General features: G+C 40.7%; 6 protein-coding genes and 1 long non-coding RNA gene across 12 annotated transcripts in view; 6 read left to right on the top strand and 1 right to left on the bottom strand.

Annotated features, from left to right (window-relative positions):
• The window catches only part of LOC146570425 (folylpolyglutamate synthase, mitochondrial-like), a 13,660-nt gene extending 12,410 nt beyond the window's left edge, over positions 1 to 1,250 (top strand). For all 3 annotated transcript variants that reach the window (XM_085278850.1, XM_085278849.1, XM_085278848.1), the window contains exon 15: positions 68 to 1,250. In XM_085278850.1, the coding sequence (XP_085134976.1) occupies positions 68 to 444 (377 nt within the window). In that variant the 3' untranslated portion in view covers positions 445 to 1,250. The remainder of the gene's footprint in view (positions 1 to 67) is intronic.
• Positions 1,251 to 3,561: 2,311 nt separating this feature from the next.
• Positions 3,562 to 10,931, top strand: LOC146570424 (folylpolyglutamate synthase, mitochondrial-like). The gene is made up of 15 exons (XM_085278845.1): positions 3,562 to 3,605; positions 4,113 to 4,232; positions 4,340 to 4,393; positions 4,931 to 4,995; positions 5,382 to 5,496; positions 7,979 to 8,056; positions 8,336 to 8,397; positions 8,803 to 8,905; positions 8,987 to 9,064; positions 9,145 to 9,292; positions 9,416 to 9,499; positions 9,581 to 9,731; positions 9,902 to 9,977; positions 10,085 to 10,145; positions 10,394 to 10,931. The coding sequence occupies exons 1-15, from the start codon at positions 3,591 to 3,593 to the stop codon at positions 10,720 to 10,722; spliced, it is 1,539 nt and encodes a 512-aa protein (XP_085134971.1). The 5' UTR covers positions 3,562 to 3,590; the 3' UTR covers positions 10,723 to 10,931.
• Positions 7,869 to 15,104, bottom strand: LOC146570423 (uncharacterized). Its single transcript, XR_014892995.1, has 3 exons — positions 14,792 to 15,104; positions 9,133 to 9,298; positions 7,869 to 9,032 (listed from the first exon to the last, which is right to left on the bottom strand). It is a non-coding gene; the product is annotated as an uncharacterized LOC146570423 (long non-coding RNA).
• naif1 (nuclear apoptosis inducing factor 1) lies at positions 15,068 to 19,009 on the top strand. Its single transcript, XM_085278847.1, has 3 exons — positions 15,068 to 15,656; positions 16,899 to 16,946; positions 17,494 to 19,009. Exons 1-3 carry the CDS (start codon positions 15,212 to 15,214, stop codon positions 18,057 to 18,059), a joined length of 1,059 nt encoding a protein of 352 aa, XP_085134973.1. The 5' UTR covers positions 15,068 to 15,211; the 3' UTR covers positions 18,060 to 19,009.
• Positions 19,010 to 20,698: 1,689 nt separating this feature from the next.
• eeig1b (estrogen-induced osteoclastogenesis regulator 1b) lies at positions 20,699 to 44,795 on the top strand. Its single transcript, XM_085278846.1, has 12 exons — positions 20,699 to 20,900; positions 21,177 to 21,433; positions 34,242 to 34,362; positions 34,658 to 34,687; positions 36,223 to 36,339; positions 36,424 to 36,470; positions 36,548 to 36,708; positions 36,819 to 36,920; positions 37,180 to 37,393; positions 37,939 to 38,057; positions 39,382 to 39,451; positions 39,529 to 44,795. The coding sequence occupies exons 2-12, from the start codon at positions 21,261 to 21,263 to the stop codon at positions 39,572 to 39,574; spliced, it is 1,200 nt and encodes a 399-aa protein (XP_085134972.1). The 5' UTR covers positions 20,699 to 20,900; positions 21,177 to 21,260; the 3' UTR covers positions 39,575 to 44,795.
• Positions 44,796 to 46,855: 2,060 nt separating this feature from the next.
• Positions 46,856 to 52,431, top strand: dpm2 (dolichyl-phosphate mannosyltransferase subunit 2, regulatory). Its single transcript, XM_085278844.1, has 4 exons — positions 46,856 to 46,972; positions 49,468 to 49,557; positions 51,518 to 51,620; positions 51,695 to 52,431. Exons 1-4 carry the CDS (start codon positions 46,970 to 46,972, stop codon positions 51,748 to 51,750), a joined length of 252 nt encoding a protein of 83 aa, XP_085134970.1. The 5' UTR covers positions 46,856 to 46,969; the 3' UTR covers positions 51,751 to 52,431.
• Positions 52,432 to 66,990: 14,559 nt separating this feature from the next.
• On the top strand, positions 66,991 to 129,279 carry pip5kl1 (phosphatidylinositol-4-phosphate 5-kinase-like 1). Of its 4 annotated transcripts, none has more exons than XM_085278840.1 (10): positions 66,991 to 67,116; positions 76,265 to 76,468; positions 97,762 to 97,812; positions 97,897 to 98,051; positions 107,441 to 107,565; positions 110,294 to 110,328; positions 110,422 to 110,477; positions 110,827 to 110,939; positions 111,120 to 111,282; positions 121,066 to 129,279. In XM_085278840.1, the coding sequence occupies exons 2-10, from the start codon at positions 76,265 to 76,267 to the stop codon at positions 121,505 to 121,507; spliced, it is 1,344 nt and encodes a 447-aa protein (XP_085134966.1). In that variant the 5' UTR covers positions 66,991 to 67,116; the 3' UTR covers positions 121,508 to 129,279. The 4 variants fall into 4 exon arrangements, with proteins under 4 accessions (XP_085134966.1, XP_085134969.1, XP_085134965.1 ...); XM_085278843.1 differs by lacking the exon at positions 66,991 to 67,116 and adding an exon at positions 72,228 to 72,245; XM_085278841.1 differs by lacking the exon at positions 66,991 to 67,116 and adding an exon at positions 76,072 to 76,152.
• Positions 129,280 to 144,179: the final 14,900 nt, after the last annotated feature.

Genomic DNA, 144,179 nt, shown 5'->3' with positions numbered 1-144,179 from the left:
TTAGTCTTAACCTCTTCCTGCAGATTTCTATACACAGGATTTATTGGACTTGTTGTTTCCTTCTCAGACCAGCAGAACTTCAACGTGTCAGTGGAGAACATGCTGACTCGCTGCTTGGACAACGAGAGGAGCTGGCGCCTTCATAACCGGCTGGGTGATAACGAAGGCACCCAGCTGCTGATCCAGGACAGTCTTCCTCGTTTACCTGAGCACAGAGGGGACACCTTGGTGTTCCCGTGCATCCTCAGCGCCCTCCAGTGGATCACGCAAGGCAGGGACTCTGTGCTGGCCGACCCGGCCAAGTCGAGATTGCCGGTTAAACAGAGTGTCACGGCCAAAGCCGCTCCCCTCCGTGAGGCCGCGGAGATCCACGTCCTCATCACCGGAAGCCTCCACCTGGTGGGAGGAGCTCTCAAACACCTGGACCCAGCTTCCTCTAAGTGACCATTTGCACATGTTTACACTACTGTGGGAAACTTACCTGGACAGAAGAAGGTTTTTCATGCTTTTAACATTTCAGACTTGGGGATTTGTTTCTCTGAGAGCTAATTATGAGGACTGAGGCAGCTCCAGCTTCACCCTGAGCCTTACAGCGCAGACGCTCCAGAGTGTCTTCAGTCTTACTTGAAGCCAGATGTGTTTACATGAGCTGTAGACGCTACAAAGAGCTGAGCTGGTCAAACGGAATGATTTAAACTGCATTAATTGTTTCTGACCCTGTTGGGAACGTTTAATTATCACATTTCAGAGATCTTTAAAAATTGAGAAATATTTGCACATTTTCCTTTATTGTGTCACTTTGGTTGCACAGTGTGCTTCGTACATGTGGCCTCCTCTTTTTAAATGTGTGAATCCACCAGATTTATACGAGTTTAAAATCAGTGTTGCGTTTCTACGTCTTATTTAAATGGGCCTTAATTTAACTTCATGGTCAGACTGTGACGCATGCAGTCGGTGTATTTAAAGCTAAAAGGTTAAGCCCTTCAGCCATATCCGTTCAGACTCTGACTTTTATGAGCACAAAATGAACATCACTGTTTTTAAGTTTCACCTGAAATTCACTTCTGTGGAAGCTCTACGATGGAATCCGCTCACATCTTTAAAAACTGAGCCGGTTAGTTTATGCAGACGTTGTGCCAACCATGGTTTAAAACTTTGGTGTCCTTCTTGGTCCTGCTGATGGGAAATGTTTTACAGACACAGTCCACGTCTCCGCAGTGTGATCCACAATAAAAATGGTTACAAAACAACACCTGTGAGCTGTCTCCTATTATTAATACAGACACACTATTAACTGATCTGAAATCAGCAGGTAGCTCATTCCAAAGAACAGGACCACTTGATACCGTATGCAAGGTTTGTGAATATACAACCTGTACATCAGTGATGTGCAGTGAATTTAACAGAAAAGGTAAGAGAGTAAGCCCCCCCCCACTACAGTTTAACAGGATGAACTAGACCATCTTGCTGCACTGAGCAGAAACATCTTTACCTTCACTGAAGAATTAGTGCAATTCTTAGAATTGGAGTACTAGAGGGTTTTGTTGTTTTTCTTTTTTCAAACACCATTCTGTCAGTCTGCCCCAGGGCAGCTGTGGCTACAACTGTAGCTGCCTCCACCAGTGTGTGAGTGTGTGTGTGAATGGGTGGATGACTGGGTGTGTAAAGCGCTTTGGGGTCCTTAGGGGGGACTAGTAAAAGCGCTATACAAATACAGGTCATTTACCATTTACTGAAAGAAAGAAATCACCATGAAAACACACGTGTGTGTGTGTGTGTGTGTGTGTGTATGTATGTGTGTATGTGTATATATTATGACGCATTTGAAAAATGTCATAAAACCATATTCAGCAAGAAGAAATGGGAGTGACACCAAATTTTTTTTTTTTTGAGTGATGTTATTCAGACTCAGGAGGGTAAATTAAATTAAACAGAAATAAATTCCTAAAAACAACAAAGAAACTTCTTGGGGAGGTTTTTTTTTTTTTCCCCCCGGGATTCATCCGGTTTGTCGGGTTAGAAAAATGCCACAAAGAGTAGAGATCTGTCAGTCACTATATGCTTCCACACCTTAAACACTATAACACACACATTCTTTACTGTGAAGTGAAGATATGTGTTTAAAAAAATTGCCCTGGTGGAAGTCAACTTCTTTTCTCAACTAAAAGTGAAAAAGTACCGGCTCTGAAATGTACTCAAAGTAATTAAGTAAAAAGTAGCTGTTTAAAGGACAATGCTATCAGATATTATTATGCAAAGCTAACTGAACCTCATGCTGTATTAATGTAATAATAAAATAATATTAATGCATGGAAGTATAAGTGGGGTTCAGCAGGTGGAGGAACCCCAAGTTCAGTTGTAGTAGCTCAGTGTGGGGACAAGAATTGCTGCTCAATCATTTCTACTGGGAGCTCCAGCAGATGGTCTTAGTGCACAGCCTGTGATCACAGTTAAATTCAAAAATATTTCACAAGCTATCTGGGCTGATGTCCTTCCCCTACACTCACAGCATACAGTTAAATTCAGTGAGTGAATCTCATCATCAGCTTAAGTTTGAATTCATCTCTGCTGTGTAACCGAACTCTGACCAGGAGCTCAGAGCTTTATGTGAATCCATCACAATAGTGCAAACTACTGTTTATCCAGCACTAAACTGCACAGCATTTTCACACAACCTTTGAATAAAACAAAGCTGTAGATCTCAGCTTGTTTTGCAGGACGTTTTACAAAATGAAACAGTATAAAACTTCACACCATACAGACCTGATATCTGATTTAAAAATTAGGACTAACATGCAATCTTTAAATTTGCAGATTATCAAATGTCACTGAGCAGCCCTTACCTTTAAATCTAACCCATCTTCTTCCTCTCCTGTCCTGTCTTTCTTACGTCTTTCTCCATCTCTGAGTGAAGTTAGCTCTCATTTTGTGAAATCCAGCAGCTGGACCTTTACCTCACAGACACGGTGTGACTAACAGTTTGTGTGCTTGCTGATTTTTGTTGAGCTGATAGAAACGTTTAAAATTACCTGCCGCTAGAAAACGTTACTCCCTTTATGATTGCTCCTCTTCAACGCTGTACTGCAAACACAGCTTATCAACATGCACCAAAAGTGCCGTTCAGGATCATCCCAACCTAATTCAAACCCCGAGTTTATGGTGCTATGATAATGCATAAGTGATGTGGGTTTTTTTGCCTCTTTCATCTTTTTGAATGTGAGATGCCTCGCTGATGGATAAACTAATAAATGTATCTATTTGTTATTGTTACCTTCTTTTAACCTCACATCAGTTTGAAGACTCACAATAAAAACTTCCCTCAAATTAATTAAAGCTAAAGTAATGAGCCTGATTTGAAAATATAAAGAGTAAAAATAAAAGGTTGACAAAAAAATAAATCCTCAAGTAGAGATACCTGAAAATATTCTTACATCCTTTTACTACATGCCTTGGGCAAAAATGATGCTTTTCTAAGGTGATAAATATCTGAAAGCTCCAAAGACAGAGGCGGGGTTTTAAAGCGGACGGACAAGTGCATACCTGCTGTAACAGAAACTGACACAACGGTGTCAGACTGAAGCAGAGCCGCCATGGATACAGAAACGGTAAGCTGAGGTTTTCTTCTGTTTTAGTGTTTTATAGCTGCTGTTCTATTATTGTGACTGTGGAGCTGCTGCTTCAAGGCAAAGGCTGGTGCTGTCCAGGGGTTTTTGTTATTGGAGAGGGACACGGCTCTCCAAAAGTCTGAAATCTGTGGGGGAATTCTGCACTGGCAAATATTCTGGAACCTCCAGAGAAGAAAAATCTTGTTTTAAAAAAATATATCATTATTATTATTTTTTTCTTTTTTCACAATTTTTCTTTTTCAACTTGCTGATCATGAAGCATGAATCATTCCTTGGTTCTCTTTTTGGAAAGGTTCCCTTTCCCCTCCTAAAATCTAGTAGGAAAACAGAGACTCTTTCACTTTCTATCACCATTTGATTTACATTTCAATCAGACTGTCCTGACATCCTGATTCTCATCATTTCATGCAGACATTTTTCTGTACAGATGACACATTTTTGTTACTTTTGAACTTTTCTGTCCTTCCTTTTGTACGTTTACCACAGGACACCATCTCCACCCTGAACACGTTGCAGCCCTATGCTACCGCCCTGAAGGAGCTAAAGAGCAAACGTCACCTGCAGCTAAAGACCATGAGAGGCTTCCTGGAACGAGCGGGCCTCACGGTGAGCCAATCAAAGCAGCAGTGACATCAGAGATTACACACAGTTACAGTAATTATCACCTTCAGTCTTAACTGAACTAGATGTCTGTGCTTGTATGCATATGAAAGGTGGATGAACTTGACCGTCTCAATATCATTCATGTGACCGGAACAAAGGGCAAGGTGAGCTGACATTTAGGTGTTCTTTATATCAGAAAGGCCCGTTCTGTGGATTAATTAGAATTAAGTTCAGTTCAATTTGATTTATATAACACCAAATCACACCACAGGGGGCTTTATACTGCAAGGTAAAACCCTACAATAACACAGAGAAACCCCAACAATCAGACAAAACCTCTTTGATGAAGCACTGGGCAACAGTGGGAAGGAAAAACTCCCTTTCAACAGGAAGAAACGTCTGGCAGAACCAGGTTCAGGGAGGAGCTGCCATCTGCCTCAACCGGTTGGGGGTGAGGGGAGGAAGACAGGACAAAGGGCACACATAAGAATGGCCTCATGTTAACACACAGAAATCTCTTCAGAAATCTTCTAAATAAACAAATAAATAAAAATCTCTGAAACAAATAATGTGCTGTGTGAAAATCAGAATATAAAAGCTATGTGAGATGAGTGTGTGGTATATAAGATCCTGGCTTTAATTAAATTATGTATAACACACATTTACATCATGAATCCAGATGATGACTGTTTGTCTTTCAGGGCTCGACGTGTGCGTTCACTGAGCAGATTTTAAGAAATTATGGCTTCCGCACAGGATTTTTCAGGTAAACCATGGTGTTTACTGAATCAGGTGGTTACTGAATCAGGTGGTTACTGCAGTGTTATTGCATAAAAATGTGCTTTGTTTCAGATTTCTGTGCAGTCCTTGGAAAGGTTTAAATAAGCTATAAAACACAAATACACACCCATACTCAGCTATAAAGTCTTTTGTTATTTCTACATTTGAACGTAACAGCTGTCCAGATGTTGGGGTTGTGCTCTTCTCGAGTAGTCTGAACAGTAAAATGGGTTGTTTAGTTTTTGTAATCAGATTACTCTGATATTACTCTGATATTTTGAGCAGTTTGAACATAAACACACACACACAGGAGGAATTAGATGGAGAGACTGACAGGTAATAACAGGCTTCAAATATTCTTCTTGGGTGCAGCTCTCCACATTTGGTCCAAGTCACAGAGAGGATTCGGATCAACGGGCAGCCAATCGGAAAAGAGCTCTTCACCAAATACTTCTGGCAGATATATAGACGGCTCGAGGAAACTAAGGTAGGTGTGAAAAGAGAAAAACAGAAAACTAAAATGCCACTTGACACTGCCCCATCCACTGGACCAGATGTGACACACCCTATGGTGATCTGGTTCTGGTAATAACCTGCCAACCCGAGAACCCAAGTCGTGTCATAGAAATAATATCTCTAAAACTGGGCAAATTGCACCAAACCTTTCTCAATTGAAGAGGGAAATGATGTAAATTAACTTTTGGGGATGAACTGACCTTCTAATGTGGATTCAAAGCTGTTAAAGGTACTTTCTCTAATTACCCTCCACAAATTTTTACCAGAGCTTTGACCACCAGGGGGCAGGCTTGTATCGTTGGGTTTGTTGAAAAGTTTTCAGTCATGTTCTGCTGTTTTGTTTTGTTTTGTGTTTTTTTTTTTTCACTTTTTAATTTGTCTTTACTCCTTTAGGGCAGTGGTTCTAAAACTTTTCACAATGAGTACCACCTCATAAAATATATGGCTCCTGAAGTACCACCCTTATGACCGACATTAAAGTGCAGTAGTATAGGCCTGTTTAACACTACATACAGTTTACACAGACAATTTTATTTCTTATATGAATGCTATTTATTTTAACTGTCATAAATAAGATGTGACGAGTGATAATAATAACCACAACTGTACTGCATTAAAACATGGTGGGATATCCAATCTTTAAGTGATGACCTGATGAACCCTGCTTCTGGGTCCAAACTACTCTGCTTTTATTAAGGCTGTTGTGTTTTTAACATGTTTTAATGCTTTGTATTGTGTTCTTTAATCTGAACAAGCCCCTAAAAAAAGTCAGTGATCACTGTCGGCCTCTCTCGGGTTTTAGCATCACTATTCATTTTAAAGCTCAGTTTTTAAAACCTTACAATGTAACTACAGCCCAGCCCATGCAGCAGTATATTAATGACTAACCTTACATTGCAGTTGTTCTCCTGACTGAAGTTTGGTCCGTTTACAGCATCCTGACATGCGATTGCATTTGTCCCTAACCATCAGGAACCCTCACGTTAACTTTTATCTAGTGGATAAAAGTTAGCGTTCAGCCTCCAGCTTCACTGTGTTCATATTATGCTAACCATAGCTGTGTAGCTAGCTACCACGTAGCACATCATTATATACCAGCTAGCCCAACTTCAGTAACCCTACAAATGTCACAGCTGTTTAGTTTTCTGTCTTCATTTATGTCGGAAGTGATAGCAAAACTGTACGTTTTAATTTTCGCCGTGTGATGACCCTCCTCCGGGATCCCACCACACAAGGGAAATACACCTCTCTCAAGCTGCTGCTGCTACAGCGCTACTCCCTCTCCAATGCAGGCCGAGAAACTCCTCTCTTTCTCGGACCTTGGTGATGGTACCGCTCTCAAGCTCATGGAGAGCACGCTGTCCTTGCTAGGAATGGATGACAGCGGATTCCTCTTCACTCACGTCTTCCTCCGACAGATGCCGGTGCTGCTGCGGTCCGCGAAGGATTACCGCTCACTCGCAGAAGAAGCGGATTGCATCCAGGCAGTAGTTCCTGACTCATTGACGGCATCTCCCACACCCCCCCACCAATTCTCCTGGGGGCCTCCGAAAGGCTGCTCTTCATAGAGGACTCACACTCTGGGAGGCGTTTTCTGGTTGACTCCGGCTCCCAGAAGAGCCTCGGGAACTGTCGTGTCGTCTTTGCATACCTCCACAATGGTATATTATTTAATCTTTAAAAAAAAATTGGAGATTTTCCAGGTACCACCAGAGAAAGCCCAAGTACCACTAGTGGTACGCGCACCACAGTTTGAGAATCACTGCTTTAGGGCAATTTCTTCGCGGGGTTTTGTCTTTTCCCAGGCTTGATTTGCCTTTTTTAGTAAAGGTTACAATGACTCTTTCTGCCATCTTGTGGTATAACTTGGTGTTGCTTCAAAGTACAGTTTTGATTTCTTTAACATAATACAGACATGCTTTAGATATGGAAATTAGACCAGCCCCTTCTTCACTTCTGTTACTTCTGGAAGATTTAAAACTATATTCAACTCTGGAATTTAAGATAAGAAACTTTAAATGATGTTAAGATTTACCTAAAAGTGAGCAGGATAGAAAATGTCATCAGAGGGACAGCGTAGGATATATTGGACAAAGGATGATTAAATGGACCTGCCAGGCAGGAGGAGAAGAGGAAGACCACAGGGAAGATTCATGGGTGAAGTGAAGGAGGACATGAAGAGAAAGATGCTGGAATAGAGTGAGATAGAGGCAGATGACCCATTGTGGTGAACCATGAAAAAAATCAGCTGAAAAGAGAAGTAGAAGAAGCCATCACTTTTAATAAATTTGAGACCATATTTGAAAGGTAACATCTTAAAATTAATTCAATTAAAACCCTCAGACTTATGACCTGATGTGATCATTTAGAAAAAATTAGATAAAATATATCATCTTTGGTGTATAAACAAGCAGATTGAAGAGTCATAACTTTTTTCCCCTTAACCTCCTCAGGACGCTCACGGAGGGACGATGCCGACATATTTTGGTATCCTCACCATCTTGGCCTTCCATATCTTCCTTCAGGAGAAGGTACATTGTCAAAAGCAGCCAGAAAATGTTTATATGGAATTTATTCCTGACACATGTTATGTATGCATGTATCTGCCCTACAGGCAGTGGTGCAGTTAACATTAGATTTCAAAAGTTTCTTCAGAAATGAGCCCCTCTGGATGTGTATAAGAAAAGCTTGTGTGTAATTCTCAGAGCTCAGATTTACTTGAACGATAAGTCCTGTTTATTTCACCAACAGATGGTTCTTATTTACTATAAACACTCCTTGAATCTAAATGGCTCTTCCTCTTTGCTCAGGTGGATTTAGCTGTGATTGAAGTTGGTATCGGCGGAGCGTACAACAACACCAACATAATACGGTGAGATGTAAACTTAGCAGAGCATAAGTCTTTGGCATAACATGCAAAATATCACAAACAATGGAAAAGCTTCCGAATCAAAACATAAACTAAAATGGTACCAAGTGGACACATTTAAAAAGCCTTTGTCATAAGAGTCACTGGAGTCTGTCTTCTTACACTTTTTGCTGAAATACAAAATTATTTTTAATGTTCTCAAAATTACGTCTGTTAAAAATTGTTTTTTACACTATTTACATTTCTCATTTATATAGGATCAGATTTTTCTTATTGTTGTGTGGGTGGGGTGGGGGTGTAGTTGATTTTTCCATCTTGCCATCTTGTAGTACTTCTTGCTGTTTATGTCTGCTGCCATGCTCAGTGTACAGCCTCGGTCGTCACTATGACCCCTGTGTGTTTCAACAGGAGGCCGTGGGTGTGTGGCATCTCCTTCCTGGACATAGACCACACTGATATTCTGGGAGACACCATCAAACAGATCGCCTGGCACAAAGCGGGCATCTACAAGGTCTGTTCACATTAGGAGTGAGTAACTGTTTCAGTCTGAATGCGTGATTCTTTTAGTAATGCTGCATTTTTGTGTTTGCAGCCTGGAGTCCCCGCCTTCACCATCAGACAGCCAGAGGATGCCATGCCTGTGCTCGAGGAGCGGGCCAAAGAGATCGGAGTAGGAGTCCACTTTCAGTCACATCACACAGGAAAGTGAAGCTTCAGCTTTCTATAACTCTCTCTAACCTGTTGTTGCAGTGTCCACTGTGGGTGTGTCCACAGCTGGAGGACTACCAGGCAGAATGTGGACCTTTGCACCTGGGCCTTGCAGGGCAGCACCAGCGCTCCAACGCCTCCCTCGCCCTCCAGCTGAGTCACACCTGGCTTCAGATGAGGGGTCTACCAGGTTGGGCTGATGTTTAAACATATATCCAGAAATAAATAAATAAATGATTAGTACAAAATAATGCAAATAATAACTGCAAGCTTTGGTTAGTGTACCTTCAATGTACCTGTCCTCTCTGAACAGATAATAGCTTCCCCTGTAGCACTGTTAACAATGGCGGGATGCTTCAGGCGACTGCGTTCAGTCCCAGCCCCGTGATGGTGAAAGGTGAGTCCCGCAGAGCCAATGAGATAACAACAGGACCCACCCAGGGCCAGCTGATGTAACAGTGAATGCGTTTGCTCTCAGGGTTGGCAGATACCGAGTGGCCCGGCAGGAGCCAGACCCTAAAACATGGAGCGGTCACCTACTTCCTGGATGGAGCTCACACCCTGCACAGCATCCAGGCCTGTTCCGAATGGTTTAGAGAGACTGCAGCTGAGCACGAGAGGAACGCGAGGTGAGCTAAAAAAAAAAAGATGTGCTAGAATTTTTAATTTAAACATTTAGTCCGGTCTCTGTTGTTAACAAAATGGACCAGAGTGTGTGTTCCAATTGTAGGTGGATCTACAGAAATATTTTTACATCAAATGCTATGTGATGTGACACTTTGATGTGTTTGTGTTTCAGTGGCCCTGTGGCCAGAGTTTTGCTGTTCAACGTTACAGGAGAGAGAGACGCAGCTGCTTTCCTTAAACTCCTGGTGGTGAGTAGTTCTTCGAACCTGAATGCATTTGTAGGTATGTTGGCAAGGACGTGACAGTACGTATAGAGTTGAAAACTTTTTTTTTTGCATGTCTTGTTTCTTTGCAGCCGTGCCACTTTGACTTTGCTGTGTTCTGCCCATGCATTGCCGAAGTCAGCACCTCCAGTAGTGAGTTTGCTGAACCTGTTTGCACCTGTACAGATCGTTCTATATAAAATCAGTCTGGACACAGTATCGGTGTCCAGAAGTGTGCAGTTGTAATCTAATGTTATCTGAAGCACATTTTTATAGTTTACTTGTGTGGAGTTTGTGTTGGAGTCTGTGTTTCCAGATGCAGATTATGCAAGAAGAGACGATTTTATCCAGTGAATAATTCTGAGCCAAAAACTTTGAACTTATTCTTTCACCTTCTTCAGTACAGGAGAAGAAGTTTGACATGTCTGTGAAGGAAATGCTGACTCGCTGCTGGGACAATGAGAGGATCTGGCGCCTCCATAACCACCTGGATGACAATGGAGATAATCCATTGCTGATTGAGGACAGGCTTCCTAATTTACCTGAGCACAGAGGGGACACCTTGGTGTTCCCGTGCATCTTCAGCGCCCTCCAGTGGATCACACAAGGCAGGGACTCTGTGCTGGCTGATCAGGCCAAGATGACGCTGCCGATCCACGTCCTCATCACTGGAAGCCTTTACCTGGTGGGAGGAGCTCTCAAACACCTGGACACAGCTTCTTCCAAGTGAACAGAAGTGTTTTTTATTTGCACAACTGGGAGGGATTTGCTTCTAGGTAAGAGGGTTGGGTGTGGTGTTAGTTTTTCTAGACTTATTTTCCTGAATCTGATTATTTTCTCTGTATGGTATGAAGGTAACTTTTGCGTATATTTTTGTAACAGTGGCCAAAACTCAAGTTTCTAAGTGTGACTGGATTGCAAATAAATGATCTTTTAAAATGTAAAGTTTTTGATCACAGACTGGGTAATGTTGCCTTCAACACTTTTCTCTTATTTGCATCACTAAATGCATCGGCTTCCTCGTTGGTTCCAAGTCACAGAGTTTTGCAAGCTGGAGTCTATGGGTCATTTTGACCAGTATTTGATCAGAGTAAACATGAAACTGGACTATATGCTGTGATACACGAATGTAAGATGACATTCTGCTGATCGGCAAACATTTTCATTCACCCATCCAAATGATTGAATTCAGGTGTTCCAATTACTTCCATGACCACAGGTGTATAAATTCAAGCACCAAGGCATGCAGACTGCATGTTCTCTGCAGAGATGAGTCAAGCTTCTCTTTTTGGAAATCCGATGGGTGAACCTGAAATGCTGAGCTGGTTCAAAAAGTGCTTACAGTATGAACGCGAACAGTTAAGAAAGGACAGAGCTTCATCTCCATCAAGGAATTGTACCTCAGCCTCCTATTTGCAAGGTCTTTAAACACTCCACTATACTAGATACCATGCTGTGCCTGTGGTTAACTTCCTGAAATTAGACAATTCTGCTCTACATCTGAACCACAGTGGACACTCAAACACATACTCACATTAAACATTTGTGCAAAACAGTCATATGAATGCTTAGTTCTGAAACTCTTCTTAACTCACTCTAAACTGAACCTCATTAAATATTAAACCCTGTTTGTCGGCAGCGCTGAAGACAGAAAAGTGGAAAAGGACCCCGAGTAACAACTGGGTAACAATGGATCAAATCTGGGTGCTGGGTTACTGGCAAAAATGCACAACACAAACACACATGCTTCCAAAAACACACACACTAGAAAAGAATCTGAAATAATCAACTGATTAAAAAAACAAGTGGTTCAAAAGTACAAAACACTAAAAAACAAATCAACACAGGGAACAAACCTAAAGCAAAAAATGCAATGGGAAAATTAAAAGGTACCAAACAGGTGCAAAAAAAGAAGAAAGAAAACATGTTCCACACATGATGTGGGGTAATACTGAGGTGGTACATTAAAAGTAGTGATGGGGGAAAACAAAAAGGTTGAAGCTTCTAAACCAAAGCAACCACGACAAAACGGCACAATATAAAATAAGGTAAAAGAAAAAACAAAAACAAAACAGAAATCAAGTCCTGAAGGTAAGTCCAAACTTTTCATGTAGTGTAGAAACAAATAGTTTTCTTTACCCTGAGACATAAAAGCAGCTTCAGAGCTCGGCCCTGCACTCTGAAACTAGCTCCACATATCCAGGATCTATTTTCTTGGTCCAGGTTTTCTTATCCTAACATCAGCAGCCACGTGAAGCTCGTCACAAATGGGATAAGTCAACCCAGGGTTTGTTAACCTCGCTGCAAGAGTGCTGACATGAAAGAGATGATGCTGGCAGCATCTGACCAATCAGAAACAAGGACAGAGGCTCATTTTACAAAGGAAACTGTAATACCAGGACCAGAGATGGGCAGTAACGCGTTACTGTAATCTGATTACTTTTTTTCAAGTAACGAGTAAAGTAAGGGATTACTATTGCAAAAACGGTAATTAGATTACCGTTACTTTCCCGTAGGAACGCTGCGTTACTGCGTTACTAAAACCGTGATTTTCTGCGAGAATGTCTCACGACAGTGACGTAAGCGAGTGCGACGTTTGTGACAACAGCTGTGTTCAGATCAACAATGGATCACGTATCGATTGTGGGAGAGAGTATGAGCGTGCAGCGTTTAAAGCGTAGAAGTACTGACCTTACTTTGAGTTTGATTCCATAAAAAGTGACAAAAACATTAGCGTCCATCGTGCGTGGGAAGAAAACTTCTTTTTACAGCGAAAAACCCCTAAACTTCCGAGCAAGCACCGAGTGCGCTACGACGTAATGGGAAACTCACGGAGAAACTCGCGGATTCTTCAACCTACCGCAGTCCTGCTTTACAGGTGAAAATAGAGCAACAGGACCGCTGAGTCTTTGACTTTATTTATTTTCTGCTGTGTTTTACTTGCATCTATTTGAAAGACTGAGTGTAAACACAAAAAATATTTTATTTTATGTGCTGGAATGTGCAGAAAATAGGTTTAAATGTTAAACTAATTTATTCAACTCAGAGAATGTTGCATATAATTAAATTTTTGCTTCATGCATAAAGTTAAAAGATTAAAACTGACTTTTCCATTTGATTACATTATGTATGATGGATTATGTAGAAAAAGTAGAATTGGGCTGAAAGATCTATCGCTTTATCACCTCTTCAGGTTGTAAATCGTGTTTTTAAAAAGTAACTAAGTAACTAAGTAATTAATTACTTTTGAAAATAAGTAATCAGTAAAGTAATGGGATTACTTTTTTGGGGAAGTAATCAGTAATTAGTTACTGATTACTTTTTTCAAGTAACTTGACCAACACTGACCAGGACAGTGTGGGACACTGATTTATTTATTACGACAGTCAAATTTGATGTGTAACAGTGCTACACTGTGGTCAGAGAGGGTATTAAATTCTTACTGAAGAGAATTACCATTGATGATCAGTGGGAAAGATTGAAACAGTTGAAGTGCCTGGAAGTATCCACATGATGAGGGTTCAATCTCTGCATGGGAAGACAGTTATTCAGATGTGTTAACCACTAGACCCACAAACAAAAAACAAACTGTTCCAGTTAAAGTTCCAGCTAATTCTGGTTACTTAACCCCAAATATCTGTTTTTTTTTTTGTCATTTTTCAGCACATCACTAAATCTTTGTGATCTTCTTTCCACCTTAAACACTGAAAATGTTGAGTGTGACCTTGAAGAGCGCAGAGCTGACAGAACTTTTGTTTCCTTCTGGTGGGGAGCTCTATCTTCACCATCTTTTATCCACCATCCCATCCCAATCTACCATTTTTGGTCAATTTGTGTCAGTTTCATGATAATTGTGAAATTATTATTTTTTGCTTCTTGTCTTCCTTTTTTCTTAATGCACCTTGTCTTCTACCTTTTTTTTGTATTTGCACTTTGTTTTCTTGCTTTATTTAGTCTTTTATGCCCCATTGACAGATGGTTTTTCCTTTTGCTTTCAATCACCTTTCTATGTTAGGGTATTGGTGACATAAACATGAAACACAGAGAAACATGGAGCACCAGACTCTGTTAGCTTTTTCCTCCTTTATTCTTATAGGGCAAACTGTTTCTGTTGTGTAGTTGTCATTGCGGTTATCACACATGGAAAACATTCTTTGTTCAAACGCAGATCAAAACAAGGTTGTTGGGTAGCTCATGAACCAGCTCAGTTTTCAGTGGTTTCTTTCAGAGTCTTAAGAACAGATTTTGTTCTGAGGAACAGGAAGCAGAGTCCCATTGAACAGACTGAGTGAACTTAACATGTCAGAGGTGTTTAATAATAATTATTATTATTAAATAATAATATTTAATAATAATAATAATAATAATAATAATAATAATAATAATAATAATAACTGATTGCATTTATATAGCGCTTTTGGAGACCCTCAAAGCACTTTTACAATTCCACTATTCATTCACTCTCACATTCACTCACTGGTGGAGGCAGTTACAGTTGTAGCCACAGCTGCCCTTCTTTTAACAAAGAAGAGATTAAAAAATGTGAGTTTCACCTACAACAATCAGAAGGAAAGAAGGATCCTCTTCCAGAGGGGAGAAAAACCATCATCGAGAAAACGTAACTCTGACCGACCACAAGCAAGACACTTGCCTTTCACTATTAAATCCCTCATTCAAGACACTGAAAATTATTCACGGTGTCATGGTGTCTTGGAAATTTGTAAATAATGAGAGGTTACAATAATTATAATATTGATTATTAGTAGTATTCAGTTTAAAGACGTCTTTAGAATTGTTACCTTTTAGCAGCAGTATTAAAACCATGCTGTTGATGAAGCAGTCATATCCCAGCTGACATGTTCTTCTTACGTTTTCTTTTTTACGCTTTAAACGTTGTTTTCACTCAAGTGTAACTTGGAAAAAAGCGAGATAACGGTAACATTTCTTTTTTTTTAACTTCGTCTTTTTGTTTGGCTTGTTGAGTTGATTGGCTTTTGTTTGGTCCAATAGTAAGAGAGAATGTCGCATTACCGCGAGATCCTCAACCAATGGAAGAGTCTGTGGGCGGGGCTACGTCCTCCATCTAACGTAAGCGTCGTTAGTAGGAAGAAGAAGCCGATTCTGGAAGCCATTACGTTGCGCACATTACCGGAGTAAATCCTACTATTTTTGCGTACAATACGCACAATTACCTGCCGTAAAGACGCTTTTCTGCACTTATGGCATCGGTGGCCAAAAAGAGAAAAATGAATTTCTCGGAGAGGGAGGTGGAAATTATAGTGGAAGAAATAGAGAAACAAAAGCACACACTGGTTAACCACTTCAATGCCGGAGTCACACACATGGCTAAGAATAACGCGTGGATGGACATCCTGAAAAAGGTGAACCAGGTCACCACCTGTCCGCGCGAGCTGCCCGAGGTGAAGAAGAAGTGGTCCGACATGAAGACAGAGGTCCGGCGGAAGGTGGCCCAAGCGCGGGCTGCCATCGAGGGGACGTCCGCGGACTGCACTCCAGTTCCCGTCATCCTCACCGCCATGCAGCAGAGGATCTGTAACCTGCTGGGAGAGGCCACCATCATCAGCCTACCTGCCGGAGACTCGGATGCGGAGATCACCTTACCTGTGACCGTCAACGCCGCCGCAACCGTCACTCTGACGGAGGGTGAGTGCCGCACGGTGAAGTACGGAAAGTGAAGCGTGCCGAAAATAACTGTGCGTGTAACACTGTAAAAAAAAAAATGAAGTGTGAAGTTTAAGTATTTTCTGAAACAACTGAAAACTCAGACAGAAAAAGTGAATGAAAGTGTTATTAAATGTCACAGTAAACATTATAGTTTAGTTACATTTATGTTTATACCTGAACAATAAATGTAAAGTTAAAAATTGGTCTGTAAGTTAAATGTTTACAAGTATGGTTTAATATTGCATTCTAATCCAAAATACTACATGAAATGCAAAATAACTAAAACTACGTAATAACGACACAGGCTTAATATTTTATGTAAGTATGTTTAAATGTATTATTACATGTAAACAAAAAGCTAATAGCTTATTAAATTTACATTTAAAAGTTAATAGGTTAATGAAATATTTTAATTAAATCTGTGAGATCCATACTAAAAAGTAGGAATTACATTCAAACTGCATTCAACCACAAATGTACTAAATTCTAAATATTAAATTTAAATCATTATCTATTATTATAAGATACTTTTAAACATAATATATAGTGTATAATGTATGATTATAAAATCATTTAAATATAAATGCAAAATTTTAAATCTAAATATTAAAGACACAGACTGGATGGGGCGACCGTGGCTCAGGGGGCTGGGAATTGCATCTGTAACCGGAAGGTCGCCGGTTCGATCCCTGGGCTCTCTGTCCTGGTCGTTGTGTCCTTGGGCAAGACACTTTACCCTACTTGCCCACTGGTGTTGGCCAGAGGGGCCGATGGCGTGATATGGCAGCCTCGCTTCTGTCAGTCTGCCCCAGGGCAGCTGTGGCTACAACCGTAGCTGCCTCCACCAGTGTGTGAATGTGAGAGTGAATGAATAGTGGTACTGTAAAGCGCTTTGGGTGCCTTGAAAAGCGCTATATAAATCCAATCCATTATTATGGTAGTTAGCTATTGAAAGCCAAGTGGGCAACATTTGACACCAAAAATTTAAAAATAATGTAGTAAATGTTAAATCCTAATATTACATTTTAATATTTTAATTCAATACTAATTTGGATTATAAATATGAAATCTGATCATATGACTATGATAATAAATTACAAAAATGTAACCCTAAATGTAACATTTAAATTTAGAGTTACATTTTTAAAATAAAAAATACATATTAAAGATTTGCTGATAGTTTCATTGAGGTTTTAGCTTCTTCCTCTGTTTGTCTTTCAGCTCTTCCAGCCGGTGCCGGGACAATCTGTGATGACTCAAAGCTGAATGGTACGTTTCATTTCTTTGCAAATGTTCAAACTTTAGCCGTGACACTTGCAGAGCCATCAGAGTTTCTAATCACAACTCTACTGGACTGTCTGGTGTTGAACTGCTGTGCTTTAAAAGGTGCATTTTGTAATTATCCTACAGATTTAATCACTACCAGGGGTCGACATTTTAACTTTTAGCTCTCTTACCATTGTAAAATTATGATATTATTTTATGCCATGTTATACCCCTAATTAAAGATTGTGAATTATTATGTAGTTTTAGTTTGCATTATTAACACCATTAAATACCATTTTTTCTTTTTGCCTGGTTAAAGGAATAAAGGTTACACTGATTCACTGCGCCATCTTCTGCTGCTTATTGGTATTACATGACAGTACAGCCAAGCCCTAATTCAGCTTCAGTCTATATTTCTTCAGCACAATAGAAAGATGTTTCAGACATGAATTCAGAGCAGTTGTTTCTTCACGTTCTCTGTGAGGCTTTTAATAAACGTCTGAAACTAAATAAATAAATGAAATGAAATGAAACTGATTCCTGCTTCCAGCTGAGACGACGTACCACACTCTGGAGGATGGCGGCGTGGTGGAGTACTGCACCACCACTGAGGGCGACTCTGCCCCGACTGTGGTGGCCGCGGTCGAGGCTCCCATGGAGATGCTGGCCTCGTCTTCCGTTTCCCCACCGCCACCTCAGAGTCATGCCAAACCGCAGGAGCTGAAGAGCCGCATTGCTCTGAACTCCGCCCGCCTGCTGCAGGAGCAGCGAGTCACCAACGTGCACATCCGCCAGATCGCCCAGCACCTGGAGGGCCAGAACGAGCTGCTGCAGATGATGCGGCGCTCCCAGGAGGCGCAGGCCTTTGCCCAGGAGAGGCAAGCTCAGGCACTGGAGGGCACGCAGGCCGCCCTGCTCGCGTTGGTGCAGATGCTCCGACCGGCTCTCAAAGACCTGAGGAAGTTTCTGCAGAGCGGGTCTGAGGCTGCGAACGCCAGCAGCTCTGTGGCGACACCGGCAACTGGAGCAACCATTGATGGAGCGGCAACAGAGGAGCAGAGCAGGCCCAAAACACCTCCGCCTCCTCCTACACAACAGGCTGAGGAGGTGCAATAGACTCTGTGCGTGGTTGTGTGTGTGTGTGTGTGTGTGTGTACGTGTGTGAACCATGATTACACTTATGCCTTATGAAGAACATGTACAGAACCAATGGAGAACTGTTATTTTTATTTTTTGCCACGACTTCATGTTATTTAATACCCTGAATCTGGTTTTCTGATCTTTTTTTATGCAAATATTTCATCAGCCTGATGGAAAATTAACGGGTTGGTTTTTTTAGACCGTGGTGAGCCAGGTTTGTGTGTGAGCTGCACTTTAACCAGCATGTGTTCAGACCGGAATAAAGTGAAAAAGAGGCCAAACTCTTTATTTCCTGTCACATCTCTCCTGTCTCAGGGGCAGATGTTCATGTTAAACATGGTAAAAGACGTCAGTGAGTGAACGAATGATCCCCATGAGTCAAAAGTTTTAAACACTTAGTTTCACACAGTTTTTTCTACTCTTGGATCTGTATCATGTCATAGAGAGCAGGCTTTCTATAAAATACTTGAAACACATCCAAAGTTCCACTCTTCTCTTGGTATCGTCTTCTTGTGCATCTCTAAATTGTTTTCGGAGCTTCCATCCGCTGTGATGCTGTTATGTTCCTCCCGTACTCTGCTCTGCAGTGTGTGATGGATCTTTTCCAGTGTATCCAAATGTTTCAGGGAGGCGATTGTGATGGCGTGCACCACCGTTCATTTCCTCTGATTGTTCACTATCAGATGCCTCAGAGGACTTCACAGCAGACCTCAGCAATGATGATCTCACCCTGGGGATGATTTCATGGTGCAAAACTTGTTGAATGTTCAATAAAATGACGTGCTCTTGAAGGCGTGCCTTCAGGCTGGAAAACTTGATTCTGGGTGTATGATTCGATATATACTAAATAAAGTTAACTATGAAACATAAAGCATGAAAGCCTACTCTAAAAAGCCAACAGTTGGAAAGATGGAGATGGAAATATACAGAGCAGGTTGTTTTTTCTGCTGGCTGTAGTGCTTGCAACCAGCCAGCAGAGGTCAGTGTAAGTCAGAGTTTCATTACAGGTGTGTGAGCACAGCAGTGACGTTTGAGGTCCTGAGAGGGTGAGGGGAAGGAAATCAGTTTGTTAATATCAGTATCAGATTAAATTTCACAAATGAGGACACTTCAGTACTGCAGGGTGTACTGGAGTTTAATTTGATGTTTTCATTTAAAAACCCTTAACAAATCAGTTATTCCTGTAATAAGTATTATTACTTCACAGTTCATCATTTCTACTTCAGGTTGTTTGCTGAACCTCTTTTTCCTTTTCCAGTCATGTGACCTGTCCCTAACAAAGAACGGTATCTAAAAAAGCTCAGTAAAGCGCCTTTCACTATGAGTATTCCTGAGTTCAGAGCAAACATTGGCAATAGCTCCTTGACCCTGTTGGCTGCTGTCACCATAAGATGAGATTCATTGACGTTAGTTGCTGATATTTATCAGTCTTTAATCAATTTTTTTAAGAAGGCATCTTCATTTCCTGAAGCAAAGAGGGCACGAGGCAAACTTATCACCACAGTTTTGTATTTAGTTTAATTAGTTTCTGTGTTAGTCTTAGTATTATTCCATGGAGGGCATATGTCAGAGGGAAGATTTAGGAAAGTTTGTACAGGTATTACAATAAAAACAGTTTTTAAAGCAGTGACTCACAGTCTTGCATCTCAGTAAACACGTCTATCAATGTCTCATCAGGGAAGTTTTTATCAAACTACTGATGTACTAAAACTAACAGTATTTCCTCTGTAGCTCTATTTTATTTCAGATCAGTTAGTTTACATTTTTCAAAAGTGTAGTTTTTATTTTTATTTTAGTCAAAATATTTTTTCACATCTGGTTTTAATAACCTTGCTTATTACATAGCCAGATGGACGATGTTTTCTGCGTTAAATCTGGTCAACGACTTGTTAAGTCTGATAAAGGTTTAAATCTTTATATGTCTAAATGTACTTTTCTAAATCAAACCTAGCTGTTTATTAAAAATACAAACACATTTTCCTTTAAATATAACACTTATGACAAATACAAAAAAATGGGAGTTGGGCTGTGAACCAGTTGCATGTGACACCCCTAACAATGCAAGCTTTGTCCCTGATGTAATTTAAACAGGTGAGTTTTCAATAAATTCACCCCTCTACAGATGTTATGATCATAAGTTCCTACAGACTGAGATAGTTTGTGTATCAGGCTGTAAAAATGTTTATTCCTACTGTAATGCGAGACATATTAACCTTTGAGTCTACGGAGGAGCAACTCACTCACTCAAGTAGGACATTAGAGGAACTGCAGGGTGGGTTTTTTTTTTTTGGTGTTTTACATGTTTATAGAGTCAGGTCTGTCCACAGTTAAAGCGATTAGATCTAACAGAATTTTCAGACGGTTTGATTTAGGATTTATTCTTTTATTTAGGATTAGAGATCTTTTGGAAATTTCTTTCTATAATTTTGAGGAAAAAATCTGAATTCCGACTGTGCTTTTATACTATATTTTTTCTATTTTTCTAAACATTCAAAATAAATAAGTAAAATTCAAAAGAGCCCCCATTCCCTTCCAGTGGTCTTCCTCTTCATGTTTGTTTTTAATGCAGTTCTTGGCCCCTCCTCCTCTTCACATGCGCCTCTGCCCAGACTTTGCGGACGGTCCCTGACTTCCCAGTGAGGCGTTCAGGGAGCCGCTCAGACTCACCGCCTGTCGAAGTGTGAGCAGCAGGAGGGGAAAGTTGGTGTGTTGGAAGAAACCACCCAGACCCCAGTCCTCTGCAGCGGTGTCCAGCTGTGCTGTTGTGGGCTTTTTATTTTTTTAACCATGCACGTGGAGCAGCTGATCGTCGGAGCGGTAAGCTTGTGTGTGTGCGGAGTGGTGTGGGTGTTTGCGTGGCAGCTTTTTTCACCGCGAGAGTCTGATAATGTTAAGAGAGGCACAAAAATAAAAAGTCCACACATCTGAAAGTGTTTAAAATCACATAGTCGTCAGTTAGGAGTGCGTTAAATTGTATTTAAGGGATATTTTTGTGTTGTGGAGAAGGAAAAAAAAATCATTAAACTTGATATTTCCAGTTCTAAAAACCTGTAAATGAAAGCGAGAGACTTTCTTCTTCTCTTTCTGTTTCAGAAATGATTAACCTAAAAGCAAAGAAGGTTGTTCCTCCTCCTCTTTAAAGCCCGAGTGTTTGTTGTTGTTCATTCATCTTCAACCATGAGCACCCTCCAGCAGCTGGGCACCATGGCCTTCCTCATGAAGAAGAAGAAGTTCAAGTTTCAGGTGCACTTCACTCTGGAGGAGCTGACAGCGGTGCCTTTTGTGAACGGAGTGCTTTTCTGTAAGATCCGCCTGGTTGATGGTGGGGACTTTGCCATCTTATCGTCCAGGTATGTAGGACACCTTCCTCGTTGTAAACCACTGAAAGCTGCACTGCATGAACTGACTGCTGTAAATGTAATCCCTCTTCGAGTCTGTCTCCGCTCTGCCTCTGTTTCTGCCGGGTTTTCCACCTCAGATGAGCCTTAACAGACCTTAAACTGGCAGCCATGTGTTACTTCACCCTTGGCTGTGCTTGGAAAGTCTCCCAACTCCACCTTTCACTACACTCACACTGGGATTTACCCAGAAGTAACACACCCTTTGGTCCTTTTGGCTCATCTCTGGGGTGGTGCAGTGGTGTGTTGTTAGTTTGCTGAAGGGCTCCTGGGCAAAGGGGACTGAGGAGCGATAACGTCAGAGGCTGGAAAATGATGCCAGTGTAGTGGATTCCTATAACGGCCACTTCAGGTTCCAAAAATGAGTCACTCCCCCATAGACTATATATTTAAACGATGGCTGTAAATAAATTCTCCTCCCGCACATTTGTTATTAAGTTGGAAATCTTTACTTTTTTTAAATTTCTGCCCCCAACATCTGTCACAGCAGATGGTTGGTTCTGCCGGAGGTTTCTTCCTGTTAAATAGGATTTTTTCCTTCCCACTGTCAATATGTGCTTTGTCATAGGGAGTTGTTTGATTATTGGGGTTTTCTCTGTATTATTGTAGGTAGGGTCTTTACCTTACAGTATAAAGCATCTTGTGGTGGCTGTTGTTGTGATTTGGCACGATATAAATCAAACTGAATTGAATTGCTGTAAATTTGGACCTTTTAACATGGGAGTGTATGGGGACTGATTAACCGCTGGAGCCAGCCTCAGGTGGGCATTAGAGGAGTTGGAGTTTGTGGGTCTTCCAGGTTTACATCAGTTTTGAGCAGCTGAGGTTGCTATTGAAAGATTTGAGATAGTTGAGTAGAACATTTCACCTCATGTTTACATATAAAAGGTGAGACTGTATAGTGAACAGGTGATAGCAGAAAAGCTTGTCTGTCCAACAGCCTGGCGACCTGAAATGATCCAAACTGGTTTGGTCAGGAATTAAATCCGCCAAAAACTCTCCATCAAACCACACCCCTTCTTTATTATTCTGCTTCTCTGTGTGGGTTAAACAAATGAAATAAAACACTGTAGTGGATACACAATGGGTTGTATCCAAGATGCAGCCTCTGGGGCTGAAAAAGTGAGACAGTCTCTGTAGACTCCTGTGTTACAGTGTCCAGCAGAAATAAACATGATATAAAAAACTGATTTGGCCTCTGTGGATAATTTCCCCCTTCATAAAAACTCTATGAGGGTGAATCATTTTCTAACTCTTCTGATTGGATACTGAAAGTGGAAAAAAAAGATTAGAGGTCAGGGGCAGTAAACGAACAGGTTTAATCCAGTCTTGATTTATAGCAGAGCTGGAAAAGACAGAAGAAAACAGTGACATGCTAAAAATACGCCGAGTTGAGGGGGAGATGGACAGAATGACATAAAGAAACACAGAGGAAAGACTTTAACACTGAGACTTTGAACCTTTGACCTGGAAACAGAGAGTGAGCATCAAGAGGTTCAGACAGATATCTGGGCCAGGTGGATAAAAACCCTTTAAAGTGATCTGTAAAATCTGCAGGCCAGTGCTGCAGTGAACTGAGAGAACGCCGAGTCAGCATGTTTACTGCATGCAAATAACTGTTACTCTGAGTTCCAGGTATTCATGTATGACAGTTACCTAACTTCCCTGTGAATGTAAATGGGTGGTGCATTAAGACTGCAAGACAAACAACAGAGCAACAGGGCAGAAATGTTATTGTACAAATATATTCATACAAATATTTGGATTGGAGGCTTTTATTTTAAAGCACTGTTTGACTGTAGTTTCAAAAGTCAGACTTTCCTTTTGAATCCCTGATTGTATGTATGGGCAAAAAACCAATTTATTCTGAACTTACAGAATGAAATAATCAGAACCTGCAATGAAGCGTGCACTAGTGTTAGTTTTTTTGAGGTTTTCATAGCACATCTTCCCGCTGTAGCCCTTATCAAACCACTATCAGGACCCAGCCTATGAGGTGACGGAAAACATGTCAGATAAACAATAATAATCTGACATATTCTGTTCCTGCTGCCAAAAGCCCAAAGAAGGAGGGCTTGTTTATCCTACCACATATAAATGTCATGCATATATACTGTGCATCAGTAACACATTAATGTAGGTCAGTAAAATCAAAACACTGCAAACAGTAAACAAAGGAGCATACGTGGCCTAAGTATGTAGCATTATTAACATGGATATCTTATCTTTGGGTTAATTTAAGCATGTCAATAGACTGCATTGGTCTGGCCCTTGATGTGTATCCTGCAAACATGGCAGAATCAGCGATGTTATCACTGACGTCAAAACTGGTCATAATGTGATGGCAAAAGCTGCACGGCTGCTGCCGGTGTTTCCATGCAGAATAGAGGTCAAGAAATGAATGTCAATCAATCCTTTCAACAGCCAAAACAAATGGAAATGTCTTTGTTCTTGAAATCAAATTCACTGGCATCCACAAGCTTGTATTGCCGGACTTTTACGCTACTTACTTATACCAGCGTGTAAGCTTTGAATCATTGTGTTTTTCATGGGAAACTTACTTATCTGGCCTTTCACAGCCATCACCTCTCAGCCTTCGTCAGTGACATAAACACCATGATGCCCCCGGGGTCAGTGTCATTATCGGCAAGCTCAGGAGGAAAGGTCAGAGTCTCCAGAGAAAGAGGTCAAGAGTTTCTTACTCTTCACTCAGTGGTGGAGAGTGTTTTGTTTGTTTCATTTCATTCCAATTGTTAAAAGGACAGCACAACAACATTCCTGTACATAATTTTGCATTTGACTAGACTAGGAGAGAGATCTTATTAACTGCTTGACCAATTTAGAGTAATAGAGTGACTCGGTCCTGTCCTGGTGAGATGAGGTAGACACCGGACAGGACAGTAAAGCCATTAAATGTACACCTAACACCTGCCCACTAAAAGAAAATGGTGAAGAAAATGACTGCTCTTGGAGTCCTGCCACGGGATTCTTGCATGCATTTTCACCTTAAAGTTTTTTCATGATAACCTTTAGGTGTAACAAATATGTAAAAATTGCATATAAAAAGTAGTAGACGTGGATCTGAGCCTAACCCTGAGCAGGTGAAGGCCAACCTGGTGCGTGCGAGGAGCTCAAGGAAGCCTCCCACATTCATTTCCAAAGAATAGGCTGAGTAATATCAACCACCGTCCAACAATCACATAATCCACTCATCATGAATCAGAGTAGCCATGAATGGGCCATTTTATCGCACATTTGTACATGTGTGGAGCGTATTTGTATTTTGGCATTATATCAAGTTCATTGCTCACCAAGTAAATACCTGTGGAGGTGTACTTGAAGGAGGGAGAGCATCAGTCCAGTCCGATCCGTGCTTTTGTCCTTTTGTGAGGCATGTTTTTGCTCGCATAACTTTTCTTTCTTTCTGTGTTTGCTGGTTTTTGAATGCATCCTCTCTCACAGAGGTGTGCCTCTGTGCTCAGAAGCTAAAAATCCTACACTGTTATTGATTCTTTGAACTCCTTACCAATTATACAGGGACGTCTTGTACTTGAAGGCCATTAGGGATGCACTGTGCGTGATTATCAGTTACTCTTTGTTCTTTGTTCTTTGACTGGAAATTAAACGGTTATCTGTTTGTGCTGTTTATCAGCTGCCAAGAACCAAGTCAAGCTCACATTTAAAGAAATTCCTCTCTTGTACTTTAAACAATGGAAAACAGGCGTCACCCGAGACTTCAGCCAGTGTTGCACAATCGACAAACAACTGATTTATTGAAGACCTCCAGCTCCACAGCACAGCAAGTGGCTGATTTTATCAGCAGGGTCCTTCAGTGTTGTTCAGGCATTCCTCTGTAGCCTACAAGGTTAATACTCCAACACCGAGACATACCTTTATATTCACAGATTTGTTTTTCCTACAATCTGCAAAGGCACCAAATCTTTTGGCACTTTCAGCTTCACTGAGATAAAACAGCCATGCTGTCTACTGCTGATAAGAGAGTGAATTTACCTCTTTATCTTTTTGAGGCCTGTTATGCACCTGACCACATATTCATTTTTTTTACACTGCAGCAGGCTCCAAATATCTCCACACCATTGACCTGGAGTGGTACTCCCAATACACTGTATTTCATTTAAAATGCCCTAAAGTATCTTTAAGATTTGCTGCTATGTGAATAGACCTAAATTGAATTGAACTGAATTGAATTGTTGCCTAAAAGCTGGTAGGCACTTCCTTAGCATGAAAGCCAAAAGCATGGTAAATGCTTAAAAAAAGGATAGCTATACCTAGAAGCACCATGAAAGCTCGTAAATATAACCACAGACTGTATATAAGAACAGCATTTGCTGATTTGTGGACTTAAGGTTTGAAGTTTCTGTGACATCCATAGAGATGAAATAGGATGTTTACTGTAGTTATTAGCTATTAGCAGGTAATGCTACTTTGGTTCAGCAAGCTGCATGTGTAAACTTTCCATAAAGTTTCTGTCACCCGAGCACAGATTTATCAAAGGGGAAGATTATCTATAGAGGCTAAACTATTTTATTTTATATCAGGATGCAAACATGCTGATTTCTGCTGTAAATTTGGACATTTAAACTTTGGAGTCTATGTGGACTGACTCACTTTTGGAGTAAGCCTCCAGTGGACATTAGAGGAACTGCAGATTTTGCCACTTCTGTGTTGGCTGCCTTTTGTTATAACTATTTTATCATGTCTCGTTTGCTTTATCTATACAAACAGATAAATGTAAAGTGAGGTGTTTCATGTTGGATTCATCTATTGACAGGATTAGTTCCAGGTCTTTTCAGGTCACTTGGCAAAAAGTTCCCACTCCCTTTCAACATGTAAATTAATCAGAACGTTTTTTTAAAAATGTATTTTGTATAGTATTTTTCTCTCTCTTATTTTCATTTCTAAATGTACCTGTATATTGTTCACATGTTGAAATAAAAATGACCAAAAAATTACCAAAAAGTCATGACTGTTGAACAGACAAACTTTCTTCTGTTTCCAGTCTTTAGCTAAGCTGAGTGCTTGCTGGTTAGAGCCTTTCCTTTTGCATATAAACATGAGGATAAATGGTTTATCTAGAAAAGTGACCAAGTGGAAGTTCTTGTGTCGTTGGTTGTCTTGGAATGGGATTACAGTACGATCAACCCAAGTAAAGAAGACCAAAATGCTGACAAAACAGAGAAGGACTAGCAGAAAGGTAAACAAGAAAACGCTTCTCTTAAACACATGAAAACATATCAGCTTCTTTAAGGCTCAGTTTGATATGAATTTAATTAATTAATAAATCTTGAATTTATTGTCCCACAGCTACTTTTTAGCCTGTGGTCTCCAGCATACAGTGCTGTGAGGAAACCTCAGGAGGCAGGGTTTCTAGTAGAAGTACTCCTTAAAAAAGGGAAGTGTGAGCTGTCTGGTCTGCTGTCTGGCTTCACTAGAAATAGTCGTTTTTCTGTTTGAATGCTCAGCGTCAGGTGTGCTTCAAACTGCTGGAATACAACAAACTTTAAAGTTCCTACAAATACGGCTGGAATTGGGAAGTTTATTTAAATAGAGACATACACGGAAACATGCAACGGTAAAAAAAAAAAAAGTACTGGAAAAAGGAATTTAGCATTCTGGGGCCAAGCTTAGTCATTTATCATGACTGCTGTTCGTAGATGATATATGCGTTGTGTGCTGTAAAACAGGTACCTTTTATAATTAACATGGTTTTTAAAGGATGTGGTTAACAAACCTCTGCCTTTAGATTGTTTCTTCAGTTCCTCTTTTCTGTTTTAAGATCTGGAAGTCTCTTTAGATTCTCAGAAAACCCAGAGTACTCCCTGCATCACTGCACTGATACCATAAGATGTATAATCAGGCTGTGCCAATCTCGCACTTGTGCACGGCCTGTTAAACAGTGAAAATGTATGAAATACTGCGGGCCTGGATGAGGCTTTGTTTAATGTTTTATAGAGCACTGTAAATACACTCATGTGTTGGTTTATTACTTTCAGAGCAGAAATATGGCTGAAACCATGCATCAAGTTCATCACATGGGATTTTTCTTTAAAATTATTATTCCTGTAAGTGTTCTCAGAATATTCCTGGTTGACTGTCTGTTGGTTGGTTTGTTTGGAGATAATGATAGCTGTTATGGAGAAAAGCTTCTAGTTTGATTACTAGAAAAGGTGGGACATAGACTACTGTCTACATCCCACCTTAGGACACACCTGCATTGTTCCCTTGATCTGCTGACATTGGCTTCCAAGAGGGTCCTGTCTTACAAACCCATATTATGAGGCTAGAGAGGTCGTGCTGGTATTTGGAAGGATATAGTTTAATAGCCAAGAAACATCTAGACTTTTTGTTTGGTTTTTGCACTTCCCTTTCAGGATGATGATGATGGAAACCTGCACGTGGAAAAAATACGTTGATAACTCGCTAATTTCCAGCTCCATATTCTTGTGATGGAATGTGTCAGAGTAGCTATGCATGATTCACAATTCATAACAAGACTATGTTTGTTCTTAGGCTGACGCTCAGTTCATCTGCTGTCTAAAATCTGCTCTCTAGCTCCTCCCTCTTTAAGACAATTTTTATCCATCCATCCATCTTTTCAGCTACTTGACCATTTCCTGCCAGTTATCTGAATTCGGGTCACAGGTATAGCAGCCTAAGCAGAGCCAAACAGCAGCCCAAACTTCACTCTGGCTACCTCCTCCAGCTAATTTAGAGGAAGACCAAGTTGTTTCCAAGCCAGACAAATATAATCTCTGCAGTGAGTCCTGGGACTGCCCCAAGGCCTCCTCCTCAAAACACATCCGCATCACCTCAACTGGCTTCTTTCAATGTGGAGAAGCAGTGGCTTTGCTCTGAAGCCCTTTCTAATGACTAAACTCTTCACTCTGTCTCCAAGTGAGAGTCCTACCACACTTTGTGTATACAAGAGTTTCTTGTATCTTGTGTCATTCCTTAAGTCAGTACCCAGAACTCGTATGCATGGGTAAGGGTAGGAATGTTGATTGACCGATAAAGCTGCAGCTTTGCTTTTATACTGAGCTCTCTCTTCACCACAACAGCCCCTATCCATCATCAAGTTCACACTCTACTCTCCTGTTACTGTGAAAAAGACCTCAACGTACCCTCTCACTGTGACATCATACATGACCAACGGACTAAAACTGAGGTTTTGGCTCACAGGGATTACTTTTACGTACACTGAACTCACAATTAAAAACTTCATTAACGTGAAAATAGATAGTATGCTGAAGCAGTGTCACAATAGTTTGAATCCACTGACTGGTTAGCGGCCTGTTTGTGGTAGTGGTACTCTGGCCTCCCACAGTCCAAACACATGCTTGTAAGGTTAACTGGTGGTTCTGAATGTTTCTCTCTCTGTGTTAGTCTTTTGATGGATTAGTCACCTGCTGAAGTCTACCCTGCCTCTTAAACTATACCAGCTGGGATTACTGAATAGGATGGATGGATGACATGAACATCCACCAGTGGAACAGCATATGTGTGACAGAAAAAAAGGGAAGGGAGACCCATCCATTGTTTACCTCAGTGCTGGGATGGGCTCCACAGGTTAATACCGGCTCACTTTGTTACTCTACCCTTTTTGTTGTGCTTTACATTCCCTAACACAAAGTTGAGGTACAGACTTGCACATTTGGGAGCAGCTCAATATATCACCGCCTGAGTCTATCCCACCTTAAAGCTGCCACCACCCTCGACATACATCTGCTAACCACAGCCTGCTGTTATATAACAACTTATACATCACACTCTGCCAGGTCATGCAAACACACTCCCAAACACACACATACACAACCTGTCACGCTGTCTTTAAATGATTAAAAAAAAGTTATGGCAGGGCAGAAGGTCAGGGTTTGTGTGTGTGTGTGTGTGTGTGTGTGTGTGTGTGTGTGTGTTTGTTGCGCTCATTTGTAACTCAGCCTCATTCCTCAGATTCTTTCTCCAGAAAACAACGACAGAGAGTAATCAGGGAGAGCTGGTTAAGTAAAGGTTTTGAACCCAAACACAGTTGTAGCAGCACTTCCTGCAGTTTGTAACCAAACAAGCTGCAGTGGAGACAAGGCCTTTCCAGGCTATCTGTAATGCCTCATTTGCCTCATTGTACACAGAAACTGTCTCATAGTAAAAACCACACAAAGAAATGATTTACATGCAGCACAACAGTTAGAGTAAAATCTAGATTTATATACTTATCCATGTGTATTTCACCACTGACATCAAATCTTTTTTTTTTTGAGGTAGACCTAGTGAACACACATAGAAACTCAAAACAATGTCACAAATTTGATGTCAAAAATCAAGAAAAACAAAATGATATGCAATTAATCCTACTCATGGCCTCTCATTCAGACATGACAAATGCACTGAAGATGTGAGAGAGATTTTAGTGTATTTTTGTATTTTCACTTGAACCATAAATACTTTATTTGTTTTTATATGATAAGTGTCAGAGCAGATTTGTCCTTAAATGTGTCAATGACTCTGTAATCATGAATTTTGTGCAGGGTGTGGAGAGTGGCCTGGTCCCCGAAGAATCTCTTAACGGACCGTCTTTCCTTTTAAACATGGCTAAAACTTAGACATGTTGACTGATTGCTTCCAGTCTCTGTGTGATTTAAGATGACTTTAAAGCATCAAAAGGACTGCAGCGCAATTTTGTTTTGAATTCAGATGCTGCATGGATGCAGATATAATGCACTGAAATGTGTCATTCTAAGTGTTTGTATTTTCTGAACTTACTTAGATTTTGTTGCTCCACTCTCCATAGTTGTGACAAAGTGACCATGTGACCTGTGCTTGTATCTACCTGTCGTACAAAGGTGCATTTGTGAGGGCGGACGGGCTGTAAGAATAGAAGCTGCAGAACCAGTCTGACCGTTTCCTGCCTCCGTCAGGCAGCCGGCCGCCTCCGAGAGTTTCATGAGTTGCACATTTCAGGTCACCCTTCAGATAAGTGAAGTAGGAAAAGTTCCAGCGATAAAGCTAACGTGGGAAAAGAATGCCTCAGATACTGAGTCATGTACTTATCATGGATTGCATTAAAGCAAACAAAAAAGTAAAAGTTATGTAACACAGTGTGTGTTTCTCTCTGGGGCTGTTACTCAGAATTATTAGCAAGAAAATAGAGGACAGAAACGGCATAAAATACCAAAGAAATTAGTAATGACATGTCCCAGCATGCAGTGTTATCTGTTTTTCATTTCCTGTTTGTCTAAAGTTGGAGTGACGTTTTAAACAGTTTAGCTTTTGTATCACACGTAGTCGATGTATAGGGATTTTTAAACCTCAGCAGGCCTTAATAATAGATAAAATGCTACTGTGCGTCTCTTAGCTACATTTTTTTCATGTATAAAACTCTTATCATTACCAATATCTGAACAATAACACAACTTAAAAAGATAAGACTGTTTCCAGCTCCCTCTGTTAGCGCTAAAGGCCAACAAACTGATTCTAAGACTTAAAAATCTAAAGGGTACAAGGATTTTGATGCAAGTCAGTGCAGTTAGATTATTTTTTGAACCAAACAATCAAGATGTGATTGAAGTGCAAACCTTTATTTCTAAGGGTTCAACACAAGTATTAACTGACAGAGGATCAAAATTAGTGTGGAACCCATGCATGTCATGAAATGCTGTGTTTCCTCACCAGATGCTCTGCCAGGCCTTTATTGTGGCCACCTTCCGTTGCTGCTTGTTTGTGTCTCTCTGTAGTTTTGCATATAATAACTGAAAACTGCTCTGTTAGACTGAGATCAGGCGACTGGCTTGTTCCTTGTCTGTGCATTGAGAATCTCTAGAGTTGCTTTTGCAGTTTGTGTGTTTGTTAGCAGTCTAGCCTGCACAGTTTTCATGATATGATTTTCCAATTTTGTGTGATGGTAGATACCAATAACAGCTCAAAAACTGGGTCAAGGTCACATCAAATATGTCAATAAATCAGTAAAAACTCAACATGAGTACTTTGGTTGGCTTGACACGGACTTTCATTGTTAGCGCCCAAGGTCAAAGATGACCATAAAAAACAATTTCACTAGCTGGGCCCACGTCCTCATTTTAGGTTTGACAGTGTTTTAGTAGGTAAAGGTGAATGCTTGGACATGAATAGAGCTGTGGTTTGGGGAAGGCCTCGAAGGGGACTGGCGACGGCTCCCGGGCCTGACAGATCCTCATGTACTAAATAGGAGTGAAGAAGTTAAAGAATTGAGAACAAGGAGGGAGGGAGGGCGGGGCACATAAACGAGAATGAACAGTTTGCGGAACTGGGGGAACCTATATAGATGACACCAATGAGCGCGTTTGGAGGCGTGGTCCCGCTCCTGAAATTCCGATACATAATCTCCAATTCAGTTATAGCACTTGCCTTTCGGGTGTACCTATGCTCTTGTTTGCACTGTGAAGCTCTATGTGGAGAGTTTTGCAGAGTCTTAGTATTAATTCATCCTGCTGCTTCATCAGTAAAACCAGTGACATGGGTCCACTGGCATAACGCTCCCTCCACCATGTTTGACAGATGATGTGGTGTACTTCAGATCATAATCGTGTTTTTCTCCTTTTCCAAACTTTTCAAGTTAATCTTGGTTTCATCAATATAATAAAATAAAAATATATATTTTCCAGATCCATTATGACTCGTTTAGATTTTTTCCACCAGAGTCTGATCTGATTGTCCTGTTCTTGAGTGTAACCAGTGGTTTGCACCTTCTGGTAAACCTTGTGCATTTCCATACTAACCAGGCTAGCTAGCTGATAACTCCACCCCCTCCAAATATGGCCACTTCTGTATTGTGGCTAAAAGGTTACATTTGTGGTGGCTATGTCCATCTTGGAAACAACTCAGAGAGCTGCAATTCAGATATGTTAGAGATGTGTGTTGGTGTACATAAAATGTAGGGAAGGATCGGCTGGAGCTGCATGGTTTGCATGTTCCAAAGGGCAAAATTACAGGACTATCTGTTCTCAGCAGTGCAGCCGGCTGAGTCTGCATATGTGTATGTTGTGTAAGTGGACAAATCATGCGGCGTTTCCTTTGACATGAGCGATGCAGGGAGAGATAACAGCAGAATTTAACTTTCAGGTTGAGACAAGCCCGGCATGCAGACGGATGGACTGCGTGCAGAAAAGTGAGCTCAATTCATTGACTGCTTTAGTGTTAGTTTACACTGCTGCAGATTCTTCCTCTTTGTAGGTTGACAGCGTGTCTGCACAGGAGGGGCAGTGTGGGCAGCTGTGGCTTCACTTCACAGGTGCAAAGCTAAACTACTGTAGTTAAACACAAAAAATAGAGGTGGGCTTTGTTTTTGTAGACTCTCAGACATGCAGCTGCAGGAAAAGTGCATTTCTGTCCCAGCAGGTTCATTCTACAATAATGTGTCCCCTTAGGCCTAATTTTTGGAAACCATGTAAAGGTCTCCAAGCTGTAAAATGTACATATTTGCACTGTTAATTAACCAGATCAATGGTGGCCCTTCCAGGTTATCCATGTGAGAATCATATCACTAAACCCTATGTCATGCACTCACCAAACCCTGCAGCACAGATATCGAAGACTGTCTTTTCTTACAGGATTTCTTTGTGTTGCATCAGAGTTTGTACAGTTTGTCCAACCCTGTTTTCGCCCCTTTGCTTTGGCTTATATTTTAAGTTATTTACGACACCTATAGTGCTGTTCGACTGGAAAGCGTGAGGGCAAGAAATAAAAACAATATGCAGATAAACACCAAATCTGTTTCCAATCAGAGCAAGTGGAAACCCCCTCAGCAGAGTCTGACGTGCCACGTCCCGGGATGAGATCATCTGGGCCATCAGCTGCTCGGTCTCGAGGACGTTCTCTAGAAAAACAGCCAGAGAAAACAGTCCGTGTCGTCCTATTGATCCTGAAGATAATAACACTTCTAATATAAACACATTTGCTCTTTCACATGCTCAGCCTCCAGCATATTTCCCCAGCTGTTACAATACCCACAGTTCACTTTGTGCTAATGGGCCAATAAATCCGCTGCAGCCTTGTTTGTTTTCCCCTGCATGATGAAGGCTGGGGTTACATTATTCTGTCGGACAAACCGAATAATGCTGGAATGCTTTTTAATCAGAGTAAAGCATCACATCAGTTAAACCTCTGGGATATCGATTTGGAGGGTGGAATGGTTTTACATGTGGGGGCCACTGATGCTTTTTCCCTCCTCATCTTTTCTGGCTGTTTTTCACTCGTTTTGCATTCAGTGAGCATCAGTGTCACTGCTGGTAGCACGAGGCGATACCTGGACTCTACAGAGGTTTCACAGGTAGTCCAGCTCCTCCAGGAAGGCACAGCAATACATGCCACTGCCACAGGTTTGCTGTGTTTCCCACAGTCTCTAACACTTTGATTTTATCTATCTATTCAAATGAAGGTCTCCAAAGATAAAATCATAAAGATGATAATATTTGAGCTGCTTTTTAATAGATGTGTGGTAAAGCGAGGACCCAAAAACAGGGCTGGCTGATACATGGGCCATAAACAAAGTCCAAGCAGGTGAAGTGAAGCACAACTATGTGTATATTAAGAAGTCCGATTAAAGCCTTAATTCTCTGCAGTTTGGCTTGTAGGGGGGGGGGGGGGTGAATTGAGGTAAAGGTGCAAACATTTATAGTATAAATTCCAGGATTTACTCTTTACTCCTGTTTACACTGTAAACTGTGTGACAGTCTAACTACAGCAGGTACATCTGTGTGTGTGTTTGCAGGGAGGAGGTGCAGCAGAACTCCGTCCGATGGAGGAAGAAGTTCTCCTTTGTGTGCAAGATGAGCGCCAATCCGATCAGTGGAGTGTTGGACCCCTGCATCTGCAGAGTGTCTGTACGCAAGGTAAACTACAACTCCCATGCTCTTCTGGGACATAGAGTGCCTGATTACCTCAACACAAGGCCAAACAATTGTTTTTAGATTATTGCAGAAAATTAGCTCTGTGGGAACATTTAGCTGACGCTAAATTTTTTAATGAACTGCTTCATCAAGCTTTTCAGGCGAGCAGTATCCTCCTTAATTCAAAGGTGACGCCTGCACCTGTCCCACTTTCAGCTCCATACTGGAACCATGTGACGCGTTATGAGTGGTCAGCAGGGTGAATCACCAGTGTTTCTGTGTTTCTGTGTCTCTACAGGAGCTCAAAGGAGGAAAGGCCTTCTCAAAGGTGAGTTTATAACCTGTTTATGTCCTAAAACTGTTGGATGAACTGTTGGACTCATAAACGTTATAGTGCACAGATTTACAGTGCATTAAACACAGTAAAGTCTTCATCTCACAGAGACATGTGACGGGACAGTCATAGGGTGATGACTATAAGCAATAGCCAGTAAAACACTGTGTTTACTGTCTGCTCATGTAGGTTACAGTCAGCTGTTTGAGCTACAGCAGCTGCGATGAATGACGGGAATATTGTCACCTCACTGCAGAGCCATTTTATATCCGCATGTTGACTGCAGGGCTCCCTCTATGCTGAGTAATATGTGTGTTTATCTGTTTGGGGTCCTTTACTCCCTCTTTACATGGTTTAATGTTTCCCTGGGGTTGTTTTATGGCTCTTCGCCATTATTTCTTGCCTTTATTTGATTCTTTCGTGCAGTTTTGGTTTTGATTCAGTTACACTTTGAAGTGTTTTGGCAGCTTTGAGGTTATTTGGTGTTGTTTTGGATGGTTTTCTGTCTCCTTGAGGTGGTTTTATGCACATTTGAGGTTTTCTTGTACTTCTTTTGGGTTGTTTGGTGTCTCTTTGGGGTCATTGTTTGCCTCTTTGGTGGTTTAATGGTCTATTTGGGGTAGCTTGTGCGTCTATGTTTTGTGCCTCCTTAAGGTTCCTTTGTGTACCTTTGGGTTCATTTAGTGGCTCTGAAAGGTTTAGTGTTTCCTTTGGGTTGTTTTATGCCTCTTTCATTTTTGTTATGTACTTTTAAGTCTTTTAATTACTTTTTGGATGTTGTTGTGCATCTTTAGGGTTGTTTTGTGCATCTCTGTAGCTTCATGCACCTCTTAAACGACAAGCATTGGTTTTTATTTGATTACTGTTGGTTTGCATCCAGTTTTTTTGCACCTCATAGTTGTTTTACATATTTTTGTTTTGCTCTTCTTTGTAATTATTCAGTTCCTCCTTTACTGATTGAAACCTCTTTGTAGTTTTGGGCTTTTGTGCCTCTTTTTGTTTGTTTCCTGTGACAAACTGTGGGAAAGACAGACCAATCAGATAAAAGCATGCTTGTAGGCTGAGTGAAGGAACAACTATTTATTTGGTCTGGGACAAATATTGATGATATTTTCAGATTCAGTCCAAGCAGAAATTAGAATGTGCAGCAGCACTTTTGCTGTTTGTGTAAACTCACACACATGCAATCCACCACGAGCTGTGGCCCATCCAGTAGGAAGTAGAGCTGAGTGGGCAGAAAACAGTGAGTGAGGAGGTTAAAGGAGGTCATTGACTTGCACATTAAGTCACTCTCTCCTATTTTCCTTCATTGACTTCCTTACATGAGGGCATGGATTGTCAGCGGCAGACAAAAACAAATATTTTTAACCAAGTGGTAGAAGAAGAAGAAGTCCTGCTGCTTCAGATCTGTGAGGGGAACAAATTAAAAGCCCATGAGCCACACCTGATGGAGACCGTGGTCGTTACAACATGGCTTTTTCATTTTCTGTTGCTTTCTGACGTCTGTCTGTCTGTCTGTCTGTCTCCAGCTGGGTTTTGCTGATCTCAACATTTCCGAGTTTGCTGGTTCAGGCTCGACTGTCCGCTGCTGCATCCTGGAGGGCTATGACACCAAAAACACTCGGCAAGACAACTCTATTCTCAAGGCAGGAAAACACACACACACACACACACACTGACCTGATTAGTGCTCAGGTCTAGTAACGCATCTGTTTTTTTTTTTTTTATAGGTAACAATTGGGATGACCCTTCTGTCGGGGGATCCCTGCTTTAAAACGTGAGCTCCTTCAATTTGTCTGAGCAACACATGTAACAATTAAAGCTTTCTTTGTAACACATAAATTATATTTCCAGGCCTCCCAGTACGGCCAAATCCATTTCCATCGGGGATGAGGACCCCAACCTGCAGCTGGACTGTAAGGGGGAGAGCACTGACGCCACTTTGCAGCCACCAGGGGGCATCGTGGAGGGACCTCGGTCCTTCAAACCCCGACAGTCATCAGTGCGCAGCTCAGGTAAGTCGTTGGTGTAGATGTACCTTGATTAATGTAGCGTATTTTTAGGGATCCTAAGGATGTTTTCACGGTTCGAGGTGTTAATGCCGGAGCTATGTTTGTGTGTGCAGGGCTGCCCGAGGAGGGAGGGAGTGTCTCCAGTCCGGACGAAGTCTTTCAGATCGGTCATTTTCGCAGCTCCAGCTACGCCAGCCAGCACAGCAAGATATCAGGTCAGAGAGCTTTAACTTCCTCGTGCAAACGTGCAAAACATGAAGGAAATAAACACAAATAAACATCTGTTTCCATTCTATCCTTTCTATCTCATCCACCCTGTTCACTTTACTTATTTTTTTGTTCCTCTCCTCATCCCCTTCCTCTCATTTTTATTCCTTTCCGCTTCCCATTCCTTTCCTCTTTCTTCTCTTCCTATCAATCTTCCTTTCCTTTCCTTTCCTTTCCACTTCCTTTCCTTTCCTTTCCTTTCCTCAGGTTACAGCACCGGTCACTCTCGCTGCTCCAGCCTGAACGATCTCAGCCACCACAGGAACACCTCCTCCAGCAGCGGCACCTCCTGCGGGCTCGGCCACCCCTCTCAGCCGCTTCCCTCCACCCCCACTGAGCCGCACCGCCAAGCGACCCCCACCAAGCCAGAGAGACCTCCTCCTCCCTCTGCTGTGGCCATCTTGTCCAACAGATCCTCCAGGTAGATAGACTCACACACAGCTGCACCTCAGAGGAAACCCACCTGCCGCTGCATGTTCTCAGCCTCGCTGATGTCATGGCGAGGCATGTCAGGACTCCATGGCGTCGATAAAAGGCCGGAGATGGTTCTCAGGCATGTGTGAACCTACATGCCTGAGATTCTCTGGAAGAGTGTGAAGCATTTGGCTGGAATTCACACACGCCGATACATCTGCTACTCGGAGACCTGCCGTTTTCTGCTTCATCTTGCTTGCACACATTTGCATATATCAGTTAAAAGGTTAACAAGGAACCAACCAACTCCTAGCAGCCAAACCCTTTCCCCTCCCCACTGATTAAAAATATTAATATGTTGATTTTATTTTTTTATTAGTAAGATATCAGTAGATGATTCATGAAGGTGAAACGACAGGTGGGGCAGGTGTCACTACAGAAGAATTACAACCCACAGAGCTCCAGAATGAATTTGTCAGCGCTTCACTGTGAAGCTGTGTTTGTGTTTCAGACGTGACTTTTTCTCTGGTTTGTGTTCGGTCCAACAAACAGGAGGAAGAAGGAACCCGTGGAGAAGCAGCCCAGCTGTGTGGACGACACCCGCATCGATGCAGACGCTATCGTGGACACGATCGTAAAGAGCCAGGACTTTGACAGCAGCAACAACGAAGGTCGGCCAGAGTCCCGATTATCTGGACTTAGTTTCAGCCACAGGACAAATATCAAAGGCAGTATCAGCTTCTGGCTCTGAAACGTGTCAAACTTGCATTAAATCCTCCTGTTGGCCACCAGAGGGCGGCTCCTGCAGCAGCATAAAGATGTCAGATAGCACAGAACTCATCACTTTCCCGATGAAGTCCTGATGAGAATCAGGTTGAACTGGCTTCAATATGATGCTCATTTTATAATTTGATGTCCTCATGAACGTCCAGGAGGACAATTAATCTGTCTGCTGCAAAGCTCACAGGATGATTTTGGTTAAGAAGTGTCTGAGACTTTTACACTTTCCATTGTTACAGTGTACACCTGTAGTTGAGTCAGAGCAAAGTTGGGTTAACCTCTCATCGTACGAGAAACACCAAAGTTTGGAACTAGCTCAAGGCTTGCTCCTCCAAAGGGTTTGGAGGAGTTGGTTCACCTGCACAAGTGAGCCACGCTAAGGGTGGAAAAGACCCAGAGTTTGATTTAAACTGACTAAACAGCGCAGGTGTGAAAACAGACTTTATCCTCTTATAAAGAAAGTGGAAATAATTCCAGTTTTGAACCCAGTTTAACATAAACGGATGTTTTTTTGAAGACTAACGAGTGGCCAATCAGATTTAACTCAGAAATCAGTGTTGAGGGACCAGCAGCACGAGGACTGATGGCGGTGATGGTATGTGTGGGCTCAGTTTCACTTCACAACAAATAAATTCTTTGTGTATTGTGACCTCAGTCTTCTTGAGTACTCATTACTGGACGTTCCACACTCTAGGATATCGCCCCCTGGTGACTGTACACAGCTACGACATCTAAATACCCGTTCACATGAATCAAAACTTGTAAAAAAAACCGTTAAAAGTAGAAAAAAAGTAGAGTATTGTTTTGGAAAAAACCCTTTAACTTTAGTCATTGTGTCATTGTGGGCAAAGGTGTGGAAATATTTGCTGATACGGGGATGAGTTTTACTGTATTATCGTTTTGGAACTTTTTAAGCCTTGTTTTATTAAAATGAAGTTTCCACCTTCATTTTAATAAAAACATGCAAACTAAACCCAACAGATTGAGTAAAACTAAACTGAAACAAGAAAACTCACTCTGGAAACCAGGTTTGACTAAAAGGAATTTAAAAAAGCTCAAAATTTAAGTTATAACACGTCTGAGCTCCACACAGACACGATGGTCCCTGTAGCAAAATAATGGGCTACTGTATGTCCATCTTTTATATGCAGTCTGTGGTTTTGGGACAACATGTGAGCGTCACCGCAGTAACATCTCTGGGCTCATTTTTTTCAGACAGCAACTTGAGACTGTTTATCAGCAAAGACGGGACCACAGCCCTCAGCGGGACGCATCTCGCCAACAGGTATCATCTCACTCGCCGTATCTTTCTCTCGACGATCATCTTTCATAAAAACTCACCTGTTTCTGTTCTTTTCCCAGAGTAACTCCTGGCATCTTTGAGCCGGTGGTCATCGAGACTCACTGATACCCACGCTCCTCTCGCCTCATTGCCGTCTCTCTGACGTCCGATTGTCTCTGTGCGTGCAAACATGTGCACAAAACTTCATGTGTGATCACCGTGGTGCAGATGTTGAGCCTTCTAGTGTTTTTAATCAGGTGGCGGGACGGGTGTAACACACGGGTACAGTGTTTTCTCAGACAGTAGACTGATTTTAACCTGTTTTTAACCTCTAACAAAGGTCATCATTTCTAATTTTACTGGTTTTAAGCACTTTTAAAACTGCTCCAGCCTGCTTCTGTGTGTCGCGTTATGTTACAGCTCTTTTGGTTAGACTGTGCCCTCTGTTTTAAAGTAAAACTCTTCCTCGTGGAGTAGCCTGTCTTTTAGCGGCGGAAGCCTCTATTTTGCATTTTCTGCAGGAAGTGTTGATCAGGTTTAAATGTGATGTTGAAGAGCCTGATGAGTACCAGGGGGAAGCATGCACAGAAATCAGTAATTCATGCTCTCAAAGAAACTAGGTTAAGGGTCTAAATCTAGAATTTAACCTGTAAACCCAGCAGTCAAACTGTAACAAAACTGGCAGTGAGGCAGATATAAAATAACTAAAAGCAGATCCAGAAAACAGCTTCCAAATGTCGAACGTAAAACATGAAATGAAATCCAAGCAACCCCAAAGAGATTTGAAATAAAACATAAAGAGGAATAAAATGACCATACTAAGCAAAAATTCAAAAATTTATAACAACGCTAAAGGGTCTGAAACGGCTTTAATCAGCTGCACAGTTACATAAAACAGCCTGAGAGACACAAAGACGTATCCTGATTCCTACGTCAGGCTTGTGCTCAGAGGCGCGTTTTCTCATAATCCGTCCATGAGTGCAGTGCAGCAGCAAGGGAGACCTAACATATACGAGGCCATGGAAAATCTCAAAGTGAGCCACTTACATTCAGACAGAATTCACCTGTTAAATATTAATCAGTGATGCTGACATTTGAGAAAACCTGTTTATGTTTTCTTCACTAAGCTGGGAGCATCAATTACTAATTTGTGTGTTCAGGTTAGTTTTTATTTTTCCCTTCTGTGACTTCAGGACTTTTTCAGTTTTTCACTCTGTTGTTCGGCTTTTCTTCTTTTCGCTACACTGGGTGTGTTTCAGACGAGTCCCCGAGGACGTCTATAAAAGTTGCTGACTCTGTCACATAATCAGTCACTGAACACTGGTACCAGTGAGAAGCACACCCAGTCAACCTCTGACCAGGACTTCGTGCACACATTACTTGAACAACACCTTAGGAACCACTGCATTCTGGGAACTGTAGTGCGACACTGAAACAAGGGTGCTTCTGTCAGCTGGTTGGGACTTTAGAGTTTCTGAGAAAATACAGGACAGAAGATGTCAGACTGTGAAAGCTTCCCTTTAACCAGTGGACAGATTTATGGTTTAGTGTTAGGTTGCATTTTAGCCACATGCTAAATAGATATATTTTCAACTTTCAGATAAAGTGTCATACTTGCAAGGCCGTATTAGGGCTATTGGAGATGTGGAAAAAGTATGAGGCTGCGTGAGGTTTGTCAGGGGTAAAATTCAGAGGTAAAAAGTGACAAATGTATGAGACCAAACTGAAAAATTTACAGGACAAAAATGGCAAATTTGAGAAAGAAAAAGAAGGATAGATTAACAACAAACTGTCCAATTTACAAGAATTAATCTGGGAAATTTTGGAGAAAAAGCAGGCAAAAACTAGAGCAATCTTGTCAAATGTAATAGGATAAACGGGGAAAAAATTAACAAACTTCTGACAGATTTAAAGAGAAACACGAATGGTGATCTTTAGTCAAGGATACATTTTGCTTCATTTTTCAAGGTTAAGTTTGAAAAATTCACCAACAGCATCACATATTAATATAAAAGCAAATCGATCTACACGTTTGTTTTGATGGAAACGCTCCCCGAGCGCTTGTCCTGCAGGTTTTTCCTCTGAATTTTACACCCCTTACGTTTTTGTCCCTTCAGTGCTTTCAATACATCCCATTTCATTTCTGTGTGAGAAGAAATCAATGCTAACTTATCCCTGGATAGATTTGGTAGAGTAAATTTGAAGGAAGTCATGAACAACATGTAGGGGCAGTAAACAGGAGCTGAAGCATCACTTTCACCCCTGTTATGACGCTATCTCGTCAATATTTCTGCCTTTGGATTTGATGAGGACCCAAAAGTCCCAGAGAGACGCTCTTCGTTCAGGCTGAGCAAAAATCAGCCTGGAACTGAAACTAAAGCTTTTATCCTTTTATGTTATTTTAATGTTATTTGATCACTGTGTTTTTACTTATTTACACTGTTTTGCACATGTGAACTCTCCGAGGCGAATTAGAAACCACTAAAAGGAAACAGAGGTGGCACAGTTGTCCAAAACAACATGAAATCTTCTGTTTTTAAATATCTTATTTCATCTCTGTTGGCTTAATGCCCGCAGAGCCTTTGTTCATATGGCTGGCCATATGTAACCATCCATCCTCTGCACTTACTAAGTACTTATTAACTTTTTAAATTCCAATGATCTCATAAACCTGTCATAAATGTGAGGTTTTGTGGGGGCTTTACTTCCTTTCTCAGCCACATTTTATTTCCAACGTTGGCCTTTCTCTGATATTAAGTACACACAAATAGGCTGAATCCAGAATGTGTGCATTTTAAGGCAGGAGATCTATATTGAGGGCCTGCTCTGCTCCACTGCTCCACACTTTTAATGGTACTAGCCCCTCAGTTCATCCACTCTCTAAGAGAAATAGTTTAAGCACCTGTCTCTTTATAAGAACCCTCTTGTTATAAGCCAACTTTCCAATGACTGGTCAGCTTCTGGAAGCCTGCAGAGGAGCAAATCAGGGTTTCTGAGCTGTATTGTCTATTTCATGCAAAACTGACATCAGCACATCATGAGAGCAGAATGTTTTTTGCTCACAGGAACTACTCTTATCAGTGTTTACCTCATTTTTGTAAAATATGTAACGTTATAATATTATATATTTAACAGAAAGTAAGAAATAAACCCTTTTTAACAACAAGTGACATCACAACAAGCTAAGAAATTGACGTTAGCAGGCAAAATGACTATAAGCACAATATTAGCATTGCCTATTTTTGCATCCATCCATTTAGGTGCTCATTCACCTTTGGAACCACAATCAATGTCGTTTTACTTGCTCATAGCCTGCCATCGTTCTGGCTCCACACTGACAAACAAAGCAGTGTTTTTACCAAAAAGATTAACTTCAGTCAGAACTCTGCATTTTGTAGCTTTGGGCAGTTTAGGTTTTGTGCATGTGCTGCAACAAGGAAAATAAAACTCCTTTTTCCTCATTGCTTTTGCAAGGCTTGTGCAGACTTAGCGTGTTGAGCTAGCAGTGATACTGTGGGCTGGTGTTGGCTGTAGTGAGGTCAGTCCCACAGCTGCAGCAGCACAAAGCCTCTGTTGTGCGAGTACTGACAGTATACAATAGATCTTCACCCCCCCACGGGACTCATTTGTGCATTTGTGATTATGTTCATGCTGCAAGATGTGCATGCCGGCCATGCATCTCTGACTGATATGAAAGGATGTACTGTATAATAGACAGTTTTTTTAAGCTTCTGGTGCATCAAGTCATGCAAAAGTATAAGTAAGTTGTAAGCAAGTACTGGATACTTGGGACATCTAGAGTTTTGTTAGGTTCACTACTCCTCAAAAGTTTAGGATTGCTTAGAAAAGTCCTTCTTTGCTGAAAATAAAGTAGTTTTCTTTTTTTATTTAATATAACATTAAATTCATGTTAACTATTTTAAATAAAATGTGATTAATGAAACTGTTAATTATAAATCCTCTGATATTGTGTTAACCATTGGAAGTTTATCATATTAAAAAGCCTGCTAATCATTATATAAAGTCGTTAGGCTCTGTATGTTATCCACAGCTTTCATAATTTGTAGAATATGGAAGCTTGTTTCTGCCACTGAAAGAATAAGTTCTTTTCTCAGATGTTTGAGCTAGGAACTTAGATTTTTTTAGATAATAACCTGAAATGTTCACTTAATCTGGCAAAAACTGTTTTTGTTTTTGTGTTTATTTTCAATAATGGGACAGGCAGAGCTACAGGCAGACATTTTCATGCAGCCATGCGTACTACTCCCTCCACAGAACACAGTAACTGGCTGTCACCAGAAAAGAAAGAGGTTCACAACTGACAAAGTCCATAAGGTGTTCAGATTGCAGCTTCATTAGACGGTAACCATAACAGTCAGACTGGGTTCATTAATGAAGGGAGTAGTACACACTGTTGCATTAGGTAACAGTCTGTCATAGATACATGTATGTATGATACATTAATTTTTTGAAGCACTTTTCTAAGTGATCCCCAACTTTAACCTGTACTATTTAATAATTATGCACCTACCTTTATCGCCATATTTTCCATTAACAGTCCATGTTTGTCATTGTTGTGTGTATGTATGTATGAAATGTGTGATGTGGTAACCATATAGTCTATTTTCCTTTTATTTCCAGACCAGCAGGCTGGTCTGCAGCACAGATCTGTGTGTAAAAGCTTATATTTTATGGTAAGATGTGACTAAACAGTAATTATTTACAGTGCTGCCTGGAGTTACTGGGGAAAGTGTGCAGTAAAGGGATCTGTCTGCTACTGTGATTTCTTCTAGAAATACTTACTCTTTCTTTGTACTTGACCATATGTAACCTTGTGATCTTATTAAGCAATTTCTGCGTGTGGTGAAATGTTTTTTATTATTATTATTATCATTTCTGATGATTTGAAATGAAATTGTTGGGGCCAGGGTTATGTTGCAGTGGTAGCTGTGGTACTGATTTAACAAGATGGGGTTTGGTAAAGGGAATATATACTTCACAAAACATTTTCCACCATATTTTAAAATGTATTTATATTAAAGGTAAAATCACTAAATGTGTAGAAATATAATAAATGCATATAAAATATCTAATATAAGCATTAATGTTGGGTGAAAATAATTTTGTTGAATAAATTGGTGCATTTCTGGGTTTTTGAGAATAAAAAATCAGTTGTTGTTTTTTGTTTTCAAATGCTTTCTAACTCCGTGCACACATATTTTTACTCCTTGTGTTAAAATATTGGGAAATGTTCCAAGAATAACTACAATGTTAATAAATGTTAATAACTACATGTGAACGGAGGAGTTGTGATGAACATGAAAACCAAATAAACTGTCAAAGTCTGGATTTATCTTCTTTCTTTAACTGCCTCATCTCTTTGTTTGCACATGTCACATGATACTACACCTTAACACAAGTGTTATTATATACAGTCACGCCGGAAAAGTTTGTAAGTACATGCAATGAAAATATGGAGACAAACAAAAGTTGAAACGATGCCTTCAGGAGACGGTGGTATATTTGATCAAGAAGAGGGAAACCTGACTTTCTGATCATCATCAAAACTATTATCGTTTTAAGTGAAATTATTCTATAGAAAAGAATAACTACACCTCTGGTATCAGAAGTCACTTCTTCTTTAGTAGAAATTACTTTTTGGCGTTTTGCATGATTGTCCACCAGTCTCTGATGCTAACCTGCTAAAATCTTTCATCCACTTTTCAAAAAAAAAAAAAGGAAAAATTATCTTTACTTAGATCTGTGCTTTGAATAAGGCCTTATTATCCAGGGTGCCACAAACTCACCGTACATATCAACCCTGCAGCCGGGGAGCTGTGGACCTGATTGGAGCTGATTGGACCTTCTTGATTTGCACTTGGACTCTCTTTTCTCACCTACTGACCTCCTTTTTTGCCATTCACTAGGTAGGTTTAGGCCCTGAGAATTGTTTGGTTTAGGCATGACAGCACCAAAGGACACCTTGTGCATACCTGAAACATGCAAGCAGCAATGCCAAAACACTGTTATCTGATGCTCCAGGAATGAAAGGAATCTGGTTCTCATTCCTTTCTTTTTTTGAGTCCTCCTTTGGTGGATTTGTCGTACTAAGGATCATTGGTACTGTTGAAAAGTCCAGTTCTAATTCAACTTTGAACTTTCAGATGGATGGCCTCACATTATCCTGTGTCACTGTTTACAGAATTCACAGAGTGGTTCTTCCTCTTAAAAGCTGTCTTTGCTCTGCAATAAAACATGTCAACTGTTACTGTGATGATCCATCAGGACATCAAAGGCCTGGTGTTGACTTCTAGATTTACTGTCAAACTCCAGATATGGAACAAGAAGCGGGAAAAATCATCTTATAAAAAGCATCTCGAAGAAAATCAGGGGCACTTCAACTTAATGAAATATGTAAATGACCTGAAACCAAACAGCTTGAATTTTCTGAAGGACAATGAGAATTTCATTTGCCCCTTACTATTTTCCACTTCAGTGCAGGTATAAAATGATTATCTAATTATTCTGCTTTTATTCACATTAAAATAAAGCAAAAAATGATTTTTATAATGTCTGTCAACAGTATTTTATGGTTTGTGGGGTGATTATAAAATATTTTTTACGATTCTGAATACAATGTGTCAACGTCAATTTTTTCCATTTGTTTTGTTTTTGTGTTTATTTGCCTCAAACATGCGTGTGATGCTGTGATCTATGAAGCTGCAGTAGCAGGTAAACCACGAAGGGGCTTTACAAGGACATGGTCAAGATCATCCAACAAAAAATATTTTTCATGCTGGGAAAAAGACAAAAGAGAATTGAAGAACCTTGGGTTGACAGGAAGCAGCTGAATTTAACCTGGACAAGATCAACATAAGTCAAACAGTTGCCTACAATACCACCTTGGATACTCCCTGATCCAGTAGTATGTTTCACACTATTAAACAAAAAGAATAAGGATAGGGGTTTTATCCTTATTCTTTATTATTTGCATACAGTGCAAGAATATATTACTCAGCATTGCAGTTCTGTCAGAATCTACACAGATCGGTTATATCTCGACTTAGATTCAGACACACTGGTTTGAATAGCACCTTGCTTTTATTAATAGGGAAACACTGCACAGGGGAGTGTGACTGCAGTAGAGAACATGTTTTATTGGATTGTTAGAAATTTGATGCTGAAAGAAGACAACTGATGAAAAAGCTTGACGATATAAAAGTGAAACTGGACTTGTTTGATTTATTTCGCAAGAACTGTAAAAGTGAAAGTTATCAAGCCATATTTTGGTCTTTAAGGAAGACTCATTTGTTTCGGAGAATTTGAATGTTTTTATTTTGGGGGGTCATTTCGGTCCACACTCCATACCAGTTGGTGACGGTAGTGCGGTACTGCTGTAAGAAGAACCACGAGAGGGCATCAGAGACCATTAGATGAATTGTATCAACCGGATTACTGAACAGGAAGAAGAGCACCAGGATACGTCAGCAAATAACAACATTACCTGTGTGTGGGTGAGAAATGGTAAGAAAGCTGCTGTGATTACTTTTAAACAGCTGATAAACGAGCAGAGACAAATTAATACTTTAATGAAATTTTATCAGTTTAAGCGTAATTAGCTTCAGAGCTAATCTTTGCTGTTTGGCTGTGACATTTGTTTCTTTTAGCTTCATGCTAGCAGTCAGCTTCATGGTTGGGGATTATAAGTTAACCGACCTGGTAACATTTTTTAGCGCCGAATTTACTGGCAGTGTTTTTTTGATTCGTATGTTGCATGTTTATGAAGTTAGGAGATCAAATATCTTTGATAATTATCAAATTGACTAAAACGGTGAAGGTTTGAATGAAGTTTGGTGCGGCTGCGCAGTGCCGTTGCAGCTTAAAGGGGATTCCCAAGATTGTCTCCTTTTAATGCATCTTATTGTGGAAATGGGGGAACACCTGGTGGCTGCAGATGCTTCTGTTGGTTTAGTTGTCAGAGTCGCCGTGCTGCGGTGCAGGCAGCGTTGTAGCTCGAGCTGTTAGTTTAATTGGCAGGTGCTGATGGAGTTAGTGTGATGATGCAAAATGCATACACGCGTCAATATTATCCTAAGACAACAATTAAGTTATTTAAATTTAAACAAATAAATAAACCATGAAGTCTTCCGTCTGGTCTCCTAGCTCTGTCTTTCTTTCTAAATACCCTCGAGTTTACCTGCGTAGACCCTGTTTAGCGCCTGCTGATTCAGGAAACATGCCCCCGTTATCTGGTGAAAGTCACAGTTTAACGTGGGCAATACAACGTGACGTCATCACAATATTGTGCACAAAATAAGTAAATGTAGTTTGTTTTTTCAGCGCAGAGCTGCTGGAACTTCTTCCCCCTCAGAGTGACCGATCTGGATGACAGATGACAAACAGGATTTAAACAGATGGAGCGATGGACCACTTTATAAGCAAACCTGTTGCTTTAATAAGAATTTGGGCTGTTTGGATATGGAATAAATAGAATTAATGACCCACACTGTTTGGATTAGTACCCGTGTACGTCAGTAATATAGCTGCTACTGATCTGCTGAAACGATTAAAAATCATTGTGGTGGAATTAAGGCTCGGCGGGACCACATATCGCACTTATGAGCCGTTTATTTAGATCACACCACAACGCACACCAATCCCTGAGTCCCCGTGTTTTAACTCGGCGGGCGTGATTAAGGATGCAGTGCAGGTGCGTCCGCCCTCCCTGCACGGCACCGCAGACCACGCCCCACCACAGTCATCCTCTCAAGATGCGAGTATCTTCAGAAAACTCACCGAACTCACAGCTGAATTATAAAGCACTTAGCAGCTTATCAGTCAGGTTAGAAACAGGACGTAGGTTTAAGTGTGTGTTTTTGATCTGGTGCTCAGCATCCATCGGTCCTCCTTTAAATCACGTTTGTCATCTTTAACCCAGATTAGTCACTCAGAGGGGAAAGTGGAGGTCAGCTGAGCTGATCGGTGGTGTCCTGAGAAAATGTCAGCTGTTATTTATGTTAAAGAAAGACAGGGGTAGGAGACCAGGCAGAAGACTTTGTGATTTATTTATTTTTTTATCCAAACAATTTATTTGTTGTCTGAAGATAATTTTGATGTGTGTATGCATTTGCACAAGCTGCAGATGGAGACTTTTCCCCCCCCAAGGTCTTTAATCTTGTCAAGCTGCAGATACACTGACAGACAGAGGATCCAACATCTGGAACACGGAGAGTAGAACATGTAAACAAATCTAACCAGTTAACCTGGAGCACTGGGGTTAGTTGCAGGTATAGTTGCAATGGTGAATTTAGATGAGTTGGTTTAGAGGTTGATTTAGTTGCAGATGAATGATGAAGTTGAAGTTGCTGTAGTGTCAGTGGTTGTTTTAGCTGCATAGGTTGTCATGTTTAGTTGCAATTGACCTTGTAGATGGAGCCGTTGTTTTCGTGACCTCGTACTGGAGATCTTTTGATTCGAGATCTATTGAATCAACGTCTTGTTGAGTTTTCATTTATTTGTTGATTGTTGCTCGTTATTTTGACTACATGACTTCCTTTGAAATGCGGGTTTATAAAAGTGCCTGTAAATAAAGATAACTATTTATTGATCCAAATTTTTTTTTTTAGTAAAAGTTTACCTGCAATTTTTGTTGTTATTTACTCTTGTTGCTGTTTGACATTTATTTAAAAAAGGTAGAATCACAGTTTATTGGTCAGGATGTGATGTAAAGTCTTAATGAGTATTTTTAAATTTGGCCAAAACTGACAATTACAAAGCTAATGTTTGCCAGGGGAGGATGGTGCCATGAAGTGTGCTCAATATCCAAGTAACAACAAGGAGGATCTCCTTTCCAGTTGCTTTATGGGAAATTTAGTGTCTCACCTCTGACGACAACCTGACGTCTGGCTTTAAACTTTTAACCACATTCACATTAGTCTGCATAAAGCTTCAAACGACCACCAGTGCCATGCTTAACACCGACGTCCTCGTGCTCAGTTTTTCTGTGGATATGTTTTCAGGCTACTGGAGTGGATCAAGCGGCTGGCATGAGTCTTGTTGTCTTCAGCCTCGTGCTGTTCACGTACTACTCTGTCTGGGTCATCATCCTGGTAAGTTCTCTTCAGTTCACTGAAATCACATCAGTCACATGGACATACAGGGAGTGCAGAATTATTAGGCAAATGAGTATTTTGTCCACATCATCCTCTTCATGCATGTTGTCTTACTCCAAGCTGTATAGGATCGAAAGCCTACTACCAATTAAGCATATTAGGTGATGTGCATCTCTGTAATGAGAAGGGGTGTGGTCTAATGACATCAACACCCTATATCAGGTGTGCATAATTATTAGGCAACGTCCTTTCCTTTGGCAAAATGGGTCAAAAGAAGGACTTGACAGGCTCAGAAATAGTGAGATATCTTGCAGAGGGATGCAGCAGTCTCAAAATTGCAAAGCTTCTGAAGCATGATCATCGAACAATCAAGCGTTTCATTCAAAATAGTCAACAGGGTCGCAAGAAGCGTGTGGAAAAACCAAGGCGCAAAATAACTGCCCATGAACTGAGAAAAGTCAAGCGTGCAGCTGCCAAGATGCCACTTGCCACCAGTTTGGCCATATTTCAGAGCTGCAACATCACTGGAGTGCCCAAAAACACAAAGTGTGCAATACTCAGAGACATGCAGGACAATGCTCCATCACACGCGTCCAAGTACTCCACAGCGTGGCTGGCAAGAAAGGGTATAAAAGAAGAAAAACTAATGACATGGCCACCTTGTTCACCTGATCTGAACCCCATTGAGAACCTGGTCCATCATCAAATGTGAGATTTACAAGGAGGGAAAACAGTACACCTCTCTGAACAGTGTCTGGGAGGCTGTGGTTGCTGCTGCACGCAATGTTGATGGTGAACAGATCAAAACACTGACAGAATCCATGGATGGCAGGCTTTTGAGTGTCCTTGCAAAGAAAGGTGGCTATATTGGTCGCTGATTTGTTTTTGAATGTCAGAAATGTATATTTGTGGATGTGGAGATGTTATATTGGTTTCACTGGTAAAAATAAATGATTGAAATGGGTATATATTTGTTTTTTGTTAAGTTGCCTAATAATTATGCACAGTAATAGTCACCTGCACACAGATATCCCCCTAAAATAGCTAAAACTAAAATCAAACTAAAAACTACTTCCAAAAACACTCAGCTTTGATATTAATGAGTTTTTTGGGTTCATTGAGAACATGGTTGTTGTTCAATAATAACATTATTCCTCAAAAATACAACTTGCCTAATAATTCTGCACTCCCTGTATGGAAGCTGGTGTTTTTGGGGGGAGTTAAATTGTTGTTTTAACTGTGATTGATGTTAACTAGCCTGTGGCACAACAAAGCAAATTACCGAGCTGGCGCTACATAAACTACACCGGCACATGCTACAAGTCAAGCACCCAGCTCATGTAACTGATTATGTCACCCCAGTCTTTTTTTATTTATTAGAGACTTCCGTGTATTCTTTGAATTAATTTAGTCCAGGTTCCAGCCAAAAGCTTTTAATTGGTGAGTTCGTTGGTTTGTGCATTGTGGAAGCTGTGAGATACAGTCTGTTAGAACAATCTCATTGTAGAGTTTATGTAATGTCCTGACTTTGCCATGTTCCTCTCACCATCCTTTTCTTTGTTTAACATGGCTCCAGCCCAGATGTAGTATAAAGGTCACCAGAGGAAACAGGAGAGACTGAAAAAGAACTTCGAATAACAAGCACATTAAACTAAAGTACACCAGTCTGTTGCCTTTGATAGCATTGTGATTCACTTCCATCCTATTCCACCTTCCCCTTTTTTGATTTGCTTTTTCCATTCACATAAAAAAAAAAATACTGAACTAGATCTCCGTCTTGAGGGAATGGAGGAAAAAAAATCCTGTCCAGAAACTAACCAGTAGCTTTGTATCTGCCTTTTAGTGCACCATTCCTCGTGTTGCTTTTTGTAGTCTAGGTGTGGAACTGCGTCATGTGACTCGCAGACAGTAATTTTGACACCACACATTAACATGGTTGTTTTGGTCGTTTTTCCAGCCTTTCGTGGACAGCGATCACTTCCTGCACAAGTATTTTCTTCCTCGGGAGTACTCAGTCATTCTGCCTGGAATCGCAGCAGTAATACTGCTCATCTGTATAGGTCAGTCCACCATGAGAACTGCTTATCTGCTTATCTAATTCAATGAACACTAATGCCTGTTATCCTCTCTGCAGGAGCCTTCACCGTTGTCATCATGTGGAAGAATCGCAAGCCAAAAAAAGCAGACTAATGTTGTAAAACATCAGCTTCTTGCACCTTACAACTAAAATCCAGCCCTATTTTGTAATAAATACTCCTCATCATCACTTTTACAAGTATTTTTGTTCAGAGGAAAGTTTGCCGGTCTTAATTCTGCATTTTAAGAAATCAGCTTTGGTGGCCCCAAGTGGCATCATTGAATGCACTTCTCTTAAGACCATTTGGAAGTTTCTCGACATTTTTAAGGTATTGCTGCGTGGACAAATGAGACAAGAAATTATGTTTGGAGGGAAAAAGGCACCAAAACCGCATCATGACTGTGAAGCAAGTTGGAGGGTGGAGCCACCTTGAGGTCCTGGACACCTTTACACTCAGTGAGAGATCAATGATTATAAAACGTTACAAAGACATTTTCAAGTGAACATCAAAGCAGGAGTTCATGAGCAAAAGCTTTTGAGAGGTGGGGTGATGCAACCCAGCAATAACGCAAAGACGCCAATGAATAAAGTCCAGGGATGTTGTGGTAGGACCTGAAAGGGGCTGTTTGATAGGAGGAATTGTTCAGAAATCCTCTTCATCATTGTGCAAGTCTCGTACGAAGTTACAGGAAATGCCAAAGTCCTTATAGAAGCAATTCTGACCCCTCAGCAGCTCCCCCGAAACACCTTCGAGCACTTACTTGGGCAAAAATTGAAATAAAGTTTAAAAAGACGACCCTCTAATCTGTTCATTTGTATTTCTGTGCACAGTTTTCCATTGTTTGTCGTCATGTTCCTGAACACAGTTTTTCATCTGTCTACTAGTATATGTATTTGTACATACAAAATTATTATTTTCACTTAAAAGTTGGAAAAGTCTGCATGTGGAGGCTGGAGCAGTAGGTGGTGGAGCTGCTCACACACACTCAAGTTTGAGTCCCACATGTCACAGATTTTACAATGAATTTTAAATATTTGAATGATTTAAATGCATTAATTATCATTTGAAACCACTTGGTTTCAGTTAGAAAAAAGGTCACCGCGTCCATTTCTTTGAGGTTAATTTACATTTGCCACGAGACCGTGCTGCTCTGTCGTAATGAGAAACGTGATGGAGGATGTTGCTAAACAAGCAGTTATTGTGTTTAATAAAAATGTGAACAACACAGCTGTTTTTTTTTTTTTTTCTGTTGTGTGATCAGTTTTGTCAGGTTGTGTTTGTTTACAATTCTGGCTCAGATTGAAATCAAGGCACATTTTATGCAGAAATCCTGATAATCTCACAGACTGCTTAGAAAGTATGGACGTAGCCAGCAGGACCCCCTGGTGTGTTAAGCTCCGCCCTGAAACCTCATGCTGAATGTTTTCACATGTCAGATATATCAGATGTAACGGGACACACGCCTTCCAAAAAGTTCAGCTTTTGTTTCGTCAGTCTAAAGATTATTTGCCCAGAAGTCTTGGGGATCATCAAGATGCTTTTTGGCGAACTTGAGATGAGCCTTTGTGATCTTTTTGGTCAGCAGTGATTTTCTTGAACCCAGTTTTGCATTGTTGAATCATGAACTCTGATCTTACTGAGACACGTGAAGCCTGCAGTTCTTTAATGTTGTTTTAAGTTCTTTAGTGACCTTCTGGATGGGTTGTTGATGTGCTCAGTCGGTTAGTCATTTCTGGGAAGCTTCCCCTATTCCCAGGAATGTCTTTGTAACCCTTTACAGACTGATAGATGTCAGTTGCCTTGTTTCCCATTTGATTCTTCTAGCCTGCTTCACTTTGTCACACAGGATCTATTTACATGATTTCTTGATTCAGCAGGTCTGCAAGTAACCAGGCCTGAGTGTGTTCAGTAAAACTGAATTCGACTTTCCAAAAAATGTGATTAATAACAGTTAATTCATGATTCAACAAGAGGAGCACTTACTTTTTCACAGAGAACCACGTAGGTTTGGATACATCTTCTTGGTTAATCAATGAAATCATCATTTAAAAACTGCATGTTCTATTTACTTGTATAATATTAAAATTCGGATAATGACCTGAAACATGTATGTGTGACAAATATGCAAAACACTAGGAAATCAGGAAAGGGACTAAACACTTTCGCCCACTACTGTAGTTGGAGGGTCAAAAGCACAAAAAACTTCCTTGCAACTGCAAAGGAAGTTTTTTTTTTTTTTTTTGCTGAAGGCAGCATTGCGGTTTGGATTGGGTCGAAGCAGCGTGGTGAAAATTCCCAAGCTGATGCTACCTACGTGCCGCTCTTATCCATCAGCACCACATCTTACAGGTTTAAGACCTGCTCGTTCAACAATATGTAACCGCCATGCTTTTGCTACCATTCATTTGTTTTGCTCTTCCCACTATCTTTTTCTTTGTTTACTTCCTGTGTTGCTGTACAGTTTTACCCGTGCTGACGTGTCATTAGGGATCCATCACCTTTATTTAAAGGGCAACAATACATTTGGTAAATTGCGCAAACCAAACACAGTGGGCACTGTTTCATAATCATTTTAAACATCTTACAAACAGAGTCAAGACTCTTTGGAGCTGATTTCAAACTTAAGACTTGATTTTTATCTTTTATTGTGTTGCACTCCTCTCTTCCCCAAATCACATTAACTCTACTGGAAAAGATAACATGGTTTTAACCCAACGAGTATAAAAGTCACCAGAGGAAACAGGAAGGACTACATATCAGCGTATTTAAATCGAAATACCAGCTTGCTGTGTTTGTTAGTGTTGTGATTCACTCCATCCTGTTCCACTGAACATTGTTTTAATGTCCTTTTCCCATTAACATGAAAAAATACTGAAGACTTCTCTCATGAAAGGATGTTTAAAAAATTTCTTTTTAGAATCTGAGAAATTTTTAGCCTTAGAGGAAATTCAGATGTATCCGCTCGTTTGTTCTGCAGTCCTCGTGTTATTTTTGTAGTATTAGGCATCACACGTGAAATCCTGAGTCATAGGAAATCAACTCTTCTAACACCACATACAAAGTTGCTTATTTTGGTCCTTTGATAGCCTTTTATTTCCTCCCTTGGAATTTGCTCATCCACATGTGGCAGAGCACAAACAAATACACATTTTGATATAAGACCAGACTGCCAGAATTTCAGGATATGTTATAGTTTGGTCAGATTGTGTTTGCAGATAACTGATTTCGATTAAAGATTTTTTGACGATGCAGAAATCCTGACAAAACAGACTGTTTAGAAAGAATGGGCCTAACCACCTTGACCCACCTGTGTGTGAAGAGCGGTCCTGAAGCCTCATGCTGAAATATCTGGCCATTTCACTTGACTGAGGTACTAAAAGAATTTGCATCTTAACAGACCCGCTAATGGTCTTTCCAGAAATCTGGTCATCTTTCACTTTTCAGAAAGAATGCAAGTTTATGAGACTTCGGGTTGAGCTGTCACACCTGGGGGCGGCCTCAGTAACTGAAAACTGAATCCAAGGCCAAAGTCCAAAATCTGAAGTTCCTTTGATATCAGAAGTGAGTCAGGCTCCACAGACTCCAATGTTGAAATAAACTTTAATCATTCTCTGACTCATTCATCTGGACGGCAGAATTAGGAATGTCTGCAACACCTCATCTACTATCGAGACATTAAACTGGGTTTTTTCACTGTGTGTGATGTTTTTGAATCTTTGTGGTGTTTTTAAAGGATTTTCCAAATAATATGATGGTGTTTGTGACACAGACCAGAAGAAGTTTGTGCTTCAGTACTGATGAGTGAAATTATTAGTTTGATTAGTTTAGCCCTTCTTGGCTGATTTGTTTCAGCGCTCAGACGGTTTATGAATGCAGCTTTAGCGGTCCCCAACCTCTTTTGCAACACGGACCGGTTTATGTCCGACAATATTTTCACGGACTGGCCTTTAAGGTGTTGCGGAGAAATACAACAAAATAAAACCAGTACCGGTACAAAAAAAGAAGATTTATTCATAACGCACGGGAAAAGACCAAGGGAAACCGAGTTAATGATAAAAACGATAAAAAAATAAAAATAAAAACGCTAAAAACCCTGAAAACCTTGAATTTCACACCAGAGCCTCAACTCTCATGGCCCGGTACCGGTGGTCCATGGCCCGGGGGTTGCGGATCGCTGGTCTATACCATATGTATACATGGATATAACTATCCACATGAGGCAACTTCTGGCTTCAGAAAACCGTACAAATGGCGAAGGTTCGTAGCATAAACCTATTCGCCGGAACGTTCAACACAATTCTACTACACAGCAAAAGCAAGACACAAGTCACCAAAGTTCTTTGTGTTTCTCATCCATGAGGGAGAGAACCAGACTAGCGCCGTTCCTTCGCTTGACCTCGGTCGCTCTCGTCCGCTCCCTTGTAACACTGCTCTTTTATTGAGGTTACATGAATATGCATAGGCTCATTAACATAGTTACACATGTGAACAAAGAGTACCGTCTGCGTACATGTGTGTGGGGGGGTCCGAAAAAAAACTTCCCTAAACCTGCTGGTCTGGAAGTCCAGCAGTTCATCTAAACAAAAGGCACGTAGACTAAAACAGATATAGATGTGTTTGCCTTACCATATATCAGCAAGAGAAGATACGACCTCTCTCATGTCATGACCCTAGGGTGTGAGTGTGTATGCCAGAACGTTCTGGAATGCACACAAAGTCTTTGCAGACTACTAAGGATCAGACCCCTATTCGATTATAAACTCTAAGCATATATGAGTAAATATTTCTAAGCATAAATGACAATCAACCATATAAACCTGACAGATGGTCTCACATTTGACTCTAGAATAATCTATGGTCGACTCAGTGACTGTGAGGTGCCAAGGTGTTTGGTTTTCGCCAAATGTAGCTGCTGAGTTAAAACACAGACAAATAAATGAAACCTCAGTTTTGATCACCCCTAGAAAATCAGCTCTGTAGTTCTGGAAGGAGGAAGGGAAAGAAGCTCTTTAGGTAAAGTCAGATCAGCTGTGTGGTTACAAAAGAGTGTCACACAATCCTTGGAGAAGAGAAGGTCATGGTTCAGCTCATGGCATGCCAAAACATAAAAACATACATCTACATGTCTGCTAGTCCTCATTGACCTTCTGAACCATTAGAGATCCAATTTAATGGATCTTTCTTTAAAGGTGATCAACTTAACTAATAAACTACTGCAATATATGTGTCTGGGAATAAAAAGGCCAGACAGAGGAAAGAGATCTCTTGTCCATCCTTTCATGTTTACAGGCTATTTTCAAATTTGTGTACGAGCTGCATAAACAATCCTAAAGCTGACTAGGCTTTCCATTGGAAACCCTTCTACACAAGCCAGACCTGTTCCCTACTTTTCAAATTTCGCTGTCATGAACTTTAACCTTTGACATGTTAGAGGTGTACCCTTATGAAAGTGCTCACACCTGCTTATAATTGAGTAACCAACACATTTGATTATCAGCACTTGGCTCCTGCTTATTTCCTTTGGAAGCAGTAAGGGTGAGTAAGGTAATGCATCAGTTCTTTATCTGTTTTTGTTATCTTTCGTAGCTGTGATGCACGTCGATGATTCAGATTTTTTATAAATATAGCCGTGACATAGAGAATACAATTTTCAGGGGAAAAAAATTCCAAACATTTTAATTTGTGTGTTTGATTTTGTAGTTTCATTGTGCTCTTATCAGTCTGACATATGATTCAGCCCATGGCTTTCCCCTCCTTTCCCTTTTTGTTGGTTATGCTTTTTTATACAGAAGCTGACAAGGAAAATGATTCACAAACTTTTCAAGACACCACTGGAAAAGGCCAGTAAGTTAAAAAATTAGTAAATTTAGTAAATTGTTTTAAATTCATGCCAGCATTTCACCTGCGTCCTGCTGACATGCTTAGGACTTATGCACAGGAAATAGAGCAGATTTACAACAGTATAAAAGAAACACTTTTTTTTCTCCCACTTATTCACAGCTCAGGTGTGGAATTTCCACTGTGCTACATTTATCCAAAACATTTCTAAAATATAAGTTTTGGTTGACAATTTAAAAAAAAAAAGTGCATTTCACAACAAATTAAGTTATGTGGGATTATTCTGAAGTGGTTCAGGCTTTACAGGGTTAAGCTGGGATTTAGGCTCCAGTTACATCAGGTTTACATCTTTCTTTTTCCAAGACACAGCCAAAAAGTTTACAACATAACAGGTTACTGCAGGCACATCACACCACAAACATAACTAAACTAAACTTCCTACCAAAACATGATTTGGCATCTTGACATCCATCAGGAAAACAAAAAAGTCACAACCTGTACTCTCCTTCAAGATAGCATCTCAACCTGAAGGGTGTCACCTCAGTTAGAGATCCAGCTTTTAAAAACCATGTAATATAGGCCCTGTGCATGATACAGCTGTGATGGTTATGCAAATAATAAGTAAGGAGTGTAAGTGAGAAAGATTGAACTGGCCCAGGAGCCAACATGACCCGGATTCCGGTGCTCCTGCTTGATGAGATTTCGTCATACAAATTCCCTAAGCCATGATTATTCATTATTAGAAAGGATGAGGTCGGAAAAAATAATGACAACAATCGTGAAAATGTTTCTTAAGATGTGATTTTGGAGAACTTATCTCCTCTGGAAAGTCATCCTAAAGTCGAGGACAGAAGCACAGTTCTTTACAATAAAGCTTGAACCCAGCAAAGGGTTGAAAGTTTTAAAGTTAGTTCTAAAATGTAAAAGGAGTCACGGGAGAGAAACCAAGATTGTAGGATGTGAACATTTTTAACCAGTTGGACTCTCAGATTATATCAGATAGGACGAGAGTTGCAGTAATGGTGCCTGTAGATGAAATGAAAGCAGGACTGCATGGCCTTGTCCCACTGCTCAGCATCCTGCTGCTGGATCAATGTGAACACTGTCAGAATGAGTAAACACACAGAGAAAAGTAACCACAGTTATGTAAGCACTTATATCTGTCCTTGCAGGGACAAAGATCAACGAGCTCACCACACAGGGCTCAGGTGGTAGAGCAGATCAGCTACAGATTGGAAGGTTGGTGGTTCAATACTTGGCTTCCCCAGTCTGCATGCCACATATCCTTGGGCAAGATTCTAACCCCATGTTGCCCTCCGATGCATTCATCGGAGTGTGAATGTGTTTGAATGTTGGTTAGTTTGCACTTGAGTTTAGAAGCGCTTGTATGAGTGTGTGTGAGTGGGTGAATGAGGCATGTTGTATACAGCGCTTTGAGTACTCCGGGAGAGTAGAAAAGCGCTATAGAAGAATCAGTGCATTACACTCAGACATCTGAATGTGAGTGCACAGTAATCTCAGCACGTTCCATTTGTTTGGCAGTTCTGAAGGCTCGTCCTTTAAAACTAACATCACAGGCTTATTGTGTTGTGATTGGCTGCGCTTTGAGAGTCACCACCATTGCTAAGCAGTCATTACATTCATGCACATTACTTGCATGCTGTGTGGTCAAATGTTTCCTGCTGTTGGGGTATTTCTATTTGCTGTGATCGGTGTCAGGGTTGTTATTTTAAAAATGAATTCTTACACAGAACAATTTCCTGAAAAGTCATGCACCACGTTACTTAATTACACCTAGGAGAAAGACATTTTTTATACTCCTCCTACACAACTTTCAAATTACTCTGTAAAATGACCTGAAACTGATAATCACCATTTAATATAAACCTGAAGCTACAGCCCTACATAGCAACACAAATATCTGTCCTAATGCCTCATTAGGACAGGGGCACATAAGATCATCCTCTTAATATTTAGGTATAAACACAAAGCCGACAGCACAAAGCAAACATGAAAACTGATGAGCCTGATTGATGAGACTGAAGTTCAGGGCGTGGCTGCTGGGCTGGGTGTTAAAGTTTTTCATGCCCAAACTGTATGAATTGGTACTTAAAATTCAGCTGAGGGAGCACAGTGGCTGTTCTGGGCAGGCCCGGACCCTGGAGTCAGTCCATAAAGCTGGCGCTGGATTGATGAGGTTTGCCGACAGCAGAAGAAGTAGACTTCTGATTTTAAGATGTTTGACTGAATAAGTGTCCTCTGTGTAACAGTGAAAGGACATGCTGCAAGCTCGGACTAACTCCCCATAATTTACAGTGTAGAGCGCTAAGCTGGCTACTACTGGTGATCTGCCTGTAGGCTGAAACCAGGTTGTGGTTACTGCTGGGAACTGTCGTCTATGACTCATGACATGTAACAATGAATTGTGGCCGGTGGTTTTATCAGATCTGACAGATGTGTTAAGTGTCAGCTTACTCCACACACAAGCACATTTCCTGTGGGTAGATTTCCTTGGAGCTTGTATCATTGCTTGGCTTTTGTTAGAAAAGGATTTTTCACTTCAGTAAATCGTTCAATTCCAGTGATTAATATAACCTTCTATTTGGTCTAGACATCATAATGTGGCTTCATTATGTTCCACCACTGTTAGCAGTTGGCACCACGGTGGCACAGTGGTTAGCACCGTTGCCTCACTGCAAGTTTGGCTTCACTACCTGGTCAGGGTCTTTCTGTGTGGAGTTTACATGTTCTCCCCGTGCCTGGGTGGGTTCTCTCTGGGTACTCCGCCTTCCTCTCACAGACATGCAGTTAGTGGAGTTTGACTAACTGGTGTTTCTAAATTGCTGTGGGTGTGAGTGTGAATGGTTGTCTTTCTCTCTGTGTTAGCCCTGCGTCAGGCTGGTGACCTGTCCAGGGTGTACCCTGCCTCTCGCCCAAACGTAGCAGGGGTACCCTGATAAGCATAAATGGAAGAGAATGGATGGACTGTTATCAGTGTTGGAGTTGTTAAACAAATAAAGGGATGATAAAGGACTTTAATATCACCATCCATTCCCATTTTATTATGGTGAATCCATATAAATGGCCCATCCTGTACAATGAGATTCAGAGGACCTGCTACCAGGTTCAGAGATGTAGAAAAAAGGGGGATAAGGTCATGTACACCTTTCTTAAGAATAAAGCAATGCACACGAACTGAAATCAGCCATACAAAACTGAGTATGGAAACCAGATATTCAGGGATTTATTGTTTAAAAAAAAACTTTGGCAAGGGATGACAGCACAACCAGCACTGATACAGACATGAAAGAACAACAGCTCCTTTATACTCATGGGGATAATCTTTGTTTGATCAGTTGTCAGGCGTTTTCTTTTCACAGTCATGTAGGCATTTGCCTGATAATGAAGAAAGTCCATCATGCCTTCAGCAAATAGTTTGTTTTTCTTTCATCTCAAGAAAGTTACACTAACATACCAACAGTACAGAGAGGAGAAATGAGATGAAACACAATTTTCCCTCCTTTTGATTTGAATTAATTCCTCATAGCATAAAATCTAAAACCATCAGTGCTTGCACACCTGGGGGTTTAAGCACCCTAAACTGGAAAGTGAAATGACCTTCCAGATGGTCACAAACTATACAGAGATTTAAATGTTTACACAAGTTACTTTTTTTTGCTTCATCTTTACAATTATGATAGGGAGGTATCCAGTCAGGTGCATGTCAGGTTGTTCATGCATGAGGCTGTTTGGTGTGAGACAGATTCATCAGGCCTCACAGATGCCTCATACATGACGCACAGTGTGACTAATGAAGTTTCCCATATTCTCAAAAATCTGTCAAACTGCTTAAACACTGAACTTTTTTTGTGATTACATTTGGATCGGCTTTTGTAAACAAACCATCAGCTGAAGTATTGTTAGCTATAAATGTAGAACATGTATCACCAAACATTGTGCACACACCTCCTTTCCCACCTAAGAACATAATAGAGAAAGAGTTAAAACGCTTCTCCTTGAATCACTCAGACGAGCTTTTTCTGTATCTGTGATGTTTGTCATGTGGATGTTTTGTCAAAAGGTCGAGTTGGCCGGAGCAAAGAGGAAGACCCAAAAGCTGACTCATCAGAAAGAACATTTCACAAGAAAAGCAAGTTGTTGGTTTTTTTTGTTTTGTTTTTTTATCTTTTCACAGGAGACTTGACCGCAGGGGCTGGAGGGCAAACTAGGGTCACTGGTGAGGAGTTCACTGAAAAATGTTTTCCTTACTTTGTTCTGCAGAGTTGAGAGGCAGGTGAGAGGGAAAGATCCAGGTAAGATATGCAGATAGAAGAGGATCCAAGGGAGGAATTCTTTCAACAGATGTTTCCAGAAGCAGAGGGTCAGGCAGGTGAGTGACCGGGGAAATCCCGAGCTTTGAGAGCAAGCGGGCGGGTGAGATGTTGAGCAGCCACTGATGTTGCAGGGATGTTCAGTAGGACGTTGAGCCAAGAAGTTATGGAAGCGTACAAGTATTGGTCCTTAGGCATGGAGACTGCAGGAAAGGGAGACAAAATATTAACAATTGGAAAAACAAATGTGAGTTCAGACAGGGAGGTGGATTTACCAGAAAGAGTAGCAGACGACCTGGCGATATGGGCCGGTACAGCTTCAAGCCATACCGGCCCATATCCTCCTTCACAGCATGAATCTTCTCTAAGGTCTTCCTCTTCTCCTCATGCCATGCAGCTCTATTGTCATCATCCAACTCTCCCCCCTCTGTACATGTGCAAACATTCTCAAGCTTGAGTCTTTAACTTTGCCTTTAAACCTGAGCTGTCCTTCTGCTGCACTCATTTCTAATCTTGTCTATTCTGCTCACTCCCAATGAAAATATTAAATAGGGGGTGAAATATCTTCATTTCATTTGTACTAAGCTCGTATTTAGTATGTAGCTGTGTGGTTCACCATCTGCTTCTGTGGGAGGAGTGAAGCACCACAGTGTGGTGGCTTAACAAATGAGCAGGCACATTTGTACTTTTGGATTTGGAGTGACACAGAATGTGGTACCTAAAGAGTTAAATCTGAGGAGCCCACAAAGATACCTGAAGCTATAACAGCTCTTGCTAGCTTGAATGATGAACATTGGTGTTTGTCATTCCCCACCATCCTGCAACAACACTGTCCGAGTGAATGATTTGTCAGGATTTTGTTTCCAGTCCACTGATTGCATGTGTAGTTTATCATGTGTTGTCAGTCTCCTCCCAGGTGTCATGAATAACGACGCTTCTCACGCAGGATAGTTGGGTATCAACAGACAGCAAAATGACATCAAAAACTTTGAATTTGTTTCTTTGTAATTCAGAATGGATTTAATCACTGCGACTCTTTTTGGAGAGAGATTTACCGTCTAACGTGATTACAAATTCATGACAATGTTTTTCAAACATGAAGTGTAGTTTTGATCTTCTTTTGCTGTTGGTTCAGTGAATTTTGGTCAGAGAGTGATGAAACCTGGTTGTAGAAATAGTTTTTTGAGCTTTAACCTGAGACTCTGGCGTGTCTGGCAAAATGCATTTATATTTAAAAATAGATTCAGGATTTAGTGAATTGATATCGCCTTGTTCAAACTAAAATTGTTTTGAATCTGGAAATTGATTTTTTAAACCCAAAGCTTGCAGTTTGTTTTTATTCCCGTCATCGCTCTTTATACAAGAAAGTTACACTCACATACTAAAAGTACAGAAGATTCTTTGTAACACAAGTAAGTGTAACATAACTGCAACTCTAATGTGTGCGATGTGATTGTTACTGTTTCAATGAAAAATGTAATGTGATTACAGTTACACACAGTATATGGCTGTTAATACAAGTACCCACACAGCGAGCCTGAATATTCACCAGATGATTGCATTAAAAAAAAAAAGAATAAAGGTCTCAAACAGCACAGAGTCCAAGGTCAGCTTGTGGCTCCAGTTACCAGGAGTGTGGCTCTAAAGCTGCAGCCACCTGGATCAGACTAGTCAAAGTGGCAATAAGCCTTTAATTTAGTTTATAGATGCTTGTCATAGAACAATAATCTGTGTGCAATTTTATAAATCTCTAAAGAATTCATATTGTTTAGAAACACGTTTATATGTGCTGTATAGCTGGACATGAGACTCTGCGGGCACTGCCTCACTTTTGAGACGCTGTTTAAAGAAATGCAGTTTTGGTTATATTGTCCAGTCCCATTAGTCACTCCTTTGCTGTCAGATTAGAGAAAAAAAATCTTTCCCTGAGTGAGATTGGGTGATTTAAGCCACACATAATTTGAGCCTATGACGCTTTTATAAAATCAGATATAATAAATGTGTTGAACATCAGCTCGCCACAGCCATTTCAGCTCACTGAACTTCATATTTTTTCCACATGCTGGGACAGCATTTCTCCAATCCATGGATGCTTTGTTGATAAAATGGGTTATGAAACATTTTGTCCTCTGTCCTCTGTTCACAATCACTCCCTCTTCTTCAGTTAAAGCTGTAATACGCAGCTATTTTAATTGGAATTGGATAAATGGCACTCTTTTATTCCCCAGCCCAACATCTCCAAGCTTGTTCTGGCAGTTTGTCATGCGGGCGAGTGGCTACGATCTCCGAGGAAAAAGGACATTCCCAAGGACACATTCCCTAGAATGCGTTCCCAAGGATGCATTGTCAAGGACGCCGTGAGCAGAGCTCTGGAGATGTGAAGCCCGGCAGCAGGGGAATGGAGGAAGCTGCACAGAGTCAGGAGGAAGAGGTGCAAGCTCAAGGCTAACACAACCGGCAAAACCAAAAAGATGAAGAGCTGCTGGGTTTCCTCCTGACTGAACCGTGGCTCAGTAACAGCTTATTAGATTCATTTAAACTGGATACATCCTCTCTGAGCGGATCAAGAATCCTGGCTACACACGAGAGGACTCTGAGCCCACAGACCATTAGGTTGGTACACTTACTACTCTGTTATTAACCAGTATTGTTCAAAATTGTTTGGTATTTGGCTTTTTGCAAAGGTGTCGGCTCACTAATTGTTGATCCAAAGTCAAATCAGTCTATTTCAGAGGATTTTTAACTGCTAGACAGACATCAGAGTGGCAGACAGAAATACTGGGAAACTTGCAGATTATACCTGCAGGAGCTTTCAAGGCTTCCACTCTTCTGCGAAGGCTTCCTACAGGATTTTTGTGTCTGTGGGAATGTTGTTCATTCATCCAGATGAGCATTTGTAAGTTCAGACACTGATTGCACACTTGCACACTCCCTTCTGGTATGATCAAAGTGTTTGATGGGGTTGAGGTCAGGGCTCTGTGCAAACCAGTCAAGTTCTGCCACATCTAACTCTGTCAGTCATGCCTGTTTGGACCTTTCTTTGTGCAGAAATCATTTTTTCAACCAGTTTCCACAAAGCTGAAAGTTCCAAAATGTCTTGCTGAGCATGATTTACAGGTGCGGTCTAATGCTTTTGTCTATAGCGTGCCTCTTCTTCATTTGGCCGGCAATAAAACATCTAACACTTTCTTCTACTGCATTTTATGAACAGGGTTTGATACAGGAATGACATTTTTCCTTCACCGCTCTGACTCAGTATCCTAAAGTTTCGATCGTTCATTGTGAAAATTCAACTAATGAGTTGCAGTTTTTCCCCTCAAAGTGAAGGAGAACTGGTTCTGTTTGTTTCCAGTCTACAGTTTTCATGTATAATTTTCAAATGTTGTGCGATAGTAAATATCAATAACGAACTCGAGCTGATTTAATTTGGTTGAAAATCAGTTCATAGTTAAGATCAAGGTCACAGGAAATGTGCAAGTCAGTATTCAAATATCAGATATCAGTAAATCTGTAATATGACCTTCATTGTAAGCACCCAAAGTCAATATAATTGACATCATATGAAAGAGCATGGTGAGAGCTACGACATCACAATGACACCACAAGTTTCACAATCTCACACACACGATATGTAGTATCTTACAATAGTGGACATTAGGAGACTTTTTTACAGCTTGTAGAAGCCAACAATTCAGTCCGTTCTGCTCCAGTTATCTTGGTAAAGGCCATTATTTTCTGGTATTTGTTCTCTTAATGTCTTTGTATTATCTGAGATCCCACTCTCAGTGAGACAAAACAGGTAAAAGCCCACATCCGAGACTTATTTGTTTTTTCGCGCCCTGAAATCTGAGGCAACGTTTGAACGTGAATATCTCAAAGACTTTTAAAGAAAAGGCTGAAAATTTCACTTGTCTTTCTTACCATCAAAATAAATCAGAATCTATAATTTGGGACAGAAAAAAGACCATTTACTTTCATGTTAATACTTTTATCATGAAATCCTTTGTCACAAAAATGACGAAAGACCCATTTTATTCAATCTTCACTGCATCCTTGAACCTCCTCCAAGGTCAACTTCTTTTCCTCCTACCTGGCAACACCATCTTCATCATCCTTTGTCCAATATATCCACTCTCTCTCCTCCATACATGTCCAAATCATCACATCCTTCCTTCTCTAACTTTGTCTCCAAATTGTTCATCTGAGCTGTCACCCTGATATTTAACTTGCATCCAAATTAGACTACTGTAATTCCCTCTACTTGGGCCTCCCATCTTCCTCTATCCACCGCCTCCAGTTAGTTCAAAACGCAGCTGCGCATCTCCTAACTGATACTAGAAATTATGCCCACATCACACCAGTTTTAGCCAACCTACATTGGCTTCCTGTTGAATATCGCATCAATTTCAAAATTCTCTTGCTTACCTTTAAAATTTTAAACAATTTGGCTCCCAGCTATCTATGCAAACTCCTCCATTTGTATATCCCTAATAAGGCACTTAGATCTTCTAATCAAATGCTCCTGATGCAACCGAGGTCTCGTCTGAAGTTCAGAGGTGGTCAGGCCCTTGCTGCCGTAGCTCCCAGACTCTGGAATAACCTTTTGATTCAAACTAATATGCTATTTCATGGCTAGTTATGTGTTGTTGTTGTTTTTTACTCATATTGTTCATATTGTTTCCTGCCCTCCTTTTACCTGTTTCTTTTATGCTGTCTTATGCTATTTCTCTGACCAACTGTGAAGCACTTTGGTCAGCTTTGTTGTATTATTATGTGCTATAGAAATACATTTTGATTTGATTTGATCCGAAAGAATTTGCAAAAAAGAAAAAAAAAATGGAGAAAAAGCAAATTAAAATCCAATAACTCTGGTGTCTCCAAGTGAAAATCTACGTTTAAGGTATTGTATATGTTTGTATATCGTCTGAGAGGAGTTGGGGTTTCTTGTCTGTGGAGTGTTGGGTGTGTTTTCAGATGGATGGAGACTCGAGTCCAGTTGGCTGGAAAACCTCCAGCAGTGAGTCAGCAGAGTTTGCGCTGCAGTTGCATTCCCACTTTGCCAACAAACCTTTTATTTCTGCACCTCTGCTTGCCTCATATTGACTGCAGTATCAGAGCTGCAGCTGCCGGCAGTCGTGTCTGCCTCAGACAGTCAGTGCCAGTGTGGGTGTGACCGCTGGGTGAGCCGGGCTATGCTCCGATGACATCACACGGTCATTCTGCAGGCTGACATGTGACACACATGCACTCAGTGAGTGACACACACTGGGAGAGACACGGACAGGCCGACCATCAGCTGCTGTACAGAGGCAAGTGAAACGCTTTGAATCTGATTGCTTCCATAATGCGTGCAGTCACTGCTAGAGATCAACTGTGTGAGGGGTTTCACCCAAGCTGCTGATGTGTAGTCACCTCCCCGGGCTGCTGTGTGCAGTTATTAGACACTGTCAGCTTTGTTTTTGTTACAATCATCAGATTCTCATTTAAAGATGAAATGTCCTCAATTCATTTTGAGTTGGCTGTCTGCTCACAGCCGTATAGTGACCAAATCAGTTGTTGCAACTTTGCTGTCCATAAAAACAGCATCAACTTCTGTTTGTTTGGAAGTTTCACCATCACACTGTGACTGCTTTTGACTGCAAAGATGCATCTGTGGCCATTGAGTGCCATAAATGTTGACCATGCATTGACCGCGTTAATGGCTTCCATCATGACATTAGTGAGCGGTTACTTCCCCATCACATTAGTCAGCTAATCAATCCATGGCCGGATTTACTGGGGTTGGGATTGTATTCTGAAAATTGCATAAATCAACAAATGTAAGATAATGTGCACGCAGGATTATGGGCGTCAGTGTGAAGGTTGTTGTTTCGGTCTTTGGTTTGAATGAAGTTAAGTTCTTAATGTCATGGTCCTGGATGACTGGGTCTGTGACCCAGTGTTTTGTGTTGTTTATTATTAATAATCTTCTCTTTTGTGTTATTTAGAGTTCTTAGTCTATTGGTTTCTCTCTGTGTTCCATGTTTGCGCTGTAACCCCTTGTCAAGTCCGCGTCTGTATTATATTTCCTGTTTTACTTTGACAGTCTGCATCTTATGTTAATATTTCTAGTTTTGCTTCCCTTGTCTCGTCCTGCCTAATTACTCTCAGCTGTGCTCTCCTCCTGTGTCTCATTCCCCTTGTTATCCCTCAGTGTAGCCCCGTGTTTCTCTTCATCAGTGTCACGATCTCCCTCATATACAGTGGGGCAAAAAAGTATTTAGTCAGCCACCGATTGTGCAAGTTCCCCCACTTAAAATGATGACAGAGGTCAGTAATTTGCACCAGAGGTACACTTCAACTGTGAGAGACAGAATGTGAAAAAAAAAATCCATGAATCCACATGGTAGGATTTGTAAAGAATTTATTCGTAAATCAGGGTGGAAAATAAGTATTTGGTCAATAACAAAAATACAACTCAATACTTTGTAACATAAGCTTTGTTGGCAATAACAGAGGTCAAACGTTTACTATAGGTCTTTACCAGGTTTGCACACACAGTAGCTGGTATTTTGGCCCATTCCTCCATGCAGATCTTCTCGAGAGCAGTGATGTTTTGGGGCTGTCGCCGAGCAACATGGACTTTCAACTCCCGCCACAGATTTTCTATGGGGTTGAGGTCTGGAGACTGGCTAGGCCACTCCAGGACTTTCAAATGCTTCTTACAGAGCCACTCCTTTGTTGCCCGGGCGGTGTGTTTTGGATCATTGTCATGTTGGAAGACCCAGCCTCGTTTCATCTTCAAAGTTCTCACTGATGGAAGGAGGTTTTGGCTCAAAATCTCACGATACATGGCCCCATTCATTCTGTCCTTAACACGGATCAGTCGTCCTGTCCCCTTGGCAGAAAAACAGCCCCATAGCATGATGTTTCCACCCCCATGCTTCACAGTAGGTATGGTGTTCTTGGGATGCAACTCAGTATTCTTCTTCCTCCAAACACGACGAGTTGAGTTTATACCAAAAAGTTCTACTTTGGTTTCATCTGACCACATGACATTCTCCCAATCCTCTGCTGTATCATCCATGTGCTCTCTGGCAAACTTCAGACGGGCCTGGACATGCACTGGCTTCAGCAGCGGAACACGTCTGGCACTGCGGGATTTGATTCCCTGCCGTTGTAGTGTGTTACTGATGGTGACCTTTGTTACTTTGGTCCCAGCTCTCTGCAGGTCATTCACCAGGTCCCCCCGTGTGGTTCTGGGATCTTTGCTCACCGTTCTCATGATCATTTTGACCCCACGGGATGAGATCTTGCGTGGAGCCCCAGATTGAGGGAGATTATCAGTGGTCTTGTATGTCTTCCATTTTCTGATGATTGCTCCCACAGTTGATTTTTTCACACCAAGCTGCTTGCCTATTGTAGATTCACTCTTCCCAGTCTGGTGCAGGTCTACAATACTTTTCCTGGTGTCCTTCGAAAGCTCTTTGGTCTTGGCCATGGCGGAGTTTGGAGTCTGACTGTTTGAGGCTGTGAACAGGTGTCTTTTATACAGATGATGAGTTCAAACAGGTGCCATTCATACAGGTAACGAGTGGGGGACAGAAAAGCTTCTTACAGAAGACGTTACAGGTCTGTGAGAGCCAGAGATTTTCCTTGTTTGAGGTGACCAAATACTTATTTTCCACCCTAATTTACGAATAAATTCTTTACAAATCCTACCATGTGGATTCATGGATTTTTTTTTCACATTCTGTCTCTCACAGTTGAAGTGTACCTCTGGTGCAAATTACTGACCTCTGTCATCATTTTAAGTGGGGGAACTTGCACAATCGGTGGCTGACTAAATACTTTTTTGCCCCACTGTATGTCTGTGTGTTCTGTTTGCCAAGCCTGCCAAGTTTAATTTAGTTTTTCCCCAGTGTTCAGCAATAAAGCTAACATTTTGAGTTTCAGCTTGGCCTCTGCATTTGAGTCTGAATTTTGGGACCTTTCATGCCTCCCTGCACACAAACCATGGCACTTAACAGGGTTGTGCTTTATTTTGGCCACATGTTAACTAGGCACGCTTTCATAACTGGAAGATGTTCCCTCTCATATTGGCGTCACAGATTTTCTGCAAAAATAAATAAAACTTTTTTTATTAGACTAATTATTTATTAGAAGGGTTGGAAGAAAGGTTAGACGCTAACTGTACCAAAACCCTAATCCTTGATCATTGCCAGTGTCATGGTAGATGTTAGGAGTTTAAAACCCTGCAACACAAGAATTCACACAGGAAAACAGGGAAAAGCTAAACTAAGCTGTGCCCTGCTTCTCTGCAGGTTTTAGACTTTTTAAAGCCATCCAGTGGGGTGGATTGGGTCTTTCAGTGAGCGAGTTCAGGCCCTAGGGCCACGTATTTGACTCACCTGTCTTAGCAGTGGGACATGATTCTGTGCTAATAAGCAAACTCTGTGGTAAATGCACCTGACCAGTTTGGACTGACAAGAGGGTAGAAAAAAATGCAAATCAGAGTTCAGTGAGTGTATTAGTCGGCAGGTAGGCATCTATTATGATGGGTTTATTCTTGTTGTTGCACCAAAGAAATCTTAAAATATCCACTAAAATCTTGGCCTGATCAGTAACACTGCATACTTACACTGTTCATATGAAAGATAATCAAAACATTTTAATGTTGATAATTAGAGCAGGGCGATATGACCAAAAATATTTATCACGATATACATTTGAAAATTTGCGATAACGATATAACTGACGATATAATTGACACTAGACAAAATACTTTACAACTCCTCTACTTTATTGGTGCAAAAAAACACCCCCATCAATGTATTTTCACTTACGCAAGCAGCTTTTTAAGTGCATTAAAGTTATATAAAAAGTTAACAGTGCAAATGCAAATTCCTTGCTGACAGTTTAACCAAAAGGCATTTCCAGTGGAAACTGGCCGACAGATCCTCAGCATAACCATGTATAATATCCACAAAACTTAAAAAGAGGTTATACACACGCAATACGGTAATATTATGTTGAAGCACAGTACGTATCCCTCCGCGAGGCTCCTGCCTACAATAGCAGTAATGCTCCGACAATCCATCAAGCGGTGCGGCTTCGTAGCTTAGCAAAGTCGTACTGAAACATTTGACAGATTTTCCAGCGCCGTGTACATAAAATCGTTTCAAGGTCAGTAAACAAAACCAGAATTCATACATAAGGCACACGGGATTATAAGGGGACCTGTCGATTTTCAGAAAAATCAAAGGATTTATTTTAAGTGTGCCGTATTTTCCAAACAATACGGCAATAACGACGGCCCGCTAGCATGCTGTACCAAAAATAGTGCTTTGTTGTGTATCTGACGGACGAAAGCTAAACCAGTTTCACACCACTGAAGTTGCAGCATTTTTACAAACCAATTCTGGTTCATCAGTTTCATTCAACGATCCACTTTCGCTCGTCTCATTCTGCGTCGTAGCCAAGTGCGCATGTAAACAAAGGCACTGCGCATGTGCGTTTTACCCATATTCTATCGCGATATTTCATTTTCTTATCATTGCCCAACATTACACCGGTATTACCGTGAACGGCATGATATAGCCCAGCCCTATTGATAATGATGGTTTTCACACATTTTTACATCCTGACTCATCTCCATCAGTTTAGCTTTTTTCATTGTCATGCTGTGCATTACTCTGCAAAACATCACAAGACCAGGGAAATTACAACTGACTCAAATCCTATGCTAGTGTTACATTTTTTTATTTGTTTCCTGGGTTCCCACACAACCTTCCACCTATCATCTTTACCACAGCAATGGGCCTGGAAGCCTGGAATGGGTGGACTTCAAAAATCACCAAAACGTGTATTAGTTAGTATTTTTTTTATTGAAAAAGATTCTATGTACCATAAATGTTTTATGGTACATAAAAATAACAACAGCTGGGGTCAAAAAAAATGATCTGACGGTTAAAATCTTTTCTATACTTGGGTTTATAAAAAGGGCAGTATGTTTGCCATATCCAATCTCTGTCTGTAACGTTATTATTTTATTTAATATTTAATTCCTTTCATTTGTTTTATATTTTTTTTGGCCTGTAATTGGCATGCAATTCTGGGTTTTATCCTTTCTATTGTTATCATATTGCTGATGTTTTGCTCACTTGCGTTGCTTTGACACACTTTTATTTTCATTGGTGAAAGTGAAACTCTCTGGAAGGGAAAGCTGCTATGAATTCCACTGGAACCCATGTTTGTCACAAACAGCAGCCGCCAATGTACGGAGCAAGTCCTAGCACGATCTAATAATAATTTATGGCAGGCTGGTGTGCACATCAGCTGCTGTGCTACTGAATTCACATGAGAAAGCCAGCGGGTGTTTAACAGTCTTACATGAGTTGGATGTGGTGTGCCGACAGCTGGCAAGCATCAGAGAGTTGGCAGAAAGGCAAGAGAGCAGGTAAGTCTTTCCTGTGACATGTTACAGGTAATTGGGTTCAGAGCTGGTAAGTACAGCTATAAATTTCTTCAAGCAACAGGTAGACAAGTTTCCAGATAAGCAAGTTTCCAGATGAACCTTCTCCTTCTGTGGAAGTTTGGAGCAGCTAGCTTGGAGACGTGAAAGCACACTGCGTTACCACAAAAGCGGCAGGTAACAGAGGTGGCCTAATTCTCACCATATAATGGTGCAGAGAACTGCTGTACTCTACACTTGATTACCAGATAGAGGGCAGGTGTTGGAAGGACTGTTTCAATGGAGAAATTCCAGGCAGGGGGTGGAGCAGGAGACAGAAGCCATCACTGCATCTCCGCCTGAGGCTCCAAAGCAAGGAAAAGGTTAAGAAACAAAAGAAAAGACTTCCAGCCACCTGCCTCGTAAATCAAATAATGCACTCCCTCTCTACTAGCTTTCCTCTTGGGTGTAGATTCACACTTCCTACAAGTTTATCCAGATCCAAGTTTTAGGCTTCACTGGAGTTTTTGAAATCGCTCTAGGTCTAATTAATCTCCTCGGACCAGTTTGCCTTGGGAGACTTTACCTGGGTTATACAGTTCATCAGTTTGGGGGGTTTGTGGTGGCTTATCAGTTATTTAGAGTTTACACTTGATTGTAATGGATGTTTGAAGGCTTCCAGTCTTGCTGTAATCAAGACTGAAACTTAGTTAATGGTTCTTTTAATTAATTGAATACAGCACTGTTTCAGTTACAGTTAAGTAAAGGTATAAAGGTTAGATTTCAGGAGGTCGAATGTAAAGTACCAGTTTATTGCCGGCACATCCAGCTGCCAGTAATTATTGTGCTTTAACTTCCAGAAGTTGCTCAAAAAAAATGGATCGCCCGTGATTTATCTCCCAAGAGATAGAGACCAGCTCTACCAGCTCTGCAGCTTTAATGAGCTCAAAAACATAAACCAGTTCTCCACGTGATGCGCTAAATACTTTTTATAATGTTAGAAAACCCAGTCTACCCAACAGACAAAGTCTCTCCAGCATGTCCTGGGTCGGGCCTGAGGACTCATACCAAGACACTTAGAAGGCACCCTGATCAAACCACCTTAAGTCTTGCGTTTTGATGTGGAAGAGGAACTGCTCTAGTCTTATCTCTGAAGCTGAGCCCATCCTGCCTTCAGGGGAGGCTCATGTCTAGCACACGTACCTCACCCTCATGCTTTCAGTCTGTACCCACAGCACAGATGTGGAATGTAGATCAACCAGTAAATCTAAAGCTTTGCTTCAACGCTCAGCTCTCCACCACAGCAGAACGGGTTCGGCAGATGCTGCATCAATCAGTCACTCTTCCACTCAATCCTTCCCTGGACTGTGAACAAGACCTGTGTCTCGTGCTGCTGTTCTGCAGCCTCGATGAGCCTCGATAAGGTTTCAAAATAAGAGCGGCAGATTGTCCGCAAGTAAAATCACAAGACGTCGTTGTCCTCTTAAACAGATTAAAGATACGTTCTAAACTTATTTGTAGAATACAGCTGTTAACATACCTGGGTGACTAACAGACATGGGCAGTAATGTGTAATCCGATTACTTTTTTCAAGTAATGAGTAAAGTAAGGGATTACTAAAGCAAAAAAGTAATTACATTACTGTTAGTTTCCCCTAAGCAGGCGCCGTTACTACGTTATTAAGTCGTGATTTTGTTTGTGAGAGTGTCTCATGACAATGACATACGAGTGTGCAACATCCATGGCAACAACAGATGTGTGTAGATCAACAACGGACAAATGGAGTGCTGGAGAGAGTGCAACCATGCAGTGTTTAAAGCGTGGAAGGTCAGACATTACTTTGAGTTTGATTCCATAAAAAGTGACAAAAAGATTAGTGTAGGGGGCGCTTTGAGTGTACTGGGTATCAGGCCCATTGTTATGGGTCATCTGGTCCCTGTAGTTAGAGCCTGGTTTGCACTGCCAGCAGTAAATCTGATTCGTTGAGGGTGGGCGTTGGACTCCAGCAGGCCTGTCCTGTCACTGTACTTTATTATGTATTTGTTTACAGAAAGTTAAAGCAAAAAAACCCAAAAAACAGGAAACTTAATGAAGCAGGACACCTGTCCATTTTTACACCCTGTGAAATAGTTATATGTCAGTTTCAGCATTATAAGAGCCAAGTAAGGTTGAATGATGAATAGATTTGCAACGTTCTATAAACATCAGTTGCAACTTTGCCAGATGATGTTCTACTAATCAATTATGTGCCAGTTATTAAACATTATTAAATATAATTTACTGCAATTTATTTTATTTTTTTTACCAGTTATTAACAATGGTTATTACAGTTTGTCACCATTGTTAAAGACGTGCTGAAGCCGAACACTCAGACCATCAAACAGCATCAGGAGAGGCTGTGATCAGACAGGAAGCTTTTGTTTCTCAGTCAAAGTGAAGAACAGAGAGAGGAGCTCAAAAGATCCAAGGAGCGCAGCGTCATGCATGTTGCTATGGACGCGTCCAATGGCATGGCAGGCTAATTTACAAAAGGAAGGTAACGCTGTGACGTGAGTGCTGAGGCACTGTTTTCCTTATAAAGCACCAGCTGATAAAAATGGTAATCTCAGATGGGTTTAAATTGCAGGATAAAGACTCTGTAATAACAGATCTTAATGTTGTTTCTAAAATGAAGGTTTTATTACTGATGAAGTGACTCTGTTTATTTGAAGCCAAATACAAGTATTTTTTTTATTTGTTTCTTTAGTTTCTTTGCAACACTGAGACTGCTCAGACTGACACCTCCTCACATGTAATCACATCATCAGGACCCACTGTGCTTCATTGGTCACTGAGCAGATATGAAGTTTTCCAGGAGTGAATTATAACCCAAACCACCATCTTCATAAAATAAAACCAAGTGGTTTTAGTGTCTATTTTCATTCATGAGTCACTTTATTAGATACACCTGTTCAGCTGAATGTTAATGCAGATGTATTATCAGTCAATCACATGGCAGCAACTCATCATATAAAAAATGGTGAAGATGAGCTGCTGACGTTCAAATTGAGCATCAGAATGGGGAAGAAATGTGATTTAAAGGTTTTTGGATATTGTTGGTCAGCTGGTCTGAGTATTTCAGAAACAGCTGAGATCTCTAGGGTTACAGAAAATGGTCAGAAAGAAAAATAGAAAGCCTTGTTGATGTTAGAGATCAGCTGAGAATGGCCACACAGCATGCAGAAGAGCTTCTCTGAAAGCAAAGTAGCACTGCAGATGGGCAGGAGAAGACCACCCAATGCACCATTTCGTTTAGCTAAAAACAGGAAACTAGGACTACAATTCCCATTATGCTTATCAAACTGGACAACTAAAGCCTGGAAGAACTTCTCAGTTTGTGCTGTGACATTTGGATAGTAGGGTCAAAATTTGGTGGAAACAACAACAAGAAAGGGCGGAGCCATCCTGCCTCTATCAAAAAAGCTGCTGCTGACCATGTCCACCAGTCAACCTTTCTACCTATCTTTTGGCAGTTGTTTCCAGCAGGATAAGGTAGTTTTTTCTACTCTCAACGGTCTTTCTTGCTACAAGTACCTCATTCACTCAGTCACACATTTATACAAGTGCTTTTTATGCCTAAACGCTGATGAACGCATCATTCACCATCAAAAACTATCAGTTACTATTTATTCCATAGGAGTCTTTTTGTTTCTCTGGCTTAGTACTGAGTGGCTCGGGTGTGTAGAGCTCACAGGGTCAAACATTTACTGTAAAACACATGACATGACCACGCAATTAAAATGTTTTTCTGTGGCATTCAGAGGAGCAGCATTATGGCATTATCCACAGCACAGCCCATGAAGCTTTTATCCCTTTGTGTTGGTTTCCATGGTTACTCTGTTAAAGACTCAACTGACAGTCAGCTGTCTTTTGTGTTAGTCGCTGGCCTCTCTGGCCTCCACTCACACTCTGATTTCTTTTCTCCTCTGCGTCCACAGTGGAGCAGTCACATTTTTTCCTCATCGGGCTGTTTTTCTCTATCTCAGATGGAGATGTCGACAGCCGGTCCAGGGATGTTGAGTCACCAGCAGCGCTCCATGAAGAGAAGGCGGTGGGGAGGTCTGAGGCAGCAGTGGAAACTTCTGGGCCTGTTTGAGATTGACCAACAGCATGAGTTCTACAGCCTGACCTGCATGATGAAGGAGGGATTGGCTGCAGCCATCCAGAACACCATCGATGACCCACCCGCAGTGAGTAGCTGTCAGGAAACAGTGCAGCCACTTACACATGGCGGCTTCACACAAAGCCACCTGCTTTGTAGTGAAGTGGAAGCAGTTAGCAAAATAAGCTGAAAGGTGTCACTACCACATATACTAACAGTTACCATGGAGTAGTTGTGGGTGTTTTGAGAGGAGCCCATTTAGGTCGTGGACACATGAATTTTACCTGTCATAAGTTTATGTTTTTGAAAGTAGAGATCATAAAAAAAGAGGGTTTGAGCTGACTGATAAATGGAAAATACTACATTCTCAAACAACTCCAGTAGTCCTTTTATCCTCTAAGTGGGACATTCAATTATAAACTCATTAGGAAAGTGATACTGAGGTCATAAATCAAGTGACTTCAATACAATCAGACTTTTAAAAAAAAAACTTGGGGTCTCTCCCCATTAAAAATAATACACTCTTACGTACTAAAACATTAGCTTTACTTTTGTATATGAAAGATGAACAATCAAGCCTTTATGGCTGTTGTCATGTTGGGCTTTAGGAGCCCAAAGTAACCAAAATTAGATGGTGTGTGGAGTGTAACCATATGGCTACATCACACAGACAAAGATACCTGTTAACTGGTGCTGAGTAAAATCCAAATAAAGATAAATTTTGCCTTATTATTTGTTGGATAAGACAAAGTGGTCCAGTTCTAGGATTTCAATTAAGTAAGGTGAAGCCTAGCAGCTACAGTCACCTTTGTCACATCCACCTCTCAGTCAAAGCGGCTGCACCTCTAAAATTGTAAACTTAATATAATCCTTAAGAACATTTGGACTGGTGGGTTGTTGTACAGTTCTTATAAGGGAAAAAATGAGCTACAGGGACCAAAATCGTTCTTTATAACAGGTTGTAAGATCTTTATTTCTGCTCTAAAGCTGCAAAGGTTCATATTTTAACAGTTTTTCTTTTTGAAGCCTCTAGTGGACATCAGAGGAACTGCAGTTTGTGGTACATCCATATTAGCTCAGATTTCTGCTTGGTTTTGTGTTAGTAGCAGTAGTAGCAGAGTCAGTGAATCCTTGGCAGTATATTACTTTTGTTTACCTTCCATAAATTAAAAAATAAAAGCAGATTACCAAACTGAAAATTCTCTTGTTATATTGCATTAATGAGGCCTGATTATCCTTGTTGTCTTGTCTTGTCTGCTTAGTTTCATGTGAATGAGCCATAACCTACCCTCCAACCACCAAAAAAAACCTTATTATCCATTTATAATATGCAGTTCTTCCAAAGAAAATGTGCTGCTTGTGTAAATGTATTGTATTACAAGTTGGTATTACATTAAAGTACCACTGAGCTGTGACACTGGACTGTTGACACAATCTTCAGAGTGCCAACAAAAAGTCATGAGAGAGTGAATGAAAGCTGTTGCATAATATTTCTACATCATCAACTATAATGTGTCACATGGCGTAATCAGACTACAAAGGTCGTCTGTAATGGCATCTACAGCGACACCACAGCTGTGAAGGCATTGATTATTGGATTACTGCACAGAACCTGTGAGCTGCAAAAATCACAGCTTCACGCTCATTCCAAAGTGAGAAATGAGGGCTGAGGAATTTCACTGTGCAGATTCACACAAAGAACTAGTTCAGTTGTTGTTAATGTAGGGACACCAGAGCTACAGTGACTGAACAGCTTGTCTAAACCGAGAGACAGATGAAACCACTCACGAAAATATAAAATATAATATGATGAATGCTTACATATCTGAGAAATATAAATGAATATTTTGTTGAAGTTTAGCTGGTTAACACGGGCTAAAAACGGTTCGACTTTGAATATAAAAGGTCATTTTTGTAATTACCCTCTGCAAACCTGTACTATAACTTCTACCACAGGAGGGCAGTATTGTAAAACCGAGATCTGAAATCTAAGAAAATGTAATATTGTTGAGACTGAGGTGATGAAATGTTACCTGAAAGCAAGAGGTTTAATGGTTTGACTGTCCTGCTTAGTAAATGTGTTCTTTTGGTTTTCCAGCTTATCAAAGAATTGCTCAATAATGCACAGAAAGTTCAAGAAAATTTAAAACTTGTTTCCACTCTGAGGTTGAGTGAGAGAAGCTGACACTTACACTGACACTTAGATAGTGTCTGACCAATTCTGGTAAAAGGCAGATTTTGGAAACAAGCAAAAGGTTAAATACAAGGGAGGTTTAAATAAGTAGAGGAAAGAGGATCTAACTGATTCTAAATAAGCAGAAAGAAAGACAGGGAGTGTGGATGATGAAATCCTCTTTTCTCTGATTCTTAGAATGACCAAAGTTTTAAAAATGAATCATGTTTTACTCAGTTTGACTCGAAATGAATGAGTCAGACCGTAAAGTTGTAAGAAAGTGTTTACAGAGGTCAGGGCTGATGGTTCCTTGGACTTTTATAGGACAGGAAGTCGTTTTTTTTTTGTGCCTGGTGGCCTTTAAAAAGAATGCAAGCTTAAAGCATTTCTGCATTTCCTTTACTTTTCAGACCTAGAAGCTAGGTCCATCCTTTATATTGTTTATGATTCCAGTGAGTATTTCCTCACTGGCACACTCAAACTGAGACTGGCAGAGTGGATGCTGTCATGAGTCACTGGGCCTTCTTACTGTATGAAGTCATGTTGCTTGTTTCTTTGCATTTTGTTGATCAATTTAGTCATTTTCCAATGGCTACCTTTTATTAAATGCACTGGAAGGTCAGTTTCCTAAATAATAATTCAACAGAGTTCGTTTTTCATGTGCTGCAGTTTGAGGCCACAGAGAAACGCTTACAAATTATAAAGTAATATTTTCCTATGTTCCTGCTCCCTCACTCAACAATCCTTTTTTTCTTTTTTTCATTCCCTTCATGTTGAAGTCAAAGTCATGGTTGCAATACTATCATCAGCATATGGCTGATTAGATTATATCACTTTTGAAAAAAAAAAAAAACTTCAGACATTACTTAAAAAGTAAAAACTCGATTAAAATTTTTATGTAATTAATAAGAGGCGTTGTAAATAAGTAATCTCTAAAATCTAATTAAATTAAAATCAAAAATATTTTTTTTTAATTTAAAAGGGTTTTAGTATGCGACAGAATAAATAATAGTCATGGACATGAATATAGTAAACTCAAGCTCTTTTAATTTCTGGGGAGAAACTAAATAAAAAGCATTTAAACTGCATTTCAATTCAAAACAGAGAAACAAAAATAATATCCCTGGCCAAAATTGGGCAGACTTAAAAATAAAGTCCTATTTTAAGTACCTTAACCTCCTAGGACCTGGCGTCCACATATGTGGACATCGCATTTTGGGTTATTTAGACCAAAATACTCAATTTGGGCCTGATATCCACTTACGAGGACACTATGCTGGTACTGTTTTATCAAAATTTTAAATGAATATCCTCATATGTGGCTCTTATTTTTCTTTAAAAAAAAAAAAAAAAGCCAAAAAAAAAAATCTGGTAATTCTTTTTTTTTTACATTCATCAAGCCCCAATCAGCCCAAATATCAAAAAGAAATTAAAAATGCATGCCGTGGAAGAGTTCGGGTCTTAGGAGGTTAAGTACATTTTCAAAATGGCATTGTCTTTAAATAATAATAATAAAAATGTCATCATAAAGTGCAGTTTTTCTTCTTTAAAAGACTAAGGCAGAAACATAAACGTTTATTTGACCAGGTTCACCTTTAAACTCTGAGTACCCTTAGCCAAAAAGTATTTTGTACATTAGGCTAAAACAATGTGATCATCGAACGTTTTAGTGCAAAAAATAACAAACCCATTGGACTCACAATACCTGCATGCTTATTTATTGGCCGTCTCTTTCAGCCAGTTACTTAGACAAACTAGCCTGTTCGCATAGATAGAAGTGGCAGGACTCATCAAATACTTGCAGGCCAGGACAGACAGTTGCTGGTGGGTCCCTGCTCGACCCTGTTACGCAGGGCTTCATCATCTGAATCAGGGTCCGAGGACAATGAAGAGAATCAGAATCAGAATACTTTATTGATCCCTGGGGGAAATTATTTAAGAGAAGAGGCTCTTTGTCTTTGCTGGCTCCTTTGTGGTGGCATCTTTACACTGTTCCTGCAGCAGGGCCTCAAGGCTGGTCCAAACCTCTTCTCACTCTCCCCTTGCAAGACACAAATCCTTAAAGTGTGTATCAAGCACAGTAGCTATCTTGAACAACTGATGGTTGAGTGTAGCTACACGTTGGGATAGGTCCTTTGTGAAGGCAGTCTTAAATTTCACCATGTAGTTTGAGTCATCATCAGAGACCTCCATGGTGTGATGCAGGAGGCAGAAAGCAGGAAAAACCACTGAACATGAGACATATGTTTCACCTCCACGAAGCTCAGTCACAAACCTGTAGTAGACTGTTCAAGAAAGTAATTATTAACCTACACAATAACTAAACTATAAAGCTTTTTGAAGAAACAGTAACAATAAGTTAAAAAATAGTTTTATTTACCTGCATGGCTCAAGGACAGTTGCCAGCTTTGGAGTTTTACCAGCTCTGATGGAGTTAAAATGACTAGCTTGTGCTTTTGTTTGTCTAGCACAGCAAAAACAGCCTCTTGATTCTTTAGTAGATGTGAAACCATATCCAGCGTTGAATTCCACTGTGTGGAAACATCCTGTATGAGTGGCTTTTTCTGTTGCCCCAGGCTTGTTTGCTCATGTGTAGTTCCTCCATACTAGCAGGGCTGTCGTTTTAAAATGGCGCCGGTGAGGTCGGCTGCCGTGCTGGATGCTCTGCCCCAACTTCTCCACTTTTTGCAGTTTTTCGTCACTTTTTGCTATATCTGCGATAATCTTGCATGGGCATCATGCAAAACACACAAATCCGCTACAGTAGAGACACTTTGGTTTCTATTGGTCTGCAATACACGAACATTTCACCATGTTTAACTCCGGACCCAACCTGGCCAAAGGAGATCCTGAGAGAGAACAAAGGACGCGACCCTAAGCGATGGCCTCGAGGTAAAAGAGCCGGCATCAGGAACAGGCTATGGGCTCGCGCACACCGCGCACCCATGCCCAGTATCCTGCTAGCCAATGTTCAATCCATCGAGAACAAGCTTGATGACCTCAGAGCCAGAATCAAGTTCCAGAGAGACATTCGGGACTGCAATCTCCTCTGCTTCACCGAGACTTGGCTGAACCCAGCGATACCAGACCACGCCGTGCAGCCGACGGGGTTCTTTTCGGTTTACCGCATGGACAGGACAATGGAGTCGGGGAAGAAAAGAGGTGGTGGAGTGTGTTTGATGGTGAACAACAGATGGTGCGACAGCACAAACATCTCCCCACTCACACGCTCTTGCTCGCCCAATCTGGAGCTTTTGATCGTTAAGTGTCGCCCTTTCTATCTCCCTCGGGAATTCACTGCGGTCATTGCCTGCACTGCTTACATTCCGCCTCACGCGGACTCGAACACTGCCTTATGTGAGCTACATGAGGCTCTCACACATCAACAAACACTTCACCAAGATGCCACACTCATTGTTATGGGAGATTTTAACAGAGTGAATCTCAAACGGACATTTCACAACCTTCACCAGCACATCAACTGCCCCACCCGGGGCACGAGGACATTAGACCACTGCTACACCCCGTTCAAGAACTGTTACAAGGCTCAGCCCCTGCCGGCATTTGGAAAATCGGACCATGCCGCCATCTTCCTCATGCCTGCTTACAAACAAAGGCTAAAGCAGCAACCACCAATCAGGAGGGAGGTCGCTCGCTGGACGGACCAATCGGTGGCCGCGCTGCAGGACGCACTGGATGATGCACTGGATGACGCAGACTGGGACATGTTTCGGCGCAGCTCTGATGACATCAACATGTTTACGGAAGCGGTTGTGGGATTTATCGGGAAACTAGCGGATGACACAGCAGAAAGAATTATCATCCGAACGTTTCCCAACCAGAAGCCGTGGGTGGATAAAAACATCCGCGACGCTCTGAGATCACGCACCGCTGCCTACAATGAAGGGCTTGTCTCCGGTAATATGGACCTATACAAGGCTGTGTCCTACAACGTGCGCAGCGCGGTCCGAAAGGCAAAGCGGAGCTACGGGGAAAAACTAGAGTCACAGCTACGACAGTGCGACTCTAGGAGCCTGTGGAAAGGACTGCGGACTATAATGGACTATAAACGACCAGCTTCTTCAATGATGAATGCAGATGCTTCACTGGCTGATGAGCTGAACACGTTTTATGCTCGCTTCGACGCCGCAGCAATTAAAACAACAAACGGCTCGGAGTGCACCAGTGAAGAAAATGCATTCGTCATCACAGAGCATGCCGTGAGGAACACCTTCAGGAGGGTGAACACCAGGAAGGCAGCAGGACCAGATGCAATCCCTGGCCGGGTCCTTAGAGCCTGCACTGATCAACTAGCACCGGTGTTCACGGAGATCTTCAACCTCTCCCTGGCCCAAGCTGTGGTTCCCACGTGCTTCAAACAGTTCATTATTGTCCCTGTTCCAAAGAAACAACAGCCCGCTTGCCACAATGACTACCGTCCAGTAGCACTGACTTCAATTGTGATGAAGTGTTTTGAAAGACTGATGAGAGATCACATCACTTCTTCACTTCCTGCCACCATCGACTCACTTCAGTTTGCTTACCGGACTAATCGTTCCACAGACGATGCCATATCTCACCTGCTCCACACATCCCTGAGTCACCTGGACACTGGCAGAGGGAATTATGTTAGGATGCTGTTCGTGGACTACAGTTCAGCACTCAACACAATAATTCCCTCTAAGCTTTTCACCAAGTTGACGGATCTAGGACTCAGCTCATCACTGTGTCAGTGGATCCTCAACTTCCTCACAGACAGACCCCAATCAGTGAGGGTGGGAAAACAAGTCTCCCCCTCCATCTCACTCAGCACTGGAGTGCCTCAGGGCTGTGTTTTAAGCCCCCTGCTGTACTCACTGTACACTTATGACTGTGTAGCCACATCAGACACCACCTCCATTGTCAAGTTTGCTGACGACACTGCTGTTGTGGGCCTGATCTCCGACAACATCGAGACGGCCTACCTGGAGGAGATTAGGAACCTGGAGACCTGGTGCCAGGAGAATAACCTCCTCCTAAACATCAGCAAGACTAAGGAGCTGATCGTGGACTTCACTACAAAGCAGGCGAGGAATTACAAACCCCTCATCATCAGTGGCACGCCAGTGGAGAGAGTGGACAGTTTCCGATACCTGGGTGTCCACATCACTCAGGACCTGTCATGGTCCTGTCACATCAACACCCTGGTTAAGAAAGCCCGTCAGCGTCTCTTCTTCCTCAGAAGACTTAGAGACTTCCATCTGCCACTGAAGGCGCTCAAGAACTTCTACTCCTGCACCATCGAGAGCGTCCTGACGGCAAACATCTGCACCTGGTTTGGGAACAGCACCAAGCAGGACAGACGAGATCTGCAAAGAGTGGTGCGCTCGGCCGAACGCATCATTCAATCAGAGCTCCCTGACCTGCTGTCCATCTACACCAAGCGGTGCAAGTCCAAAGCTAGGAAGATTATGATGGACCTCTCCCATCCCAACAATGGACTCTTCTCACTGTTGAGGTCTGGGAAGCGCTTCCGCTCCCTTAAGGCCAAAACAGAGAGAATGAGGAGGAGCTTCTTCCCCCAGGCTATTCGGGGCCTGAACCAGGTGTAGACTGGACTCTCCCAAACACGTCACTATAAGACTGGACTCTCACACACGTCACCACACGCACCACCACACATTTCCTATAATCCTATAATTCCTATAATTTATAATCCTTATCTTTATAATCTCTTCTGCTATTTGCACATTCTTTACTGTAAATTCCTAAGTTAATTTGTAAATTTTTGTAGTAAACTGTAAATTGTAAATATTGTAAAACTTTTCTTCTGTCATTTAATGGTCGGGCATTGTACAGCTACAAGCATTTCACCCCCATGTCATACTGTGTATGGTTGTGTGTGTGTGACAAATAAAATTTGAATTTGAATTTGAATTTGAATTTGAAAAGGCATCTAAAACAGAAATAAAGAATTTTACTGGAAATAGTCTTTCGGCACAGCATTTCGAAAGTTGGATCACCTGATGCTAACTGTAGCACATTTTCTCACCCCCTATCTTCTACCACTGATAGTGGTCTACAGTCCAGAGCAATTAATTTTGCAAGAGAATCTGTAAGTTTGTCCGATGTTGACTTACTAATTTTGGTCCTGAAGCCAGTCATTTCATCAAGTTTGGGCTACCGACACCTTTTGTTACTACAAATTTGTTTAGGACAAATTAGCTGTTAGCTACCACTAACAGCTTTCCCAATTTCTGTGCTCGCTGCATCATGTTTTGCATTTAGATGCTGCCATAAGGTTGAAGTGCTTCGGTGGTATGCAAACTCCTTTTTGCACAATTTGCACAAAACCTCGCTTTTATCAAATCTTCCATCGGGTAGTCTTTTGAAATGAAATTTGCCTCTGATCAGTCCTAGCAACGCACTTTCTTCTGATTCTTTGTAGGTCTGATTTGTGCAACAGTGTAACTGGTATAGCAGGAGATCATACAATGACAAACTTTCCCTTTTGCTTGGAATGCAAAGTGTGATTAGATGCATTATTATTTTTAACGTGCTATTTTTTTTCAATTAATTAATCGCAAACAAAGCATTAAATTCCCACCCCCATTAAAAAGCCTTTCCTTGACCCACCTGTCTTAGGTAATTATGGACCAATCTTAAAATTTGTAATTGTAGTTGTAAAACAGCAGGCTGGTCATCTGCAGAGGAATGGCTGTTCTAGACAAATGTATTAAAATTACAAAAATAAAAGAATCAATAAAATAAGTAAATTTGTCTAATGTACATAGTCATACCAAAGACAAAAACAAGTTCCCAGTGATGATTTCACAAAAACATTTGTGCGTCTTTTGAAGTCAATTGAAATCAACTGAATGAGCTTCAAATCCTTCTTTAATGTCTTCTTTGCAAGCTCAGTACGAACTGATGGAACGGTGAATGTCCTGAGACCGCAGTCTATGAATAAAATGTTTGTGTAACATGTACTCTGATGAATAAGAGGGCATTGAAGTTATTTTACTCAGCCCTGAAAATCTTATCTTAATGACCTTACTGTATCACCCCATTAGAGCACTTTGCTCCCTGACTGCAGGCTTACTTGTGCAATATGAATACATTTAATTGAATTGAACTGAGTTTACAGGTTGCAGAGCAACCATGTTACAGATGTGTTTAGTTAGTCTTCATCTGTTATTGTGTTTTATTTTTAGCTCACTTTCAGTATTTCAAGTCATTTCATGGAAACAGTAGACACAGAAACATAAAATCTCTGAAATTATAGAAATTTCCATCTACAGTCAACAATTCTTTAGCAGTTCCTGTAAGTTCCGGTCTTTGTGGGTCATAGTTTCTGTTAGCTGTCCTCTTACAGGGAGTGCAGAATTATTAGGCAAGTTGTATTTTTGAGGAATAATGTTATTATTGAACAACAACCATGTTCTCAATGAACCCAAAAAACTCATTAATATCAAAACTGAATGTTTGTGGAAGTAGTTTTTAGTTTGTTTTTAGTTTTAGCTATTTTAGGGGGATATCTGTGTGTGCAGGTGACTATTACTGTGCATAATTATTAGGAAACTTAACAAAAAACAAATATATACCCCTTTCAATTATTGATTTTTACCAGTGAAACCAATATAACATCTCCACATTCACAATTATACATTTCTGACATTCAAAAACAAAACAAAAACAAATCAGCGACCAATATAGCCACCTTTCTTTGCAAGGACACTCAAAAGCCTGCCATCCATGGATTCTGTCAGTGTTTTCATCTGTTCACCATCAACATTGCGTGCAGCAGCAACCACAGCCTCCCAGACACTGTTCAGAGAGGTGTACTGTTTTCCCTCCTTGTAAATCTCACATTTGATGATGGCCCAGGTTCTCAATGGGATTCAGACCAGGTGAACAAGGAGGCCATGTCAATAGTTTTTCTTCTTTTATACCCTTTCTTGCCAGCCACGCTGTGGAGTACTTGGACGCGTGTGATGGAGCATTGTCCTGCATGAAAATCATGTTTTTCTTGAAGGATGCAGACTTCTTCCTGTACCACTGCTTGAAGAAGGTGTCTTCCAGAAACTGGCAGTAGGACTGGGAGTTGAGCTTGACTCCATCCTCAACCCGAAAAGGCCCACAAGCTCATCTTTGATGATACCAGCCCAAACCAGTACTCCACCTCCACCTTGCTGGCGTCTAAGTCGGACTGGAGCTCTCTGCCCTTTATCAATCCAGCCACGGGCCCATCCATCTGGCCCATCAAGACTCACTCTCATTTCATCAGTCCATAAAACCTTAGAAAAACCAGTCTTGAGATATTTCTTGGCCCAGTCTTGACGTTTCAGCTTGTGTGTCTTGTTCAGTGGTGGTCGTCTTTCAGCCTTTCTTACCTTGGCCATGTCTCTGAGTATTGCACACCTTGTGCTTTTGGGCACTCCAGTGATGTTGCAGCTCTGAAATATGGCCAAACTGGTGGCAAGTGGCATCTTGGCAGCTGCACGCTTGACTTTTCTCAGTTCATGGGCAGATATTTTGCCCCTTGGTTTTTCCACACGCTTCTTGCGACCCTGTTGACTATTTTGAATGAAACGCTTGATTGTTTGATGATCACGCTTCAGAAGCTTTGCAATTTTGAGACTGCTGCATCCCTCTGCAAGATATCTCACTATTTTTGACTTTTCTGAGCCTGTCAAGTCCTTCTTTTGACCCATTTTGCCAAAGGAAAGGACGTTGCCTAATAATTATGCACACCTGATATAGGGTGTTGATGTCATTAGACCACACCCCTTCTCATTACAGAGATGCACATCACCTAATATGCTTAATTGGTAGTAGGCTTTCGAGCCTATACAGCTTGGAGTAAGACAACATGCATGAAGAGGATGATGTGGACAAAATACTCATTTGCCTAATAATTCTGCACTCCCTGTACACTGTGTTCGTGTTTTCCTCCGAAACAATAAGTTCCCTTGGAGCAGCCTTTCAACGCCTCTCTCTGTCTCTCGCTAGCAAAGTTGACCCAGACAACAAAGTAAAGCTAGTTTTCGGCTACGAGTCCGACACGGAACCCGACTACGGTGTACATTTTAGGACATCCAATTGAATTTAGGATTCATTTTAAACTCCTTTTACTGGTTTTTAAACCCTTAAATGGTCTGGCATCTGTATATTTGTCTGATTTGCTGAAGCCCTATGTCCCCACTTGTTCGCTCCGGTCAACCGAACAGCTGTTCCTCCCAGTCCCCAAATCATGGCTGACACTGAGAGGAGACTAAGCGTTCTCTATTGTGGCTCCAAAGCTTTGGAATAATCTTCCTCTTCACAAATGGCAATCAACATCAGTGCTGGTTTTTAAATCCAGATTAAAAACGCATTTTTATTCGCTGGCCTTTGACTCAGTGGTTAACTCACTTGTATTAGCCAGAGGTCCCTTTACTACAGTTCGGAGCCGCGGACCTGTTTTATATACGCGCGGAATATTTTTACGAGATTGCTGCAAAAAGTGCAGCCTTACCTAATGTCCACCCTACTGTTACTCATTTTATATTAAGATTTAAAAATGTAGTTGGTATTGGTATGGCGAGTAACCTTCTGTAATAGTAATAAATCACCCATCAATAGTACATTCATGTAGTTGTAAAAAACACAATAATATAATAGGTAATCCAAAGTATTCAGAATACGTTATACTCTCATTGAGTAACGTAACGGAATACGTTAAAAAAATACATTTTGGGACATGTATCCTGTAATCTGTAGTGGAATACATTTTAAAAGTAACCTTCCCAACACTGGTGTTTAGAAGCCACAGTCATGACTTGTGGTCATATCTGTTGGTTGAGAAAATACACTTTAAGTGGGAATTGCTATATTTAAAGTGTAGGAGTGGGAACTACTGAGTGTATTTCTCCAATCCAATCTTTTGAAGCTATTTTATACAATAAAATAAAAGCTACTCCAAAAAGTCTTACACACAAGCCTAAATGCTTTGATAAATATGTCTAAATGGTCAGAAAAATTTATGAGATCATGCAACCTAAATACCTACAATTCTTTCTATGACTATGGTGGTGGTTAAAGGATTTAAAAACATACAGGAAAGCCTTAAAATCAATCCTAAATGGGTTGAGCTCAAATAAAAGCAGGTATAACACTCTCAAAATTATTAAAATATAAGGTTTGACCTTAGAAATAAGCTTTAGTTGGTAAAAAAAAAAACAAAACAAAACATGATTTTACAACAGAAAGAATCTGTTAAATTCAAGAATGGAAAATGTGAACATAAATATCAGAATATTTACGTGATGATATTCATGTAAATGTAATAACTTTCATCACTGGATACCCTGCACTCATACTGAATTTCAGTATGTTTTTTAAAGCAGCAGGGCAGGCTGGTCAGACTGACGGTTTATGGAAAGAAGGACTGTGACTGTGAGAGTAACTAGGATATTAAAAAAGGAATAAATGGAAAATGTGAAATGAGAAGAGTAAAACTTAAGTTCTATTTTATGTCTGAGTTGGCGTCCAGAGTCCTGTTCCTCATAGTTTTGAATTTCCAGTGAATATATTTGAGTTTGGACTTCTGTGAAGGTTTTATTATGACTCTGAATGTTTAAAGTTTTGAACTTCTGGTTTCTGGGTTCCTATGTTGATTGATGTTGATTATGAGCGCTTTATTTCTAGTGAAATTTTTGAGACTTTGATTCCTATTTTTACTTTATGATTAGTCTAGAGGTGAGTTTTATTTTTGTTTCCTGTCTTTGTTTCTATTACACTGTAAAAAAAAAATCTTAAAAAAACAGTAATATTCCGGCAGCTGGGGTGCCAAAATAACACCGTAAAATAACATAAAATAACTTTCTCATGAAAATACGGTTATTTTCAGTAATGACAATGCAGTTTGTTGCCCTAATTTTACATGGGATTTTGCCTTTTTCAAGTTCTATTAAACATTAAATTAGGGACATTTTAATGTGATTAAACAATGAAATTACCTATAAACAAGGTCAATGAATGCGGCAATATGAATAATAATACTTAAATGTACAGAAATATGCAGTTAACAGTTGGTTTAAATGATAATGGATTTCATTTATATAGCGCTTTTTGAGACCCTCAAAGCACTTTACAATTCATTCACTCTCACATTGGTGGAGGCAGCTACAGTTGTAGCCACAGCTGCCCTGGGGCAGACTGACAGAAGCAAGGCTGTCATATCGCGCCATCGGCCCCTCTGGCCATCACCAGTAGCTGGTGTCTTGCCCAAGGACACAACGACCGAGACTGTCCGAGCTGGGGCTCGAACCGGCAACCTTCTGATTACAAGACGAACTGCCAACTCTTGAGCCACAATCGCCCTAAATAACATTACGCGATGTAAAAAAAGTTTATTAGAATCATTTTATATATTTTTCCATAGTATTACATTTGAATTTAACAGTTCAATCTGTCAAATAACAGACCAACATTTGTGAAATTATGATACATTTGTGAATGTATTTTAACAATCTAAATATGCATATGTACAGACAAATATATTTAAAAAACAAGAAAATTATGTTTTATTACATTTACAGTGATTTTATGTTATTTTACATTTGAAATCTAAAATCACAGTCTATTTATGTGAATTTAAGGATATTCTAGAAAAACTGTACAAAACTGTAAAATACAGCGTAAAATACTTTTATTTTACTTGTTTTTTACAGCGTAGATGGATTCTTTGTTTCTTCAATGTATCCTGGTGTGTCAACATCTCTTCCTCCCTCTGTCTCATCTTTCTGTGAAAGTGCTAACTCTTACTTTCACCACTTCAAATTCAAGCTTGATTTAGACTTCTGCAAGAAATCTACATCCTAACTTATGACATAAACTGAACCCCTCTTAACCCTTCATGCCTTTCAGTCATTGTAAGCTATGTTGACCCGAGGTGTAATTATATTTCTCGGGAGCTCCTGTTACATGGAAGCCTATGTTGTGGGGTTAAAAGCCGTTCCTTGCTACATCTTAAGTTATGACGAACTGGAGGCCACTGCCTGATGAAGCCCACAGACCACATTGTCCATGAAAAGCAGAGATGAGATTCTGTAGCCACCAAAGTAGAACCCTTCCTCCACTTGGCTCTGCTTGTAAATTATGTCCATAAAAATTATTGACAGTCATTGACAAAGGACAGCCCTGGTGGTGTCCACCACCCACTGGGAGCAAGTCCAATTTATTACCGGCAATGTGACCAAGCCCTAGCTACAGTTTTACACTGTTGAAAGGGCCAGACACCCATTACTGCTAAAGCACCTTCCACAGGATACCCCGAGGGACACGATCAAGTCCAAAAAACCACTACAGACTAGCTGGACAAACCCCCAAGCATACTTGAACATTCTCAAGAGGATGAAGAGTGGGTCCAGTGTTCCTCAACCAGGACCAAAACCACATTATTTCTTCTGCATCCAAGCTTTGACCAATACACAAACTCTACTTTCCAGTAGCCTGGAACAGACTTTCCCTGAGCAGACCCTTGTGTCCCCCTTTTTAACGATGGGCTAATCCAGAGGTGCAGCCCCAGATCGCTGAGCAATGCTGCAGAGGAATGGCAACCAAGTCAGCCCTATAACATCCAGGGGTTTAAGAAGTTCAGGGCAAATCTTGATTGCATTTTTTCTGGTAGTGTTAGTGTTTCTGCTTTATTTCATGAGACATTTTTTGAGCCTTTCGTTTCTGTTTTTACTTTATGATTACCCACCCCTGTTGCACCCCTTATCCACCCCTGTTGCTTGTCACGTGCTTCATGATGTTGTGATGTGGACATTTACGTGCTCTTTGTGCAGAGGAGGTGTTTTGTTTTCTGTTCTGACTAGAGGTCTCTTTTTTTCCCCTCCTCATCTTGCCCATTTTCGGATTTCTGTTTGTCGTTTTGTGCTTTGTCACCTAAAAAAAAAACACGGTCCATTGTTTGTTCTACATTCTGCTCCCCAAATTTTCAGAAATAAGTGAGATCAGGGAAGTGAAGAGTCTGCTGCTAATGTGTTACCCAAGTACACTTTTATATACTGATCGACAAGACTGAGAACACATTTTGACTGGCTCAGGTTAGAGTAATGGTTGAAGTTGGGTGCATGACCAACAGTGTTGGGACTAACGCGTTATTAAGTAACGCGTTACAGTAACTACGTTATTATTGTGGTAACGAGCACGGTAACTAGTTATTATGCCAAAATCAGGAACGCGTTACTCGTTACTGGGATTTAGATAGGGTCGTTACTCGTTACTTCGTGTGGTGGCTATCGCGGAGCTTCCACAGATTCAGTAACATTAGCAAGTGGTGGAGGCCAGCAGGTGGATGAAGGAAAAGGGACGCAGAAGGAAAAGAGACCCGAGGCGGCCGCCGGTCCAAGTGTGAACTGAACTTCAGGTAAGAAGTTATGACCTGCAGTCTCTCTGGGTCAGATATGAACCAAGTTTAGGTGGAGTTTATTTTCGTTATTCTGACTTTTTCCATACTGCGTGCTAGCTAGCATGACGGAGTTTCTATACAGCTGGGTGGTGCTATGAAGTTAATGATGTTGAACTTTATTTTGTTCATAAGTTATTAGAGTTGCCAACCGTCCCGTCTGGTATTCAGAGAAAATATTACGCGTTTCTTATTGAGGTGAAAAGGAACAGTTTGTCCCGTAATTCAGCTACAATGAAAAAGGCACAAAGCTGGAGTTATTCTGTCTTTATGCTGCACAGCTGCCTCTTCTTCTTTCATTCTCTCCCCTCCCTCTCCCGTTTCTACTTCAATCATGAAAACTGATCAGTGATCAGCTGATCGGCTCTCTTGTTTGTTTATCGCCCACTTTGCGCCACAAAGAGGAAACCAGCGGATGTCGCGCTAAACAACAGCAGCACGTTTAAGCTTGATCAGCTGTTAGAATTTATTTAATATTAATTTCTAGTATCAGCTGATGTTTGCTGGAGCCACAGCTGCAAAAAAGCTGCTGGTCATGATATGGTTTGGTTATCTGGTGAGAGGGAAACATGAAGATGAAACCAGGAGATGTCCTTACTGAATCATCAGAGCTGTGATGGAGAAACAGGTTTACCTTTTAGGTGACAGGAATGAGTTGAAGGGAAGTTATGAACTGTTTCTGAGAGACAAATAACCCCAGGATCCTTTTTTATGTAGCTGACAGCTGGTAACTGTGCAGCAAAATCTCCAGTGTTAAATTAACACTAGAGAGTGTCTATATGGGTCCACACCTCTGAGTGTTAAATACAACACTGTTGAGTGTTAAATTAACACTTTTGACAGTGTTATATGTTTAAAAGTAACCTAGTCAGTTTTGAAGGTTAACAAAACTGACTAGTTTTGTTATTTCTAACATTTTGAGTTATTTTCCAGTGTTAGAAAATCAGCACTGCTCAGTGTTGGTGTATTAAAAGGGAAAGGGGGGCACAAAGAAATACTTTTCTTTCTTATTCTCATTTAAAATGTCTAGCTTTTAAAAAATAATTATCTGAATCTTACAACAAACGATTGATAGATTGATGCATATATACCATCAAAACAGTGAACATCACTGTCACAACAGCGTTTGTTTTCATTCAAAGGCTTTATGATTTTTCCTAGTCAAAATGCCCGGGACGATTTATTTGTCCCAGTCCAGCCCTGTATGCAGCTCATCTGCAGTCTGGTGTTACCTACATCTTCCTATTTGGAAGGCAGAATTTCCGAGTTCTGAGTACAATCGAAAGCACCACGACTGCAGTTTTTGTGTTGGATGTAAAAGGCGGACATGACACTGTGACGTTGGCTAGAATCATGGCAGCAGTCAACGACGGTCCAGGCGTGGCATTTCTCTCGTGGAAATGTGCACATTATCTTTTCCTTTCTATTAGTAGGTGGCACAGTGCACTGTGGCAAGTAAGCAAGCTAGAAGATTGGCAAAGTTATGGAAGCAACACATTAACAAGAGAATTCTGAGTAAAACCAAAGTTACTTTCCCTAGTAACTAGTTACTTTGAAAGTAACGAGTAACTTGAAGTAACTGAGTTACTTTTGAGAGAAGTAACTAGTAATGTAACTAAGTTACTATTTTAAAGTAACTTACCCAACACTGATGACCAATGACTATTTAGATCGCTTAGAGTGTTTTTGTGAAACTGCAAGTCGATGACTTTCAGATGAAGTGTTGTACATTTATTTTTCATTTACAGGTTTATCTTAAAGGTTTTTCCATTTGGTTGTTCGGTAATGTCCGTAAAAAGTATGAATGTTACTGAACTCTTACCTAGGATGAGTAGCCAATGAGCTGCAGATGCTCCACGGGCAAAGTTACAAAACTTTATGATCACACATTGTGTATGTTTGATGTGGAACATTCGCCTTGTTATTCATTTCTTTTTAGGCCAGAACAAGTCCAGTAAGTAAAATACACACAAATCAAGCTCTGACAGTGATGACAGGAGTTTTGCACACAAAGAAAATCTCATCAAAACAAAAATATTAATCCAGAGGTGCTGGAGGGTTGTCCAGGGGCCTGTTCTTCGTACGTCGCTCACTACATCCAAGATCAAATGACACATCCAAGACCAAACCATCGCGCTAACCGTGAGCTCGCTAATCCGGTTCCCCGAACACACCTGCTGTTGACGATTAGTACAGCTGGACGCAGTAATGTGACATCACTGGGTGTCGTAAAAGGGGCTACGCATCGATAGTAGAAACATTGATCGGCAACCCGCTGATTGGTCGGCGAAAATGTCGAAGGAGCGCGCTCGGTATTTTCCGGCAGCAGAGCAAGAACTCATGAGTGAGGGATTTCAGGAGTTTCAGAGTTTAATGAAAACGCAAGAGAACACTGCAAAGGCTGCAAAAGCAAGGAGAGAGGGGCTGGCAGAAAGTTGCTGACAAATCAAACTCGTAGGTAATTTAATAATAATAATAATAATAATGGATTGGATTTATATAGCGCTTTCCAAGGCACCCAAAGCGCTGTACGATACCACTATTCATTCACTCCCACATTCACACACTGGTGGAGGCAGCTACGGTTGTAGCCAGGCTGCCATATCGCGCCATCGGCCCCTCTGGCCAACACCAGTAGGCGGTAGGGTAGATCTATCATATGACACTATATTGTCCAATATCATATGGCATTATATTATATTATAATATGTTATATTATATCCCCTTTCACATTAGAGCCACAACAGGACCCACAAGAACATGGGAACAAGTAAAAGTGGAATACAGGAGTATTCTACAGAATGGTAATATTTTTTATTTATATCTTAGATTGCTTTTCGTCTCTTGGCAAGGTAATACTGGCCTGTAATACTCTGTTAGTTTGTTCATAACAGCAACCAAGAAAAGGGCAGAGGAAAAAAAGACAGGTGGTGGTCCTGCACCCCCTCGTCAACAAGTTGGTTAAGTAAATAATACCCTCACGGGAATATCGATATCTCTCTATGAGCACACTGTCGCGCTGAGCTAAAGGATCCTGTCTGTCCCGCAATATACGCTGAATTCTGAGGACTCTCCTTATCAATCTTGCACCTTCCGCAATGGGTTGGTCGCGTATACGGACAGGACATGGCTGCGACAGGCTTCCCAAATCCACCTTCGCTTTTATAGCCGTGGTCTCTCATCTTGATTACACGAAGTAATTTACAATTACTACTCTGAAATATGAATTACATCTGTAATAATCACATACATGTAATAGAATGTTAATAGTACATTTCCCTTTTTTAGGAAGTGACCTGTATGTATCTGTGTGACATCAATAAAAGGATCAAGTGCTGCATTATCTTTAGTTACATTGATAATATTTATTTATGGTGAAACAGTGGTGGAATATCGCTGTTGCTTTCGTATAAATGAAGCGGACATACCTGCGTGGCCGCGATCTAATCCTGTTTACATAAAGTAAACCTGCTCCCGAGCAGGTTTACGCTTACGGCTCTGTTGCTATGACAGCAAGTCCCGGATGAGCTTCGGGGAACCGAACGATCCAGGATCACGCAAAATCGTCAACAATCTAATCCAGCTAACTTACTTAGCGAGGTACGAAGAACAGGCCCCAGGTTTGTAGACACAAACCAGGTGTGGAATACTGCCTCCAGTACATATTTGGCACAAAAATGTAAAAACACTGGTCCAGCCTGCTGAATATAAAGTGCTCTTTTTTTCAGATTTTGAAAGGCTTGTGTTTTGTTTTGTTTTTGGTTTTGTGGTGAGTGCCTGCCTCATACTCTTAAAGCCTGTAAGTGAGATCTAAAATGGTAGGTTAAACAAATGGCAGTGATTTTCCTTCCTCATGTGAAAGTGTGTAAATAACACACCCAAAACTCAACAAGACCTTAAACCACAGAGAGCTCTGCAGTGCCTGCTGTGATGCAGCCATTTGCTGCTGCTTCACCCTAATCCTGTTTAAACACAATATGCTGGCTCAGCAGGTAGAAGTGTGGCAGCTCTGTTTGTGTTTCATCCACAGGGTCTCATGACAGCATTTTGTTTTTGTAGCCCTTTGGTGCACACAAGTCTCACAGGATACAGGTGTAAATGTGAGCTAAAACAGGCCAGTGTTTAGTTATTGTCATTGGTGATCTGCTGGTGATATTACAAGAATTTGTAATACAGACATTCTAAATAAACACAAAAACTAGTAGATTTTCCTTTCAAATAGACTCGCTAAAACAAACAGGCTAGTAGGGGGACAGACAGCAGGGTGTGTGGTGCATAGTCCATTTAAAGCTGTGTTAGTACGATTAATTGCATCCTGACAATAACTGAATGAGATTATCGAAGGAGTACAAATACCAAGGCTCTTGTCAATGTTAGTGTATGCAATAAGAATTTTCCTTCAACCACGGTTTGACAGCTCCGAGCTGTTCCCAGACCTGATCAGAGGATGCTGGCTCACGGCATGACTGCCATGAAAGCAGCCTGCAGAACCTGAGGTGGGGGGCTGTTTAAATGGTAGTCAGCATGTCCAAAAACCAACACATACAAATGTAACATAAATAAATAAAAATAGTAATAATGATATCTAAGCCACTTGAATATTTTAACTTTAAGCTAATATATACAAACTAACTTATATTTTATCCATCTTTAACAGTTGCCACACAATACACACAATCATTACTACTGTACACCAGTGTTGGTCAAGTTACTTGAAAAAAGTAATCAGTAACTAATTACTGATTACTTCCCCCAAAAAGTAATCCCGTTACTTTACTGATTACTTATTTTCAAAAGTAATTAATTACTTAGTTACTTAGTTACTTTTTAAAAACACGATTTACAACCTGAATAGGTGATAAAGCGATAGATCTTTAGCCCAGTTCTACTTTTTCTGCATAATCCATCATACAAAATGTAATCAAATGGAAAAGTCTCTTTTAAAAACTTGTTTTATTAGTTTTAATCTTTTAACTTTATGCATCAAGCAAAAATTTAATTATATGCAACATTCTCTGACTGGAAGAAATTTGTTTAATATTTAAACTTATTTTCTACACATTCCAGCACATAAAATAATTTTTTTGTGTGTTTACACTCACTCTTTCAAATAGATGCAAGTAAAACACAGCAGAAAATAAATAAAGTCAAAGACTAGCAGTCCTGTTGCTCTATTTTCACCTGTAAAGCAGGAGTGCGGTAGGCGGAGGTTCACCCTGGTGCAGGTGTGCCGCGGCGGTCAGTGGAAGAATCCGCGAGTTTCTCTGTGAGTTTCCCACTATGTCATAGCGCACTCGGTGCTTGCTTGGAAGTTTAGGGGTTTTTTCACTGTAAAAAGAAGTTTTCTTCCCATGCACAACGGACACTAATGTTTTTGTCACTTTTTATGGAATCAAACTCAAAGTAAGGTCAGTACTTCCACGCTTTAAACGCTGCACACTCATACTCTCTCCCGCACTCGATATATTATCCACTGTTGATCTGCACACAGCTGTTGTCACGAACGTCACACTTGCTTAGGTCACTGTCATGAGACATTCTCGCAAAAAACTCACAGTTTTAGTAACGCAGTAACGCAGCGTTCCTACGGGAAAGTAACGGTAATCTAATTACTGTTTTCACAATAGTAATCCCTTACTTTACTCGTTACTTGAAAAAAGTAATCGGATTACAGTGCCCATCTCTGCTGTACACACATAACTTTTAATAAGTCTATTTTGTCAGTTGTCCTGTTTTTCTGTGTGACTTGCTTTTGTTTCTTTTTATGCTTTAGAATGAACTGACAGATGAAGATTTCAGGTTGGAGGTCACTCAGATCCATAAGGTAGGATCCTGTGTGTTTCTCTGACAGCTCTCAGATGTATTACTGTGCAGAAGGCTTCCCTGTTTGATTTCTGTTTGTGTGTAGGACTTCACAATGGAGACGTTTGCAGGGCCTGTGTTTGCCACGCTGCGTGGATCTTTAGGAATGACTGAGCAGGAGTATCAGCAGTCACTCTGCTCTGAAAATTGCTACCTCCAGTTCATCAGCAACTCCAAGAGCAAAGCAGACTTCTTCCTCACGTGAGTTACAACAAATTGGCTGATCATCTGCCAAAATGTACAAGTCTGATAAAGACAGATAAATCTAGCGGGGCCTGCAATAATGAACCCGAGTAATAAACTTTACACACAGATGTGCCCAGTTAAGTAAATGCTGCTTAAAGGGGACTGATTATGCTTTTCATCAGTCAGTTATTTAAGTTTTCCAATTACTTTTGAGTCTATGAAATTGTAGTAAAAATGCTTTAGTTCCGCACATTTTTACCTTTTTGGAAATAAGTGTTTCAGTGCTTAAGTATGAAAGCTGAAAGTCTGCATTTGAACTGCATCGGTGTTGTTCTGTTTGAAATTCACTGTGGTGATGTCTCTGTCCAAATATTTATGGACCTAACTGTATATAAGCAGCGGTCTAAGAGTAGCTGTGTATCATAATCATCATCATAGTTTATTTATATAGCACTTTAAAAACACACAAGGCTGACCAAAGTGCTGAACAACAGAAATATAAGAGACACAATAAGAATAATAAATACGATAAAATAATAAACATAGTAATAACAATAAAATATAATTAAATACAAGTCAGTTAACCACTGAGTCAAAGGCCAGGATTTAAAAATCTGGATTTAAAAACCAGCACTGATGTCGATTGCCATTTGTGAAGAGGAAGATTATTCCAAAGCTTTGGAGCCACAATAGAGAACGCTCGGTCTCCTCAGTTTCATCCGTGATTTGGGGACTGAGAGAAACAGCTGCTCAGCTGACCGGAGCAAACGAGTGGGGATATAGGGCTTCAGCAAATCAGACAAATATGCAGATGCCAGACCATTTAAGGATTTAAAAACTAATAGAAGGAGTTTAAAATGAATCCTAAATTCAATTGGAAGCCAGTGCAGGGAGGCCAGAACTAGAGTAATGTGCTCAAATTTCCTTCTACCAGTTTAAATCCGTGCTGCAGCATTCTGTACTAGTTGCAGGCAGCATGGATAACAGTCTCCAAATCACACTTTGAAAGAAAAGGTTTGACCTTCAACAGATGCCTGAGATGATAGAATGATGATTTCACCACCCATTCACGTGTAATTGAGCTCTTCAGGTGAGGGGCCAGAGCAGTAAGGTCGACATCAGGGGTATCAGAGGTACAATTCGGGCTGAACAGAATTGCTTCCATTTTACGTTCATTAAAATTTAAAAGGTTTAGAGCCATCCATGACTTAACATCACTAAGGCAATCAAGCAAGAGTCTAATTGTATTTTGCTCGTTTGTGTTGTTGTGTTTGCACATCTCTGTTGCTTGTGGGGCTCGCACACAAGAATTTCACTCGCATGTGCTGTGCCAGTGTGCCTGCACATGTGATGTGACAATAAAAAGTGATTTGATTTGATTTGATTTAATTGGGGAGCTATCAGAATGACTGAAAGGAAAATAAAGCTGGCAATCATCAGCATATAGATGAAATGAGACTTTGTGTTTTCGAAAGATCGCTCCCAGTGGCAGGAGATACAACGAAAACAGTTATGGCCCAAGAATAGATCCCTGTGGTACACCCCACAACAGAGGGGCCACAGAGGACGATGACGAGCCCAACTTAACACAGAAGCTCCCGTTTGAGAGATATGATTTTATTCACAGGACAGCCAAGCCAGAAATGCCCACACAATGCTGGAATTAAGAGATCAGCAGGTTGTGGTCCACTGTGTTGAATGCAGCAGTCATATCCAGTAATATAAGCACTACATGTTTATCACAGTCCATCGCTACCAGAGTGTCATTCATAACCTTTATGAGAGCTGTCTCTGTGTTGTGAAATGGCTTAAAGAAAAATGTCAAACATTTGAGAGTTATTTAGATAATCCATCAGCTGAGCGTGAACAATCTTTTCCAAGATCTTACTCAGAAAAGGAAGTTTAGAGATGGGTCTGAAGTTTGACATAACTGAAATATCTGAGCCTGGCTTCCTAAGTAAGGGATGAATAACTGCATGCTTAAACTCGCTTGGTACTTGATCTGACAAGAGGCTGGTATTAATTATGTTCAGAATATGTGGTCTAACAGTAGGAAACACCTTTTTGAGAAAACGGGGATGAACAACATCATTCGGAGAACCACGCGGTTTAGCATTTAACACAACCTCCTCTAGTTAAGGTAGAACAATTGGTTGGAAAGCAATACACAAATTTGAACAGGGAACATCCACAGCCGGGTCACCAGAAGATAAAGTGGAGGGTCTGAAACCGGCAACCTTATCCACAAAGAAATTAAGAAACTTATTACACATAACCTCAGAAGACTGCAAAAGAACATGATCCTCTGTATTCAGTACAGAATTTATGGTATTATACAAAGCACGAGGGTTATGTGAATTAACAGCAATAAGGTGAGAAAAAAAGGAGTTTTTGGCGGTCTTTACTGCCCTCTGGTAAGCTTTCCAGCTCGTCTTAAGAGCTTCCAGAGAGATGTACAGCCATTATTATCATATTAACAATATGATAATACTGTAAATAATAGTGTAAATGTTCTTGTTGGTTACAGACTCTCGCATCACCTTCATAACTTGTATTTGGATTTCATTATTTTAAATTATATAAGCAAAGTTAGATGAATTAGATTGTTAAAATTCTTATTCTTTTCAAATTCTGATAGATGTTCAACTCAACTCAAAAAAACATTGTGTTTTTTGAGTCCACGTGTGTCACTGACAGTGTTGGTCAAGTTACTTGAAAAAAGTAATCAGTAACTAATTACTGATTATTTCCCCAAAAAAGTAATCCCGTTACTTTACTGATTACTTATTTTCAAAGGTAATTAATTACTTAGTTACTTAGTTACTTTTTAAAAACACGATTTACAACCTGAATAGGTGATAAAGTGATAGATCTTTCAGCCCAATTCTACTTTTTCTGCATAATCCATCATACAAAATGTAATCAAATGGAAAAGTCTCTTTTTAAAACTTGTTTTATTAGTTTTAATCTTTTAACTTCATGCATCAAGCAAAAATGTAATTATATGCAACATTCTCTGACTGGAAGAAAATTGTTTAATATTTAAACTTATTTTCTGCACATTCCAGCACATAAAATAATTTTTTTGTATGTTTACACTCACTCTTTCAAATAGATGCAAGTAAAACACAGCAGAAAACTAGAAAAATTTGCATTTCCTGCGAAAATGCAGTGTGGATGCTTTAAAGCTGAAGCTGTATGCAAAAACTAGCTGAAAAAGCTGAAAAGTTGCAGAAATTGTAAAAACTTTGCAGAAGCAAAGGAACTTTGCTAAAATGTAATAACTTAGCAGAACTGCAATATCTTAGAGGAAACATAATACTTGGCAGAAATACAATAGCATAGCAGAACTTAGCAGAAATATTGTAACTTACCAGAAACATGACAACTTCTCAAAAATACAAGAATTTAGGAGAAATAGTATAAGAAAACAGAAAGAATATATTTAGCCAAAAATACTTAAACATTACAGAAACACTATGATTTAGAAAAATAGTACAACATAGCAGAAATACTGTGTTTTACCAGAGACACTGTGATGAACTATGAATATTGTAATTTTAAATTAATACTATGTTTTAGCACAAATACTATAATTTGGCAGAAATACTATAATTTGGCAGAAATACTATGATTCAGCACAAATACTCTGGTTTAGCACAAATATTATAAGATAGCAGAAATACAATTATATAGCAGAAATGCTATATTTAGAAAGAAAAATATAATATAGTAGAAATAGTATGATTTAGCAGAAATACTACAATATAGCATAATAACAATGATTTAGAACAAATACTATGATTGAGCAGAATAGTTATAACTTAAGTGAAAATACTGGAAAACTAAAATGACAAGCTGAGAAAAAAACAGAACATGGTTAAGCTGTCTCAAAACTAATTATTGTTCAACTGTGGGGAAAAAAAGAAATACAAATAAATAAATACAGAAATGTAAAGAGAGAGACACACACACAGGGTCTATGCCAGTCAAACAATGAGATGCTGCCCTAAAGAGGGTCTTTCTCTCTCTCTCTCTCTCTCTCTCTCTCTGTCTCTGTCTCTCACACACACACACACACACACACACACAGGGAGAGAAGCAAGTTTCTAGGTCAGTCAAGCAGCCTGGGAGCTGGTAAATTTGAATCCACCAATCAGAGAGGCTGTAAACTTTTCCCGCCAAAACAGGTGCACACACGCAGCACAGAGACAGGATTTTTGTAGTCTATTTCTCATAGTGAGGATTCCCCTCAAACAAATGACCATAATTTCCTAACCGTAGGGGCAAGAACTGTCATTTTTACACAGTTTTGTTCAGAAGAGATGGGGCAATCGTCAAGTGTTGACAATTTATCATTAAAATATGAATTTTTAGAGATATATGATATGGATGACGGGTTGGTTTAGAAGCCACGAAGGCCCCAATATGCAAATTTGAATGCCTCAGCCCACATATATGATTGGCTGGCTGGGAAGCCGTGGAGGCCCTGATATGTAAATTTGAATGTCTCAGGCCTCACAGAGGATTGGCTGCCTGGGGAACTGGCAGTAATATATGGAAATAGTATGCTTAAGCATAAATACTACATTTAGTAGAAATACTATATTTTAGCACAAATACTATAAAAAGCAGAATTACTAAAATTTAGCAGATATACTATATTAAGCACAAATCTTATAAAAAGCAGAAATAGTATGATTAAGCATAAATACTACATTTAGTAGAAATACTATGTTTTAGCACAAATACTATAAAAAGCAGAAATACTATATTAAGCAATATAAATATCCTATAAAAATCCTATAAAAAGCAAAAATACTATACTGTGATTTGGTAGAAAAACTATAATTATTCAGAAATACTATATTTGGCAGCACGGTGGCACAGTGGTTAGCACTGTTGCCTCACAGCAAGAAGGTCCTGAGTTCAATTCCACCATCAGGCCGGGGTCTTTCTGTGTGGAGTTTGCATGTTCTCCCCGTGTTTGCGTGGGTTCTCTCCGGGTCCTCCCACCGTCCAAAGACATGCAGCTTGTGGGGATAGGTTAATTGGATAATCCAAATTGCCACTAGGTGTGAGAGTGAACGTGAGTGTGAATGGTTGTCTGTCCCTGTGTGTTGGCCCTGCGACAGACTGGTGACCTGTCCAGGGTGTACCCCGCCCTTCGCCCTATGGCAGCTGGGATGGGCTCCGGCACCCCCCGCGACCCTGAAAAGGATAAGCGGAAGCGAATGGATGGATGGATGGACTATATTTGGCAGAAATACTATATTTAGCACAAATCTTATAAAATAGCAGAAATAGTATGATTTAGCACAATAGTAATATCTTATACAGAAAAATTGGAAAAGCAAAATGGACAGCTGAAAAAATGCTGAACATGCTGAGGGTCCCTCAAATATGCTTGTTAAATGAAAAAAATCGGCAAAAAAAAATATAACAGAGACACACACACAAGATCCAATTCAGTCAACCAGTCTAAATATGTTGAATTTGAGTCTTACAATGGGATCATCCCATTAAAAGACTTTCTTTCTCTCTCTCTCTCCCTCTCTGTCACACACACACACACACTCACACACACACAGAGGGAGAGAAGTAAGTTTCTAGCTCAGTCAAGCAGCCTGGAAGCTGCTGAATTTGAATCCACCAATCAGAGAGCCTGTGCACTTTTTCCCGCAAAACAGCTGCACGCAGCACAGAGAGACACAGGATTTTTGCAGTCTATTTCTCATAATGACGACTCCCCTCAAACAAATGACCATAATTTCCTAACCGTAGGGGCTAGAACGGTCATTCTTACACCGTTTTGTTCAGAAGAGATGGGGGAATCTTAAAGTGTTGACAATTTATCATTAAAATATGAATTATTAAAGATATTTGACTTCTAATGCACCATAACTGAGCAGAGCAAAGCAAAAACTGCCTTGACTTGCCCTCAAACAACGCTTTCTAACTCTAAATCTATTTGGAGTATCAATATCATTCTTTCTCTGTAAGAGACAGCAGGCTTTGGTGAACAATCATGGAAATTTTCAGGTCTCTGTGGAAATTCATTAAAAAGATATGACGAGAGAAATAAGTGGTTCATTTCCAGAGTTTGAAATCTGAAGAAATCTGAGCGAAGGACGAATTTCCTACCCTCAAACAAGTCTAACTCATTTCAGAACGGTAATAGGTGAGAAAATAATTCTTGAATTGTGAGCGTCAGGAGTGTCTGAAGATATACTGGGACAAGCCTTATGTCTTAACTTTGCTTCATTAAGGAGATATGACGATTCGAATATGCCTCTCATTACAGAAATCAAGCGGTGATTTTGAACGAACTCTCCATTGACTTTCTATGGAGAGTTTTGCGACTTTGTGTTGGTCTGAGGAGATTTGCCAAAATTCTATAAATCCCACAACAATGATAGTGACATTTTCGGAAAGCCAGCAAAAATACCTACGTTTTGATGTATAATTTGTGGAAGTTGAGTGAAAATTGAGCAAGTAGCAAGAAGTTGTTCGGACATGAAGAGAAGACTGCAAAACCTTCAGTGGCACACTGGAAGCCAAGTGCAATAGCAACCATAACAACGCATGTATTTTGTGAAAAATCACAATTTTGCAACTGAAAACGTTAAGAGGCATAAAAGTAAAACGGTAAAAGATTTGAAAAAGCTGATTTATACCTGAATAGCCCAATAACTTGAGAACAATTTAAAGTTTGAATGGTTGTTCTACGTGAAAATATGAGGAAGTAGTTAAGTTTCAAAAACAAGAACATTTTAGCAGAATTGCAGAAGTTTCCCATTCATTTCAATGGGACAAATTAAGCTTAATATTTTAAAAAGTATAATAGTGAAAAATACCAAAAGACATAGCACACATTAGCAGAAGTAGCAGAATAGTTTAAAATTTGAACAGTGAAAATCGGCTGAAAATTGTGGAAGTAGTTAAGTGCCAAAAAGTGTACGGAAGTATCAAGAGGAACTCAATATGTGTGCTTAAAGCATCCACACAATAAATAAAGTCAAAGACTAGCAGTCCTGTTGCTCTATTTTCACCTGTAAAGCAGGAGTGCGGTAGGCGGAGGTTTACCCTGGTGCAGGTGTGCCGCGGCGGTCAGTGGAAGAATCCGCGAGTTTCTCTGTGAATTTCTCATTACGTCGTTGCGCACTCGGTGCTTGCTTGGAAGTTTAGGGTTTTTTTTCACTGTAAAAAGAAGTTTTCTTCCCACGCACATTGGACGGTAATGTTTTTGTCACTTTTTATGGAATCAAACTTAAAGTGAGGTCAGTACTTCCACGCTTTAAACGCTGCACGGTCATACTCTCTCCCGCACTCGATATATTATCCACTGTTGATCTGCACACAGCTGTTGTCACGAACGCCGCACTTGCCTACGTCACTGTCATGAGACATTCTCGCAAAAAAATCACAGTTTTAGTAACGCAGTAACGCAGCGGGAAAGTAACGGTAATCTAATTACCGTTTTTGTCATAGTAATCCCTTACTTTACTCGTTACTTGAAAAAAGTCATCGGATTACAGTAACGCGTTACAAGTAACGCGTTACTGTAATGCGATTTACTTGCATCTATTTGAAAGAGTGAGTGTAAACACCAGAGGTGGGACCAAGTCATTGTTTTGCAAGTCTCAAGTAAGTCTCAAGTCTTTATCCTCAAGTCTCAAGTCAAGTCTCAAGTAATGTCAGGCAAGTCAGAGTCGAGTCTCAAGTCACTGGTGTAAAAGTCCGAGTCAAGTCACAAGTCTGAAACTTTGAATTTCAAGTCCTTTCGAGTCTTTAAAAAAAAAAAAAACGAAAAAATAATGTTGCAGTTATGCTAAATTTAAATATTAGACCATGTAATTTTAAAATCTGTGTTTTTCTCAACACATGACAAAATAGTGAACTTAGAAAATATACACAAATTGTGAAATTGCACCTCTTTAAAATGCAGCTCAATTAAACCTAGCTCCAAGAATAATTTTCACCGACAGTTCTGAGATAAGCTGCATGTTATTCTTGGATGCGGTTGTAGGACCAGCTTTAAAATCGCATGACAAAAATATCATACACATTAAAAAAAACTGTATCACCAACGTAGCCTGGACAAGATTTGCTAGTTAGATGAAGTCAGCTATCTCATCTTAGCATATTTATATGCATATTTATAATCATACGGTTCTTGGAGTGAGTGCATACACTCATGAAGTTTAGTAACTTCAGGTCACTGCAACAAGCCCAGGTACAGTTTACCGACAGATGGGTGCAGGACCTTGAAATGCACCGTGTAGAACGAAAGACCATCGTATGTATCATAATTTTACCAGTCTCACAAATTGTCGTCATAAATACACATTCCTTAACTGTTTATTAATAGGACCTTTGAGCTCAACGGTAATTAATTAGTAGTGGAAATAATTTCTGGTACCCATCACAGAAATGTAGCAGTGACAACAATATTGTATGCTGTAATCGTACTGGGCAATTAGTGATACAAAAAACCTGTTTTATCCTGTGAATAAAAGTATATGTTTTTGTCAATGTACCATAATAACAGAAGCGAAACGCAATATTGTGTCAGGACAATTCACTATTTATGCACAATAAACAAAGGAGCATAGCGCGACAATTTCTGTTCAGCGCCAGACTTGCTTGTAACCTATATCACTAATTATGTTATGAAAATGACGTATTAAGTACTAAAAAACACTGACCTTCGTGTAAATGCTTGGAGCAGACTAACCTGTGAGCTGGAGTGTTCTGGGACGTTATATTTGGTCTTTGAATGGCTGCAATCCAGGCCATCCGTCGTCTTTGTTACTTCGGAAACATGGCTTGAACAATTTCTCTTCAACGACGTAATCCGATAACAACCGATCTCTTTACCCGTCGGCTTCCCGTGGCTGTCATGCGACCGGCTATTGCAGTTAATAATACAACGGCTTCTTGACATTTTTGTGTTTCTTTTTATTGCTGTATAACTGATTTTAATTGAAAGCCTGCGTGCGCTAGTACCGCTTGCCACGAGTTCCCAGAATCCTTTGCGGTTCTACCCGTGAATGACGTCACATTTTCAATCTCAATATAATATGCATGTTAAATTTTATATTTGGGGTAAAATATCAAGTCTTTTCAAGTAAACCGGTTCAAGTCCAATTCAAGTCCCAAGTCATTGGTGTAAAAGTCCAAGTCAAGTCACAAGTCTTAGAACATTTTTTCAAGTCAAGTCTAAAGTCATAAAATTAATGACTCGAGTCTGACTCGAGTCCAAGTCATGTGACTCGAGTCCACACCTCTGGTAAACACACACAAAAAATTATTTTATGTGCTGTTACAAGTAATGTGTTACTGCCCATCTCTGGTCACTGATAAGAGAGAGATATACTGACACCGTGTTTTTCAACTTTTAGGAATGATAAACGCTTCTTCTTAAAGACTCAGAACAAAAGGGAAATTAAGTTCCTTCTGGGCAACCTGAAGATCTACATGGAGCACCTGAGGAAATACCCACATTCACTGCTGGTCAAGTTTTTAGGTACCACACACACAGACTGAGAAATATCTCTGTACATCACTCACAATCCCCAGGGTCCGGTCAACCCTCCACATTAGACTGGATGCTTCTGTTCACAGTGTTACAGTATAGTGGGCACATTTTAAGAGTCCAAGAGTCCAGAGTCTGGCTGGCTCAGATGCTGGCAGTTCTCACTGCAGTCTACCGGTAGCGTCTCCTTTTAGGCCAGGATAGACGAATGTCACCGAGCAGTGACTAAGTTTGTGGTAAAAGGCTTGCCCCCGATTTTCGGTAAGTGAATGTGTTTAATTGTAGGCAGGGACATTACTGGATATTCTTGTGTAATTGCTACAGAATAATGGTAAATGGCCTGTATTTATATAGCGCTTTACTAGTCAAAAATAAACCTGCCCCGGGGCCTACCACAGCACTTTCACACCTGTGCCATGATACACAAATAATAAAATGCCATCTTGGATGACATTTACCCTGCACTCGTCCTTTGTATATCTTGGCACAGGCATAATATCTCTGTGGTAGTCCTATCAGAGCAGAAAACACTTGCAGCACACCTACAGCTTTCTGATGAATGATCCCTTTTTTCAGTGCAATGTTAAACAAACTCTGCAGGGGAAATTCCACCGAAAGCCTTTTACCTTCACAATGACACATTTTTCTCTGTTGCAGTTTGATTTTTACCTCGTTGAAATTGCAGCAACAATTAAACAACAGAAATTAGCTCCCTATAATAAATACACCAAACAGTGGGCGAGTGAAAAGCAACAGAAATTAGCTCCCTATTATAAATACACCAAACAGTGGGCGAGTGAAAAGCAGAGGCCCGTGCTATGCAGAAGACGTGTGTAGGAAGTCACTTCAGGTTTAAACTTGGCTGGTTTTGATCACTGGTTCCCGTCTTATCTTGCTGCTGATGCATGCCTAACATGCTCTGGAGCAGATTACGTTCGAGACAACAGATCAGCACGAACAAAACCAAAACCAACCCAGCAACTCCACAGAAAGTGGTGTGGCGTATTGCAAGGGGCATAAAATCCCTTCAGCGTGCAGACAGTAAGAAGGTGTGAAGTCTGTCTGTAGTGAATGAAAATGAGTACAATTATGAATTAGTAGAATCAACTTTATTGATTTTTCCCCTGTTAGCTTCAATTTGAAAAGTACTTTATTACTGAACATTGTGATTACTGGAACTGTCAGCTTAAACAGCTGTGATTTTTGCTGCCCTTCTTTTCTGGTTAAAAAAAGGTTTATAGAAGTTTGTTTTCCAGTGTTATGGAGCAAAGCTCTTAAAGTTTACACAAAGTCCTGTGAATCCTTTTCCTTTCACTCGTACTGTGCTGCTTTGTCTGCAGTAGCTGTCACTTTCAGCGTATCATGTGTTTGACCTCTTCTGATTTTTCTAATATTAGTTTTATCCTCTTTTGTCCATGTATCTGATTGCACACGTGTTAAAAATTTGTATCTTATCTTAGGTTTGTGATTAATTGGCTTCATAAATACGATATTTATCATCTGTTGAGCCCACTAGTTTCCATTATTGTGCTGCTTTTAACTTGTATTAACAAAAGAGGTCAGCTAGCTTCTTATTGTTTTAGGATCTCATGAGAAATGAAAGGAACTTCGTTTTTGGGTAGGACCTCTTTGTTCATAATTTTAAATATCAAGCACTTTTCTATGCAAACATAGCCAGTAAGAAGTGCCTGGAAAATAAAATAATGAAAGCAATTTCAAAATAAAAGAGAAAGTGATTAAAAATGAAACTTAAAAAAAAACCAAAACGATTTTTGTAACTAGTGAAAACACCAAAACTGAGAGAAATGTCAGCCTTCAATGATCGACCTAGACTGAACGCTCAGAGGGGAAATGTATGGAGCCCTGAAAGGCGAATGAGAAGAACAATCCATGTGTTATTACTCGTGTAACATTGGCTCTTTTTACTTGTATGAGTAACTTAAACTTTAATAATACTGCAGTACAGAACTTCAGTGAATAATTGAAGAACAGATTATGACAAACACATTTTTATGAACAATCCCTCGGATGAATGCGACTTGTCACCAATTCCATGCACCAACACAAAACATGGAAAACAAGGACAGTGCCCTCGGATTGGCAGACTAAGGTGGTGAACCAAGGGATCATAAACCTCAGCCTCCATAGGGAAGCTACACCACTGTCCTGGTATGTCTAAGTATCACAAGTATTGGATGTTATCGTACGTGTATTTCTGGTGGACTCTCTTTCTGTTTTACCTAGAGTTGTGATTTGCATCTCATGGTGGTTTTGTCTTTATCTCCTGTTACCTCTGGCTCTCTTCCACTGCATGTCTTTCCTCCTCTCACCCCACCCGGTCACCACAGATGGCCGCCCCTCCCTGAGCCTGGTTCTGCTGGAGGTTTCTTCCTGTTAAAAAGATGTTTTTCGTTCCCACTGTCGCCAAACTGCTTGCTCATAGGGGAGCAAGGATAATCCATATGATCGTTGGGTTTTTCTCTGTATGTATTATTGTAGGGTCTACCTTACAAAATAAAGCACCTTATTGTGATTTGGGGCTGTATAAATAAAACTGAATTAAACTGAATTGAACAGGTGACAGCGAGTTCTCATTTGCAATAAACCGTAGAGTAGGTTTTAGAGTAAGAGGTTTTATGTTGCAAATCCCACATCCCACTTAAAATAAATCCCACTTAAAATAAATGTCTCAATTAAGTAACTGGTTGCTTGTTTTTAGGTGTTCACAGGATCCAAATCCCACAAAGACGAAAGGTACAGATACATTTTACGCCTGTTCAGTTCTGTTGAGAATTACAATGTGAAACAAAGGATTATAAAGTACTTTTTCCCATTTATCTGTTCCAGAAGTTCTTCATTGTCATGCAAAGTGTGTTTTATCCAGATGATCGCATCAATGCCAGGTAAGCTTGGAAGGATGTCCTTTACAAGCATCCATATGCGACAAGTTGAAGTTGACTATTGCTCAGGAACTGCAAACCTTCCGATCTCTTACAAACAGACTAGCACATGCTTGCATGGCTTTGGATGCTGATGCGACAGGTGCTGTCCGTGACTCTCTTGTGACTTTTTTTTCACGCTTGCACTTTTTAGACATTTACTTTGTAGTGCCTTCTATGCATTATGTACCAGGGATTGGGTTCACCTATACCAGGTGAACATTGTTCCTGGAACTTTTGGGTCACGTTTCGATGGTCCAAGCCTCTAGCAGAACCTTGAAAACATCCAGTTATGCCTTTTTTGTGTTGTCAGGTATGACATTAAGGGCTGTGAGGTGAGTCGCTGGACAGAGCCTGCACCAGAGGGAAGCCACATCATCGTGGTTCTCAAAGACCTCAACTTCGAGGGCCAGTTCATCACTCTGGGTAAGAGCATTTATGTATTCAGGGTATAAGTTCAAAAGGTAGCATTATTGCACCTTCTTCCAGGCCTGTCACTGCAGTATCTCACTGCAAATGTCATGTCCATGTGCCGGAGTAACAATTAAATACCAGTTTTTGTGTCAGTATTGTGTTTTTCGAGCTGTGCGTTGTTTAATTGTTTAGACCAGCAGCGTTCCTGGCTCCTGCGACAGGTGGAAATTGACACACACTTCCTTCGCCAGCTCAACGTGTTGGACTACAGCCTTCTCCTGGCTCATCAGCCCCTACACCATGACGAGCGCCACCAGGGCCTCTCCTTTGCTACGCTCATCGTAAGAGCAAAAAAGTACGTTTTAGTACCCTGATTTTCATTTTTGTTGCATTTAGAGAGTTCTGATTGCGTATTAATTTTGGGAGGATTCCAGCAATTTTAAAACACTGAAAAGTGATGAACTGCTTCAATTCTTCATGATTCAACAAGGTGTTAGAAACATTCCTCTGAGACTTTGGTCCATATTGACATCACACATCACACAGTTGCTGCAGCTTCAATCCAAATGTCACAGCAGAAACCAAACTTCATCGAACCACGCAACGTTTTTCTATCCAAGCATGAAACCTGGTGTGCTCTCCTGCTGCTGCATCTGCTTCAAGATTCAACATGTGTGTTCAGAGAGGGGTTTTTTTTTTGTTTTGTTTATTTGGGGTTTGTTTTTTTTTTTTTTTTGTTGCCTTCCTATCAGGTCAAAGCAGTCTGGCAATTCTCTTTTGTCAGCCTCATTAACAGGACATGTTTATCCAGAGAACTGCCTGGCACTTGATATTTTCTCTCTCTTCTCAGACTATTCTCTGTAAACTCTAGATATGGTTGTACGGGAAAATCTCAGCAGCTAAGCAGTTTCTGAAACTCTCAGATCAGCCGGTCTGGCACTAATGGCACTGCCTCATTCAAATTCCCTATCCTGATGCTTGGTTTAATCTTCAAAAGGTTTACGTGCCTAAATGCACAGAATTTCTGCCATGTGAGTTGCAAATTAAACATTTTTTAAACATGGCTGTTAAAATGTTGGGTAACGCGTTGTGAGAATTGCACTGCATCACTGTTTTAGGAAACCTGAGACTTCTGTCTCAGCCAGTGCTCTTTGAACTAACAACCACAGAAAGTACAGAGAGCCTCACCAGCAGACTGGGTTTGGTTTGTTTCTTTGCTGACATTACAATAAATATAGATAAATCTCTTAACACCAGATTCATCCATACAATAACAAATACCTGCAGTCATGACAACATGCATGGAGAAAGTGAAAGCACAGCATGACATCATTATGATCTTTAAGGTGTATGAAACAAAAGCTCCAAATGAACACGAACACAAAAACACAAACACAAACGTGTTTTAAAATCCAGCTGCTGTATTAACAAGGTTAACTCAGCAGATGGAGCACTAAAGACAAAATAAGAGAAAACAATCAGAAACAACTCGCTGGCCGAATGTTTTTTTTTTTTCATTCCTAAAATAAAAGTGGAACATCAGGAGCATCAGACACCTCGTCCTAAGCCAGAAATTGTAATTTCCATTAGTGTGTGACGCATGCTGCTTCATCACTCACTCACATCCAGAGCAGTGGGCTGGGCTCCCAGACTAAGCTTCCTGCATAGGGTCCTGTTGCAGAATTCCTCCACTTAAGTTTTTTTTTTTTTCACTCTGTTTTAAATTAGAAGAAAACTGAGTCATTACTGGTTTTGTTCAGTTACAGACTGTAGACACAGCTTCAGGCGAATATAAAATTCAGACACTGAGTCATGGTTGCCTTTTTGTTTTTGGCCCACGATATGCTTGATATCTGGCTTCAATTCAAGCACAAGCCCTGAATCACAGAATAATATAATGCATGTGGAGCTCAAATATTTACACTGAATATTTTGTATTTGAATTGCATGCAAACTATTTAGCTACCCCTTGATATGTATCTAACTGTTATACAGTGGGGCAAAAAAGTATTTAGTCAGCCACTAATTGTGCAAGTTCCCCCACCTAAAATGATGACAGAGGTCAGTAATTTGCACCAGAGGTACACTTCAACTGTGAGAGACAGAATGTGAAAAACAAATCAATGAATTCACATGGTAGGATTTGTAAAGCATTTATTCGTAAATCAGGGTGGAAAATAAGTATTTGGTCACCTCAAACAAGGAAAATCTCTGGCTCTCACAGACCTGTAACGTCTTCTGTAAGAAGCTTTTCTGTCCCCCACTCGTTACCTGTATGAATGGCACCTGTTTGAACTCATCATCTGTATAAAAGACACCTGTCCACAGCCTCAAACAGTCAGACTCCAAACTCCGCCATGGCCAAGACCAAAGAGCTTTCGAAGGACACCAGGAAAAGTATTGTAGACCTGCACCAGACTGGGAAGAGTGAATCTACAATAGGCAAGCAGCTTGGTGTGAAAAAATCAACTGTGGGAGCAATCATCAGAAAATGGAAGACATACAAGACCACTGATAATCTCCCTCGATCTGGGGCTCCACGCAAGATCTCATCCCGTGGGGTCAAAATGATCATGAGAACGGTGAGCAAAGATCCCAGAACCACACGGGGGGACCTGGTGAATGACCTGAGAGAGCTGGGACCAAAGTAACAAAGGTCACCATCAGTAACACACTACAACGGCAGGGAATCAAATCCCGCAGTGCCAGACGTGTTCCGCTGCTGAAGCCAGTGCATGTCCAGGCCCGTCTGAAGTTTGCCAGAGAGCACATGGATGATACAGCAGAGGATTGGGAGAATGTCATGTGGTCAGATGAAACCAAAGTAGAACGTTTTGGTATAAACTCAACTCGTCGTGTTTGGAGGAAGAAGAATACTGAGTTGCATCCCAAGAACACCATACCTACTGTGAAGCATGGGGGTGGAAACATCATGCTATGGGGCTGTTTTTCTGCCAAGGGGACAGGACGACTGATCCGTGTTAAGGACAGAATGAATGGGGCCATGTATCGTGAGATTTTGAGCCAAAACCTCCTTCCATCAGTGAGAACTTTGAAGATGAAACGAGGCTGGGTCTTCCAACATGACAATGATCCAAAACACACCGCCCGGGCAACAAAGGAGTGGCTCTGTAAGAAGCATTTGAAAGTCCTGGAGTGGCCTAGCCAGTCTCCAGACCTCAACCCCATAGAAAATCTGTGGCGGGAGTTGAAAGTCCGTGTTGCTCGGCGACAGCCCCAAAACATCACTGCTCTCGAGAAGATCTGCATGGAGGAATGGGCCAAAATACCAGCTACTGTGTGTGCAAACCTGGTAAAGACCTATAGTAAACGTTTGACCTCTGTTATTGCCAACAAAGGTTATGTTACAAAGTATTGAGTTGTATTTTTGTTATTGACCAAATACTTATTTTCCACCCTGATTTACGAATAAATTCTTTACAAATCCTACCATGTGGATTCATGGATTTTTTTTTCACATTCTGTCTCTCACAGTTGAAGTGTACCTCTGGTGCAAATTACTGACCTCTGTCATCATTTTAGGTGGGGGAACTTGCACAATCGGTGGCTGACTAAATACTTTTTTGCCCCACTGTATTTCATTTATTTGGGTTTATTAGAGTTGTTATTTGTATATTTAGGTTTCTCAAATCAATGTGCGTGCCTAATAAGAATTATAATAAATATTTTGATGTCCATTAGTAGAAATGGGCCTTCATGGTCAGTGTCTGAGGTCTTCTTCCCCAAGCTATAAAGCCTGCTTCATTTAGCCCTGTAAAGTCTGACTGATATGCCTCTAAGCTCTTTGTTGCTTTTCTCTTGAACATATGTTTGCATGATGATATAGAGCCAATATTCTAACTAATAATTAAACTTTTTGTAATTAAAATAAACAAGGGTTAGTTAGATTTAATTCCTGGTTGAATTTATAACTTTACTCGCTTAGAAAGAAATTAACAGATTCTAACTTTTATGGTACTTTAATTTTAATGGAGAGAGACAGGATATCAAAAATACCAAAAAGCCAGAAAAAAAAACCTATTACATAAACATTATAAATTGATTTGCATGTCATTGAGTGGCTCATCCAAATTTCAATTCGTCATGTTCCTAAAGCACCCCTGTCATTCCAACCTCTCCAACACTGTGATAAAGACCAAAGAGCTGACAAAGGGAGTCAGGGACAAGACTGTAGACATGCTTAAGGCTGGAAGGGGGGGGAAAGGGCCATCAGCAAGAAGCTTGGTGCCGAGGTGACGAGTATTGATCCGATTATACGGTAATGGAAGAAATATGAAATGACCATTAGTGGCCCTGGGTCTGGAATGTCATGCAAGATTTTGCCTCATGAAGGGAAGATGATCTTTAAAAGGTGGTGGATGACCCAAAACCTAATGACAGGAACTTGTTAATGATCAGGTGACCACCTACACTAAATGCCTTACCTCTGTGCTTGTCAACAAGGGTTTCTGCACTACTTCTGTGGTGAATCTTTGTAGACCTTGCAACGTAACTGACATTAATAGCTGACACCATTACCAGGATTCATGCTTTTCTGTGATGTTTTATGTGTTAATTACTTTGTGGTTGTGTCCCACAGCTTCATCTGTCCTTATACTAAAGTGATGACTCTTATTCTCTCACTGATAAAATTAAAAGCTGCAATGAGAAAGTAGCCTGAAATCCACAGCAGCAATCGACAGTACTGAAAAGCAGTTATATTTCCACAGCAATGCACGTCAGCTTTAGTGTATGTTAAGTGACAGGATTACAGAGGCCTCTGTGTTTTTGATGTACCTGTGGTCTGTAAGTCCTCAGTGGTGGACTCTGCTCTTCAGGTGATTTGTTTGCATTTATAAAATGTTTTTTAGTGACTTAGCAATCAAAAATATAATCATTCTACCTAAAATACATTAGAAACATGACGTTTTGGTTTACCATGTGAGTGGTAAACCAAATGCCTTACCAGCCCCAACCCTAAACCCAAATCAATATTAAAAAGCATTTTTAGTAACTAATTAGGTATGTAATCTCTGCATACCAGCCCCAACAGTAGTTTCTAAATCTGTTGGAAACTCCGTCATCAGTCTCTCCTGACATTTTTTCCAAAGCTGGTAGGGTTTGGTGTGTTTTACCGCAGCTGTTTAAGCCCTGACTACAAAGCACCATATAAAAGATTTGATAAAGCCAACTTTTAGTCAAGACCTCAACTATAAAAACAGAAATTAGCATAGCTTCCAAAGAAACTGTGAATGCATAAATGTCTTAAAGTTAAATCAAAACCAACAGGTCATTAGCAGCTCATTTGCAGTTAAAGTTAGAGCTAGGGTTACGTTCAGTTTTTTCTTTTCAGTTTCTGAAATTGGCACCAGTGTCCAGTTTTTGAAATATAAATAGCTGCAAGTGCACAATCACGACTGTGTGTCTCATTTAGACACTCAGACACTGAGCCATGTGCTAATTGCACACATTTCTGCATCTCTGCCATTCAAAGAGACTGTGTATATAGTTTATTGTGTGAATGCCGTGAGGCCCGGGTTCAAATCCTGCTTATGGCAACAATTTTTTCAGTTAACAGTTCAACCTTTTTAACTCTTTTCAACATAAATTTCAGCTTCTTCACCCCTTTGCAGCACAAATTCCAGATTCTTCAGCTGTTTTCAGCAAAACCCTCAGCTTCTTTACCTCTTTTCAGCACAAAGTTCTGCTTCTTTACACCTTTTCAGAAGAAACTTTTGCTTCTTTACCTCTTTTCAGCAGAAGTTTCAGCTTCTTGGCCTGTTTTCAGCAGAACTTTCAGTATCCTCATCTCTTTTTAGCAGAACGTTCAACAGGTTCACCTCTTTTCAGCAGACAGTTCAGCTTTTCCCACCTCTTTTCAGCACAAATCTAAGCCTCTTCTGCTCTTTTCAGCAGAATTTTCAGTTTCTCCATCTCTTTTTTGCTGAAAATTCAGCTTTTTCACCTCTTTTCAGCACAAATTTCAGTTTCTTCACTGCTTTTGAGCACAAAGTTCTGCTTCTTCACCTCTTTTCAGCACAATTCAGCTTCTTCTGCACAGTGCACATTTTTTCTCTCATCATATCGTTGCTTGGGAGTAGAACTGGTTTGGCTTACTGGGATGAGTAGCCGCTGTGAGACCCAGTGGCGAAGTTTCGAATCCTACCTGTGGGGGTTGCCGCACATCTTCCCTGCTTGCATGCACACTGCTTTCTTATCACTCTGCAGTATACCCTTTCAAATACAGCCATCTTCAGCAAGCACTTCAGCTTCTACACCTCTGTTCAGCAGATAATTCTGCTTCTTCAGCTGTTTAGCAGATTCCACTACATGGCATTCACACTTTCGCAGGAAATGCAACTGTTTCTAGTTTTATGTAATATTCAGTACTGAACTTAAAACTTTTCAAGGAATCAATTTATCATTCAGTGTTTTCATAAAAGCCTTATTTTTACACAAACGAGGTTTAAGGCCTGGAGACGTTTGAAGCTTTTTGTCCTCCACAATGGAAAATGGCTAAAAATAAAAAGCCACTTTAGCCACCTCCTAATTTTATTAATTCTGTGCTCAGCTTTGAGTCTCTAACATCATTAAAACATAGCTGCTACTGCTCATTTTACATTTCTCGCTTGTGTTTTCACTCTTTCCCAACATGCTCAAATCTCTAGATTCATATATGTCCAAATTCCTTTGGAAAAATATGCCCCCACGTATAAGCTTAAAAACACTACAAAAGACCAAGGATAAAGGAGGATTAGAACTACCTAACTTTCAGCACTACTTCTTAGCCAACAGGCTTCAGTTTATCTCAGGATGGCTAAAACATACCTTCTTAGATGAACCTTGGCTAGATGTAGAAAAAGCACTTTACAATAATCTAGAGATTTCAGATCTACCATTTATCAGCTCAAACATCCAACGACATGAATGCTTCAAAAGCGTCAACATCGGCTCTTCTCTGACAGCATGGTGGGAGTTTCTAAAAATAACGGAGTCTTCATTAATCCCATGCAAACGTACACCTATCTGGAATAACCCTGACATATTACAAAACAATAATATGATAAACTTTTCAGATTGGAGTGGTAAAGGAATCAAATATGTAGAACATATACTAGAAGGAACAGAATTTATTTCATTTGACAGACTAGTTACACAATATGGGATCAACAAGAAAAGATTTTTAGAATATCAACAAATTAAATCCATAATAAACTACAAACACCACCAAGTGTGGTTCAGTTTCTTACTCTTAAAACCCCCAAATTACTATCCAAAATATACAGAATGCTTTCTAAAACAGATGAATCAATATCACTTCCTATGGCAAAATGGGAAGCGGATTTATCAGTTAACTTAGACCAAAACTTCTGGTCTCAGATTTGCTTAAAAACCTTTCATCTAATCAGAAATCCCAGAAATCGCTGCTGCACTGGGCCCCAGTCTGGATGGGCCTGGGCCCACTTTCCCTGGCGGGTCGCGGAGTATGGGGGTGCCTACTGGGGTCAGCGGGGGAGCTGACCCCAGCTCCACCACAACCACCGACACATGCAGGGCCTTGGAGTAGGGGTGTGTCACCAGCGTGCAGAGGAGGCATCCCCCCCCTCTGTCCCCTTCTGGCTGCCTCTGCCTCAATTTTATCCCACAACTCAGACATTCACATTACTCACACTCTCATTACACATACATATAGGATCTTGGGGGTGGACACGCTACACGGAATCCAAATTATCATCAGGGTGTACACCTCACCCCTGGCGTCGTTGCCCACCTCTCAATTTTAAATACACGTAGACATTGAGGGCTAGCAGGAGGGGCTATGCGCTTACCTGCTGCTCTCTGGCAGGTAGCTCCATGCCCACCTCTCAATTTTAAATACACGTAGACATTGAGGGCTAGCAGGAGGGGCTATGCGCTTACCTGCTGCTCTCTGGCAGGTAGCTCCATGCCCTCCTGGGTTTTAAATGCACTTTAGAACACACATACATCAACACTACAATGAGCGGGTGGAGGGAGGTTTGGAGTCTTCTCTCACCCCCGTTCTCTGCGGCCTGCTGAAGCGGGGGGGCTAGAAGGAGGACTTGGTCGTCCGACTGCGGTCTGGAGTGTGGGGCCTCCCTGCTGCTGCGGAGTCGGGGCGGTCTGCTTCTCCCCACCGCAGGGAAAAGGGTAACACTACCTGGGTCTGGGTGCAGTCCCCCCCTCCAGGGGCAAGGGTACCTAGACCCGGTTTGTAGAGTACGCTTGGGGAGTGTGATCGTGTGTACAGCGTCTCTTTATATCTGTCTCCACGTTGGTTGAGTGTGGAGTAAGTGCATATGAGAGCATGAGGGTGGGAATGGATGTTTGTATCTGTGTGTGCCTGTATGTCTGTGTCTTTATGTCAGGTTGGGTATCAGACGCCACCTCTCTGGGGACATCTCAGGCCCTCCAAGGTTTGGAGGCCTATCTCCCCCCACCACTTCCCCTGCCGGTGGCGGACTCCCTCAGACATCAGTTCGTTGTGTCTGGGGATGGGCGTCCGGGTACACACCGGCTCACTCCTTGGCGGCTGCTTATCAGGGCCTGGAGCCTGGGGCTCGCTTGGGCCACTTTGGAGGTGGGGTGCCCCCGGCCTCTCGGCCTGGGGCTCGGTCACTCAGGCACAGCTGGCTGCCGGCGGAGCTCACGGGCGCGTCACTGCAACCCGCCCTGGCTTCTGCTCCGCGGCTACTGAGTGAGCCCTCATCTGGGACTCTCCTCAGCTCTTTCTGGGACAGTGGCGCGGCTGCCCCTCTGTTGGTCTTCCTTGGTCTCTTGTGTTCTGGGGGCCTCTGGATGTCTGGAGTTTTGATCTCCTCCATACCTGCTTCATGCCCTGGAGGACGGGGCTGTGGCCCCCCCACACCCTCTAGCAGATCATTACATGAAGGAACCTTTTAAAAAAACAAGCGCGTCCATGCTCACAGGTGTACACACGGGTGATCACACCCACAAACTGCACCCTTTTTGGCTCCTACCTCAAAGCCCACTGTGTTCTGTTGATCTTATGTGCTGCACAATAATGTTTAATATTTAGTATTTACTGTCATATTCCCATATATCATTGTGATGTTGTTTATTCTATTACTCTCGTTTTCTTCTGCTTGTTTTCTTTTTTCTTTCTCAACAGGTGATCCAGGTGATCGATAGATGTATTTTTTTTTCTGCCCATTCTGTTGGTTTTTGTTTTTTGCCCTTCTCCCCCGTCCCTCTTCTCAGCTGTTTTTCTTTCCCTCTTTCTTTCTCCCCTTCTTTCCCCCAGTCAAGTCTTTCCCGTATTCAGCAAGTGAAAATAAAATAAACAATAAAAGGTGAATCAAATGGACCATTACGGCAAGGCTGGGATGGTCAGTTTGGTAAAGTAAATCCGTTGGGCATCTTTCTTTGCCTTTAGACAATAATTCTGATGGCAAAAGAGCCAAACGGGACAGGCAAAAAAAAAAAAAACATGCTCAAATTTAATTCGGTTCCCTGTCTCTCTGTGCACCTTGCCATTTTGTGTGAAAATTCCATTAGATCAGGATTTCTGACTCAGACTATCCTGTCTGGCACCACCAACCACACCAAGTTCCAAGTCAATTTAATAAGCCCTTTTTTCCATTCTGATGTTCAACCAGCAGTCGTTTCAACCATGTCCACACGCCTTAGTGCATTCTTCTATAGGAGTGGTGGATGAAATATTTGCCTTTACCATCTTGACACCCATTAGGCCAGCAGTAACCAGTGTGGAATTTTAGGGTTGCTCTGGGTTGCTTTTATTTAGGCTCATTTCTCAGAAACCAAAAGATATTACCTTTCAGATTTTTGACTATATATTCTCTTAACATATTTTCTTTTTAACTGTTTCAAATTTGAATAAATATTATAAAAAATGGTAGACTGTAACCTAACCCAAGCCCCAGGCTTAACCCTAAATGAGTCATCAGTTACCTGGTGTTCAGAAATTAATGCATGAGTATAATGGCGTGGGAATTCAATGTGTATATTCAGTCTGGATTCACTTGGTGCTCTAAACTCTGTTATAATCTGTCTAGACCGGACTGAAAGGATTACAAAAGGGTCAATTAGGGTGTCCGTTTCAGTGACTCATTCTCATCTGTATGGCTTTTCTTTTCAGGTCTGTGAATCCAGGCTCCAGTCCAATCCATATGAATGCAGCCACAGTTCCCGGAGCAGTCGTGGACGAGGACCCTGCCCTATCCTTATCTGAAACAGACAGCGGCTTAAAGACACCACACTCTCAAGCTGCATCAAGGAGCAGCTCTCCTCGAACATGTGCAAAGGATGCTGGGCCAGCAAGCGCCGAGGCTGAGCTGCAAGACTTCCAAGCCCAAAACCGACGTTTGCTGCCAAACTTAAAGAATCCTCTTCACATCATTGATGGCCCCGAGCAGCGCTACTTTGTCGGCATCATTGACATTTTCACAGTTTACAGTTTTAAGAAGAGGCTGGAGCATTTGTGGAAGAGGTTGAGGCACCCCGGTCGGTCCTTCTCAACCGTCAGTCCACAGACTTACTGCCTCAGGCTGTGTCAGTGGGTGCAAGACCACACCAAGTAGAGCCTGAACAAGAGGTGGAAACTCATTTCCACTTCTCACCTGCAAGTCCAAATAACCAAAGTTCAAACGCATGGCGTAAAGCACGTTTCCTCTCAAACCTTCTCATCATAAGAACTTCAGACATTAAATGTGGGCCTCACCTCTGAGCCTTTAGCAGATACCAAAATGATTTTTGCACACACATAAATTAGATTTTGTAGAAAATGGATGGATGGCTGATTACGAAACAATGCAATGAAACAGGCTGTACGCAAATAGGAATTTCATTATTTATTTGAACATTTTTTTGGATTGGATTACTTCTTTATACTTCCTTAACCTGCCAAATAGTTTTAAGACAAGTATGCGTTTCAGCCCACTGTGTTCAAATTTTAGAATTATATTCTGGATTTGACGCTTCAAGCTGAATGTTTGGGGTATCTTAGCTTGCTATGACCATGAGTCTGAGCCGAAAACTCTGTACTTGGGCCCACCCTAACGCATAAGCTGCTTTATTCTACATTTTGACTCTGAGTGGGACCATAATTTACAGACTAAACACCAAGTTGTGTTCAAAATGGCTTAAATTGAGTGACTCTGACCACAAACACATCAAGAAAGTGATTAGAGAAGTCGTGAATCCAAAACAACACAGGGTTATTTTCTGATTTCTCTTCTATACATTCATACTTCTTTTTGCAACCAGAGGGTTTTAAAAGTAATGCAGGTGTAAGGCCTTTAATACACAGAGACTGTGATGTCCTCTATCCAGCTGTTATTGTTTCTATCCACTTCTTCTTCTGTTACTGCTAATGCTACCTCAGAAAGACTAATTTAAATACATGGGTGCATTAAAGGGTTAAATAAATACTTGTTTTGTGTTTTGCAAACCAGTGAGTTTGTGAAGCAAATATATTTGCAGCACAGGGAGCCTCATTCCTCAAGATCACATACATGTTCTAGCATCATGGAATAAAGCTGACTTGCAATCTTTTTTCTTTTTAATATATTTTCATTCTTATTGACTTCTGTAATGTACAGGGTGAACCTACAGCCATGGACCTTCTGTTTTTCCCCATCTACAGGGTGGGCCATTTATATTATATATAATAAAATGGGCCGCCTTCTAAATTGCCACCATGGTCACCACCCATCTTGAGGAGTTTGCCCCCTCACATATACTAATGTGCCACAAACAGGACTTTAATATCACCAACCATTCCCATTTTATTATATATAATATAAATGGTTCACCCTGTAGATGGGGGAACAACAGAAGGTCCATGGCTGTAGGTTCACCCTGTACATTACAGAAGTCAATAAGAATGAAAATATATTAAAAAGAAAAAAGACCTACAGCCATGTAGGTTCATGTCATCTTACCCTTAGATTTGAAAAAACATTTGAGAGAAACAAATTAAAAACAGGTAATTGAATTTTCTCTATAAATTATATTGTTCATGAGTGTGCTTGCATTTCTCAGCAAAACATTTTTTTTCTCCTAACTCAGCTACGCCTATGCAGGGCCAACCCAAATACGCAGGGCAAAGCTGCTCTGCAATCAAAGTCCACTCGAAAATCATTCCCCATGTGCCTTGAAAACCTCTGTACTGACGTCTTTGAGTAAACTGAATCCAAATTTCCATTTTGGAACAACGACACCCGAATAAATGAAAGCATAGGGTGATGTTAGAGAGCTAATAGCAAAAGAGCTTAGTGTAACTTCCAGAAAACCACTGCTGTTATTAACATCCATTAAATTAACTGCAGTTAATAATCTGGTGTTTCCAACCAATGCCAATGACTTGAACAAACCATTGTTTGATAAAGTGGAAGTAAAAGTGCTACAGGAATCTGATAAACTGACTGGAAGTTTCTGGCACTGAAAGCAAAGTGAAAATGCCTTAAAAATAAATAGATGGAGGAAAAAAAGGAACAAAAAGATTTTTTTTAAAAAGTTAAATAATTTAATAGATGGGTTTATTAAACCCTTGTGGGGATAGGTTAATTGGAAAATCCAAATTGCCATTCGGTGTGATTGTGCGAGTGAATGTGAGCGCGAATGGTTGTCTGTCTGTGTGTTGGCCCTGCGACAGACTGGCGACCTGTCCAGGGTGTACCCCGCCTCTCGCCCTATGACAGCTGGGATAGGCTCCAGCGCCCCCCGCGACCCTGAAAAGGAGAAGCGTAAGCGAATGGATGGATGATGGGTTTATTAAACAGCTAAATTAATTGAAAGTGCAGCAAGCAGTAAAAAAATGAGGCAAATTAATATTTTATGTAATCACCTTGTAATCACCTTGACACCTATTTAGGGCTCTGTGCTTTTAATCTTCTCTTGGCTGCACATTCTCTTTGTATGGCTCTGTTTGCATTTAGTGTTGTGATGTTGAATACATTCGTGATTCTTTCTCTGACAATACAAAGATCTCACAAATGCATGAAGGATTTAATGTGTGCAAATAAAATTAAATAAAAATGAAGACATGGGCAGCAGTAATTCACCCAATGCAAACATACAAAACAAAAAACAATAATTTCCTTTCCCACAGAAAGAAGTAAAGTGTGCCCACTGAGTAGATGGGGAAGAGGTAAAAATAAATAAATACAGGAAGAAGAAACTTGACTGGATCACAATTGCACCATAAATTAACTGTTCCGGAGTTCAACTGTAACCAGATCAAGACCACCTACTCCGAAGGCTTTCAATGTGGTTGTTTTAGTCTACACCCAAGTTTGATTAGCATGTTGGTATCTGCACAAACTAACTGCACCATGGGACAAAATGATTGAGAGTTTGAAGTAAACAGTGCAATGCCTCATTAAAGGTGGAGAAACACCACCCTTACTTCAAAATGCTTCTCACCAAAGTCACTGACAAAAAAAACAACCTAAACAGTTATTTTGGCTACGTTCTTTCTGTGCATCTTTGCCAAAGTAAACCAGCTTCTGTTTCTGACCATGTAGCGTTACAGAGCAGTCACAGACTCAGGGGTTTAAAATGTGGCCGTATCTATTGAGAGGTCACTTGCGAGTTTGCGAAATCCTGGGTGACACTTTATAATATGACCCGACAGTAAGGGCATTATTCCCCTATAATTAAACAGACTTTAGTTGTTTTATTTTATTTATTTATGCATTTTATTTGAGTTTCAATGTAGGTTGTGCCTAAATATTTTACAGGGAAGGAAATACAAGGTATAGCGTGAGTTATTTGAAGTACAGGGTGGGCCATTTATATGGATACACCGTAATAACATGGGAATGGTTGGTGATATTAAAGTCCTGTTTGTGGCACATTAGTATATGTGAGGGGGCAAACTCCTCAAGATGGGTGATGACCATGGTGGCCATTTAGAAGTCGGCCATCTTGGATAAAACTTTTGTTTTTTCAATAGGAAGAGGGCCATGTGACACATCAAACTTATTGGTAATGTCACAAGAAAAACAATGGTGTGCTTGGTTTCAACGAAAATGCGCCCGACGTCAGGGGTGAGCCATGGCTTCCAGCGGAGTTCCTCCTCCAGCTGGACAAAGGCTGCTCGGCGTCGCTCCTGAAGTTCGATGTCTGCTGGGTCCATAATATGGTCGCGATCTTCTGTCAAGTGAAGGCTGTGTGCAGGCAGGAAAAAGACCCAAAATGCAGACTCACGGAAACAAAAGGTGAACTTAAATAAGGCTTTAATGCTGGACGACAAAACAGAAAACTGGCTGAACAGCATACAAAATAAACTAACGCGGCGGGCTGGCAGGCTGGCAGACAGACAGACAGAACACACAGTACAATATGATGGTCCGTGTCACCCCAACAGATATTTAGCGAGGAAAATTTAAAAACAAACAGCAATTAATTAATTAAAAAAACAATTTAAGATTGGGAATGTTTTGTGTTTTATTTTGGTTTTTCTAAAAATAATTACCATGATACCAATTACACTACTTAAAATTACTTAAGCTGTACTTAAATGTAATCAAGGTTTAATTATTGCTTTGTTTCCTGTAAAATCCGGTTTAATAGATCTGGAGCTGAGGATTTCCACTATGGCTGAGCCAGGTGGTGAAGAATGAGCCAAGATCCAAGGACACTGGATCTTGGAAGGCTGGTTATTAGGACAAGACAGCCACCTTCACCACATGAGATGGATGCCACCTCCCACCTCCCTTCCCCTACCCTCCTCCCTGTGTTTCTATATCTAAGCTTCTTTAAGTCCTTAGCCGACGAGTATACCTAGAATAACTTGAATTCTGCCTGTTATTATGACCATAATTTACAAATTAACTTGATATTTCATGGGGAAATATTAAGCTATGGGTCATGGGTGAAGGTCATGGGGAAGATTATAGATATAGATTATAGATTAATGGAGCTGAGGGCCATTTTCTCATAGACCTCTATACAGCTAGGAGTGTTTCTCTAGCTGGAGGACTCTACCAGTCTTTGCCTTCACTTACCAGACTTGGAGACTACGTCAGTTTTTTCTGCATGTGTGGAATGATACAATGGAAGTTTCTTTCTGTTTTTGAAAGGAAAAATAGAAAAATCCAGAATCAGAAGCTGTCCTTGCAAAATTCCTGTTTAGTCTATGTGATGTTGTCTGACAAACTGTTGTAACAGCAGTCTGGCGAGGAAGGAGCGGCTAGCAGGTCCAGCGGGCATGAGGTGTGGAGGTTAGCCGGATAACTCAAAGCCAGTCAGTTGAATCAAACAACAGACCTTTATTCGCTGTCAGCAAAATAAGACCACACTAGCCAGGTCTCCACGGCTCTACTCGGTCCGTACATACATGTGCAGAGATGGGTAGTCGCCGGCACCAGGCTGTTACAATGGTAAGGTTTCTCCAGAACAGACACACGAGCAGCATGTAATGGCTGCCGCTATACCGATTTTCATTGATTTAAACCTTTCTGTGTGTGATGACACAGTTTGATTGCACTCGTGTTGTGATCCATGTTAGGCTGGTTGGCTTTGTTGTCATGTCCTCTGATTTCTGTGTTCCCCTTTTATTGTTTTTATGTTCAGTATTTCAGGTTTGGATGTTGTCATGTTTTAGTATTATTTGACTTCCTGTTGTAGTTTGACCATTTGTTTTCTCATGTGTTATGTTCGCTTTTACTTCCTTTTTTCTTTCATCTCCTATGCTTACAGTTTTTGTGGTTTGTGTTTTTGCCTTTTTTTTGTTTGGCTCTGGAATTTGGCTTATCAGCATTTCAATAAACCTTTTTTTGTTTTTCTTTGTTGTTGTTGTTGTTTTTTTATTCTTATTTTGGTCTGTATGTAAGTGTAGCTCTTTATGATACCTTTACACTTGCGCTTAAAAGTCTCACTTTCTGGATTACAGAGATTGTAATTGGTTCTGTGGGGTTTTGTTTTGTTTATGTTTTTTTGTTTGTTTTTTGCCATAGTCTCTGAAACTATTTTGGGTTCAGCAGAGCAATTTTAAAATCTCATAGCTAACATTAATTCACTAACAATAATACAGTTTACATGCCTGAGCATATCAAATTAAAATGGACCTACTAATTACGTCAAGCCAACAAATGCACCATCAGCAACTTCAGGAACTCTTTTTTTTCTCACCTTTTCATACAATTTTCAAAGGTTCAAAGCGTTTATTGTCATATGTACAAAGAAAAAAAGGCCCGGTTAGGTTAATGTACAATTTTGTACAACATCAGCTGATTGCACATACATTTTGAAATCAGAACATATTGCACTGATTACTGTGAAATCAGCACAATATGTGCAATATTTTGGTGATTCATTATTAATTACGTCTATGCAAACAAAAGCACCGTCAGCAGCTTCGGGAACTCATTATTTCCTCCCCTTTTTGTTCAGTATGTAGATGATTTTGTATGACATCAGCTGTTTGCACAATATGTGCAGTTAGCTGATGTCTACATATTGGGTGATTTGGACGCTGCGTCATTTTCAAAAAAGGTTCCATTGTTCTTTCCATTGTTCTTATGGGTGGCTGTAGCTCAGGTGGCAGAGCAGGTCAGTCACTAACCAGAAGGTCGGTGGTTTGATCCCAGGTTGCCTCCTGGCTGCATGCCAAATATCCTTGGGCAAGATACTAACCCCGTGTTTGCCTACTGGTGGTGGTCAGAGGGCCCGGTGGCGCCTGTGTCCGGCAGCCTCGCATCTGTCAGTGCGCCCCAGGGCAGCTGTGGCTACAATATAGCTTGCTGTCACCAGTGTGTGAATGTGGGTGTGAATGACTGAATGTAGTGTAAAGCACTTTGGGGTCCTTAGGGACTGAGTAAAGCGCTATACAAATGCAGGCCATTTACCATTTTTCACATCAGTATCGCATCCTCGAGCAGATGATTTGATGTCTCATTTAAAGGCCACTGTGCTCAGCGGACTTTAAATGAGCGACTAGTGTGCTAATCTCAACACTGACAGTGAGATTATGCAACTTGATTTATTTTTTGTTCATGACTTTAAAGGAGGCTGTGCTGTCATAGCTGTAAACTGTCAACTGCATGATGTGATGTGAATAAAACTCTTAGCAGCGGTGAGATCCCACTCCTAAATCCCCTGTGCCGTTTTGAATACATAACAGGTCTTTCTACTTTGAAAAAATAATTGCAGGCAATATCTTTATTATTGCTTTCATTTATTTACTAATTTTAGTTTTTGCAAAAACAGAGCATAATGGCAACCCAACACATGGAAATACAATAAAGAAAACGACACGATAAAACAAAGAGGACTGATGTCATTTGAGTTTCTTTGAAGAGTTGTGAGGATCATTGGTGTTTTAGTTTTGCTCCCTCGTCTGCCTTCACATACATATAAACTTTAGTGACAGCATATTCTTAATACACGGGGTTTAATAAGATGCACAAGCAACGCTATTGAGAACTATAGGCATGCTGTGTGGTTTAGTGGTCTTAGCAGAGGCGGACCCACCCACAGGTTTAAGGTGTAGCTGTAGCACAACCTCACATAAGTGAATTAGATATGAATGCAAATAATCGCGTACCTACTGCCCTGCGCATCGCTAAGAAAACGAATGAACTAGAAATCAAAAAACAGTTTGTGTATTACTCAGTATAAAAATTTTCTTCCAAAATAACATTAGTTTGGAAAAAATGTCAGCCTCTTAAAAAAAACCCTACTGGATCAATCGCAATGATTTGTATGGATATATAAGATAATATAGCATTGTTTGTATTATTTGTAGTTTTCCTGTTTATCTGTTGAGTAGTATTCAGTTTAGTAACAGTTTTGTTTTCCAGTCTGGTCTCATTTCTGTTAGCCTCTCTGCTTTCACTTGTGTTTGTCTTCCTGTTTAATATTTGCAATTACTGTTGCCTGTGTCTCACATGAAGTTTCACTTCCTTTGTTTCATTTTTGTCCTCCCACCTTTGTTGCCCGTACAACTGAGTCAGTTGTCATTCCTCTTGGTCATGTGCTCCCTTCCTTTCTCTTTTGGTTTTGAAAAGTTCATCTCTATCTCTCGCTCTCTCTCTACTGTAGCGTTCTCCTTATAAAAACATTTTTATTAAGCTTGGCATGTTTTGAGATAAAATCCCTCCTAAATTTGCATAATAAAAATTATTTCCTATCAGTTATTGATTAATTTTCTTTCATTTTATTGAAATTTAGGATTCGATCACAACACCTCTGTTCTGTAACTGAGGGTTAGTGGGGAGTGTTATGGTCTAGTTTCATGTACTTTATATACATCAGTACATAAGTTCACATGCCTGTTTAAAAACAATAAAAGTTCCTCTCAGTGACTGAGAGCTGTCTCACTGTGTTTTAATGAAGCCTTGTCTTCATTTTTGATGACCTAGGCAAGAGTAAACCAAGCTAAAAGTATTTATTAAAGTGTCTCGGATGTCATTTGTTTGTTTGTTTTCTTTGTTTGTAAAAAAAGAGTAGGTCTCAATAAATGTTGTGATATTTTCTGTAATATTTTTAAGCCAGCAGTTTTTATTGCCTAAACTTAACTAAACAACAAGTTTTGTTATTAGCAACATATTTAAAAATAATTTAAATCATATGTAGAAAAACAGACAGGTGTGAGTCAAACTTCAAGACAAAAATACCTTTCAACCAGTGTATTTGAGAGTGGACTGGTCAGCATTCATGTTCAGAACAGAATAGCTCTTTAATGTCATTGTAAATGCACAAAGAAATTAAGGGCGCACCACACCAACTGTGCATGGAATAAAATATAAAAAGTAAGACAGCAAGAATAAATAAACAACAGGAGAAGTATACAATCAAGAGAAAGGCACACATTGAAGAGCAAAATGCTTGGAAGTGGTGCAAAAGGACTTGGTCTGAGTGCAGAGTCCGTGTATGAGTGGCCTGAGTGATGAGGGTTACTCAGACCATGGCTCAGATTGGTGAGGTGGTGGACAGGGGTGGGGTGTGGAGATATAGTGTTTGTTAACAGTCAGAATGGCCCAGGGGAAAAAGCTGTTAGTGAGTATGGAGGTGTGCGACCTGAGGCACCAACCAGAGGGCAGTGGGTGCTATGTTGGCAGTAATTTTAATAAACGAGAGTGCAATCGAGAGAAACGTGCCCTACAATGAGTTGTTTATTGAGTTATTTATTCCTTCCTTTACAATTTTTGTCACTCATGTTGTGACATTTGTCTGTCCCTCACAATTTATGAAAAAATTCTGGAGGCACCCCTGTTCTCAGTAGTTGCCCCCGTGTACCAAACACCCAGCGATGCAAAGTAATGCTCAATTCAGTATTATTTATACAGAATTACAACTGCAGTCACGTCTAGGTGCTCTGTAACCCACATAGCAAAATTGGTATGGCCCAGATCTGGCCCACACAATGTGCTTACACATGGCCCACATACCGGAAAGAATGACAGCCCTTTGGTGGCCCAGATCTGGTTTGCCAGATGTGGCCCACACATGGGCCAGCACATGTTCCAGTTGCAGACACACTGCTGGCCCTGTGCTGGCCCAGAACAGTTTCAGCTCTGGCCCCAGATGTCAGCCTAATGTGTACTTTAATCAAGCCATGTAATAACAACATGTGCTGGAACATAATAGTACAAAGTAACATGATGAAACTCTGTTCAGACAGTAAATGGACTGATTCTTATATAGCGCTTTTCTACTCTCCCGGATTACTCAGAGTTAGGGATGGGTATTGATAAGATTTTCATGATTCCGATTCCATTTTCGATTCTGTTTAACGATTCGATTTTTTATCGATTCTTCTTTTTTTTAAAAAAAAGCAGAACACTAAGGTCGATTGGCTTAGAACTTTGTTTTATATCTTCTCTTTGCACAAGATAGAAATTTAGGAGTAACATGGCCTTACAAACCCAACAGTGACATCTTAAGAGATCCAGCCTACGGCTCTTCAATGGGGTGTCACAGGGTCCCCAGGAAAAAAAATTGTAAATGTAAAATAATAAAATAAATATTCTTCTGTAGCAATAACAAAGTATAACATAAATTATTCAGTAGCAATTACATAAGAATATCCAGTAATGTCCCTGCCTACAATTAAACACATTCACTTACTGAAAATCGGGACATCTGCTGTGGCAAATGGGTGCAAACCTTTTACCACAAACTTAGTCACTGATCGGTGACATTCGTCTATCCTGGCCTGAAAGGAGACGCTACCGGTAGACCGCAGCGAAAACTGCCAGCATCTGAGCCAGACTCTGTCTGTCTCTCTCATCATGGTCACCTAAATGCACAGTAATGGCAGGTTTTGTAATAAGGCAGAACGCGCTAACATAATATGCACTGTTAGTTGGTTATTTACCTGTCGCTTTAACGGGAGAGGACGTGCAAACATTACCGCTGCTGCTGGGTTGAGATTCACGAGTCCGGAGCGGAATTAAAAACACGACATTCATTTAAGGTCATCGCGTGTTTTGTGAGCAAATGCTTTTGCATATTCATAATGTTTCCTCCCTTAAATGAAATATCTACTTTGCAAGTTGCCCTGTTGTCATCCGTTCTCGTAAAGTAAAACCAAACTTTTGAGCGTTTGAGCCGCTTAGGCGCCATGTTTCCTGCCAGGTAAATGACGCTCCACAACGTGGTGACGTCATTCGGGGCGACTGGAATCAATAAGGGAATCGTTTGTAAAAATGGCAAACAATTCCAAGGAATTGAAACAGTGGGAACCGGTTCTCAACAAGAACCGGTTTTCGATACCCATCCCTACTCAAAGTGCTCTATACAACATGCCATATCCACCCACTTTCTTTACACTGAGTGCTTCCTAACTACATTCATACACATTCACAATCTTGACACACAGACTGGAGGAGCGAGGGATCGAGCCACTAACCGTCCAATCAGTAAGTGACCTGCTCCACCTCCTGAGCTACAGCCACCTGGTGGTAAACATGAGTAGACTAGGTTTTGGATAAAATGTACACTCACAAACCTGTCAAACCTGCATTTGAAATGTTGGCTACTATAGCAGTATAGTATTGCAACATGGCATTTGGGTTTTCTAACTAAAATAGGAAAACAAGAACATAAATAGTGCCATTATTGCCAGACCTTGCCCACATCTGGTTGACATACACCCTGCCATGCCAGAAATCAGCCAGCAGTGTCGATTAAACATTGTGACTACATGACAATCTGATAACCAGCTTAATTTAGTTAAACTGCTTTAGTAAGCTGTATTTGAAACCATATTTTTCACTTCTCTTCAAAGCTTTTCCCGCATCTCTTCTCCTCACAGTCATTATTATTCATCACAATGTCTGAGGGATTTCCCTCTAATGTTGTCACAGTGATTCTGCTCTTTTCTTCCACAGAGGAATAGGGTGTTCATTTTGTTTCTGCCAAAGTAAGTTAAAAGCAGTAAAAGAATTTCTTATTCTTATTATGAAAAAAATTATATTTAGATCCAAGTGATAACACATGTTTAAAAAGGGACATCTAAAAAAGTCCTATAGGACAAGGCAAAGAAAAACTGAATTTCTAGCAATGCAAATCACTAAAAGCTTCTACGTCAAGAGCCTCTACAAACACATTTTTTGTTTACAATTCATGCCATAAAAAAAAGATTAATCCCACAGCATGTGTTCCCGTTGATGACGCTGTTCAGGAGACGTTAAAGATAAGAAAAGATAAAGCTTTATTAGTCCCACATGTGGAAAATTTGTTTGGTCATGGCAGAAAGTAGACAGTACAAAGTTAAGAGCAGCAAAAATTATGAAAAAAACAACAGAATAGAAGAAGTTATAACAGAATATCACGCTAAATGAGAAATTGCACTTGGTAATATTGCACATCAGGGAGATAAATATGGTCTCTCTGTAACCGTGACTTAGAAACAAGCAGGTGTGCATTTTTAAACAAAACTCACTCGTATGGAGCTGCAGGGGCTTCCTATAATTCTCTTAATATAGTGCAGGTGAATATTGGGTTATATATCTGATAAAACACTGAGGGGAGGACGTGCAAAAATTACAAGGCTTGTTTGAGGTTTCTCAGCCATAAGCAGATAGACCATTCACTGCACTGTCTGGAAAGCCTTGGGTACTGCCAGTCATGTCTGTATTACCTCATCATAATCTGAACACTAACAAACAAATCAGTATAATATACTGCAGTGTCTCTCGCCAATGGCAGCAACCTCCCTTGACAGGAATAATGCATTGTCATCACAATTCCTGATGTTGCTGCAGCTGTTCTTATTTAAAAAGACCAGAGTCTAAGTTTGGAGGGTGGAGATGGTGGTGGTGGTGGAGTATGTACAGGAAACTTTTGTATTTCTTCCCCTCACATTCATTATTATTCATCACAGTGTCAGAGGGATTTTCCTAACTCACCAATCCTTTTCCCCCCACAGAGGATTACTGTTGTAATTTTTTAAATCAAAATGTGGAAAAAGAAATAAAAGAAGGTCCTAATTGCAGGATAAAGTATCTCTTATTATTACCATAAAATGATTAAATTATCTTTAGAGACAGTTTTGCTTCCATTCACATTTGACTTTCACTTCAGTCTGTGGTTGTTTTAAAAATACTTTTGAGTGATTAGCACACAAAAGATTGCACAGATGATTGCACAAAGGATGACTCCAGAAATTCCATCTCTATGCAAGTGTTTTTGCTGACATCAAAGTACTGAAGCTATTGTTTGCTGTCCTAGCCAAAGAGGGCTTGGCCTTACTGTGACATGACAGTTTCTAGCATAACCGTTAGGGAGTGTTAGGAATACCTTCCCTTTTCTGTTGAGTATCTGATTAAAAATAAAAAGGAAGAAAAACAAGCTCAGATAAAATCCCAATCTGCTACGCTGCCAGCAACAGACAGAGCACACAGCAGGGGATGAAGTCAGTCACCAACAGAGCCACATAAACCAGAGCTGGTGGAAAGGAAACTCATCTAGTAGCTCAGTGGTGGTGACCCCTGCTAACTTTAGACACCTTGTAAGCTTAGCAGCTAAACCCATGCAACACCACAAGAGTCTTGCAGTGCAAGGCCAAGTACGAACCCTGAGTAAATATATGCAAACACTGTATGATAGCTCAACTACAGGCCTGCACTGCCCACCAAACCGTTCTCAAAGACCTTCAAGGCACCACACTATGCAACAAGAGCTTTCGCAAAGCCAAATACTATCTGCACTACTGCAAACTGAGATACACAGCACAGGGTAAACACACACAATGCTGTGACAACATCCTACAAAACTCAGTGTCACCTGATTAGCTTACTGAGCTCTCAGTTTTCCCCATCTAGCAGAGGGGAGATGTAGCTAGAATCAGAATTAAGTTTATTCTCAGTTTATACACAAATGAGGATTCATCTTATTGGCGTGGTGCACAACGTATTTAAATATATATAATATATACATCTCTAAGTAAATATTAATATAAATGCAGTACAAGAATAATGTCTAACAACCCACAGATATTAGGATATTAGAGTTTGGTCCACTACCAGGATAACCACCAATCACAACAAGAACAAAGCTTTATGGGAAAGGCTGAGCCAGCAAAAGAAGAGAAGAAAGTACCTCTAAAACCAAAATCACAATGTTTGAGTACAACTTATTGCAAACAAAAAGCACATATGAAATGTCATTGTGATATGACAGTTTTTTAGTTGGCTGGGAGTATCTTCTCTTTTTTTCTTTTGGTTCGTGGTAGGAAGAAAAATACAAGTTCTGTTAAATCCACTGTCTGCTACTCTGCTACTTTCCCAGCAGCAAAGAGCACAGCGAGGCAGTTCAGGAATAAGAGACAGACAGAGCTGCAGAGCTGGAAGAGAGTCAATTCTGGACAAGTTGACCATGTCTTGAAAATCATCCTGCTGACTATGAACAATTAACCGTGTGGAAGAAAGACGGTTCCAAATAAGTGCTGATATTACTGCACTTTTCCAAAAGAAAACATTTAAGTTCATGAGCCACATCAACCAAGCAAACAATTATTTCTGAAACCACAAATCAAAAAATCTTCATAGCACCTTATATGAATTAATATTGCAGTTTGTGTGCACTGTGTTTGAGATTGAGTTTAAAAACACTTTAAAGACGGTCCTATTTTTCCTGTTTTTGACTGCAAAGTCAAAGGATATCATCACACAGTTTTCTTTGTTGGAATCCGGGAAGTGGACTGGGTTTCTTTTTTTATGTTCAGTTTCAAATAGAAAAAGAAATCTGTTTCCTCGCTGACAGACATAACAACACTGCTTAAACAGAGAAACATGCATAGCTTGAATTCCTCATTCTAAAATCACTGGGCCAAAGAGAAAACTCGAGAGGGAATAATCATCCAACTATGCTGTTCTCCTGTGGTTTTAACAAAGACATTCTCATAAGAAATACGCAGAATTAACAAGCAAACAATAACCACTTCAGCGCAGAAAATGGACCACCAGTGATGGTGCTGGATGAGGAACTGGTGCAATCTGGAGCAGACTGAGTAAACAAAATCCTGAAATAGGAAATGCTCTGATGAACAGTTTTACACAAAAAACCATTTGATTAAAAGCTGGCTGGCTTGATGTAGACATAGGCATCCATTCATTATTTGGACTCCTGTTACTCCAGGTCTGTGGCTGGGACTGAAAAATTTATACTATGCTAATATATACTTAGGATGGCATTTTACTTTCGTTTAATTCTATGATATCTCCCACATAGACCTGTGTTTGTGTCCATATAAAGATCTCACAGCAGAGCTGGGTGCAGAACTTGTTTTTCTTGCATTAGAATCGGTACTCAAATATGCATTAGTCTCTGTTTTCCAGACTGACCACATTCTCACTTATGTAAACTATGATGAAGTCAAGCTATGTCTGTGACGATGTTGAATTGCACATGAATGTAAGCAGGAGGATGGGTAAAGGTTTGAGACGGTGGTAATCGGTCCGAGTCTATACATTCAAAGCAGCAGAGGTTGACAGGACTTCTCCATTAGCTATTCTATTTAAAAATTCATGAACTATCACAAACATACATCTGTACCTTTATGCTTTGAAAATACATACAGCTGATACTTCATTAGGTAACATGGTGCTGTGCTTTTGGCACAGATTCAACAACATGCTGGAAACACGCCACAGATGGTAGCATCATACAGTTGCCGCACAGCTCCCCTTCCACTGCGTTCCAGCAGTGCTTTATTGGATTAAGCTCTAGTGACATTGGAGGCCGTTTGACATAGGACTCATTGTCATATTCAAGAAATCAGCTTCAGATGGTTTCAGCTTTGTGACATGCTGCAATATCCTGGAAACAGCGATTAGAAGATGGGTAAACTGTGGTCATAAAGGGATGTATGTGGTTAGCAACAATACTCAGCTAGGCTCTGGTGTTTACATGATGCTCAACTGGTACTAAAGGGCCCAAAGTGTACCAGAAAATATCCCCCACACATTACACCTCCAGCAGCCTGAGCTGTTGATCCAAGGCAGGATGGATCTATACTTTCGTGTTGTTTACACCAAATTTTGACCTGGCAATCCAAGACTGTTGCAGCAGAAGTTGAGTCATATGAGACCAGGCCTTGTTTATTTCAGTTTTGGTGAGCTTGTGTGAACTGAATGGCACCTGCTAAGGTAGCCCATCCTCTTCAACAAATGTTGGTTATAAATAATACTCGTGTTTCTTTCTGTTTCCTTTCTATTTGCTCAAAGTAGTGTGGCAGAGAAATGCTGCTCAGTGCTCACTATTTCCCCTTTTTAATGCCATTCTCTGTAAACCCTAGAGATGGTAATATGGGAAAATCCCACCAAATCAGCAGTTTCTGTAATTGTCCCAGCCAAGTCATTTATGTCTGCATTTAATCATTAATTATTATAAATGTATTGCTGTCTTCCACAGAATGTCTTTTGTCCTGTCTTCCTCCTCTCCCACCAGCTGGTCACGTCAGATGGTTCTGAGCCTGGTTCTGCTGAAGGTTTATTCTTCCCACTGTCGCCAAAGCGCTTGCTCGTAGGGGATCATATGAATGTTGGTGTTTTCTCTGTTGTGTTCTTCTAGGGTCTAACTTACAACATAAAGCAGCTTGAGGCTGAACTTTAACTGCTAAATTAATGCCTAACTTTTCTGGGCACCTGTGTTAACAAACCAGCCACACCAGTGACATTTTATACACGGTGTCTGTTAGTTTGGAGTTTGTTAAAAATATTTAAGCTCGCAGCTACCATTAGATTGGAGTGAAAACAAAGTTGTGAAAAGTAGCAGGGTCTCATCGTAGCAGGGTGTGGCAGGTTTCACACCTGATCTGCATCTCCTCATCACCTGCTGGGGTTTAAGGACCATGACATTCCATCACTCCCTGTCAGATTTGTATGGTGCTATCCAAGCTTGTCTTCATTTTCTTCTTACCTCAAGACTAACCTCGAACTGCCGTCTTTCCTCATACTGTAGTTCCCTCCTATTGTGCCTGAACCTGGGGGAAAGCAGCAACACACTATACATAACAGTCACTAAATCAACAATAAACTTGGACTTGAATAAACTAACATAAAAAAACAAACAAACCAGAAAGTAAATAAGAATGTGTTTGCATAATAAATGCCAGTGTGCCCTGCTCGTCCTAGGAGGTTGAAATGATAGAGGGACCAGGCAGCTCTCACGTGAAAGGTAGGTTGCTCTAAAGTTTAGGAGGCACCACTGAAAAGGCTCCCCTCTGCTTTTAAGCTGGGATGTAGGAACACTCAATAGCAGTTGGTTCATACACCTCAGTGCTTTGGTAGGTGTAGGGCTTCAAAAGTAAAGTGGGGCTTTAAGCTCTTGTGTCATTGTGATGGTTTGCATGCAGCTTCTGTGATATTAAAGGTCTCATATTAGCCTTTTTTGTGACACATTAAAGCTTCAGAATTCATGAGTGGGGTCTTTTCTAATGAGTGTTATGCTAACCACAGTCCTTATTTCAGAGGAGGAGATCAACTCAAATTCAGTTTACTCAAACTGCAAAAATACAAACAAATTTCAAGGTTTTAAAACTCAGCAAGTAAAACCTGCAACTAGGGATGGGTATCGTTTAGGTTTTATCTGATACCGGTGCCAAACCGGTACTTTTGAAACGGTGCTTAAACGGTGCTCAAACCGGTGCTTAAAGAATGGAGAACACAAAATTGGTCCAAAAACCTCTCATGTTCAGCTGTTTTTTTGTAAAAAGATAACCATGTTAGCCTTTTCTGCAGCTATGGGGCATATATGGTATCACTCTTGGCTGGAAGCAGTGCTTAAACAATGGAGAAAACACAAACTTTGTCCTAAACCTCTCATGTTTAACTGTTTTCCACTTTTTCTTTGGTCATTTTAGCCTTTTTGGCCAGGGTGAAGGGAGTATCTGCCATCAAACAAGAAGACAGCTGCATGTAGCTATGATGATGTTTGCTAGTTCACCTTACATGCATTAATTTAATAACGTGGTTAGCCTACTCAACGTAAATTACACACGAACATTAAGCTACTCACGCAGAGAAGAACGGCTGCTGCTGCTGCCATCATCATCCGTCATCATTTCTGCTACACTGGCAGGGCTAGGGGCCAGGACTCTCCTCTTCGGGTTTTTGGGGGATGTTGCTAACTCCGGGTCCGATAACAGGCAACCCACCCGCAGTAGATGTGCTCGGTGTGAGGTCTCGCAGCAAGCTATCAAATACGGTGCATTTCTCGGCTTTTAAAAAAAACGCTATGCGTCGCCAGGTGTTTCATCAGATTTGAGGTGTTACCTCCTTTGACAGTATCACAGTATCACCTTAAAGCACTTATTGCAGGCTGCTGAGTTTGCATATTTTGCTGTGAAGTATAGCCAGACTTTTGACCACTTCGCCTTGGTCATTTTTAATCTGTAGCTCTGCTCTAAAAGAACGTACGTATCTGGCCCCGCCTACTATCCTCGGAAACGTAAAATGATTGGCTAGAATCTAAAGTGTATCACAGCTCAGGAAAAAAAAGCACAGAAATAAAGCACCGAAATGTGTGCTGCTTTTCGGTCTGGTTACTACCGTTTATGTCAGAACCCCGGTACCCATCCCTACCTGCAACTTTCCAAGTGATAAAGATTTAGTCTTGTGTGGGCCAAACAACCATTCATTGTACTGTGAAACTACAGTCTGTGTAGTAATGAGTCATAACCTCTGTAAATAAAGTAATAAAGTGATAAGGTGATAGTGATAAAGTAATGATAAATGGGGGCAGAACCAAAGGAATTACCCTGCATTCTGAAGCTGCAGAACATCACGCTTTGTAAAAAAAGAGAAATAGCTTTGAAGGAGAAACAGATTAGTTCATTCAAATGAATGTAATACTTTATGTGACAGGCCATAAACATGTTTACGTGTATTTGATGATGATGACTTTTAAATGCAGACCTGACAATCAGGACATGATTATTAACTCCTATCGTTCCATGTTTTCATCAAGTGTTCTCATCCTAAGGATCTGTGAAATACTGGGGCCTGTTCTTCGTACCGCGCTAAGTGAGTTAGCTGGATGAGCAGGTTTACTTTATGTAAACAGGATTAGATCGCGGCCACGCAGGTATGTCCGCGTCATTCATACGAAAGCAACAGCGATATTCCACCACTGTTTCACCATAAATAAATAACATCAATGTAACTAAAGATAATGCAGCACTTGATCCTTTTATTGATGTCACACAGATACATACAGGTCATTCCCTAAAAAAGGGAAATGTACTATTAACATTCTATTACATGTATGTGATTATTACAGATGTAATTCATATTTCAGAGTAGTAATTGTAAATTACTTCGTGTAATCAAGATGAGAGACCACGGCTATAAAAGCGAAGGTGGATTTGGGAAGTCTGTCGCAGTCATATCCTGTCCGTTTACGCGAGCAACCCATTGCGGAAGGTGCAAGATTGATAAGGAGAGTCCTCAGAATTCAGCGTATATTGCGGGACAGACAGGATCCTTTAGCTCAGCGCAACAGTGTGCTCATAGAGAGATATCGATTTTCCCGTGAGGGTATTATTCACTTAATCAACTTGTTGACGAGGGGGTGCAGGACCACCACCTGTGTTTTTTTTGCTCTGCCCTTTTCTTGGTTGCTGTTATAAACAAACAAACAGAGTATTCCAGGGTCTCTTTCCAAGAGACGACAAGCAATATAAGTGATAAATATTACCATTCTGTAGAATATTCTTATATTTCACTTTTACTTGTTCCCATGTTCTAGTGGGTCCTGTTGTGGCTCTAATGTGAAAGGGGATATAATATAACATATTATAATATAATATAATGTAATATAATATTGGATAATATGGTGTGATATGATAAATCTACCCTACCGCCTACTGGTGTTGGCCAGAGGGGCCGATGGCGCAATATGGCAGCCTGGCTTCTGTCAGTCTGCCCCAGGGCAGCTGTGGCTACAACCGTAGCTGCCTCCACCAGTGTGTGAATGTGAGAGTGAATGAATAGTGGCATTGTAAAGCGCTTTGGGTGCCTTGAAAAGCGCTATATAAATCCACTCCATTATTATTGTTATTATTGAATTACTTACGAGTTTAATTTGTCAGCAACTTTCTGCCAGCCCTCTCTCCTTGCTTTTGCAGCCTTTGCAGTGTTCCCTTGCGTTTTAATTAAACTCTGAAACTCCTGAAATCCCTCACTCAAGAGTTCTTGCTCTGCTGCCGAAAAATACCGAGCGCGCTCCTTCGACATTTTCGCCGACCAATCAGAGGGTTGCCGATCAATGTTTCTACTATCGATGCGTAGCCCCTGTTGGGCCACCCAGTGATCTCACATTACTTCATCCAGCTATACTAATCGTCAACAACAGGTGTGTTCGGGGAACTGGAATAGCGAGCTCAGAGTTAGCGCGATGATTTGGTCTTGGATGTTTCATTTGATCTTGGATGTAGTAAGCGACGTACGAAGCACAGGGCCCTGGTGAGTCATTAATTCCAAGTAATGTTTTCTTTTTAGGTTTTCAGTGACATAAGATCAGGTAGAGCTGGTTGCCTGCTTATTGGAAGGCTGGTGGTTCAAACCCCGCCTTTTTCAGTTTGCATGCATAAGTGTCTTGGGGCACTAAACTTTTTCAAAATAGACTAGAAAGGGGGAGACTAAAAAGAAGTGTGTCTTAATTAGAAATATAAATTGGTGCAGAAAATTGGCACCAAAGCACTGGAACTGTGGCGCTACACATGGCTGCACGTGACTTTAAGCAGATTTGTAAATTAAATAAAAGGTATAATTCTTTTTAAGCAGTTTAATAGTAAACAACATGCAAAATTTAAATATAATTAAATAATTTTCTTTGTTTTGTTTTGTTTTTTTCCCTGTTTGGTTGTTTAGCAATCAGAATTTTTGTCTGAAGGCCAAGAAAGACGCCCAACGTTTACAACTATAAGGTGGCAATTCAGCCATTTGATTCATGTTACAGCAGCTCATGAGTGAATGAACATGTTGCAATAAAAGTACTTTTAGAAGTACATTTTTCCAAACACTTACATTTACTTAAGTTTACTTGAGTAGGGTTAGGGGTTACCACTTCAGCATGCAGTCAAGTTCTATACTCTTGCTGATGACCTACTAATTTTATACAGGTGTGCTGCAACAGGGATACATGCAAAAGTTTCAGGATAGCGGCCCTCAAGGACTGGTAGAGGCAGTGGCGAGTGGGGTGGCTGTAGCTCAGGTGGCAGAGCAGGTCAGCCACTAACCAGAAGTTCGGTGGTTTGATAAGATAAGATAAGATAAGATAACCTTTATTAGTCCCACACGTGGGAAATTTGTTTTGTCACAGCAGGAAGTGGACAGCGCAAAAGTTATGAGGCAAAATTAGAATACAATAAGAATAAATACAGTACACAACTGTACAGAATAGAATAAAATAAAATACTATATACAGTAGAATAAAATAAAATAAATATACAATAAGATAAAAATAGAATACAAATACAAATACTATATACAACTGAGTAAAAATACAACGATGACAGAAAGGATTATTGCACTTAGTATTATTGCATATGTATGGATGTGTGTGCTTGATCAGTTAAAGTCTTTATTATGGAGTCTGACAGCAGTGGGGAGGAAAGACCTGCGAAATCTCTCCGTCCCACACCGTGGGTGCCGCAGTCTCCCACTGAAGGAGCTGCTCAGTGCTGTCACAGTCTGCTGCATGGGGTGGGAGATGTTGTCCAACAGGGATGACAGCTTAGCCGCCGTTCTCCTGTCACTCACCACCTCCACTGGGTCCAGAGGGCATCCTAGAACAGAGCTGGCCCTTCGGATCACCCTGTTCAGTCTCTTCCTGTCCCCAGCAGAGATGCTGCCGCCCCAGCAGACCACACCATAAAAGATAGCAGAAGCCACAACAGAGTCATAGAAGGTCTTGATCCTAGGTTCGATCCTAGGTTAGCTGCATGCTAAATATCCTTGGGCAAGACGCATCTCTGATGCATCCATCGGAGTGTGAATGTGTGTGAATGGTAGACTACTTAGCACTTAGGTCAGAAAAACTGCTGGTGTGATTGGGTGAATGAATTAGGCTACGTCCACACGTACACGGGTATTTTTGAAAACGGAGATTTTCCGTTTTAAAAAATAATCCCGTCCACACGTAAAGGCAGAAATGAAGGAAAACGCTGCTAGGAACATACCAAAGCAACAGGTAGCGATATATTCCTAACCGTGCAGAAATGTTGGCCAATCAGAAGTCTAGAAGCCTCGGTGGGAAAAAGTAAACAAAGCTGGGGCATAGAAGCAGAACCGAGTCGTATGTGTGGAGGGACAGTAACTGTGTGTATATGTAAGCATTTAAACACTGCAGAGAGTACACTTAACAGTAACAGTATTGTAGAAATTCTCCATTTTCAGTGACCAAAAACGCCATTTACGTGTGGACGAAAGGTGCAAACGCATAGAAAAATCTGCGCTTTCAAAAATACCCGGGTACGTGTGGATGTAGCCTTAGTTGTATAAAGCGCTTTGAGTGCTCAGACAGAGTAGAAAGGCGCTATATAAGAACAAGTCCATTTACCATTTACCATAACCCGTTTCGAGGTTAGCCAGGCGGCTAATGCTATCTACCGCCTGACTACCGAGGACAGTGACGTCATCAGCGAGAGACCGGTGACCAGCATCGCGGAGCATGACGTCCGAGCGGCACTGAGGAGAGTGAACACAAGGAAAGCGGCGGGGCCAGACGGCATCACCGGCCGTCTGCTGCGCTGCTGTGCTGACCAGCTAGCAGGTGTGTTCACTTACATCTTCAACGAGTCCCTGGCGAAGTCTGTGGTCCCCACATGCTTCAAAAGATCCACCATCATCCCTGTGCCCAAGAACAGCAAACCCTCATCCCTGAACGATTACTGGCCAGTTGCACTGACCTCAGTAGTAATGAAGGTGTTTGAGAGGCTGCTGAAGAACATCATCTCCTCCTCCATCCCAGACACCACAGATCCGCTGCAGTTCGCCTATAGATCCAACAGATCCACAGAGGATGCCATCGCCCACGTCCTACACACCACTCTCAGCCATGTGGACAAGAAACAGAGTAACTATGTGCGAATGCTGTTTGTTGATTACAGTTCAGCGTTTAACACAATAGTGCCCTGCAGACTGTTCACAAAGCTGAGGGATCTGGGACTTAACAGCCGTCTGTGTGCATGGGTGTTGGACTTCCTCACTGGCAGAACTCAGGTGGTGAGGGTGGGCAGGTGCTTCTCCAACAGCATCACCATCAACACAGGAACACCTCAGGGATCTGTCCTCTCGCCACTGTTCTACTCCCTCTACACTTCAGACTGTGTGGCCACCCATGGCTCCAACACCATTGTGAAGTTTGCTGACGACACAGTGGTGTTGGGTGCCATCTCCAACAACGATGAGACGGCCTACATGGATGAAGTGAAGAATCTGGCATCGTGGTGCCAGGACAACCACCTCCAGCTGAACGTCAGCAAGACCAAGGAGCTGGTGGTGGACTTCAGAAGGGGTCAGCACAGAGACTACAAGCCCATTATCATCAATGGAGCTCCAGTGGAGAGGGTGCAGTCCTTCAAGTATCTTGGTGTCTGTTACACCCCGGCCTAGGCAACCGGCGTGCAACGTATGAATATAGAAATAAGAAAAAAAACACACGAGAAAAAAACTAAAGCTCTCCACCAAAATCCCAAAACGAAGGTGTCTCAAACGAAAATATTAACAAACCCATTCACAGCTATTTACAACAGACTATTTATTTACAACAAAACACCAAACTATTTACAACACG

Source organism: Mchenga conophoros, linkage group LG7 (genome assembly GCF_057382185.1).
Source record: "Mchenga conophoros isolate Kocher_MC1m ecotype Shallow Benthic linkage group LG7, M_conophoros_male_GT1.1, whole genome shotgun sequence".
NCBI lineage: Eukaryota > Metazoa > Chordata > Actinopteri > Cichliformes > Cichlidae > Mchenga > Mchenga conophoros.
The sequence above is the reverse complement of the archived record's forward strand: the minus strand, read 5'-3'. Positions and strand labels throughout refer to the sequence as shown.

Excerpts from the sequence above, each read along its gene's own strand:
- LOC146570424 (XM_085278845.1), top strand. Across the intron at positions 8,398-8,802 it reads AACAACACCAACATAATACG|GAGGCCGTGGGTGTGTGGCA; the intron begins GTGAGATGTAAA and ends GTGTTTCAACAG. Across the intron at positions 10,146-10,393 it reads CGAAGTCAGCACCTCCAGTA|TACAGGAGAAGAAGTTTGAC; the intron begins GTGAGTTTGCTG and ends CACCTTCTTCAG.
- naif1 (XM_085278847.1), top strand. The coding sequence starts at position 15,212 with ATGGCATCGGTGGCCAAAAAGAGAAAAATGAATTTCTCGGAGAGGGAG. Across the intron at positions 15,657-16,898 it reads AACCGTCACTCTGACGGAGG|CTCTTCCAGCCGGTGCCGGG; the intron begins GTGAGTGCCGCA and ends TTTGTCTTTCAG. Across the intron at positions 16,947-17,493 it reads TGATGACTCAAAGCTGAATG|CTGAGACGACGTACCACACT; the intron begins GTACGTTTCATT and ends TCCTGCTTCCAG.
- eeig1b (XM_085278846.1), top strand. The coding sequence starts at position 21,261 with ATGAGCACCCTCCAGCAGCTGGGCACCATGGCCTTCCTCATGAAGAAG. Across the intron at positions 36,471-36,547 it reads GGGGATCCCTGCTTTAAAAC|GCCTCCCAGTACGGCCAAAT; the intron begins GTGAGCTCCTTC and ends TTATATTTCCAG. Across the intron at positions 36,921-37,179 it reads CCAGCACAGCAAGATATCAG|GTTACAGCACCGGTCACTCT; the intron begins GTCAGAGAGCTT and ends TCCTTTCCTCAG.
- dpm2 (XM_085278844.1), top strand. Across the intron at positions 49,558-51,517 it reads CTGTCTGGGTCATCATCCTG|CCTTTCGTGGACAGCGATCA; the intron begins GTAAGTTCTCTT and ends TCGTTTTTCCAG. Across the intron at positions 51,621-51,694 it reads AATACTGCTCATCTGTATAG|GAGCCTTCACCGTTGTCATC; the intron begins GTCAGTCCACCA and ends TCCTCTCTGCAG.
- pip5kl1 (XM_085278839.1), top strand. The coding sequence starts at position 76,052 with ATGGCATTATCCACAGCACAGCCCATGAAGCTTTTATCCCTTTGTGTT. Across the intron at positions 97,813-97,896 it reads AGGTCACTCAGATCCATAAG|GACTTCACAATGGAGACGTT; the intron begins GTAGGATCCTGT and ends GTTTGTGTGTAG. Across the intron at positions 98,052-107,440 it reads AAAGCAGACTTCTTCCTCAC|GAATGATAAACGCTTCTTCT; the intron begins GTGAGTTACAAC and ends TTCAACTTTTAG.